The sequence below is a fragment of the Cololabis saira genome, chromosome 7, assembly GCF_033807715.1.
Source record: "Cololabis saira isolate AMF1-May2022 chromosome 7, fColSai1.1, whole genome shotgun sequence".
NCBI lineage: Eukaryota > Metazoa > Chordata > Actinopteri > Beloniformes > Belonidae > Cololabis > Cololabis saira.
In genome coordinates, this window is record NC_084593.1 from 38628821 (window position 1) to 38772999 (window position 144179).

At 40.4% G+C, this 144179-nt stretch overlaps 3 protein-coding genes across 3 annotated transcripts; 1 reads left to right on the top strand and 2 right to left on the bottom strand.

The window, feature by feature from the left end:
• Window positions 1-12548: 12548 nt before the first annotated feature.
• On the bottom strand, window positions 12549-96600 carry pigg (phosphatidylinositol glycan anchor biosynthesis class G (EMM blood group)). Its single transcript, XM_061725858.1, has 13 exons — window positions 96213-96600; window positions 94560-94762; window positions 83760-83969; window positions 83089-83277; window positions 77440-77578; window positions 73533-73745; window positions 63831-64048; window positions 60951-61235; window positions 53432-53835; window positions 47364-47555; window positions 29572-29881; window positions 26163-26326; window positions 12549-16537 (listed from the first exon to the last, which is right to left on the bottom strand). The coding sequence occupies exons 1-13, from the start codon at window positions 96364-96366 to the stop codon at window positions 16324-16326; spliced, it is 2895 nt and encodes a 964-aa protein (XP_061581842.1). The 5' UTR covers window positions 96367-96600; the 3' UTR covers window positions 12549-16323.
• A 2426-nt stretch (window positions 96601-99026) lies between these two features.
• guf1 (GTP binding elongation factor GUF1) lies at window positions 99027-111029 on the bottom strand. The gene is made up of 17 exons (XM_061726400.1): window positions 110596-111029; window positions 110332-110443; window positions 110043-110191; window positions 109833-109913; window positions 108428-108505; window positions 108260-108343; window positions 108113-108177; window positions 107811-108014; window positions 106887-107026; window positions 106517-106640; window positions 104941-105073; window positions 104254-104397; window positions 102507-102640; window positions 101418-101519; window positions 99544-99663; window positions 99325-99361; window positions 99027-99226 (listed from the first exon to the last, which is right to left on the bottom strand). Exons 1-17 carry the CDS (start codon window positions 110773-110775, stop codon window positions 99092-99094), a joined length of 2022 nt encoding a protein of 673 aa, XP_061582384.1. The 5' UTR covers window positions 110776-111029; the 3' UTR covers window positions 99027-99091.
• Window positions 111030-134376: 23347 nt separating this feature from the next.
• Window positions 134377-141692, top strand: LOC133447397 (zinc finger protein 239-like). The gene is made up of 3 exons (XM_061726069.1): window positions 134377-134451; window positions 139781-140329; window positions 141543-141692. Exons 1-3 carry the CDS (start codon window positions 134377-134379, stop codon window positions 141690-141692), a joined length of 774 nt encoding a protein of 257 aa, XP_061582053.1.
• Window positions 141693-144179: the final 2487 nt, after the last annotated feature.

Genomic DNA, 144179 nt, shown 5'->3' on the forward strand with positions numbered 1-144179 from the left:
ACGGTGAAACGGCTGCTTCTCCTCAGACACTGACAAGAGCGTTTGTGACAGGACGTTTGCTCTGGGCACATTGATGATCACCATCATCTTCTCTTTTCAAAACTGTGTTGGGATGCTGTTAGCTCTCTCGTTCTGCCCAGGCTGGACTCCAGTAGGGGAAAAGAAATCGTACACTATCTTGATTTCATACATTTCTCACCTTAAAAACCTTCAAGATTCACTCTGCAACAAAAACGGTCTTTGGACAGCTGGCGTCCTGAAAGTTTCACAGGGAGTTGTGTGGAGAAAAATCCATATGAAGCTACAAGTATGAGCTTTTAAAAAGAGCTTTTTAAAATGTTGTATCAATTTCACTCTGTTATGTTTAAGGCTTTTTTTTTATCTGCCTATCATAAGTGATAAATCATGCATAGTTTGTAGACAATTTCCACTTTCTGTAAAGCAATTAAACCTGAAATTACAATACAATATCATAAAAGAGGAGGCTGGCGCCATGAAAGAGGAGAGCTTCTGTGATTCATGTTTATTATGCATGAGGCCTCTCACTGAAGAGAAATGCTCTGACGTTCAGACACCATATTCAAAAGGCACGATTCGGTTTTACTCAAATCTATCTGAATGAGATCTTAGGCAGGCTAAACGTGGCCTAAATAAACCCAAGAAGCTCTGAATGAAACAGCACTCTGAGGCTACTATGGTCTGTCTTTAATTCATCGCCTTTTATTGCATCTACTGGACTGGAGATAGTTTTTCACTTCCAGCCTCCTCGTGAGCTTTTCATCAACCCAACCACAGATATCCTGCCTGCAAGTCCACTTTTGTATGAACATCTCTACAACCCTATGGACACAATACCCAATTATTTATCAATAGATGTTATTATTATTACATTGATAAAACATTATGTTGCTTTTTTTCCCACCCAGAAAAGTTAGAATTACATGCTAAGAATCAAGAGAAGCATTTAATCTACACTGAGGTGATAGATGGAGGTTTCAGCATTGCTGAAACTTCAATCAGGAACTCACAGCAAAGGAGAAAGTGACGTCAGCCCGAGTTACAGAGAGAACTGGCATTTAATCTGTCTGCTAAATGACGGTGGTAGTAGTAGTAGTAGTAGTAGTAACAGTAGTAGTAGTAGTAGTAGTAGCAGTAACAGTAGTAATCTGTGCAGAGCAGAAGTCATCTGCATCTTGTTTCCGATTGAAGATGCTGGTAGTGATTACGTTACCTGGTGTCAAATATTTACTATATCGATTGCCCCACTTGACCCACGTGTGTTTTACTAAAAACATTGTTTATTCAAAATGTTACTTTGTGCTCACAAGGTGTTAAATTAGGAATAGTGGAACATTTGTAAATGATTGTTGAACTGGCATCTTGCAGAGCAGCGTGAAGTAACCTCTCTGTATGTGTGGCTGCTGCCATTCTCCCTGTCAGAGACGAGGGCCCGGGGTGATGTTTCATGTGCTGCTGTGCACTAACAGCACAACACTAGCTGTAGCTTTCTGATGCAAAAGAAACACCTCGTTTACGCCAACATTCTTCTTCTATCTTTGATTTCCCAGCGAAGCATAACCACCACAAGCAGGACAGGCTACTACGTTGCAGAGCCCAGCCTGGTCTGAGTCATTTCGCCCAGAATGTTTCACACCATTGCCATGTTTAAATATCAGCTCCGTCAGACGCAATTACAAAATGACAAAGTGCAGTCACCTTTACTAGAAACAGAGTAACAACCAAGAGCTGGAGCGCCGTGGAATCAGCTGTCTGTCACGTCAAATGAGTCTCATGCCTCTCTGAGCTTGTTAAAGAAATGTCACCTGCCTGTTCACTGTAAAGCCAATCTGAAGATAACGGCATAAATCAGATTTTTCATTATCCGGAGGACTGTGCTGAGCCTGGCTGCTCTTTATACACACCGAGAGGCTGATGCAGCCGGTGTCCCATGCTGGCGCCCACTGAGCTGCTACGCAGGAGGACGCATGAGTTATGGGACTTTATCAGGGACAACTTTTTATGTGACCTGGAGACACTTTTGTTCACACACCGGATGGTTTCTATTATTATTTTAGCACAAATGACAAATTAGAGGGAAAAATGTGTACAAAGAAAATGGTGAGTCTATTCTTCATGTTTTCTGCTTCTTTTAATCGTTTCTGAGGTGCATTTGACAATGTGTACGTGTTAGCAGAGGTGGGTAGAGTAGCCAAAGATTGTACTCAAGTAAAAGTACTGTTACTTCAGAATAATTTGACTCAAGTAGAAGTAAAAAGTAGTCATCCAAATAATTACTTGAGTAAAAGTAAAAAAGTAACTGTACTGTGGTCCAAGTACTGAGTAACTGTTGAGTAACGCCTGATTAATCTTTTTTAACACAACCATTCAAACAGACAAAAGTACAAAATAATCATCTTCAGGCAAATTAAATCAATAAAATAAAATAAATTAAAATTAATAAAAAATAGCTTAAATTAAAATAATCTTAAAGTAAATTCAAGTACTTATATAAATAAATAAAATAACAGAATAAAAAATAAATTAAGCACAAGTAGCACAAATTTTCAAACCTTTGTACTTTTTCTTTTTTAACCAGGCAGAACTAGAACAAGCCCATGAACTCATAGAAACTCTGTGTGTGTTTGAGTCTGTGTAAATGTGACAAAACATGCAAAAACAAACATTTTTCCCAAACAATCCCCTAGTGATGTCATGAGATTGACGCGTACGCGGATAAAAGGGATAAAAGAAAAGTAACAGCTCAACGTAGCCTAATGTAGCGGAGTAAGAGGAACAGTTTCTTCTTCACAAATCTACTCAAGTAAAAGTAAAAAGTATAGTGATTCAAAACTACTCCTAAAAGTACAAAATTTCCCAAAACTTACTCAAGTAAATGTAACGGAGTAAATGTAACACCTCTGCGTGTAAGTGAGCGACTCTAATGTCGTTCATGTATCAACCGTCATTGATGATGGCCCGTGAGATTCCTTCCTGAAGATGAAAAATATGCAGCTTGAGATGTATAATGATGATTAATAGCAGGTTTTAATTGTACTGTGGGACAGTCCATTATCATTAGACCTGTGTAGTCTGAGGTGTGCAGGGGTGGCGTCTCCTTTGTTGGACAGCGTGGATGCATTAGTGTAATGACAGCCGCCGGCTCTGGTCACACACACAGAAATGCTGACTTGCATCTCCACTTTACTCACTTTGTGGAGCACGAGAGAGGCTTTCTGCACAAGTGATTACGCTGCAGATATCTGGGTGAATGATGTGCGTGGATGGCGGCGTGCAGGCGGGCTGAGTCTGTGCTCGGGCCCAGAGGCCAGGAGATGATATCAAATATGACTCTCGCACCACCTGTGACTGAGTTAGATGAGAGGATCGTTAGCGGGTGTCACGACTGCTGAAATGTCATAGGAATGAGTAGCTGGTCGGTTATGGAGAAAGAGAAAGTTGGAGCTGATATGCACCCCCCCCCCCACCCACATTTTCATACTTAGACATTTATGTCAAGGACAGAAATACAAGCTATACTTGTGGAAGAAAAAAGGAATCAATAAGCTCTCAAAAGTCTTTCATTAGCATTTGTTGTGTCCTGCTGCCAGGGAGCGTTATCTCTGGGAAAAGTCCAGTGTCTTTTAGAAATGACACTGAGCCTTTCCTGACGGGAGCTGTCTGTAATCACCTCACCCAGAGCACACCTCATCTTTACGAGCCTTAATTATTACAATTCTGTTAGTTCATCACAGAGACGGTGAGATCAGCAGCTCCCATGGATTTACGGCTCCCTCAGCCTGGTTACTGACTTGATACTGTAGGTTAACGACCGATAGTATCAATGTCAGACAGCTGGAAGCTGTCGATGTCCAATATCATTGTGGCATAAAAGCGTGACAACTTAACGTGCTATCTTAAAGGGGACCTATTATAGCATCTAATCCCTATTTAAACAGGCCTTGAATGTCTTAAAAACAAGCTTTTGATTGTTTTTGCTAAATAAATTAGAAATGCAGCCTCTGAGCCATGTCTTTATCTTCCCATTCTCTAACCTCATTATCTATGCAGGATTCTGATTGGGCGGGGCTATGATAATGAGGCTCTGTGCTGATTGGCTGCCTGAATGATGCGATACACCGCTACGAAAAAATGCCGGAAGCTCCGGCTGGCGGAGTTACCGTGTAATAACTGCATGTGATGCGAGCGAGCGTCAGCGACAAAATCAATTCCATTGCTTTATTTTCTATTGGACTGTCCTAACCGGCCGCAGCGATGCAGCGCCGTTTTGAGCTGAACATTTGTCGGACGCCCTGCTTCTATTTTCTTCCTGTCGCTTGCGTTGAAAGCCGGTTGAAAGCGCTGTAGGAAACGGTCATGGATGAGGAACGGCTGATCCAGTTAGTTGAAATGAGAAGTTATCTCTATGATTCCTCCTCATTTCACCACAAAAACCTCAATAAAGTGGCAGCTGTTGGAGGGAGACGGACAGAGAGCGTCCGATGTCTCGCAGTGTGACGCGATAGTCGGACGCTCGCATGCAGTTACACGGTTTTATAGTTGTGGGCGTGGTTTGTATTTTGGTTTTGCTATTTCAACATTTAGAGTCATCACCAGAAAAATAACACCAGAAAAATAACTTATTTGACAATTTTCACCTGTTTCAAGTAAATTTTCACTTGAAATAAGTAGGAAAATCTGCCAGTGGGACAAGATTTATTTTCTCATTACAAGCAAAAACATCATGTTCCACTGGCAGATTTTTCTACTTATTTCAAGTGAAAATCTACTTGAAACAGGTGAAAATTGTTGTTTTTTCCAGTGACGAGTCTTGTTTTAAGTGTAATGAGATTTCTTTTACTGAAATGAGACATTTTAACTAGAAATAAGACAAATATTCAAAGATTTTGAGTTTTTTCAGTGATCCATTTTACTTATCCTGTGAAGAACAGAGTCATATTGATAAGTTCAGAAAACTGTTTTTTATTGTTGTGTTTTGATGTATTTGATGTAAGCCCAGTGGATATTTAAAGCTTACAGAAGGCTGCATTGTCGTGTCTCTGCAGACGTGTCCCTGCAGACGTGTCCCTGCAGACGTGTCTCTGCAGACGTGTCTCTGCAGACGTGTCCCTGCGAGACAGCGGTCTCCGAGGACCTGGATCAGGGACTCTCTAAACTCCCTGAGTAGAAAACTTTCAAAACGACTCATATTTTACAGAGGAATGGCAGTCACACTTTTGATGCAGAGAATTTTACATTTTGTGGAGTTTTAACATAAAAATAGAAATGAGGAGGAATGACAAGCTTATAAATATTAAATAACACGTTTTGTTGCTGGATTTTATTTTACTAAGGTAAATATTTAGTCAGCAGACTATGCAAAGATAGAAAATCCTACCATTTGCTTGTGTATTTCTTATCTCTTATTAAAGTCACATTCAACCACTCAGTTGTAACATAAACAGAATTTTTCTACTCCAAAGCTCAACCAGCGTCATTTTAGTTTTCCTTTCTCTCTACCCATACAAACTTTCAACTATTAGATCTGTGATGTTTAATCTGGATTTATTTTAAACATCTTCAGTCTTTCTGTCAGTGATCCTTTGCTGATTAATCCTGGCTGTTTAGCGGTTTAAGCTCTGGAGTGGTTCCTCTCTCTGATGATGCTTGGGATGGGCTGTGAGCGGACTTTCCTTTGGTCGTCCCATTTGATACCCGTAACAGTTCTTGCTAGGTTTCCTCAGCTGTTATTTCTGATTTTACTCAGTTATTTTGGCCAATCTTTAAGCCTTTTCTACTAGCAAAGTTTCCTGCCTCATCAGAGTCTCTGCTGTGGTGAACCGGTCAAGGTCATTTGTGATGCACACAGAGGATGCTGGTCAAGACGATGGGATTTATTTATTTCAACAGGTCTACGGTATTGTGAAACCACAGTGCCTTCCATGTCTTGACTGCACCAGCAGATTTTGGCTCCTTGGCTGCTACTGAGGTGCAACACTGGAGAAGTTCAACACCTGCAGCACTTTTGGACCAGCACCACAGCAGGCTGGGGCTTTCAGGAGTTCGTCTTAGCCAGGTATTAAAGAGTTCTGCGTGGGCCGTGGAGGCTCTGTGGTTTCATGGCTGCAGTGGGTGAGCTGCATGCGTGCACATCAAATACATGTCATGTGACAAGCTGTAAATAAAGCAAAGACATCAGAGCTGCAGGGGGCAACGCTGGCCGGGCCCAGAACGGAAAGAAAACTTAAAGAATGACCGTTTCATCAAAACACACAAGTGGCTTTGGCACATGCACAACAAATGTTTCTCTTAGTCCTGTCCTCTGTAATTTGTTCATCTTTACATGTGGGTTGATTGAAAAGAAACACATGAATGAAAAACACATCTACATCTATGTGGAAAAAGTATTAAAAAAAGATGAACAGACTAATATCACAAACTCCTGATCCCACTAATGGCTTGAAAAGACAAAAAGAAAAGACAGCAAGCTATTAATAATACAACAAGTTATTATTTCATGTAAAACAAAGGAACTACTACATCATGCAGACAGTGTGTTTATTTACTCTGAAATTGCATTAAACTACCTCTACAGTTTATTCTGACTTTCAGCTCTCCAGCAAGCTTTGTTTTTCATTTATGGATGAAACCTGAATTTCAACTACAGCATCCTTTTGTAAAAACCTAAATATTGTTAAAAAGGGACATGAGAACTTTACCTGCCGTCATAACGGTGACGGAGGGTTCTGGTCTGCAGAGGAAAGTGATGGAGTGAAGGTGTGGATGTTTTAGAAACTCACTCACGCTTTGAACAACCTTGCAGCGCCTGAACCGGGAGAGTCGCAGACGCGGGTCCCGGCTGGGTCAAATGTTCTGTTTGCAAACAGTCTTTGCAAGTCGGGGTTTTGCACGGCTCCCAGTCTGGAAAAAATGTCTTTACAAGTATGAAGCTGAATATATGCAAAGCTGAGCTCCCCATGACGATAAAGCGCGTATGCTGCCTTGAGAAAGTTCTGACCCACTTTAACCTGTTCTGAAAGAAATGAGTGAAGTGGAATAAATGCAGACGATGCCAACGACATGGAAAGCTTCATGAGCAGACCCAACCTGGGGATGACATTGATGTGTGAGCTTTACCTGAAAATAAAGATGTTAAGTACAAATGTCCACTTATGTTTTTCTTCCAGGAGTCACATTGAAGGATGTTCTGATACGCTAGCTCTTAAGATTCAATAAATTATTTTCTTTATAAATAAATTTGATGCGTGTTTGTGAACAGTCTATGACTCAAAGGTGTTTATTTGGAGATTATATATCGACTTCTTGGCTCCAACTTAAATATGTTACTGTAGGGTCAGACGGACAAATCAAGGTCCAACTTTGGGCCAATCCCAATGTTCACCCTACTAGCCCTCACCCACTACCACTAGCCCTAAAAATGAAGCCACAGGGCTAGGGCCCTTGTAATCTTCCCTAGGGATTGGGACACCACTTGCTACATCACTGCGTGGTTTACGTTCGGGTACGTAAGCGACTGCGTAGTTACGTTTGCACATACGTCACACCATATCAGGAAGCCCAGAGCTAAAAGCTGTTTTAATTTCCGCTGTAGCGCTGTAAATATGCAACTTTATTACGTTTTAATATTTTTTCAGGCGTAAAAGTAACCGTTAAGATCCCCAACCTGGGCTCAGTTTATCCAAATAACGCCTGTTAAGAAATTTGCTCCGATGTTTTCGGGGATGAGAAGAGCTGCCGGTGATTTATGGTTCCGCGTTAAATCGACGCAGAGGCTACGGCGTAAAACGGTGTGCGTCGCCGCGTAACCTACACCGTAGGCTCTGCGTTGGTGTAACGCGGAACCATAAATCAGCCTTTTTCTGGCGAGATCTGAAGATACAACGCAACAACGAGCAAGCAAGTGATTATGTACATTCACTGAGTGAATATTATGAAAGTAAAATATATTTCTCGCTAGAAATGTAATCAAAACGCATTTTTATGCAGAAACTAACTCAAAATATTGATTTTATTCACTAAAAATGACAAATGTCCGCCATTTTTTTTGTTTGATTCAGTCTGGAAATGATGACGTAAAGCATTCTGGTAAATTTGTCTAGCCCTCGGTCGGCGAGTCAGCATCTGAAATCCCTAGCTCTGTAGGGCTAGATTCATACCCCCTACCCCTCAATATGCCAACTACCCCTGCAAAGAGGAATTGGGACACCACTACCCTCACAAAATTTAGGCTGAAATTTAGGGCTGAAAAGTAGGGCTAGACGGATGTATTGGGACTGGCCCTTTGTCTTCAAGAGCAGATTATACACTTGAGATACAAATACATGTAAAACTGAGATACTGAGACATTAAAAGCAACTCTATTGTAATGAAGATGAATCCGTTTTATATTTTACATACAAGTCAGATCAGTTGTTTACATACAACCTCCTCACCTACGGCATCATCCTCTGATGTAATAGTCAAACACCACAACTAGTTCCTCCATTTTTATGGAGGAAGAAGTTCCTGCTTCCTCCTGGCGGGAAGACGTCGTCCTCCACCTGCAGCTCACATGGCAGACGGTTTAATTAAGACCTCACAAATACCCCTGCTAATGGTTGGTGTTTAACCAATAAACAGCACTTACCGGTGGGGTCTTTAATAGTATGTTTTACTGCTGGCGTGTGTCCAACTGGCAATTAGTTGGTGCAAAGTTTCTATAAAATAAATCTATAAAACGGCATGTAAGTGCCAGAGAGAGTTGTCGTGATTCATTTTCTTATGTGTAGTGTGAGTCTGCGTTCATCTTTAAAGAGTCTCCATGCAGAGTTCAGTGTGGATGATGGAGAGTTTACAGGCAGCCTCTCCACTGCCGTGTGACTCAAGCCGGCAGTAAATGTATGCAGGGTTTCCCTTCAGCCTTCTTAATAACCCAGCAGAGCTTTGGATCCCCTGTCAGCGGTTTTGAAGAGAAACTGTGGCCGTGACGGGCAAAAGGGGGACGTTTTAGTTTCTCCATCCGTGGGGTAAGTTGAGCATCAATTCTGCTCCTGCAGCCGCTGCATTTCCACAAAGAGCCGACTCCAAACCTGCAATAACCTCTTGGATCGCTGCCACGCGACACTTAGCTGACAACTCCTGCAGCATCAAAAGAGGTGAGCGCTGCTGCTGAAGTGAGGTCGTCGTCACAGGAAAGAAGGAGCAACTTTGGTTTAGTTCTCCAGCTGCTCAGTTTCTGCAATCATTTCTGGATTTTCTGCCTGACAGCTGGGAAAGCGCGAGTCTTTGCCTCACATGAAAGATGTACGTGGAGCACCTACAAATAAACATATTTCAGATTGTGTATTCCAACGCGATGCGCCCTGAGAGGCTGTAAAGGGTTTACTGATATATGAGAGGTTGGTGTATTTCTCTTGGCGGGGCAGAGAGACAGGCGTTTGATCATTTCAACATGTATCACGCTGCAGCACACGGGAGTCTCATCTCTACACACTGAATCAACAACCCCGTTACACAGTATTTATAACAGGATAAAGTGTGCAGGTGTATTGATTTATATACGTAAACATGCAGGTCATTCACTAATCTTTGCCGGGCACCAACACAGGTTTCTGTGCAGCAGGTTCATCAGGTTCTCTTGTTTTTTCTGTCCATTTCATAAAAGCTGCATGTTGAGGTTTAGGGATGTTTATGAGAACTGTTAATGAAAGAAAACAATAGATTTAGGATTAAAAAAATAATTAAAGCTGCAAGCAGCGATGAACGGGCCCTCGCAGGTGCAATTTTCACCAATAAAAGTCAAAGACTCAAAACTAAGTCCGATGACACCACCCATGACTGTATGTCAAAGCATTCAAAAATTACGGCAGAAAATAGGAACTATCACATATCAACCAATCAGAAGGGGCGGGGCTAATTCATGCCAATGAAGGTCAAGTACTCAAAACCGAGTCCGATGACACCACCCACGGATCTTTATGTCAAACCATTCAAAACTTTTGGCAGAAAGTAGGAATTATCAAATATGGACCAATCAGATCAAGGGGGGACACGCTTTTTGGCGTATATTGTCGCCACGGTAACGCTTTTGACTGAGAAAAGTAATGCGCGTCGGCGCAGGATCGAGACGCACATTTTGATGTATAACACACCTGGGTGCACCTTACGGTTCGGGCGAAGAAACGGCCGAAGAAATGGCATAAATTGCACGATTAATTCAAAATGGCCAACTTCCTGTTCGGTTTCGGCCATGGCGCCAAGAGACTTTTCTTTAAGTTGCGACATGATACAGGTGTGTACCGATTTTCGTGCATATACGTCAAACCGTATTGTGGGGCTTGAGGCACAAAGTTTTCTAGGGGGCGCTGTTGAGCCATTAGGCCACGCCCATTAATGTGAACCATTAAATATCACATTTTTCGCCAGGCCTGGCTTGGGTGCAAAATTTGGTAACTTTTGAGGCACGTTTAGGGGGGCAAAAAGGCCCTCATCTCATCAGAAGAAAGAAAGAAAGAATAAAGAATAATTCCTACAGATACAATAGGGCCTTCGCACTGTCAGTGCTCGGGCCCTAATAATGAGATGAAAAATGTCATGCATTTTTCATCTCATTATGAAAAATAAGCTCAACACTCCTTCAGAGACGTATCTGACGTGAGACACAGCAGCATCTGTGCAGAGCTGTGGTGCTGGAGCTGGATCAAACACAGCGGCAGCATCACCCGCCCGCACGCACATGTACACGCCCCGCTACATGTACGGGCTGGTGTTCTCTGGGGCGTCTGAATCAGGACTCTTCTGTGGACTTGGGAGGAAGGACGGTCCTGAGGTGAACTTGAGCCCCAACAGGAAGTTTGATACGCTGTAACTGAGAGCTGCACCTGCTGTCACCATAATAAGAGACAGAGAGGGATTCTCCCATGAAGCATGCTGCTAATCAGGGCTGGGGATCCATTCACATGTCAAATTTCGATTCGATTCCGAGTCTTAAGATTCAGAATCGATTATCAAGATTTGAGTCGATTCGATTCTGACATCGATTTGGGTTAGTGTAATTAAAACTGTTTTTTGAGCTGTTGCATGAATTATATGACTGTAGTTATGCAAAATATTAATACTAGTATTATATTGAGATTAAACAGCAAGTATTGCAGCTAATGATGCTGTAAGGACCAATCAGCTCCCAGAATGCTGATAGAACTGCTTTCAGAAACATCGTGTGGGTCAGAATTATCAAACAGATCCAGGGCAGCAAACAGAGGACGTATGAAATCAGTTTTCATTTTTCCATTTTCTGTCTTTTTCGGTTTTACATTTTTGAGAATTTGGTTTTTAGCATTTATGCAAACAAAGACAGTATATAAAGTATTGAAATATAGACAATTTATGCAATTATAACTGAAAACTTTAATGTTTTCATACTTTCGAAACATATTTAAAGGCAAAAACATGGCAAAAGTTATTCTCGTGTCCAACAAAACATTCCTTTTTTGGGCATAAACAAAAAAATACCAAAAGTTGTAATTTAATGATGAAAAAAAAATCGATCTTTAGACACAAATCGATTTTTAGGAATTAATATGAGAATCCAATTAGAATCGGAAAATAGATTGTTTCAACACAGGCCTACTGCTTAAAGCTATTTTAGTTTGCTGGGAGAGAAAAAAAAAAATCCCGCTGTTAGTCCGGTGTGCCAAACATCTGCAGCAAGGACAACCAGAGCGGGAAGTTGAGAGGGAAGCGTGCAGGTGGACCCACAAAGACATCAAAGCAGAAAACTTAAAGCAATTAGTCTTGAGAAAAGAGAGTGCCCAATGAAAGCGGACCAAAGGTAGTGGAGGAAAACTGCTGTGCCGCCTGAAGAGAACCACTCGTCCAGCGAGGTTAATCAATAAAAAACACTTAAGCTATAAAGTGGAGCCACGGAAAAAGGTCACATGGTCCGATGAGGCCAGATTTACTCTGTTCCAGGGAGGTGGAGGCGTCCAGGTAGGAGGAGTGCTGGACCAAGGAACGTGATGATCTGGGGTTGGTCAGGAAATAAATGAATTCAGCTCCGAGCAGAGCTCAGAACATCCTCTGGTTCGGAACAAAGCCGGTCCATTACAGACTCACGGCTGGAGCTTCATGTGCTCCACTTTTCTGGACAATAGCGCAGCACAACTTGAGAGGTTTTAAGAGACTCCTACTCAAAAGCAAGCAAAGCGTGGAATGTGTGGCTCCTTTAATGGTGGCATTGACGTCCAGCTCCTGAAGGCAGGAAAATGATCATTTAGTAGGTGGATGGCAGAGAGGGATGATTACTAAATTGTCATCCTCCTACTAGTATGCTGCATGTAAAGACACATTAGGTGCACTTTCCCAGATGGTTTCTCGTCGAGTTTACGAAGCGTGTAAGAAAATGTGACAGCAAGAAACTGGAGGAAAGTGAATCGAATCTGTGTCGTTGGTTCGGAGCGAGCTGCGGCTGAAGACTGACGGCCTCCACTGTTACCCCGGGATTGATGAGCTTTTATACACCATTAATCCACACAAATATCCAAATATGCTGTACAGTGTTATTTATTTCAATTGGAAAAGAAAAGGATACATACAAGTGATTTTCTCTCTCATTTCACATTTGTTTCACAGGTTTAAAGCAAAATCACACCCTCAGTTTAATAAGCACAGAAATTAAAGCTGAAAAAACAAATTATTACCGTATTTTCTGGACTATAAGCCGCACCTGCATATAAGCCGCATCCACTCTATTTAAAAAAAAAAAAAGATATGCAAGCTGCAGATATTTATGTTGTTAGATTAGATATTTACTACATGTTTAGAAGGATGTTGAACTGTAAATGATGTACATGTTTGTACCTAAATAGATCCTTTCCTAACAGTGTCTTTTAACACGGCAGCAACTTTGTTGATTAAAACGGGATAGAACCAAGAGAAAATAACCGTTATTTATTTATCTATTCATCTGTTTGAAATCTGCTTCTGCTTCTATCTGCTAAAGAAGAAGTAGCGTATTCTTCTTTGCATTTATTTTGTCTTAGTTTTGATTCTAATTCCGGTTAGCACTCCCCCTAGCGGTGGAAGAAAAATCCACAGAAAAGCCGCGCCTTTGTATAAGCTGCATGGTTCAAAACCTATGAAAAAAGTAGCGGCTTATAGTCCAGAAAATACGGTAATAAAATTCATCATGCTAAGTTCATGAAAAGACTTAAGGAGCAGCAGAAATATCTGATCACACTCAGAATGAGCCCTGTCGTACACATGTGAAATGTTTACGTGCTGCTTTCCAAAAATGATGACATGAAGACAGAAGAAAAACCAGACACGTGTAAAACAACACAACCACAAGAAAACTGACACCGACAGAAATACAAGGTGGCTCAACAAAGGTGGACTCGGGAGAAAGTAAAACTGCGTATCAGAGGCTGGTGTGATGTACAAGACAGTAAACAGCCTTCTACTTCAGGAACAAAACAATTATTCAGATGGATTTTACGGGCTGCTGGCTGTTTGGATACAGAGGAGCGACTTCACACACAGTGTTTAGTCCCATCAGATCTGTCAGGACGCTTTGAGGCTGCTTGTTGCACCAATGCAGACGCGTCTTAGAGACGATCCACAAGGTTTTGGAAATGACAAGAACAAAAAAAATAAGAATCCCTGTCTCCGAACATGCCAGAGTTGAGATTAATCTTTTCTCTGCGAGCTGAAGACTCCAGGGACTGGACATTCATTGTTTTCCTCACCCCCATGCTCTGCTGTGATGATCAATGTCTTGATTACACCCTGAAGGTCTTACTGACCTGATAACACCCATCCTTCACTTTTAAGACATTTACTTCACTTTTTTTGTAAAGTTAATAGACAAAAAAAAAAAAAAAAAACCCCATCCCAAATCCCTCAAAAACCCCAGATGAAAGTCAAACCAAGTGTCCTAAAAACACTCCGGGAGTTTGCCAGACTCCACAGAGCTGGTCAGCACTATGAAACGGTGCCAAAATATTTCTACTTAGTGCGAAAAGCCGATAAGATGCAGGTGGATTTTATTCTATCAAGCATAATTTATCTTCTGAATTGCAGGAAGCCACTACAACGTCCCTAGCAACAATCGTTTCCATCTTCGTCTATGAAAAAGTATTGCTGGTCATTCCAGGTCGTTTTTAATCTCCAGGAATAACAACGAGAGGAGAAACTACCAGCTCAGCTTGTAGCGACAACGTAGGAACCGTCGGTCCAGCGTGGTGAAGTGAAGCATCGCGGGCACTGACAGGCTCATCGTCACAAGATTATCATCCGGCTCATCAACTATTTACATTAGACTTAGAAGTGTGAGCCACATCCCCTGCAGGGAGGTAAAGGCACTTGTTAACAGTATCCTGTCTGTTTAGAAAAGGGATCAGGCTCAACTTTCCTTCTAACGGGAAGCAGCCGACCTGCAGGGATCCATATGCAGCGCGCGTCTGCCGCCGCGGACCCTCTGCTGAAATGCAAATCCTTCTGTTTGTCTGACTTCCCGATGATGCCGAGGACATTTAAATTCCATCTGCTGCTTGATGCAGTCGGCGGCGAGCACGGTGTCAAGGTGAGCCGCAGCAGCAGGTACGACGGTCGCAAAACAAAAGAGAGAACTTGCGTCAGACGACATTCATTTAAAAATCACAGACTGAACATCTCCTCCCCGGCGTGGCACCTGTTTCCTCGCCGCCTGTGGCAGCTCGTGGATGGAAGAGATCTCGGCCTTAGGCGAGACGCCGTTTCAAGGCAGACAGCTCATCAAAGTGAGTGACAAACGCCGGGGTGGGAACTTGCAATTCACCTTCCTGCCTGGAGGTGAAATGTTGCACATGGTGGATTTAAAGCTAAGTCTTTCAGCTGGTTGTTATTTTCCTTTTTAGTCTATTCTCAAATGGTGATGATGTCAGAGCTGGCAGGTAATAATCAACAAAGTGCTTTGAAGTCGTTGCTGCTGTTCTCGACACCGCTCATGTCATGAAAATAACTGCTGAAATATAGTCTTACTTTTTACTTTGGGTCTTGTTCCTCAGCAATAAAGGACTCGCGGTGGCACATGCAGGCGGTGTGAGGAGTTGCCGTCACACAAATGACACAAACTTAACGTGACTAAGAGCATTTACACCTCACAGACTATGGCCTTCCCTGCTGCTGCTGCCGGGACGCTTCTCATTTTCAGATTTCACTTCAACAATCGGCCATCAGGTTCTGGCAGAGCTGCAGCCTCTTGTTTGCTGTTTTGGCTCTAAACTGTCACCGCGTTGGCTCAGCGCCCACTTTTACCTTGATGGTATCCTCTGTGATATTGAAGCAACATGCCGAGTGCAGGTCAAAGAAGTTTGTGTCAGACCGAGGAAATTATGATTATGACTAGTGCATGCATTTCTGAGATAAATCAAAGATAAATGACCTTCCTCTGCAACTTTAAATAGAAACCTCACATAGCAGTGCATTAACTGTGGCAGGGGGCTCCTCCAGCGTCTATCGTAGACTCATTTTGTGACCAGGACTAAATCTTTTGAGACGCACTGTGTCAACATTACTAAAGTGTAAACAGCATGTGGAGGGTGCAACACTTGTGAGGGGGAAATAAACTACCTCACGATACGTTGATTCATGTTGGAAACATTCTCAGGAGAGCTGTGGTGTCATGAAACCTCCCACTCCGTCCCCCCGCTTTACTCCCACGCAGGTATTTTCACTCATGCCGCCTGATCAGAGCCCTTATTCTATAAATCTCTGTGGACATGCAGATCGAGTATTGTCTGACATCGTCGCACTCGAGTTAGTTTTGTTGTACATTAATAAATGTACGACTGCATATCGCCTTTCAGTAGCAGACACTTTCATCTGCCAGGGCAGGACAAGGGGCTCTAAAGCTTCTATTCACCTCCCCGCTTTGTCAAAGAGACACACGGAGCCGCTCGGCCCGACTTCAGGCCGGCGAGAGTGAAAGCAGCGCTGAGGCTGAAACCAGACATCAAAGTTGTCCTGCTACTCGCACAGCTGCTTTGTTCATCTTGCAAATTATTGTACACTCATCCCTGAGATCAAAAATAAATAAAACATTCTCCAGAAGCATTTACATCCACCCACTTTTATTAATTCTCAAATATTTGTCTTCTTAGAAAGAACAAAATATTGTAAAAAATATATCGGAGCACTGCTTTTCTTTGTTCTGACTCCAGAGAGTTTTGGAAACATCTATCTACAGTGTGAAAGAGGGAGCAGATTACTAAGTATTAGTGGGAGGCCAGGGGAGACCGGTGTCTGACCTATATCCTTCAGATTATCAGTCTGTGGCTCCACCGCAACTTATTCTAGCTGCGTTTTCTCCATCGTGATGAAGAAGAGACAGATTCCTGCAGTCAGCAAAAGGTGCACGGATTCGTACAGCAGTTTGGGAGAAAAGACGCTCCATATGAAGAGGTGATAGCGCAGGACGGTGACCAGGACGATGTAGGCTGCAGCTGGCACGGACCTCAGCAGGGCCAAGCAGTAGCAGCCGTGGCTGACCGCTACCGGACTCCTGCGGAGGGGAAGAGGACTCGTGAGAGGAGGAAGAATAACAGAAAACCCTCCATTACATTGGAAACCAAAGAAATCCTAAGCTGCTTTGTGTTTTAACTAGGGCTGGGGATCGATTCAAATGTCAAGAATCGATTCGATTCCGATTCTTAAGATTCAGAATCGATTATCAATATTTGATTCGATCCGATTCCGATATTGATTTGGGTTAGTGTTATTAAAACTGTTTTTTGGGCTGTTGCATGAATGATTTCACTGTAGTTATGCAACATATTAATACTAGTATTATATTGAGATTCAACAGCAAGTATTGGCAGCTAATGATGCTGTAAGGACCAATCAGCTCCCAGAATGCTGATATAACTGCTTTCAGAAACATCATGTGGGTCAGAATTACCAAACAGATCCAGGGAGACGGATGAAATCGCTTTTATTTTTTCCCCACATTCCGTTTTTATTTGTTCCATTTTCGGTCTATTTTGGTTTTTAATTTTTGAGCATTTGGTTTTTAGCATTTTTTGCAAATGTAACCCCAAGACAGTATATAAAGTAATGAAATATAGACAATTTATGCAATTATAACCTAACACTTTAATGTTTTCATACCTTTAAAGATATTTAAAGGGAAAAACATGGCACCAGTTATTCTCGTGTCCAACAAAACATTCCTTTTTTGGGGATAAACAAAAAAATAACCAAAAGTTGTAATGTAATGATGAAAAAAAAAAAATACATAAAAAAAAAAAAAAAAAAAAATTAAAACAAGTCGATCTTTAGACATATGAATCGATTTTTAGGAATTAATATGAGAATCGATTTAGAATTGGGAAATCGATTTTTTCAACACAGGCCTAGTTTTAACACGCTGAAGCTGATTCACCGAAGCTGCAGCCTGACATTTCTACCTCTCACGCACAACCCGGGAGGACAGTCTGAGCCAATTGTCTTGTCAAAATAAAGCAGCCTGCTGACAAATTCTGATGAAGAAGTTAATAACTTTAAAACCAGCAAGACGTGAGGATGGACGGAGTCTGGAGATTAGAAAACGATGATGTAAAGCCCGTTGCACACACAGATACGGAAAGTTTTCTTATCTATTTGCACTGAGACTTCATCTGTGACGCATCGAAACCGAGTGTAAATTAGCACTGGGATCTTGTTCATTACAGCCGGCAATCTCCCAGATGAGGGGGAGGAACTCCAGGCTTTTTTTCTGAAGCAAGGAGGCAAGCTGAAGGAGTAGGAGTACTCCAGTTTGGAGGTGGACAGACACATTCAGATGCACACAGATTTGATCAAACAATGCACCCGTGCTTGACCAAAATCTATAATCAATTAAAGGCTTTTTACAGTGAACAACAATGAGAAAAGTGTGTTTAATCTATTGTCTTGGTGCTGTTGTTGGTGTGAGAGGTGGAACGAAGTCTGAAATGCCTAAACTGAGATGATTTGGTTGAATAAAGATCTGTTTAAGTACAGAAAGAAAATTAAAATGCCATTTTACACTCGCTGGCTGTAGTGTTGATGTCTCACAACTTCAGGGTAAGAAACATCCCCTTTTTCAGTCAATTTTTAGAAACGTCAGTCACAAGAGTGCACCTCCACTGAACTGGAGCAGTTTGCAGCAACCAAACTGATGCTGCGCTGACATTTTGGTTGCAAATGGTCAGAGAGTAAAACAAATCAACATTTTTTTAAGCACTTTTAAGGACTTTGGAAAAAGGCTGGCGTGAGAATCCCACAACACTCACACTGAGCTGTGGTGTGAGTCTGCAAATATCAAACTATAACGCGCCGAGTTCTCCCCTAATGCATTCTTGTGACCTTTCAAGGAGAATATTATATATATCGTATGAAGCAGCACTTCATTATCAGTAGTGGTAATTCAAAAAAAAAGCTAAGAAAAAGCTACAAAAGTGAAGCGCCTTCTTATCACGTTACTCCACGGAGGCTTTATCATGCAGTATATATGCTGCCTGACCAAAAAAGATGAGAAAAATATATAAAAATACACTTTTAGCTTTGAATACAAAAAGTTTCCCTTGCAGTGTCTTTTTGATTAGGTTATCCAGCATCACAACATTTCTATCCATCCATAAGTGCGTTCATTTTTCATCATGTTTTTGTGTTGATGGGAGAATGTGAAATCTACTCTGTAGTCCAAGGGATTCTCAGCGGGCTTCAGACCTGGATTCTGCTGTCTGAACCCTCTGAACATGTACCAAGTTCCATCGAATCCTGGCATCGTGATGCTGCACGCCCATCCCATCAGGGAAAAATGAAAATGTATGGGTGGAAAAAGCTGGTCCTTCAGTATGTTTAGCTCATTGCTGTGCACACTGCTCCCACATGGTAGGCACTTAGCATCAGTCCTCATTACTCTAAAAGAGGATAAATCTGGACCAATCAGACCCCGTGACCTGACTGCATTGTTCCTGCATCCAGTGTTTATACTCTTAAGTAATTTAAAGATTAGCTTCTGATTAGTTTCACACATTAGAGCTTTTCTTTACGCAGCTTTGTATCCCCAACACCTCAAGGTCTCTTTGCACTGTGTGTGAATGCAAATGTTCCTAATTTCACTTTCAAATGTCGTTCTGTTGTTGGTTTTTTTTATAAGTGAATTTAATTAAACGGTTAAACGCATCTCCGATCAGGATCAAGTCAAGATTTTATTCCAGCGACATTTCCTCCTCACAGACGACGTTGATTGATGCCAAATAATAATGTGACCATTTTGAAACAGGATTATATCTCACCTGTGCAGATCTGGGTGGTTCTACCTATTAATCTATCAGTCTATCCACCCATCCCTCCATCTGTGGATGGATGGACTTCTTCTTTTGACCAGGCAGTGTACGTCATATTAGTATAAGCTCAGAGTCAGTACCAGGGCCAAAAACAAGAGAGAAAAAAGACAAAAATCATATACAGGACTGTCTCAGAAAATTAGAATATTGTGATAAAGTTCTTTATTTTCTCTAATGCAATTAAAAAACAAAAATGTCATACATTCTGGATTCATTACAAATAAACTGAAATATTGCAAGCCTTTCATTATTTTAATATTGCTGATTATGGTTTACAGTTTAAGATTAAGATTCCCAGAATATTCAAATTTTTTGAGATAGGATATTTGAGTTTTCTTAAACTGTAAACCATGATCAGCAATATTAAAATAATAAAAGGCTTGCAATATTTCAGTTGATTTGTAATGAATCCAGAATGTATGACATTTTTAGGGCCCGAGCACTTGCAGTGCGAAGGCCCTATTGTAATTGCAGGAATTCTTCTTCTTCTTCTTCTTATTGTTCTGACAAAAGGAAGGCCTTTTTGCCCCCCTAAACGTGCCCAAAAAGTCACCAAATTTTGCATGCAAGCCAGGTCTGGCGAAAAATTTGATATTTAATGGTTTGCATTAATGGGCGTGGCAAAATGGCTCAACAGCGCCCCCTAGAAAACTTTGTGCCTCAAGCCCCACAATGCGGTTTGTCGTACATGCACGAAAATCGGTACACACCTGTATCAGTACACAACTTAAAGAAAAGTGTCTGGGCGTCATGTCGAGAAACCGAACAGGAAGTCGGCCATTTTGAATTAATCGCGTCATTTTGGCGAAATTGATGCCTTCCTTCGGCAGTTAATACGGCCCGAACCGTAACGTGCACCCAGATGTGTTATACATCAAAATGTGCGTCTCCATCCTGTGACTACGCGCATTACTTTTCTCTTTCAAATGCGTTACCGTGGCGACGCTAGACGCCAACAAGCGCACCCCCCCTTCATCTGATTGGTCCATATTTGATAGTTCCCCAAAAGGCACCAAATTTGGCACGCAAGCCAGGCCTGACGATAAATTTGATATTTCATGGTTTGCATTAATGGGCGTGGCAAAATGGCTCAACAGCGCCCCCCGGAAAACTTTGTGCCTCAAGCCCCACAATACGGTTTGACGTACATGCACGAAAATCGCTACACACCTGTATCATGTCACAACTTAAAGAAAAGTCTCTTGGAGCCATGGCCGAAACCGAACAGGAAGTCGGCCATTTTGAAATCTGATTGGTCCATATTTGATAGTTCCCCAAAAGGCACCAAATTTGGCACGCAAGCCAGGCCTGACGATAAATTTGATATTTCATGGTTTGCATTAATGGGCGTGGCAAAATGGCTCAACAGCGCCCCCCGGAAAACTTTGTGCCTCAAGCCCCACAATACGGTTTGACGTACATGCACGAAAATCGCTACACACCTGTATCATGTCACAACTTAAAGAAAAGTCTCTTGGAGCCATGGCCAAAACCGAACAGGAAGTCGGCCATTTTGAAATCTGATTGGTCCATATTTGATAGTTCTCCAAAAGTCACCAAATTTTGCATGCAAGACAGACTTGGCGATAAATTAGATATTTCATGGTTTGCATTAATGGGCGTGGCCTAACGGCTCAACAGCGCCCCCTAGAATACTGTTCTCTGCCATAACTTTTGAATGGTTTGACATAGGAAGTTGTGGGTCGTGTCATGGGACTCTGTAATGAGTCCTTGAGCTTCGTTGGCCTTAATTAGCCCGGCCCCTTCTTCTGATTGGTTGTCCCGATTTTCTGCTGTAACTTTTGAATGGTTTGACATAGAGAGTCGTGGGTGGTGTCATGGGACTCTGTAATGAGTCCTTGAGCTTCTTTGGCCTTAATTAGCCCCTCCCCTTCTTCTGATTGGTTGTCCCTTTTTTCTGCTGTAACTTTTGAATGGTTTAACATAGGAAGTCGTGGGTGGTGTCATTTCTGATATGCTTATGGGGGGCGGTGGCCGTGAGTGCGAGGGCCCGTTCATCGCTGCTTGCAGCTTTAATTGTTTTTGTAATTGCATTACAGAAAATCTCAATATTCTAATTTTCTGAGACAGTCCTGTATTTCCATTAAATTCCAACTACGACGACTGTATGAGAATAATCAAGCTTCACTTCAAATGCTGCAGTCACAAGGAATTATGGGACAGAATGATCTGTTTTCTGTATAAAAATGTTGCTTATTTCAACTGTGGATTAATAAAGTACCATTGAACTGACGTCATGTAGGAGCTGATAGACATTATATAATTAACATTGAATTGAAATTTAACCAAAATGACCCACTTAGTCAAAGTAGCATGATTTAACTGCTCAAAAACGTTTTAAAAAGGACCACAAGGTAAACTCACACCAACAAATAGCTCTGTATTTGCAGGTTTAATGATCACTTTAATAATCACTTTAGAAAATATCATCCACCTTTGTTTCCAGTGATTTAGCTCGGCACGGGTAAACCCGAGCAGATTAGGTTTACTCTGGTGTTCCCCCTTAAAGAGCCGCCAAATCCTTGATCCTTCAGCAGGTCGGCGAGTTTACGTCAGGGATGGAAAAGATGTGAAACAAACATCTCATCTTTTTTTTCTACTCTTCAAAGTGAGCAGGATGAAAATGAAGCTCATTTTGGAAGTCAACCTAGTGTCTTTTCCTGCTGATTTTTATGTCAGAACATCATAATTAGTAGACTAAAAAAAAAGAAATCAGAAAGTGAGTATAAATAATACTCACTTTGAAAGTGTGAGACCTGCAGAGCAGCTATTGATCAAAGCTCATTTCCAGGACTGTCTGCTGATGCTGCAAAGTAACCTGTAAATGAGCAAGGACCGTTCTAGCTTCATTAGTCACGGCATCTCCGAGTACATGCTACAGATGGAGTTTCTGTGGAGGGCTCCATGGTCTGAGTAAGAAGGATGACGAAGAAAGATTTTTATTTATTTGTCCTGCACTGTGAAGGAGCTCGCGATGATTATAGGCTGAAATTAATGTGACATCTGCAGGAGCGTGAGTGGCCTCCGGAGGCTGCAGTCTTGGTTACAGCCCATGTACAGTAGAAAACTGACCAAGCACCGCTGTCACATCCCATTATCTGTACGGTTCTGGGCAGATCAATAAAGCTTCAATCTAAATTTAATCTAGTGCCCATTTTCATTGTTGAACTTTAGGCTCTAACTTTCAGATTTAACTTTTTTCAGAGACAGTTTCATCACTGCACCGACTGGCCAGAGCGGTGATGAACTGTGTTCTCTGGTCCCGGGCCCATTAAAGTTCTCGAGCTCATAAAATCATTTCCAATTAAAAATTGTGCTTCCTCTTAATATTGTGCAGCCAGAAAATTTAAATAAATTTCTGTTTGAACTTTTAAATGTCTATTTTGTACTATATTCAATTAGCTACAGGGCTTCTATCAAATGATGGCTGCCTGTTTTTAGAGTTTTCAGGGCATCCTCTCTCTCGTTTCTTTTTTTTCTTCCAAAGATAAAGAATTTTTTTATTACAGATAGGGACCCACAAATGTTCTGCAAAGTTTATATTTGAATGTAAAGTGGAAATCTCTATATTCGACACCATCCGACGCTCTGTTGGCGACGCAGGTGGACCGTCCCCTGCTTTCCTGGATTCAGACCACAGTATGTCAGACTGCAGGACGGTGTGTCTGACACTGTGGTCAGCAGCACTGGGGCTCCACAGGGAACTGTTCTGTCCCCCTTTCTGTTCACCCTGTACACCTCTGACTTTCAGGTACGCTCTGCCACCAGCAGAAGTTTGCGGACGACTCTGCAATCGCTGGCTGTCAGGGAGGGGGGGGGGTGAGGAGTACGGTGTAACTGTGGATGTTGTCCAGGATTACAAATACCTTGGAGCAGGGCCGCCGCAAGGGGTGTGCGAACCGTGCGACCGCACAGGGCCTCGCGCCCCAAGGGGCCTCGCGCTATGGGGCGTTTTTTTTTTTTTCTTTTTTCCCTTATAAATATCAACAGTCACGTTCCATTACAGACCTAAATGTGTACTAGTCAGTGCATATCAATAAATATATGTGCAATGATGCGCGTGTCTGTTGTTCAATACAACTGATCAGACCAAGCGCAGACACAAGGTGCTCTGATCGAGACGGGTGGAATGTGGAACAAACTGTCACACAATGTCGAGAGAATGAGACAGATTCAGGAAATTTCCATCAGCGGATGAAAAAAGAAAAAAAAACTAAAGAAAATGGAAGAGTTTAATGCCTCTCTGAAAGGCTTGTTTGATAAATTTGTTACAAAAATCATCGATCCGACCGGGTCTCAAGCAGCCGTGGGGCAGTATTTTGCTAATTGGAGAGTTAAAATTGCACATACAGACACCCGATCCGACCCGAAAAACCCAAAAATTTTGCGCGCGTGAGCGTAGCAAGCGCGCGAGGGCCCCCCCCAGCCATTTCGCACAGGGCCTCGCAAATCTCCCAGACGGCTCTGCCTTGGAATATACCTGGATACCAAACTAGACCGGGCCACGGACACGGAGGCTCAAGGGCCAAGGTCGTCTCCGGTCATTCAACGTTTGTAACATCTTGCTGGAAATGTTCTACCAGTTGGTGTTAGCCAGCATTTTTACAGCTCTTTCAGCAACACTTTTGTTACATTTTGTCACACTCAGTCAAATGTTGGACCTGTGCTAAGTTAGCCTTTATTCTATTATTTACCTCCATTTTATCTTATTTCAACTAACTTACTACTATTATTTTATCTTTACCTCTTACTGCATTACTTTCCCACCTTGTACGGCAACTGTTGCACAGTGATTTCCCTCGGGATAAATAAAGCATCTTGAATCTTCATTTTCATCTAATATTCATGCCTGGTGGTCGGCGCGGGTGTCTCGCAGGGGAAGGTCCTCGGTTCAATTCCCGTGTGTGTGGGGTGTCAGGAAGGGCATTCAGCATAGTTTATAAAAAAAAAAAGTGTGTTCTGGTGTGGTGACAGCTTGATCGTAGGAGGGACAATGTCAAAACATGATTACTTACATAAAGAGTTCACGGGAAAATATTATTACTAAACGACGTAAAGAGAGCTGTTGTAATAGATGCTATATAAATCAAATTGAATATATTCATATTATATGTGAATGAATGTTTATTTCAATGTATATATATTTAAGCACATGTAGGTGTGTGTATCTATTTTACATGTATACATATAGATATCTATACTAGCGTGCTAACAGTGAACTGTGATATAGTACACAACAAACAATATAATATCTAAAGGACTAATACATGTAGGACGATTATGCAATCTCTAATATACGTTTACACATTGGTTTTTATTGAGAATTATTTTTTTCCTCCTAGTTAAGATGTATATGTACGTATACAACTTTATATTGGTATATTTAAACATGTATGAGCAGTTAAAGATACTTGTATGTATACAGTATATAATTATTATGTAATTGTATGTATAAATATTGCCCCTCCCCCCAGCTTTGAAACAGACACTTAAATATACTCACAGGCCAACATGCATCTCAAACACACTCCACACACACTCCACAGACAGCACACGCCAAGATTAAACAACTGCAAAGGGAATGGTCCCCCCTTTACTCCCTCTTCTTCTGTTTGCAAACACCTGGTTGTCCTGTGTCTCCTTTTAACTGCAACACAACCCACTATATACTCATTCACATTCACATACACCTCACACAGTCACCAAACTGCACCCATCACTGTCTTTTCTTTCCTGCTCTCTCACGTTTCACCGTCTGGGATCGTAGTCCTCTTTGGCAGAATTTTTTTTTTCTAGGGATCAATGAAATATGGCTAGGCTGTCAGGAGGGCTGGCACACACACACACACACACACACACACACACACACACACACACACACACACACACACACACACACACACACACACACACACACACACACACACACACACACACACACACACACACACACACACACACACACACACACACACACACACACACACACACACACACACACACACACACACACACACACACACACACAAACAGACAGACAGAAACCTCTGTTGCAAAAATAAAATGCATATATATATATATATATATATATATATATATATATATATATATATATATATATATACATATATATATATATATATAGCTCTTGGGCTTTGCCAAACTTGGTATTAACCATTGATATATAGCGTACGCAGACGAAGGGAGTAAAAAAAGAGAGCAAGGGTTTAATTGACTGCTCTATAAAGGGTGAAGCACTCATGAATGATTAAACAAATTGCCAATTAAATTAGATAAAATTGTAGCATCATAAAAAGGGGAAGGGTTCCGTGAGCAGCTGAAAACGCTGATCGATGGATCTCAGTGCACATCAAATGAAGCACGCTGGGAGGGCGAGCAGAGCTCAGCTTTTTTAAACCGAACCAACCTGCTCAGATATAAAAATCTCAAACGCACACTGCTGCTATAATATGTAAAATAAAAGTTTCAGCATGTGATGAGTCCTGAATTCTGACCTTCCCAAAGACATCACAACACAGAAATGATGAGAACCGACTCCACAGACCAACTCTGTCTTTTCATGTTTGCAGTTATTATTCTCCAACACTTTCAAAGCAGCTCTGAATTAACCTTTCCAGCGTGCTCCCCACATTTTTAATAGAATAATCTAAAGTTTTGCCAGCCACTGCCACACATTCAAACTTAAACAGTCAGATTAAGTTTTTGTGGTGTTTACATGTACAGCGCTGCCACTGGTGGGCACAGCAAAACAGTGACTTTCAAATCAACACTTACCTGTCTCTCTCTGAGCTTAGGTAGCAGACAAGGTGAAACGCCCAAAGCAGGGGGCCTGCGTACGTGCCCAGGGCCGTTAAGAAGATGGCAGGCGCCTCAACGTAGCTTTCCAGCCCCACAAATCCAACCGAAATGTCGATGCTGGCCAAGTTGTTGGAGTTGCCCTGCAGGAGTAGAAAGAAATGTTTTTTCCAGTTGCAAAGGTTGCAGATGTAACTTGCACCATATATAGATTAAATCAGTGGATGGAGCCTTTAAAAGAGTCCAGGTCCCTTGCTTTCTAATCACTACCTTGAGCTTCTGCCCACCTCCCGAAGGTGGATCGTGTTTTCATTCTCTGACCAGAACAGCACGCACAGATCTCGGTGTGGAGCTGAACTTTCAGCTGCTCAGCTGCATGTGTGCCAGGAACATGATGCATTTCACAAGTACGGAATATTTCTGTTAGTTAACTTTGTTGACCTGTTTCTAGTTTTTTTTTTTATTTGTTTAAATTGAAATTTATTTTTTTCATCACCCAGTGCTCTAAGTATCAGTCCTGGGCATTGTTCTCCCTCCAAAAGAAGACAAAAACAAAAAGTTTTACGATAGTTTTTTTCCAAATTAAGTCTAAATCAGCTCATAACCAACATTTCATTTTGGTTTAACAAATTCATTTTCATTGCTTATGACCAGGGAAATCATTTGTTTGCTAAATCTCACTTCACCCTACCTTATTCATGCACTTTCTTGTATGAAATAAAAAAAACCTGTGTGAATCATAAAGATCGTTGTCTCGTAGCAACGACGGTCTAATGCTTCCTCTTGTATGCACGCGCATCTACGACCGCTGAGCCAAAAACACTGACGGCTGCTTCCGTGTAGACAAAGTAAATATCAGCGAACTCATCTCAGGCTGCATATGGATACTTTCATCCAGCTGAAATCCTGCTGTGATGTTTCAAATGTCTTTTTATTTACCAAAGACCAATATGTTACTGTAGAAAACCAAATCAAAACCAAACAAAACCACAAGAAATGTTTTCTTTTCCAATAAATTTCAGACTAAACAGAATCTCACTGAGCTGTCAGACAGCAGGACTGGTTCATGCGGTTCTTTGATGAGTCCATATCATTTGAAGAAAAAGCATGATGAGTCTGAGTTTACTCATGAGCCAATCTTTTCCAAAAAACAGACCTATTTCTGAAGAAGATTCAGCGCTTGCTGCCTGACTGACCATCTGGGGGGGTTAACTCCTAACGAAACGCACAATAACGTCACTCCAAACATTTGAATGCATAAGTTTATATGTAATCCTCTTGCTTTTCTATGTGACCCGTTCCTTGAAATAAAGGACACTTCTATTGTTTCAAAGAGGTTCATGAGCGTCTGGAAACACAGAAGAAAAAAGGCAACCGTTTCCTGAATTTACATTCAAGTCTTTCATCTCAGATTAATTTAATACTCTGCAAGGCATTTGGTTTAGTGTGATCGTAGTGGATTTAAACCCATATGTTGCTTCCTTAATGGCTTCAGCTGCTTGAGAACATGATTACTCACAAGATCTACGATTACGTGCCTGGACACCGGGTTTTGGGCTATTCCAGAGCCCGTCGCAGCATTCATGGCCCGAGGGCGATGTGAACAACAACTAACACATCTGCTAATCAAATATTCAGTGCAAGAGGAGGATAAACAAAAGGCTGGTATCTTATCTTATCCACGACTACTCCAGCCGTGGAGGGGAGAGGGGGCTCACTTAGATATGTCATGATCAGACAAGTATCACCACCTTCTTTTTGCATCAGGGAGTATCTAATTCCCAGCTTTACACGAGCACTGGTTGATCCCATCAATTAGTATTTTTATAGATTCACTAAACAATGAATCTTTGACTGCAGTACAAATTAACTTGGTGAGGTCAGTAGAAGTGTAAATAAAGGCATTTCAGTTTAACTTGAAAAACTGTGATGGCATTATGAGTTTCATTGGGTGGAACATTCTTTGTTTCGTCTGTTGCGTTTTTTTTCCATCATCTTAGACCGAATCATTCATATTTAGACACATTAGAGGACATTTTCCACTTGACCAGAAGAGAGAGCCGAGGTGCAGGCCCTAATCTAGGTATCTGGTGTTTTAAAAAGTGTCCAGTTTCCCCTGGGCACCCGATGGAGAGACTGAGAGAAGGACTTTCCAGATACCCCTAGCCCGGCCACCCGTCCTAAGCGGGTGATGGCAGTAATCTGTAGCATAAACATTTGAAAGTTAAAACAACAACATGAAATATTATGGTCTATGGAGAGCTGGGAAGGTACCCACTGTGTATTGCGGTCAAAAAGAGAGTGATTGGTTTTTGGGGGAGGCTGTTAGAATGTAAGAAAGTAAATTAAGCAGAATAATGTATGATTGTTTAATTAGACTGTACAAAGCAGATGTATTTCAGTCACCATGGATTCTGCTAGTAAAGCGGATACTGAATGACTGTGGTTTATCTCACCTCTGGCTCTCTCAAATGTGATAACATTGAATGATTGAAACTAACTGTTGTGCAAAGGTTGAAAGAACAATTCCTGCAAAAAGGGCAAAGTGAACTCTATAGGATGACATCATGTAATATTTATGTAGAGATTAAGCAAGAGTTTAAGCTAGAACAGTACTTATTGTGTCAAAATCAAAAGTATAGACAGGACATTTGTAATTTTAGGATGAATAACAGCATAATACCAAAAGTCACTGGAATGTGTAAAGGTCTGGATAGAAGTCAGAGATTCTGTAACTCTGTAACGTCAACCGTATTGGAGATGAGTTTCATATTTTGTTTGAATGTAAAAATGTAAATATAATGAACCTCAGACAAAAATATTTACCAAAGTGTTATACAAACCGACCATCTATGTTTAAATTGATTTTGTTACTTCAACCTAATAAATTAAATGTTATTTATAAATGAGGCGCCTTTTTGAAGAATGTCCTCTGTTTAATTGATTTTTATTTTGCCAAATTGAGTATTTTAGTTGAACATGTAAAGCCACTTGCTATAAATGTACAAATGTTTGTGTACCTGTGCTCCATACCATGTGATCATGGTTATGAGTTAAAATAAATGATGATGAAACCCTGCCCCTGCCCTATTGTGATTGGTTCAATACATACTGTACCTGGAAAATGGCTGTAAATGGGATTGGTACCAGACCCATTTCACCAAAGAGAATTAGTGCAAAGTGAATTGGCATGGTGGCCCAGGCTGTCCCCACATCTCACACACACACACACACACACACACACACACACACACACACACACACACACACACACACACACACACACACACACACACACACACACACACACACACACACACACACACACACACACACACACACACACACACACACACACACACACACACACACACACACACACACTCACCTGGAAGTAGAAGAAGGCTTGACCGAACCAGTAGTGCATGATGGTGGTCTGGGCTGCGTCGTAGTGGAGCTTCTTCCAGATGAACTGAGCCATGAGCGTCTGCACCAAGAGGCAGCAGCAGAGCACTGGCAGGTTGTGGGCACGGAAAAGAAGTGAAACCACCAACACCAGGCCGCTGTAAATCTCCCATAATCCCCGGCCTTTCAGTTTGGCATCTGCTGTGATGATCTGGGATCGCAGGAGGTCCTTGGTGCCCGAGAAGAGGATTCCCAACACAAAGACGTAAACAAAGCGCGCCTCCACGGTTCCCCTGTAACACAGATTAAACTCCTTAATGTTTGCAGCTGCAAGAACATGAAGCCAGTATTGATTAGTCCCAGCAAAATGTCCGGTTCAATATTCAGGTAATTGTGGTAAGTGACTCTGGGACGTGGACTCTGCCCGTCGTGCTCCGTCTATGCATGCGATCTGCAATCAAAAATGGCGGATTGTGGGACACAAGGGAAGAAATTAATCTAAGCTTTATTTACTGGATGGTAGCAGAAAAACGCTTCATTTAAATACTAATTAGAGTCCAAGCAAATGTAGTAAATCAAATTCAGCAGAGCTCACAGCTACTGAAAAAACATCTCTGTGAAGACAACAGAAAACAGTTACCTGGAGAGAATTTTAATCAAACAGATAAAGACGGCACCTTTGGTCAAATCAGCTAATAAACACATTTCAACCAGATGTTTTGTTATTCTTTTCCAAAAGTTCACAGCTTTAGGTAACAATCCCTCTCTTGTTAAGCAGAATTCCTCATATTTCTGTCTCAACCCCTTCCGTCATTCAGTATGCAGTGTGTCAATGTAACATGAATAATTGAAGCGGAGACTGGAAGACAGAGTAAATCGCCGGAGGAAAACTGTCTCACTTACCTTCTCACACCTATTACTTTGTCTCGCAGTGTCTACATCACCATAACTTTGAGAAATGGGGTATTAGCATATTCAGAATACATTTAAAGGTCACCCACATTCTGTCAACATTGTTTTTTTTCCCTCCCTTGAATGAAGTGCCAGAGCTTATGAGGAGAAACAAAACAACAGCGTGAGTAAAGCCACCCAGACAGCCCGCTCCAGAATCGTGTTTTGTATTTAATAGCAGTGACGATCCTCAACGGACAGATTAATTGCATGTGCAGTCACGGTTAAGAGGCTCGTCTCTCCATCTGAGTATCGTAGACCTCTCATTTGTTCACATGCAAGTGTTATATGTAACACACAGAACAGCATCCCCCAGACGTAGCTCGGTGCATCATCTCAAAATAACATTGCCATCTTTAGCTTTCTCCTCATGCAGGTGAGGATCCACGGCTCTTCTTCCCCCCATGGTGCCAGATCAATCTCCTACTCTGGGATTTCTCTCCATCTCTAGCTATCAGTTGCAGATGTTTTGGTTCTGCAGGCCTCTATTTTCATCTTCCTCCCACTCGTGAGCATGTTGTCCGTGTCTCCTTTTGAGCGTTTTCTTTCCTAAATTGCGCCTCTAAAGCCTCTTGTCATTATTATTTATCTATTTTTTGGTAGGTTTTCCCCAATGAAGGCTCTGATTATCGAGGATGTCATATGACGGATAAACTATAAGCCCCATTAAGGAAGTCTCTTTCAAGACAACTTGGTACAAATTGACATTATAAAAATATAGCTGCAGTCGCAAGAAAAAGTTAAAGCTGCAAGCAACAATGAACGGGCCCTCGCGCGTGCAATTTTCACTAATAAAAGTCAATGACTGAAAACTAAGTCCGATGACACCACCCATGACTCTTTATGTCAAACCATTCAAAAGTTATGGCAGAAAGTAGGAACTATTAGATATCGACCAATCAGATGAAGGGGGGGCTCGCTTTTGGGCGTCTAGGTAACGGTAACGCTTTTGACTTAGAAAAGTAATGAGCATCGTCGCAGGATCGAGACGCACATTTTGATGTAAAACACACCTGGGTGCACGTTACGGTTCGGCCCGCATTAACGGCCGAAGAAATGGCATAAATTGCACCAAAATTACACAATTAATTCAAAATGGCCGACTTCCTGTTTCGGTTTCGGCCATGGCGCCAAGAACCTTTTCTTTAAGTTGTGACTCGATACAGGTGTGTACCGATTTTCGTGCATGTACGTCAAACTGTATTGTGGGGCTTGAGGCACAAAGTTTTCTAGGGGGCGCTGTTGAGCCATCTTGCCACGCCCATTAATGCAAACCATTAAATATCAAACTTTTCACCAGGCCTGGCTTGCGTGCAAAATTTGGTAACTTTTGGGGCACGTTTAGGGGGAGAAAAGGCCCTCCTTTCGTCAGAAGAAAAACGAGAGAAAAAATAAATAAATTCCTACAGATACAATAGGGCCTTCACACTGTAGTGCGAAGAAACCTAGAATTCATGGATTTTCAGGATTAATTAGCCATGCATGTGACCTCAGACACCATGCACTTAGGACAAGAACACAAACAACTATCATTTTTAATTCAATATTCACAGTGATGAAGGAGCCATCAGAGTTTATGGCTACGACCGGATCCAGTCTGAACGTTCAGGAGTTTTTGACCATTCCTCCTCCCAGACCTGCTTCATCCTTGGTTCACACATGCAGGATGTCTGGTGTGAGCCGCTCTCATAAGTCCTTCCACAGCATGTCCACTGGGTTAAGCTCTAACTGGGCCAGTCCTAGAGGCAGATTTCCTTTGTCTGAAGCTGCTCTGTGATGGATTCCTTTTGATGCTGAAAGGTCACCCTGCATCACCAAACGTCCAGGTCCGGGCCCTGAGGCGGCGTAGCAAGCCCACGTCCAGGCGGGAAAACTATGGGCTTCAGTTAGCCGCTGTTGAAGCTCTGAAGTTAGTAAATCAGTTCACTTCCTTTTTAATTCCATGAAAAGTGAATGTTTAATGAGCGTATTCAATAAAATCATGAAAATCATCATCGTGTTCGGTTCTAGTAAAAACAACTGCAGGAATTCAGGATGTTCCAACAGGTTCACATACTTTTTCCTGCCACTGTATACTGAACTTCACTGAAAGGGATTGTATTGATTATAATTTAACCTGATTTTGAAGTTGTTTGCATTCTCCGTAAAGTACCCTGATATTACATCACCTCCTTCAGCTACGGCTTAGGCAGATTATCAATAACACTGAATGGAATGGAGGAAAATGATGCAACACAGAGTCATTTTGGTAAAACCGACCCGGCAGGTCAGACAGGAATACAGAACTCTGGAAAAACAACACATCTCGCTGTATTTGATACGGTATAAACATTTCACTGCATGTTTTTTTTTTTTTTTTTTTTTTACACCTTTAACTTCATCTTTTTACCTGTCACTCTGACAAATCTCCACCTCCAAGTCGATGGACTTACGTTTTCTATTTTGATGCAAACCAAACGGACCCCAGAGGTGCTGTGGTGCTGTGCATCTAAAATAACTCTGACGTCGATGAAGGGACACTATTATGCGGTCACTTGGATATTTAGCAGCTTAAGATAAAAGGATGTTGGCAAATTCTCCACTGAGGTGCCATCAGACCAGGTGGAGGACACAATTAGTTGACCACATAAGAGAGGGGGGGTATAAGTGAGAAACACTTTCCTAGAGAACAATAAGAAACAGTGATGCATATTTGTTAAATACTGCAGTTTAATTCAAGGTCAGTGGAAACTCAACTTCTAGGCAAAGTGAGCGGGATTATTCAGGCATATCTGCAAAAAAACAGATTAAATAAAACTTGTAACAGGCCCAGCTCTATTTTGGGTGGAACTTTTTTTTTTTTGCTTCCCAAAGGAAGCAACAAACAGTTCAAGGCAAACTGAAGTTCACTTCTTTTAACTGAACTACTTTCAAGCACTACTTTCCATCTGGTTGCAGATACACCTATCGGTGTCGTGTCTGAAAGTTAATTCCTGCTGCTTTTGCATAACATTTTGCAACAATAATCTGATAAGATCGGAACTGGCAACATGCATATAACTTTCAAGGTGGGACGAGCCTGAAGAGCCGCAGTGAGGTGACCTGGCACACACACGGCAGCAGCGGATTAATGCGACATTTGATCAGCTGCTCGGAGGAATCTGATGGATCACAATATGAAACAAAGAAACCAACAGAATCCCCAAACCCTCTTGTGCTTGGTTTTATAGAACCAGGGATGGGAATTGGTAAGAATTTACCGATTCCGGTTCCATTATCGATATCGCTGACCGATTCTCATCCACTTATATACAGTACAAATACAGGACTGTCTCAGAAAATTAGAATATTGTGATAAAGTCCTTTATTTTCTGTAATGCAAAAATGTCATTCATTCTGGATTCATTACAAATCAACTGAAATATTGCAAGCCTTTTATTATTTTAATATTGCTCATCATTTCATTTTATTCTTTATTTTCATTCAAAAAACAAAACAATTCAATACAAACACAAATACAAATGTTCCTAACTTATGAATGAAAAGGGAGCAGAAAGAAGAAGAATCTTATCTGATCTGCCCCTTTCACAAATAACATCATTAAATAATAATTAAAAAAAAAACAAAAAACTAAGTCATGGTTGGTTTACAGTTTAAGAAAACTCAAATATCCTATCTCAAAAAATTAGAATATTCTGGGAATCTTAATCTTAAGCTGTAAACCATAATCAGCAATATTAAAATAATAAAAGGCTTGCAATATTTCAGTTGATTTGTAATTAATCCAGAATGTATGACATTTTTGTTTTTTTAATTGCATTACAGAAAATAAAGAACTTTATCACAATATTATAATTTTCTGAGACAGTCCTGTGTAGTACAAATGACTTTGGTTGCATTAAGACTTTAATTTCAAGTATGCACCAACATTTTAGACTCAACTTCATCTAAATCAAAGCTGGCTTAAGCTGAAAAACAGGAACCTTTTAAAATGAACATTGTGACGTAAATACAATCGCAAAGATCAGCTTTTCGACTTTTCTTTTTAAGCAAGAAATGTTCCAGTTTTGGAGGTATTTCCCCCTTTGACGTGATCAAAGCTCTGAACCTGTTGTAATCAAACACCAACCATTTGTACGAACCCAGCGTCGGGTAAACGGGACGGTCATTTTTGATTTCCCCATCGAGCCAATATATATCAAACGGTGTAAAACGCTGTAAAAGTCGGAGGACGGGTCTGCAGATATGTTGGCGGGGTTCGGCAGAAGGAGCTGGGAGCAAAGCTAACTATGATTGATAGCAGTGGGTGTGTTCCCGAGGGGCCAGTCCTCAGAAACCAATGGGTCACGTGACTGAATGCTTCGTCCATGGTTATATACGGTCTATAGTTGCACCTGGCCAGGTATTGTCCTTTTTCGTGAAATATAACCAGATGTTGGTACATTTCGGCCTCCACGCCAAGTTGGAAACATTCTGAGCCAAATACGAAGCGTGTAACTGTCGTCATCAGAACCGTTAATGGGACCGTTAACGGAACAGAATCGTTAGGCAGACAGGTTAACGATTCCCATCCCTGTCCAAAACCGCTGCCAAATGAGCAAGACAACGATGTGCTAAATGTTTGAGATGAACTTTCTACTCTCTAATCAATGTTTCAGCTCTTTCCACCCTCTCCTATTTTGTTCAACACACCTGGCTCCATTTTCTTTAACACCATATATCTGCACTTCCACCCAACGACCCCACGGTCTTGGCACGGATCCCAGCTTGTCTCTCGGATATGTATCCACATGGAGAAAAGAGCAAGAGCTTCAGCTAAACCTCTTCAAGACTGAGCTGCTGGTGGTCACAGCCAACCAAGCCAGAATAATATCAACGTCCAACTGTCCCGCTACAAGGAACCTGGGTTATGATCGAGGACCTGTCGTCCTTCTCCGACCACGTGGAAGCTTGCAGCTTCCCATTTAAAACATAAGAATAAAACGTGCGAGACAACTCTTGGCTCAGGCCACGGTGATGTCTCTCTTCCATTACCCATGGCCCCAAAAGCAAGATGCCAACAGTAGTTATTCAAATAAAACCTATTGTGAAATCAGCACGTCGACAAGTGACATGTTCATCCGCTTTCATCCGCAGCCACCATGTTTACACATCAGCTTTATGAGCTAATATGAGAAAGCCATGACTTTTAAGACTTCTGTGATTTAATTAGTTTTTATTAGTGTCCAATCTCCTACAAACTGCAATTACATTGTGGGACCCTCTGGTCTCTCCATCACGTTGACAAAACTGTCTGAACAAGGCACAGAAACATTAATGGGAACGTAACAAACGTCTGAATGACTGAATGCTGTTGTTTTAAAGCTGGATGAAGCCATAAATGTGACATATCTCATGTCCTTAAAGGGCCTAATGCAGACGCAGCGATACTACCTTTAAAAACGGCTGATATATATATTGCAGGATGAAACAATTTACAGCAATTTATACATTTTTCCTCCTCACTAAGTAGTTCAAGTCAGTAGTGTGAATAATATGTAATCTAATTAAAAACAAAAGCATGGGTCTAATGCCAAAAATGAAATTACAGGACCTTGCAATCAGCCTGAGTGTGCTTTCCTAAAACTAATGCAGTTCCCCATATAGGCTTGGTATATCGAGCTGTGCGGCATAGACTTTTTCTTTTTTTATTTATATTGATTTTCTTTTTCAATTAAGATATAAAAATAGCACAATACCATTAATATCGATACCATGTGACACTAGCCTTCTCAGCACAGTCGATGCGTCTCCCAACTCCCTGGCTTTCTCTGTGCATCTGCAGACTTGATTAAGTGTCTTTATTCCTGATAATGGAGTGATTTGTACACATGCACATACATATATATTTAAAAAAGCAACTGGGGTTAAATGCAGACGTCCCCTCATGGCTGTTTTGTGTTGACGCGGACCGCCGGAGCGTCTCTGCGAGCACCAACTTGCTCTGTCACCTGTGTGTCCTGCTGAGCAGCTGCTGCCTCAACACACACTTGGATTAACTTTGTCAGAGTCATTTTTCATACGACGGCAGCCAGAATTAAAGCACAGATGTTGTCCACGGCTTGTGAAACCCTGGTCAGTGTGTATTCTTAGCCGACCTCACTTGAAGATGCGTCTCTCAGGATTTCAGCCGGATGAAAACCAAACTCACAAGAGCACAGAGCCGAGAAACGTCACACTACTGTACCATTATTGGCACTTTAATGGAAAATATGTAGATACTATACTGAGATATGTTATATTTTCATTTTGTCTAAAAATACAAGATATGTATCGTACATTTTTTTTTATTTGGTGTTACAAAAGAACCCACACAACACCACAAACGAGTGGAGCAGTGAAGCTGTGAATACTGAACCACCATGAAGGCAGGATTTATCCACGGCCTGTTTTATAATACCGGCACGTTCAGAGCAGCAATTGAAATGTTAATTCCTTCATCCAAATGTGTTTACATGTGAAGATTTATGTGTAATAAGTCATCTTTGCCTGACTGACGCTCTCCGGGTCAGCCTTTTAAATCTTTGTTGTAATAAGATAACAAGCAAGCTCTGCGGTGTCTACAAAGGATTTCCCACCAATGATTGAAAATGTATTTTTTATTTAGCCTCTATTTGACTAAAAAGACCCTGAAAAAATAAGGCTTGTACTAACTAAAGAGCTGTAATTTTATTAAACTCTTAATAGCATCAAATTAAAGTTGAGAGTGTGCAGTTAAAGCCCAAACTTATTCTGCAATGACGCGATTAATTATATCTTATATCTCAAAGCCCAAACTTCTGCAGACCTGAATCTTGTGCCTCATTTTTATTAAAAAAAAAAAAAAGAGACTCTCAGATTCTTTGGTAAAAAATAAAGAAAAAGAAATAAAGAAAAGTTTAAGAATAGTTTCTTGGAGCATGAAATGTTATATACAAACACTTCATCGCACCCTGTCAGAGGCTTAATTACTGCAACAAAAGTGAGGTAGTGATAAAAGGGCACATCAATCGTGCACAGCGACTTTGGAGGACTTGTGTTACTATGGGGACGGCAGCTGAAGCCCTCTAGGTGAGGAACCCCCCGGAGATAGCAGAACATAGATGATTGTGAGAAAGCTCTATTACTTTCCGCCCGAGTAACACAAAACCACACTGTAGTTATTGTTTGAAAGAAAAGCTTGTGAGATTTATTTTCAAGAGGAAACGTAATGATGACATAATCCATCCACAAGCATGCTCCCTGGATTCTGGTTTTGAGTCGGACATTGTCCCTGGTTGACTCCTGACACTGTTAGTAGCATTTGCAAAGACAAATGTCCCTGTAAAAGCTTTGAAGCATGCTGGTCAGGTCAGCAGGATTCAGAAAAGGACAAAGCCCTGTGATGTATGGCAGTAAGTCTGATGCAATAACAAGGTTACCAAGTTTCCATAGGCTCCTCTATATCTAAAGCGCTTACTCCACAAAAGATATTTTCCAGCTATCAATTATTCATATAGTAGAAAAGAAATCCCAAACTGAAGCCCAAAAAGAAAAGTGCTTTGGATTATGAAGGCAATAATAACTTTATATTACAGGTCTCCTGCATGTGCACTCCTTATTTCCTCCTTCAGCTGCCCTTTTACTCAAATTTAAACATGAATAATAAATAAAAAATGAGGACTGGAGTGAATTAGCTAGAATAAAACTAAATACAGAAAGAAAAGAGCTAGAAAGGTTGTGACAATGAAGCATCACATGGAGGTGAGAGGAGGAGTATTATCAGGTTCTGACATTAAAAAAGAAACTCAATCTTTAGGAATTTGCTGCATAAACAAAATTACATTTAACTATATTCTACGTAAACGAGTATGGATGCAAGAAATGACAAGTGCTTGCTTCACATGTCGACCTTTATGCCAACAGACATTTAGACTGTTCCTAGCTAGAAAACTAAAGGTGGATGTAAAAACAATAATAGTATGATTCCCTCGAGCTTCGCCGTTCCCCTAAAACTGCGTGAGCAAAGCGTGATAAGGAGGTTCCTTCACTGGAAACCAGCTCCCACTGATGTCACTGATGACAAAGCAAACTCCCGTTATTCCTACATTTAGAAAATGACCTGCTCACGAGCGTCAACTCTCATCCCCTGAAGGCAGTTTAGCAGTAATGGGTTTATTTCTTCACTTTACTCTCTCTCTCTGTCACCTTTTTTTGCGTCAGGACACATTCAAAGTTGCTAAAAGTACTTCGTTATAGCGGTTGACCCTGAAGGAGTTGAGCAAGCATTGGACATGTATTATTTATTGGTGTTTTATGGAAACCTGCTCAAACACAGGACAGGAGCAGATTAATATGCTCCATCCAACACTCGTTTTTATTATTCAAAACTCCCCTAACAGTATGGCAGGGATTGTATTCATCTTTATTTTATGCAAAGGGACCAATCCTGGCCTGAATTGGATTTTCTGTGAGAACAGTGATGGATCCATGTTGCTGTGGTTGTCGTGATTACTGGCGTGGAGGACTTTTTTTCTGGCCGGCAGCGCATGTCTCAGCCTAACAGCATGTACAGCTTTATGGCTTTTTTGTGGTTGCTAACTCTCTAATATGCTTTACACGAAGACAGCATGATGAACACAGGCTGAGAAATGCACGAGACACGTTTTCTCCCGTGCAACCTGCATGCAATCAGAGAGAGTGCAGGATTAATCCACATTAGCCTGAAGGGATAAACATTCGCTAGCTAAGGCATTGTTTCCTTTGACTTTGATTTTTTTTAAACAAAACACACAAGTTGTCCTGAGGTCTTAGCAATGAAAGCCATTTTCTCTAACGATTGTTGCTTCTAGATGTTAAAAACACTGATTAAAGCATAAACACACAATGCTGTTTGGTTGAGTCTTATTTTAATTTATTTCTGAAAGTTGAATAACCATACTGCCAGAGGAGTAATAGGTCATCCCCTCGTGTCCCTCTTCTCATGTACTGTTTATGTATGATCTATAATGGCGCTTTTCCACTAGTACCTACTCAGCTCTACTCATCTCGGCCTGGTTTCTTTTCCATAACAATTCAGCACCTGGAGAACCCCAAAGATGTAGAACCTGGAGGAGATGATAGATGTGCTGCTGGGTCTGTGACTTGTGTTCCATATCAAGTTTAAAAAATGAGAGTGAGAGAAGCTTCAAGTAGCAACACTTTTAAATTATTATTTTTTTGTCTCTGCGCTGCTGAAAAGTCCGCTGGAGCCGCGAACAGCTATGAAGTGACAGAGCTCCTGGTGGATCTGGTTGTTCCTTATCTCCCGTCTAGATCCTTTTTTAATTCTCTCCTCAGCCACCAGGTTTATGAACATTTGCACCTCAGAGTCGGATCACCAAACCGACTTTTGCGCTGGTGGAATAAAATGAAGAAGAAGCCGCTGTCAGAGTCGCTCTTTCTCTGATTTCCACATCCTGACTCAGACGTCTGACTCCAACCCCCCGACCAATCGGTGGCCTGTAGTGTGATGATGTCAGATACAGCCGACTCAGCCGCTTAGAACCTCAGCAGAATAGATACAGAAAAAGTATCTACCCGGCACGTTAGACCCCTAGTGGGAAAACAGAAAACCGAGGAGAGTCGAGTCGGGCTGAGTAAGTACTAGTGGAAAAGCGCCATAAAAAGCCAGAGAGACATGCAGGCGAGGTAGCGGCTAGAAAAGCAGGACAGCGGAGGCCAATAGTCTAAAAGCCATTCTATGGAGCAAGACCACTTATGAACCCACAGGGGCACAAGACAGTTGGTGTCAGCTCCGGGAAACATCTACGTGCACCTCTAGTGGGACAAAAGCGCATTACAAGACATTAATACATTACCGTCAGTGGCTCTTTTGTTAACACAGCAACTACGTTATATACCCCCGGGTGGTCAGAAGTGCTACATGTTTGGTAGTTTTGATATACAAAGTCTACTCAAGCGTTTTTGTCCAAATTATAAACAAGGATGATTGAAAGTGATTTGTACTGAACTCAATTATGCATTAGCCTTATCTTCATGTAAGATGTTTTGTATATATGTATGGTTTGCAGAAGTTGCTGTGATTGTAATGCACAGCTGCATCTACCAGAGAAGCACAGTTATCACAAAGAACAATGCATCTCATAAAAAGTGCATTTAGTTAATTATGCCATCATTTTTTTTAGATTACACTCAGATTAAGGGACCGCACTCATAAACAAAACCGAGAGCTCGCGTTGATTCTCGGCAGAGGCACAATCAGATTAATAAGGGGAGACGGGGCATTAAGCATTCATTAAAGCAATAACTGCAGCCGGAATGTGTTCATTAATCAATGGATCAAAGTTTATCTCGAGGAAAGTCTTCATAGAAAATGAATCAAAATTGCATTACTTGCATACTGATTCCTCAGCATCTCCTTCCACACTAAAAGCATTGTCACAACTTTATTCAGCATCAGTATTTCATATAATGAAGATTACTTTTTCTCTCAGTGTCATGTCTTTTATAAAAATGCCATATCCGCCCCTAATTTTGAGTTTGTCCACATGTTTGTAACTGCTTTGAAGATGATTTACGCTGTAAAGGCGGAGGCAAAAAAGACACGATGCCACTCAGTATTACCTTTCAAAAGCGTTTCACTGACCTAAAAACAATCATGTCTTTAGCCCCGTGCTAATCAACAAAGCATGACATCTGTGCCTATGTTGTTGTATTTTTTTTGGATCAACCAAAACAGATAAATATTCGATTTAAAGGAACCTCAACCTCAACAAAGCTTAAAATCTGTTTTAAAACTCTTGAACTTTTATTTTCTAAGCTTTAGCTTTGGTTTTTCTACGTTTTGGGTTCAAATATTTGAGATCTGAAGCTGATCTTTTCAGGAAACTAAGGAAATAGGAAACTATTTCTAGTGATCTCATCGGTCCATCCTATTTTCGAGATTTTTCTAAATGTTGACATAACAGTGGACAGAAAACAGCAGCTTGTCAGGCTGCTTAGCTTCCTGGGTTTTACGTTACCTTGGAAACAAGCGCTGCTGGCTCCAGCATGCATATGAAAAAAAAAGGTAGGGCTATGCCCACTTCACTTAAGATGTTTGTTATATCCTCTTCATCAATCAACTGCATCAGACCAACAGTGTAAATCAGCCAACGTGAGTACTTCACTGCCAGAGGAAAGCTTTGAAGCAGAGATCTGAGGACGGGGTTGGCCTGCGCGCTTTTGTCTGAGCCGCGCTCTTCCTGCAGGACAGAGCCCAGCGCATCCAAGGGCCACCCGGGAGTAACGAGAAGACTTTAAAACAATGGCTGCAGAACAACATCTAATTACCCACAAGGCACTAGATCAAGCCCTGCATTACAGGCAGAATGTTTTGTTTTTTTTTCTTTTACCTTTATGTGAGTTTCCATGAAGACTCACCTTGATAGTGAAAGGCTAGCATGATACAGTGCCCTGGGTTAGCAGGGGATCACCATTTGTTCAATGTTACTTTGGAAATTTCCACCAACACAGAATTGACTTTGAAACATGGTTATAAAGTACTTTACCTCTTGGGTAATAAAACTGAATTCTGTGTGTGTGTGTGTGTGTGTATGTGTGTGTGTGTGTGTGCGTATGTGTGTGTGTCGAGTTCACAGGTGTTTTGAGACAAGTTTGAATACATTTCCATTTTTAAGCGGGATCGCTATGCATAAATATTTTTAAATTGGGGAGCTGCACAACAGTCCCTTTCTAGATGAAGCACTACGTGATAAAATGGGTCGTGTTTTGTGTCTGTGTGAGCTGCACACATGCACACAACGTCTTTGTGTGGATATTTCTGTTGTGGTTTTATATTTGGTAGGAAATGTGCCATAAAAGCAGAGGAGACACCGAAACAAACTTTGGTTATTATGTGCACCAGCTCCGTCTGGCTGCTCCGATGTCGAACTATATCCTCCTGGAACATTTAGCTGCAAAAAGTCATTTATGTGACATCTGCCACGCTACCTTTTATTGTGTCTCTCTTTTTTTTTTTATATATCCTGTTTATGTTTAAGTAATGTAAAGTACATGATTGAGTTATCAGCTCATTTCGTCAGTTGTCTATTTTTAGGTTAATTTCTGATGATGCAAAGAGGAAGAGACTGCAGGAGAGAGAGAGAGGGAAAAGACAAACAGCATCTGCAGTGACATCAGTCCAAAGGACTCTTTGAGCCCTTTAGAGCAAGCGTGAATGGCTGTTCTCAACCCCATTAGAAGATTTGAAAGATGCAACAAAGTAATTAGGCAGTTGGCACATGGGGAAGTCGCGTAGGGAGCCAAGGAGTCGTCAGGGGGCTTTATAGGAAGAGTAACCCAAGATGACCCAGTTTGAAAAAAAAAAAAAAAAAAAAAAGAGGGTCATAATACAAAGTCATTCCTTAAACATCCACATCACAGCATGAAGCAAATAGCAGAACTGCAACACATTTAATTCTGGCTTTCTTTCTAAATTCACTTCAGAAGAAAACTGATCTAAAATTGCATCTAAAACTAAGACTTAATTACACTTTATTGTGGGTTTAAAAACTCAAAATCATCATGGCGAGAGAAAGTTCTGCACCTCAACCACTGAAATCAAAGTACCGTTTCAGTACCATCAGCCATGGATCAGACAACATTAAGACATATTTTATTCAACAAATACACTTTATCGCAAAGCACGGAGGCATATGCATATATATATATATATATATATATATACATATATATATATATATACATATATATATATATATACATATATATATACACACGTACACATACATATAAGTACAGGACTGTCTCAGAAAATTTTAATATTGTGATTTTCTGCAATGCAATTAAAAAAACAAAAATGTCATACATTCTGGATTCATTACAAATCAACTGAAATATTGCAAGCCTTTTATTATTTTAATATTGCTGATCAGCCATAATCAGCAATATTAAAATAATAAAAGGCTTGCAATATTTCAGTTGATTTGTAATGAATCCAGAATGTATGACATTTTTGTTTTTTTAATTGCATTGCAGAAAATAAAGAACTTTATCACAATATTCTAATTTTCTGAGACAGTCCTGTATATATAAATATATACATCCGTGCCCAATACCCCTCTATAACACCCCCAGATCAACAGTGCTATTGTATTTTTGTCCAAACAATCCCTGCCACGGCCAAACATCAGCAGGATATTATGTGAGATGGGCTTGCTGGACTCAGCTGTGTTCACTGTCATACATAACTAAACAAGCTCTTTCCTCGCTACCAACTGTGACATAAAATCTTCCGTCTCTCTGAGAGTTTATTATGAATATGCTTAGATCAGACCAGTGTTGTGTCTGTGCAGTCGAGCCATATTATTTCAGTCTTACTCAGGTATTGCAATCTCTTAGTGCAGTGTCTCCCAACCTGGGGTCCAGGCCCCCCTGGGGGGGCGCAAAACTTTGTCTGCTTTGAAATTATGCAGTTGTAAAAAATTATATTTGCGAATGAGTCATTCATAAGACATTGTTAGGAATATTTTATGAATGTCTTGAATATTTTTTGTGTTTTTTATACACTGGTGACAAACACAGGAAATTATTTCATTCCTTATTATTATATCATTACTCAACATTTAAATCTACTCCGACAGGTTGTTAAAGGAAAAATGTCTCATATTAAGAGACATTTTTCAGAAATATTTTTATGTCCTTTTATGTTGTTTTTTTTGCGTATTTTATACATTGGTGGCATTGGAGAAAAACAAAGTCATATGTATACAGTGTAAACCAAAGAGAAATGTATCAAAAAAACATAATTAATGTTCATTTTGGGAACCACTGTCTTAGTGGTTAAAATGTGTTTACTCAGAGGTATTACATACCTTTGTCCACAAAACTAACCGTTGCATTTCCTGAGTGAACCAGCTGAACCAGCTGCACACAACAAATACAGGGGACTTTAATTGTTGTGGTCCAGATTTTGTGTTCCTCATCAACCTAACCTCATCGTTTTTCAGTTTATCCATATGATCGACTCTGATCAGCCTCAACCTCACTCTCATCCGTGCTCTTTTACTGCTATTTGTTGCTAATTGCTCAGACTCTCATGAAACGTGTTTTTTTTATAGTATGTTCTTTTTACAAGTTACAAATGACTGGCAATTTCTCCTGAAGAGTTTGTGTCTATGTTCGTATTTTGCTGTTTTTGTGGTAACTTTTACCAAGTCAAAGGAAACTAACGAGGAGAAAGATGAACAATGGAGCTTTTAGAGGAACTTCTGCAGCCGATGAAATCTGATGTTGTGTGAGGTAAATGCATCATCAAATGACATCGTTGTGTGCACCAAGCATTCTGCAGATTCTCATCTGAGCAATGAGAAACCTAGCTGGATCATTTGGGCTACCCAGGTGATCAAATTGAGTTGTTCAGTTTTCATCCTGATACTTCCGTAGACCCTCAATGCTTGGAGAAATCCCTCTCTATTTTGGTACAGTTGCAGTAAAAGAGTTGATGAACGGTTTCAGTGGCATTTCTGCGATTATCGTGGTGTATAAACTGTCTAATCTAAAATGAATTTAGGTGATGGCAAAAATTCAAAATCCTTTTTTGTTTATTTTAATTTACTCAGGCACGATAACAGTCACAATGGCCGTGAGGTATGGAGTGCCTTATTTGATTCACCTATTCAGGGTTTTAAGACTTTCCTTTTGTATACAATTAAAAATACTTAAAAACATAAAGATTGTTGGGGTCAGTGAATTGCCAAACAAGTGTTATTTATAAAGTATAATAAAAATAAGGATGGAATCAAGAACCGGTTCTTGTTAAGAACCGGTTCCCAAACGATTTCCTTTTTGATTCCAGTGGGCACGAATGACGTTATCACAGCAGTCAATAGTAAACATGGCGCCCAAGCGATAGAAACGCTCACAGTCTGGTTACATTTCAGCAAAAAAGGCGACAACAGGGCAACTAGCAATACTTGCCAAGTGGATATTTTGTCAAAGGGAGGAAATACTACCAACATACAAAAACATTTATGCACACAGTAGTAATAACAATCAATGAATGTCGCGTTTACCATCCGCTCCGGACAAACGTCAGTAGTTCTCAACCCGGCAGCAGCAGCAACGCTAGCATCTGCTTGGCTAATAATACTGCAGGTAACTAATTAACTAACTACAGGGCCCCTGTAGTTAGTTAATTAGTTTATTAACAGGATAACAATGAGGCAAATGGTGCTAAATGAGCAGTGTTAGTTAAACTAACACTGCTCATTTAGCACCATTTGCCTCATTCTTATCCTGTTTTTCCAAATGAGAGTCGATGATTGGTGCTGCTTCTCTGAACCCACCAACTACAGCACAGCAGCCGTGGTGGACTGTAGGTCATACTGTCTTAAGTCATAAATCCAAAGACTTAACTTTGCTTATATGAAAGCTTTGGCTAAGAATTAGACCGGTGTGAACTAAACCTTTGTAAAATAAAAAAAGAAAAGCCTCAAGGCAGATCACTGTAATGATCCCTGTGCCAAGGTCTAAAGGGAAAGCTGAAGCAGCAGGCCAGCCTTGTCAATCACCAAGGTTTCACAAGCAGCCACAGCCCCTGCATGGCTTTGTCAGGTGTCTGTGAACGGGCAAAGGGGAAAGGTCGAGCATTTAATTAGGTGAGCAGGTAGGAGAGACCGACAAGGAGGAAGGAAAAGGTTAAGGCAGGCCAGGTCCGGTTTCAGATGATGGAAGGTTGAGAAAACTAGACTGGAGAGCCGTCTGCAATCCTGAACACTCATTATTTCCTGGAGAGGGCCTGGCAGAAGATAACTCTGTGCAAAAGTTATAGTCTGCAGGAGATATTGTACTTTAGGGCTGCAAAAACCTGAAAAAGATTAAGTGGGGTGGATGAATACTTTAAATCAATCGTCTCTCAGGCTGAGATCAGGCTCTTAATAAATAACTTTTTTTCTTAAAGTCTGCATTATTTCGTCAGCCAGAGTAAAAAATTGATATGATATATACTTGGCATGTAATATGTTGTGAAAGTTTAGGATGGAAAATTCTTACTACGAGGGAGCAGACGGCGTTAGCAGGAAAATACAATCAAAGTTCTTTCAAACTTTTAAATGACAGGAGAACCGAGGACTTTTTCAAGAGCTGAAATAATTAAATTCCATTGGCAATCTGGTTACCATCTTCTTGATCTTATTCGAGCAAGTAAATTCGCTTGGCTGAGTTGTCAGAAAGCAAGGACCTGAGATCATGAACAACAAAAGCGTTTTTCACTGCTGATAAAAGCTTGGATGGCGTTAAGTGGCAGGCTTCATTTATGCATGTGTTACGCGTGTCATCTCATCTGAAGGCGGACAACCACCTTCCAATCACAATGTGGGCCTGATTATGTCCACATCTGATGTGGATGATTCAGGCAACACTCATGTTATTAGCTCTAAACACAGCAATTACTCGGTTAGTGGCCTAAATTTTACTTTTCACTGCCTTTTTTTTTTTTTTTTTTTTACTGCTCAGCAACTGGCAGAAAACTGGGGTTTTTAATTCATAAAAGCATGGAAAATGAAGAGCAATCAGTTAAATTTAGGACACAGACAGACTTTTTCATAACTTGAAGGAACACTGGAGCAGGAAGATTTACTGCAGGTGGATGTGAAAGAAAAATGTTCAGCTGTTCATCATCACAGTTAATGATGTGTGTGTCCCGGGTGACGCCCGCACGCTCGTCTGCATAACGGTGCAGCGAGGCACCGCCGCGCTTCAAAAATCGGGCCGCCGTCGGGGGACGGATATTTGCCAACTGTTACGGTGAATGAAATCATGTTCCAGTGGTTCACGAAAACTTACTTGGACACGGCTCGACCAGGATGCTGCCAGGGAAACAAGACGTTGCCGACAGCTGCCCGATAGCTGTAGACGCCCAGGAGTCCGAGGGCCAGGGCCGCCTTGGAGACCCACGAGCACCGTCTTTGAACCAGGAGGTAGATGAGAACCAAACAGAAGGCCGACAGCACGGAAAGGACCATCTTGTGTTCAGAGCTGGAAAATGACAACAGACACGAGTAAAAGGCCAGGCCTGAAAAAGTATTTACAGGACTGTCTCAGAAAATTAGAATATTGTGATAAAGTCCTTTTATTTCTGTAATGCAAAAATGTCATACATTCTGGCTTCATTACAAATCAACTGAAATATTGAAAGCTTTTTATTATTTTAATATTGCTGATCATGGTTTACAGCTTAAGAAAACTCAAATATCCTATCTCAAAAAATTTGAATATTCTGGGAATCTTAATCTTAAACTGTAAGCCATAATCAGCAATATTAAAATAATAAAAGGCTTGCAATATTTCAGTTGATTTGTAATGAATCTAGAATGTATGACATTTTTGTTTTTTTAAATTGCATTACAGAAAATAAAGAACTTTATATATTCTAATTTTCTGAGACTGTCCTGTATGTTGCAAATTCATTCATAGATAAGCTGCTTGTGTAAACTACAGCGTTCACTTTTTTCTATTCCTCATTATAGGACGAGCGGACATTTCAGTTTAACTGATCAAAGAATGATTGAACGCTGAAGGGGTTGGAGCTATTGAAGCAAAGAACCTTTTGATCAGATAAAACATTTTAATTCCCATCCTGCATCATCAGTTTGAACTTTAAATCCACAGGTTTGCAACTGTTCACTTGATATACAGTCTAAAACTAGGTGACATTGACAACAAAAAGAAACACCTCAAAGGGTAAATCAAAGTCAAGAAGAAGTGCGTTTGTGTGTTAGGCCAAAAGCTGAACCACATGAAAGTGCAGGCTGGGTAATTAGAGACAAGTTTAGCTGTCGTTATCCATCTAACCAGCAGTGCAGTGAGGCAACACTGAACAAAGACAAAGCCACAATCCACATCTAGTCCACAATACGATGCACCTTCAAGAGGAAGTTAGAAACTGCTGCCCTGCACCGTTATCAGCATTAATGGCTTTGGAAGAGAAATCAAAAGTCTGAGCAATGAAGGAAGGGGATCTTCCCTTCTTGCAAAGCTTAGTGGAAATCCAGAAAACACACACTCACTGATGCCTCTGTCCCAGAGAGAGGTTTCTATGGGGTATTTGGACAGTGACAGAGCTTTTATTTTACTATCATACATCACCATAACGGATGTCAACCAAAGCAATCAGGATGTGATCAAAGTGTAGGCCAGGGGTAGGGAACCACAGTCCTGCACTGCCTAAAAACAGCCGCCATGAAGCCACTTTAAAAAAAGCATAGTCTAGACAGGTCACTCATCAACAGCTATAGTAATTATGTATGGACAGCCCGTATCAAACCTCCCCTTTAGAAGTAAAATCATAGAAAAAGCTGTTTTTCAACAGCTGTATAACCAGTACTCGAGTTGTAAATAAAAATCAGGGGGGATGGTGGATTTTATCATATGGGGACAGATAATTTGTGCTGATTACAAATAATATAATATATTACAAATAATAGCAGTGACCAAAACACCTGCAGAAATACTGCAGGAATGACATAGCAGCAGTTAAATGCAGCCTTCTGTAAGCTTTAAATATCCACTGGGCTTACATCAAATACATCAAAACACTACAATAAAAAACTGTTTTCTGAATTTATCAATAGCAGTAATACCACATTTATTGATGAAATGACATAAGGGATGGAAAGGGGGGATGGCAGTTTTACAGGGGGGATGCCATCCCCCCTCATCCCCCCTCAACTCCAGTACTGTGTATAACCCCCTAATACTGAATGGCTAAAGGTCGTCAATGACATCTGCACCAATACGGGTAGTGGCAACATTTCAGTCTTGGTCCTACTGGATCTCAGTGCTGCATTGGACACAGTTGACCAGAACATCTAGAGAGACCGGTTGAAGAGTGGGAATTTCTGGCAGAGCACCTACCTGGTTGGAGTCCTATCTAAAAGATAGGGGCTATTCAGTGTCTTTAGGTAACTACAAATCAGAGCTAACAAGAACCTGTGGAGTTCCTCAAGGTTCAGTTCTGGGGCATCTGTTGTTTAACATCCATATGTTTCCACTTGTTCAAATTAAAGAGAACAAAATGTGTTACCATATCTATCAGATGACGCACAATTCTATATAACCATCTCACCAGGAGACTATAATCCAATGCAAACATTGATCAAAATGTGGATGTGCCAACTTTCTTCAGTTTAATGAAGATAAAACAGAAATAATAGTGTTTGGAGCCGAGGAAGAAAGATTAAAAGTCAGCACTCAGCTTCAAGCAGTAAAGCTAAAAACCAATTGCCAAGCCAGAAATCTGGGAGAGGTTCTGGCCTCAGACCTGAATTTTAACAACCACATTAAGGCAGTCGTGAATTCAGCCCATTATCACCTAAAGAACATATTGAGGACAAAAGGACTGATGTCTCAGCAGGACTTGGAAAACGCTGGACTACTGTAACGCCGGTCTCACGGGTCTCACCAGGACCTCCATCAAACACCTGCAGTTTGTCCAGAACCTGCTGCCCGAGTCCTCACTGAGACCAGGAGACCCGAGTCCTCACTAAGACCCGGGACAATATAACTCCCATGTTAAAATCCTGCTGCTGGTTTATAAATCTCTGAATGGTCTCAGAACACATCTCTGATCTGGTCCATGATGAACCAACCAGAACCCTCAGGTCTCAGGGTCACGACTACTTTCTGTACCCAGAGTTGGAACAAAACACGCTGAGGCGGCGTTCAGTTTTCATACTCCTCATTCGTGGAACTACTCCCAGAATGCATCAGGGCTGCTGAAACTTAACTGCTCTAAGTCAAAGTTGAAAACCTTTTTATTTACTGCTGCATTTCAGTAATCTCCCACAATGCACTACAGCCTTTATTTCTTGCATCTCATTTGTTGTATTCTTTTTAACTTATGTCTGTCTGTCTTCATTTTTTGCTTTTAAACCTTTTAAAACATTTTTATGTAAAGAACTTTGAATGGTCTTGTACATGACATGTGCTCGACAAATAACCGTGTATTTCCTCTACACACGTTCACAAAGGCATCTTTTGAGTTCTTGACCTCTGTTGATGTTATGAACAAGTTCTTTCCTTTCACCAAGAAAAGGCTTCTGAAATCGTACCACTTTAGTTGTTCGTCTTTATCTTAATGGTCTGTTGATGTCGTTGAGCTCAGCAGTTTTTTCGTTCTTTCTGGCCACATCTAAGGTATAAATAACATTATTTTAATTTTATTGAATGTGTTGGCGGAAACACTGCAAGAGCTGGGAAACTGCAGTAATATGCCGTTCCCTTTCCCCCATTCAGTCTAATTATTTCTGGAGGAAAATCCAATATCCTACATGTTCTGTCGTTTTCAACTCTTCCCAGGGAGCAGAAATTAATCAGTAACATCTTTCTGTTACACTTTTGGGTAGGTGGAGAGTTGCTTTGCGCCCTAATATATCTGGTATGCTGCCTTTGGACAAACTATGTATCTTGTTTTTTCCTCTCATAAGTATTTTATCTTTTAATTGACCCCTGTAACCCTTTCCTTAGACAATGGACCAAGTTTATCCACCTTCATTGTGTTCCAGCAAAAATGAGTTTACTCGCCTCCGACACCTCAACTGCAGCTGTTTTGAAACTTAGTTCTAGTTATGTCCAGATATCTTCATATTACCACACATCCACACCCAGGGAGAGACACATATTGTAGACTATAAGACAAGATAGATAGAGCCCCAGGTTGATTAAAAAAAACCCACAATACAATACTGGCTGTGAAGTACAGACTGTTAAGACTCTCATAAGTACAAAGAGAAAAGGGAATGGTGTCAGTATACCCAAATGAATTGTGTGATATATTTACCACATTTCAGGCACATTTCTGCTAGTCAGTACAGTGATTTCAGCATCCTGTACCTCTGCGTTGCATCATGCAAACCTAAACCAACGCTCGTCTCGCTTCATCTTTCTACAACTGCTAATGTTTTGTCATTTAATTACGTTATTTTGGTTTTAATGGCCGCATTATAGCTGCAGGAGGGAAGTCATCGTGGCCATAATGCATGTAAAAATCCACATTGTACATTGTTCTGCACGTCCTAAAATACTATCGTCAAACGGCACTGATGCAGCAACAGGTTTATAGTCACATGAAATGATTTTCTGAAACAATAACTGCTAACTTATATCCGAGCGGCAGACTCCAGTGACAGCTGGGTGCTCAGAGGCTGCTCCTTATTGCTGCTATTTGGCAACAAGTTGGGCTTTAATGGCTCTCTTCCTCACATGTGCTATACAATGGTGAGTCGTAAAAAAACAATGAGCAATTTGACCGTGTTAACCTGAAGAGAAAGGTCTTATGACACTACTAACAGAGGAATATTTATATTGAAACAGATCTGATGAATGGTCTTTTTTAATCCGTACAAGCTTAAATATTTAAAAAAATTAGTACACCAGGTTATGTTGCTACAAAAAAAACGAACTATGCCTGTGCTATTAATCAGTTCCTGGCTGCTGATTATCCACACCTCTGTTTGTTTGTGACTCCACGCTAATTTGGAGAGCTCCTCGACAGATCCGATCATTATTATAATGAGAACAGCTGCCTATTGTCTTAGTATTAGGACTTTAATTTGCTGTCTTCATGCGACCACACACTAACCCGTGTGGTTTCGTAAGTCGTAACCTGCCCTCTCACATCACTTTAAGTTCAGACGACACTGAGAAAAAGGGATTCATAGACTTACTTTGACCTTTTTTCTTTGCAGAAAGTTTAAACCAAATATACTTAATTAATTTATTTTCCACCATCAACTTCATTCCCCTCGTTTATATCCATCCTTTTTGCCGGCCAGCAACAAAGTCCAAAAAAGTTAGGACAGGAAGCTTTTACAACTTTGTAAAATTCTGCCTCATAAAGTGTAAGAGGCCTCAGGAGTACAGTCATGGCAGCTCCAGCTGTTATTGTGTTCAATTATTCCTGCGAAAACATCTTCAGATGTGCAATGGTACGGGGTCAGTCTTGCTGCAGTTTACTTTTCTGCATTCAACAGTATCCGTTCCAAACTGACAACATGTGGAGGAACGCCAGGAAGACGAGCTGATCACCTGTCCATGCCTTTGTCACGTGCTCAGCGTGGTTTGTATTGTTGTGGTGAAAAATGAATGTACATCTGTACATCTCTAAAAAGGACGTCGTCTTCCATGCTGCTCTAAATGTTGTTCTGAAACAATCCCTTGCCAACGTGGCTACACCAGCTGCTGAATGATGATCTTTGATGCAGAGATGGCTGAAATATCAGGGATTTTTTTAGTCCACTTGGACTTTATACCCCAAAGCTCTTACAGATTATGCACTGTAGATGTACAAATATGCTATTTACTTGCAATATTGTTTTTTCAGTGATTTTTTCCACATATCTGTTACAGGGGAAGATCCTCTCTCCATTTAGCCTTTTGTGGATAATGCTTTTGTATCAACTCATCATTATCATCACCTGTTTATTAGCATTAAACTGCTACTGTACAGGTTTTTAAAGAACATATTTCAGGCCTGAAATGCAGAAGTCTGCAAACCAACCATGCAGTACTTTGTGGCCCATACCGTCTTAAGAGAAGAACTACTTTAAGCAAACATAAACATTTACATATGAGGATGTAACTACAAATGCACGATGTGGAAAGTGGTAGAAAAGCTGAGAAAATGTGAGTGAGGAACTACAAACTTGACTTTCAAGTGATGACGATCAAATTCAAATATAAAAAGTAAAATGTAAAAATGTAAAAAGTAAAAATACAATTTAAAAGTAGCACTCTAATTCCTGTTACTCTAGGTGTGTTACAGTACATTTAGTGTTTTGTCAGCACATTTGATACTGTTCTTATCATGGAAAAGCATTTAAAACTCATGACTTTTAGATACATTTTTAACCAACCTGTTAAGCCAATGCCCGACATCGGGAAGATGAGCCCACTGGATTCCTGTCTGGTTGAGGGAGCGCAGCAGCCGGCAGCACACCAGAGTGAAGGGTGGCGTGGCCAAAGCGAGCCACTTCTCTGAGTAAATCTCTGATTTGGGGTGAGTAAAGGGATGATTATTTTTAGAAGGGAGGGCATGCTCCTCTTCATCCCCAGAACCACTCTGCTCCCTGAAGTACTTTCGGCACACATCCTGGAAGACGGTGAGGCAGAGGGTGTTGAGCAGGAAGTACCAGGTCTGATGCTCTTCCTCTACGAAGCTGCTGGCCGCCAGGCTGAGAGTGTGACCGACCGTTCCTGCCAACAGCAGAACGTCCAGCTCTGAGAGCAGCCACTCCCCGCCAAAGATCCTCAGTGGAGACTGTGAGGAGGAAGGAAATAAAAAGGGACATTAAAAGCAAAGCGATAAACAAGAAAGTTAAAAAAAGGAGGCAGAATTAAAACCAAGCGATTGAACTTCTACAAAAAGTTTAGTTCAATCGTCCCTCAGCCAGTTGCCGTATGAATCAAAGAAAGGATTTCTGTGACAACTTTCAAACAAACAGGTTATTAATGACACTGTTTTCATAAAGTTCAAAATCTCCACCTGAGATAATTTTGGAGCCAGCAGAGGCGATATTAGAGATGCTAACTGGATTCAAACCTCTAATCTGTTAAATTTATGACCGGCTTAATTTGATACGTTAATGATTTGCTGCGAGAGGGAACCACAACTGCACACGCTTAACTACACACACAGACTACTTTCCTCTCGCCCACCTCTGTGCTGCGCCGCCATAATTGTCAGGGGAAAATGATCTGGATCTACTGCTTGGGTGATTCATCCTAATTTACTCAAAGACTAAAAACCTAATCTTGCAACAGCCATTAAATAACCCATATACTTCATAATAGAACCATCCAATTCCCAACCACTTATATCGGATCTAAGAGAAAATAGTCAACCGATGCACAAGCCATCCATGTTTCCCAATTTTATGTTAGGCAGTTTATTTTTAAGAGAAAAGTTTAGTAATAATCATAGCGCCTTGGCACTGCAGGCGGTGACCATGAGTTGTCATTCATAAATTGTGACCGGAGCCTTATGGAAGCCTCCATTGGTGTTTTTCCAGCTGCCTACTTGTATGCAAATAATTTTATTCAGAGCAAAGTGAGTTCAAGCAGAGTTCAGCCAACCTCTATACCTCAGCAGCAATATTTCAGTCTTACGAACAACAGACGTGCCTCTTGGCCTCTGTGTGCTCTGATGACAAAGTGAGGCTGCACTGTACATACACTACCTGCAGGCCAAAACAGAGGGCTCGCTCTTGTTCGACTGTTTGAGAAATGATTTCCCCATCAAACAACACAAAAGGAAAGGCCGGCTTTCCGACATGTTCCCATTTACCTAGACGACAAAGTGGCTTAATAAATATTCAATTTCGGTAGTTATGATGCAAACGAGAGGAAAATAAACATCACTCATCACTCAGCTATGACACATCTGGGATCCAGGAAGTGTTGTTGCATGCATTTATGATCACATAAAAAAATAATAGTGGTAATAATTATAATAGTAAAGCTTCTTTAGATTCAATCTGATTAATAATTAAGGTTTTTCTTCAGATTCTACAGGGTGATTTATTGCTAAATTAGGTCTCTATGTACAAAACTGTATAACCCTCTGATAAGAAGATTGATGTCCTCATGTTACAACTTAAATAAAATATAGGACATATTTTTCTAGTTTCACTGCTTCCTGCTCTGTTTTACATCTCCTGGGCTTAGAAAGGTGTGAAATCTGAATAAATGAATATTACTGATGTTTTCTGTCACCAAGCTACTAAAGAGAAATATTACTTTATCAAGGAGAGAAACACATTAATAAGTAATTAATATTATCTACTGTTGCTATAAGATAACCCACAATTTGTTTGCCTAAAACCACACAGTGTGAAACACATTTCTGACTCTAGAGACATGTAAGTCTCAAGTTAAGGTAAAAATAGAGGCATCGGTGGTGCGTACAACTCCCCTGCCACTCGCTGTGGATGAAAGATGTCGTCAACAGTTACATAATCCAGTGATTCAGCAGTTTTATGGAAAGAATTCACTTTATCCTTCGGTTAAGAACTAAATCAGGCTCATGTGTACTGCGTTTAATAGGTGCAGATCCAACTTTCATGATACTAAACCTTTTTTAAAATCAATCAGCAATTTCTCCTGCGATCGAATTGGCCTGACTTTTACCCCAAAGATCCACTGCTCTTTCTGTCCATTATATTTAATTTGGTCTGATAAGCACCCTGCACAGATGAATGTCCTCTCAGGGGCTGTGCTGTCAATTGATTTAAATCTAAAGGTTATTAAAAATGCTCAAATAAGACTGGGCTGTGAAGACATCCTTTGAATCCTTTGTGAACCTAAGGTGACATTCAGAATATCATTTTCAGCTCTAACAGGAATGTTAAAATCTCCCACCATAATGTCTTAATCTTCACTTTTTCACTGAGATTTTCAAAAAATTAGACAATCCAGAGCGAGATCAGTCGTTAAGTCCTCCACTAACAGAAACCTCCATGGGAAAGATGTAATATTGAATTAGTTTTAGTCAGATGTTATTTTATGTAGATTTGATTTATTTAAGTTTGGGGAGCACATGGGAGTCACTGTGGGTGAAGCTCCAAGGAGATTTGGGGACCATCTGTTCATCGGAAACCCGTCCTACATCACATCCTCTTCAGTTGAAAGACTGTGAGGGGTGACACACATACCAGTCCTGCAAAAACTAGCAAAAGTCATTGAAGCTCCAAAGAAATGCAAGGGAATGCTCTCTGCTGCGGAAAGGGAACCACCGACTGATGTCCCTGCGGCAAACTGCCGTAAACTCTGTTTGGTCAAAAAACTGTCCTCCGCCCTCGCATCACCAGGACAGTCATCAAGGATGTACAATCCACGGGAAGAAGGTGTGGGAGCTAGTGCCGAGGTGAAGAAGGTATTAGCTGCATTCACACACAGGCTTTCAGCTTCTCTGTGGAAGTTAGCTGTCGAGTCTTCGCTGGGAAATCCACCCGGCGTTTCCTCACATCTCTCAGTCGGAGGCCCCCAAGCTAAAACAACAAAAGTCTGGTGGAGGAGGCAGAGCAAGAAAATGTTTGGCATGCGGGGAACATTAATCTGCCGTCATGAACTGAAGCCTGTTGTGCGGAAAAAAGATTATTGTTCTCTGGGCCTGCCAGAGGCCGCTGCATCATGACAAAGCGCAGTGAAATGAGGAAAGAAAAGACCTATATATATTTTGAATATGATATTTTAGCTAGGATCATTGTTGGATATCTGCTGTATCGTTGATTCTATCAGTTCGTACATTTAGAGATGATTTTAGTACTATGAACCCAATAAATCATGTGCAAAGCGATTAATCACAGCCCACTGAATCGGCCTTTTCCCCCGCAGCGCTGTGATGTAGTGGTTCCGGCCCAGGCAGCTGTGATACCAAGATCTTTGACTGAATACACTATATAACTAAACTTTAAGGGGCTTATTCATTCATAAGGAAGTCCTTTATTATACGTTTAAACAAGTAATTCTGTTTCTTCTTTTGTTTTAAGTTCCACTTTTTAAACACTGTCTACTCATATCCTGGAATAAAGGAAACTTATGTTCATGCCATCATGCAGGGAGAAAAGGTGAAAAAAATAAGATACATTTTTTAGTATTGAATATCTGTTAATACGAACCTGCACAGTTCAGAATTGAGATCCACATGGATTTTGTACCTGAATACGGGTTTCTACCCTTTCAGCATGTGGCAATTTTTCTCATTTGCTATCCTCAGTGCAACTAAGGATGTTTCCAGCACTGTGTGGCTTGGAGTGGTTGATATAAGATGGATAAAATCACACACTCAACATTGGTGTATGCAGAATGTATGATAGGTACATCTGCTGGCCCGTAATAAGCTCTACGTTGGGTTCTTCTCGATGTGATGGTACGACATTAACAAAGTTAACAAAAGTAAGAGCTTTTATAATTGAAAGAATAGCACAGAAATATTTTTTTTCCTAATCAATAAACAGGACATTTTATGTGGTTTTAAAGCCTTTTTAAGGCTCTTTGCAAATTGCAAGTTAACTCCAAACGTGTCTGTACAATCTCAACTTTGCAGCTGTGAAAAAACTGAATTTTGAGTCTCCTGTGGACCTGCTCTCATCCACAGGAGATGAGAACTATTCTCTGCATGTTTGCAGTTCGGAGCTGAAGGAGCTGCATGCTGACCTGCAGACCCCCTCCGATCATCCCACTGCTGCTTCCACCTGCCTGTCGGGATGTCTGGTAGCTCGGTGTCTGCCATCTGTTTGTGTAGTCATCCCAGTACTGCACCAGTTAGACATTATGTCCGTGTCTCTTCTTTCTCTGTTCTTCATTCTCTCTGTCTGTTTTCTCTTTTCCTGCTCTGCCCAGCTGGTCTCCAGCAGGAGGATCCCCCCTTATGATCCAGGTCCTGGTCCAGGTTTTTCCCTCCTAAAGGGGAGTTTTTTCTTGCCACTTGTTTGGCTTAAAGTTTTTCTCCCACTAGGCGAGTTTTTACCTGCCATTGATGATGTTATGTTTATGTAATAATACTCGGGGGTCATGTTCTGGTCTCTAGAAAGCACATAGAGACAACTTCTGTTGTAATAGACGCTATATAAAAAAAATTGAATTTAATTTTATAAAGTTTTTAGTTTACAGGATTAATCTATGATCTAATCATGTAACATAACAAAGAGAAATTTGAGGATAGTTGTTGTTTGGAGATTATGGACTTCAAGATTCAGATTAATAATTTCAATTTTATAACACACAACTGTATAAAACACTTACAAATACAGTAATAAATAGTTAATATATAGTTAGCCATAAAAATAAAGCAATGTTTTCAGAAGACATCCAGAAGCTATACAGCCCAAGCCCACTCCAGATGTGGCTTTTAAATCATTGTTACGTATGTAACTCTTTCCCCAACTGATAATATAATCGGCTAACCAACTGAAAAAGCTAAAATTGAAAGAAATTAAGTTGTTGGACTCAGTCTTTTAAAGAGCTCAGCAGGGGGCTGGTCCAATCACAGCCAAGACATCTCTTTATGACCCAGGCTCATTTGCTTTTCTTTGCCTGTCTAGACCATTTTTGACCTTTGTACCTCTCTGTTTCCATCTGTGGCTGGATGATTACATACACTTCTCTCAGCAGGTGTGATGACTACCAACAAACTGACATTTCTGTGCGATATTTAAACTCAGAACTATTTTTTGCCTACAAGTCTTCAACCAATAAATCAAAACTAATCCACTTCAGTGAATTACTTGTGACTTTTTTTGCCACCAAAGTATTTTCCTACTCTGAACTGAGCTGCAACCTTTATAAATAATGTCCTTCATCTAACATTACATAAACTATAAATTAGCATGTCATTAAACTAATGAAATGGCCATTCAATGGCACTGTTAATATTAGCAGAAGTTGGTTGAAGATGTTTTATGGAGAAGTAAATTAAACTGCAAAATGAAGGTGGCTGATTACATCCCCACCAACGTCAAAGCAACCCTCCGACCTTGCCAGTAAATATCTGTCGTCTACATGTTCTGGATAACTAAAAGTAGGTGATCAAAAGTGTTTCAAAACATCACCACCAATGTGGTTAATAGAAAGTTTTTCAAGACTCCAGATTCCAGTGAGTCCATTTCAGCATCAACCAGTGAGTCTCTGGCTGAGGAGGCTGGTGACTTCACCGCTATGGAGCTAGAACAGTCTCATAATTCGCAAATGCACACACCGATTCGCAAATGCAGCAGGTGTATCCGCCCCTTTAATCTGATTGGTTTACGAGTAAATCGTCCCCCACGTGGGGTGCGCTCTTATGATTGGCTGAAACAAAGGAAGACAGATTGGTTGCAGATCCTTACTTGTTAAAATAAACTTATTTGTGGATCGAGGGACGTCAGGGGAGTCTCAAAAGTCACACGCAAATCCAGCGCAGCTCACAGACAAAAAACCTTTGTAAATCAGGTTATATTTGTGTGCGCATCAAAAATACATTTGTGTATCTTGTCCTACGCACGTGTGAATTGTTCTGTGCATGTGTGAAACTGTGTGTGCATTTGCAAATTATGAGACTGTTCTAGCTCCATACACCGCTGCTGTTCAAACCTCCCTAACAACAAAGAACTAAAGCAAATATATAGTCTGCTAATCGTGTCAACTACAGGACTCCTTTGTAGTTTAGTCCATACCACAGAAGTAAGGGAGGGATAAGACTAGAGCGGTGTTAGGTTAACAGAACATCACCTCAGTATTGTACGTTACCTTTGAAATACTATGGTTGCATAGAGGTTTTTTCTTATAAGGGTTAGTGTCTTTTTAGAAGCTGTCATCTCTCGCTATAGAGTAGGATATCATGGTATAATATAACTCATTCCTCTGATCCAACATGGAGAAGAGTGTTTACAACTCCTGTGCCGTGCCCCCGGACACAGCACAGTATTTTACTCATCCTCACTTCTTAAATCTCCACTGGTTTCAGTGAGAAAGCTGCTCTGTATATACTTTGCACAGCAACACTCAAAACAAAACAATGTTCCAAATTGGGGAATAAAAATTAACAACTAGCAACTACAGACTCCTCCATTCAGCCCAGGATTTGGCAGAGTTGCAATGTGAATATTTAATTCTCAGTAAATGTACAGAAGGACAACTGAACCTTTGTTATTTTCTATTGGTTGGGTATGTTTGTGTTTACGGCTTTCTTTCTACTGCATCCATGGGATCAAAATTAAATAAAACAGGGAAGCAATGCATCAAGTTCTGGCAGACAACATGAGCTGACCAAAACTACGAGCAGATGACCTCGATCGACCTCTCCTGAGCCGTGAAGCTTACCGTTACGGTGCTGGTCCATCTTTAAATGTTGTCAGGTGAAGGCTACTGTTTGTATAACTTACTGTCCTTTTCTTTGACACGCCATAAACAGCTCCACGTAGTCCAAATCATACTTTTCTTCTCTCATGTGCATTTTTCATGAAAAACTGCTTCCTCTGTTTTAACAGACTAGTCGCCCCTGGTGTTAATTATTTCCTGCTTCTTATTTTATTGTATTCCTGTGAAACACAGTTGAATATTTAAGTTGTAATTAAGCTGACTTGTGTATATCAATGTTAAAAACAAAAACATGTGAATAAACAGATGGGCTCTTTTTGATTAATTTAAATGTAACTCATAGACTTAAAGCATTTACTGATTTTTGGAATAGTCATTATATGATCCTTGAAATCGACTAAAATATATATTTTTTGTTTTTCCACATCAATGCAGTTTAAGCAATTAAGCAAAAAATATGTGTTGTAGCAAAGGGGATAAACAACCACCGGTGGAAACGCGTCTATGCATATATCCACATCTCTGCAGGCAAACATCTGTCATATTTTATAACTGCGTGTGGAATCAGCTCTCACTTACTTTCCCGTGAATCTTTGGTCCGAGGGGAAGTCTCCGTGTTGCTATGGAGATCAGAATACAAAACATTGCTGAGGAGAAGGCCACAGCAGCAAACACGAGTCCCCAGGAGAGGCTGCAGAAGTAACAGGAGCTCTCTGCAGACGTGCACACCAGGACGTGCACCGATGCGAGAAGCAGGCACAGGAGGTAGAACGGCAGGGAGAGCAGGGATGAGAAGACGGGGAAGTCCACCGTTGCCGAGCCGCTCAGGGCTTCGGGCATCGCCAGCAGTAACACCAACAGCAGCTTCAGGACAGAGAGAAAGACACATAAATGACAGGTGTCAAAACAGATTTCAATACTCATGTCTGCAACTGATTCAACCCAAAGACCTGCAGCTTTATGAACTGAAAGATTTATGTGAACAGACCAATAAGTATTTCCTTAGGCGATTAAAAAGACTTTTAATTTCAAAAACATGTCTGTGCACAGATACATTTCTTGGTATCTATCGATGAAAAAAAAGAATCCCAAATTATGTTTGTAAAATCTTGGAACTGACAAAAGTGAATGATGTCTACTATTTATTATTCCATGTTTAAAACAAATTAGACTTATTTTTGATTGAGCTGAATATTTCACATACTAAATCAAATCAAAATGGCAAGGACCAAAGTGATGGCTCTTCAAGCTTAATGTTCAGCAGTAAATATAGTTCTCTATAGCTCTCCTTTACGCCTTTTCCTCCAAAGCAGTTCCAGTTCTGGTTCAGAGCCTAACTTTCAGCCATTAGATAAAACAATCGATTATGTCAAGAGCCAGTGACGGGTTTATCATGACCGACCAAATTGTCACGTCTCTGTGGAGATGATAGGTGATGAAACCAAGAAAAGAGAGCAGAGAAGGAACGAACACCAAACTCAAACCATCGTGGTTCGTCAAGAAACTCTCTCCTTACATGTCATTGACTGACCTGTAAAATAATTATGACTCAGCGTTGTACCAACCAGTCTGATGGAAACATTTTAACTGCTAGAAATGAGAAAACACAGCTACTTCAGCTTCATTCAAAGGAGAAAAATGGTTCTTCATCAAGAAAATGAACTGGAAGAAGAACTTATATTTTAAGCGTTTGTGAATGTTCACAGCTGCTGGGTGCTTCGGCACCTAGACAGTGGATAGCAATCCTGTCTGTAGTGCCGTTGATGACAACAAACAGCATCTGGAAACGCCTTTAAGCACATCAGAAAAACATTCAAAAATGGCAACCCTTCATTTCAACAACCTTTATGATCTGTCAAGATATTTTTCTCATCTTGTTCCCAAACAAAATGCTTGAACCATCTCAGTTAATTTCTACAGATGTTCAATAGGATTAAGATCAGGGCCCATAAAGGGGCATTTCAGAACAATCCAATGGTTTTATTTACTTTTAAATCATCCATTTTGGGTGCCTTCAGCTGTGTGTTTTGGGTGACTTTCATGCTTTCATGCCTATGACCTGCAACTGAGGCCCCGTTTACACGGAGCAAAAACGGAGGCGTTTTCATGCGTTTTGGCCGTTCGTTTACACGAAAACGCAGCTCAAAGCCCCCAAAAACGATCATTTCTGAAAACTCCGGCCAAAGTGGAGATTTTCAAAAACTCAGTTTTCACGTTTGCGTCTAAACGGAGGAAAACGGAGATTTAAGCTTCAGAACGTCACATTATGCACCAGAAACGTCACCAGCGTCATGTGTGCGACCTGTGTTTACAATTAGTTTGGCCACCGTCAATATTTTCTTGTATTTTACATGTTTAATATTCTAAAGTCACACTTAAAAGTAACTCCCCCCCCCGTCCAGCCTCCTGCTCATTCAAGCCTGTGAGCGCGTCAGCCAGCAGCATGAAGCCTGAATTATGGTTCCGCGTTAAATCGACGGCGTAGGGTACGCGGCGACGCGCATCGTACGTGCGCGTCGCCGCGTACCCTACACCGTAGGCTCTGCGTTGGTGTAACGCGGAACCATAAATCAGCCTTAACTGGAAGTAACACACGTGTCATTTGTTGATGTTTTTCCAGGATTCTGATTGGCTTGCATGACGTTAACAGCGTTTTCATGCGGGTCCGTGTAAACGAGGATTTTTTTGAAAACGTAGAGGGGAAAATATCTGTTTTTGTAAATACCCGGCTACGTGTAAACGTGGCCTGAGGCTGAGCTTCCTGACACTGGTTAGCATGTTTCCCTCCAGGATGTCTCGATAGTCTTGAGCGATTCCCAGCCGGATACAGCAAAGCCGCTACAAGACATAAATGAACCTCTACCATGTGTCACACTCGGAGGCGTTCATTCAACTAAAAACTTAATTTCTCCCATTTGTAATTGTACTGCCGGTGTGACTTGCCAAACGCCTCCATTCTGTTCTTCCATGGAGCCCATCGTTGCATAAAAGGCAACGGTTGGTGTGGTAAGACAACGACATTTGGTTATTTCTTTTTATTTTCTTGGCTCTTTGTCCACAACCTGTCCTATTCTTCTGGTCAGCCTGGGGCTGGATCTCATCTTGCAGCCACATCCTGTGAGGTTGGATACCCTCCTACTGACCTCATACTTCTACATAATTTATATAACTTCAGTAACAAGAACTGGAAGCTGCTTGGGAATGACCTTACAGCCTTTTTCTGTAACATCCCTGCTCTCGGCACCGTTCACCTCTGCTTTCTCTGTCTGGTTCATGTTCAGTATGATGCACAAATTGATATTGCCACTTTATCTTAAAGTCTTTAAATGCCACTAGGTTCTCTGTGAGCTTCATTTTTATTTACGTTTCATAACCTTGTATGCCTGTCGCATCTATAAACCACATGACCTCTGTCACACTACAAGTAGAAATAAATCGATGAAACACTTGGGTGCTCACCTGAAATATGAAGACCATGCCCACAATCATGGAGTACATGTCATATTTGCCCAGCTGTTTGCTGAGGGAACCACTCATGGCCTCCAGAGCCTCCAGGTACAGCTTTAGGACCTTTTTGCCCATGTTGGTAAGCACTTCGGAGGTATTCCCTTCCATGTAGAGCTTCATCCAGTTCCCATGAGCCTTTTCCGCCACACGAAACTGTTCAAATCCTTCCTCTAAATTGGAGGGAAATCAAAGGGAGCAGTAAGTTTTACGTACAGTCGTTTAGCAGAGAAAATAAATCAGAGCTTTCCAGGTCCGCTGCAGCAAAACGGGCACAAACAATGACAATCATACCAGCATGTTTTATGCATTTGATGAAGCTCTCAGGCAAGAATAGCACATTTTCATTCCTTAAAACAAAACATTTCAAAGTGTGTGCACCCTTAGCAATCAGAGGATTCAATCAGAAAGAAACTGAACATTTTACATTTCAAACTGCTGAAGTTAACTAAAAAACAAGCCCCAAAAACCCTGCCTTGAAAGATAGATTAAAAGAGTCCAGGATTCAGGCCTAGTACATGTTTGGAGAGAATCTCAAAATCACAGTACACAGCCATGGCTACTCAAGGCATCAGTGAGAGCACCATCTTTAGTGCATTCAGTCATTTTAATGTACTCTGAAGGACTGCTTACCCGTTTATGCCTAATGCAAAGAAACATGAGATAAAGGAGCGTTAAATAGTTCAGAGAAATGTGTCAGATTACTCAGATGTCTAAAGTAGTTTTATAATGAGGACCAAAACTGACATAATTAAAAATAAAAGCAGAAATACATATTCTTTGATTTTCCTTTTCCTTATACATGCATATTCATTTGTGCAAAAGTCTTGATTTTGGCCCGATCCTGCTCCTTCCTGTTTATTGACCAATAGTAGAGGAACTGGACCAAGAAGGACAGCCATCATCATTTGCATAATGAGGCACAAATGCATCAGGTAAAATAAAGACAGGAGACGAGGGAACGTAAAAACAAGGAATGCATGTGTAAGGAAAGGAAAAACTAAATATATACATTTCTGCTTTTATTTTTAATTATGTCAGTTTTAGTCCTCCATAGTTTAAGACAGCGAGCTGATTAAGTACAAGTTTGCTAAATAACCTAGGGCTTTTGGAAAGATTAAACAATGAGCTGAAAATGTAATTGGAGGATAATGGCAATGACAATGTGAACTAACTGATACTGTGGGACACGATCACAAGAGTTCAAAGAGGCTAAATGATATCAAAAACATTTCTGGTGGAGCTGCAAAATCATCTTCCAGCTCTGGCACATCAGCACAGTAGAAACAAGTATCAACAATTATCCAAGTACCAATTACACAAGGAATAGGATTCATTGTGATGATGTGGAGAAAAATCTTTGATTTGTAAAACAAACATTATGAGGCAGGCTCCCAAAGTTCCCAAGGATGTCAGCCAAAAATAGCCATCAAAAAGATGAAAGTCGTGAATCTTACTCCCAACAGGATCACAAGAATCACAGGGAATAAAAGAAAAACATCTGAGAAGTTTCAATAGGCTTTGTACACGTCCCTTACGCAATTTGTTGCACATAAGACATACACTATTCAGGGAATCTGCAACATGACAAACAAGTAAACTCAAAAAATAGCATTTGAAGGAATCAATATCATAAGTTCCTCCTTCAAATCTTGCAAGTCTCCAGGGTCTGACAGAATATTAGAAAACAAAAAGTATTAATCCCTGAAGGAGGAACTAATACCAATAACATACAAGAGTTTGAGCTGTAATCTGGAGGAGGGAGTCCTTGGCAAGACATTTAAAACTATGTGAGAATGAGAGAAACATTGGTGTTTTGATTCAAGACTAAAATATTCGCAGCCAATTTTTTTTTTTCCACCAGAAGGATTAAGGACTCTTGTAATAGATTAGGATAAGCCTGGATTTATTCAAGAAAGGCAGGGCTAGGATCAAATAAGAAAAACAGGAAACATGAGGAGAAAGAGATTAATCTGGAGCTAATTCTTTGTATCGATGCACAAAAAAGTAAGTTAGTGATATGATGGTTTGGTTCCGATAGCACAGTGCTTCATTTATCTATTTTTCTTCTTTGTTGAGATGTTAGTTCAGGTCATGGGACAAGCTTCAGCTCTGGAAGACATTGTAATAAGAGTTAGAGTATCAAACATGTCTAAATGTCCTGTTCAGGCTGAAGAGCCAGGGGTTTGGAGTTCTCTAGGGGGTTGGTGAGCGGGTGGAGCTGCACCAGGAAATACAGGGTAGATGCAGGTTTTGGAGCTGTACTTTACCCCTTTTGGACTCTACAACTACGTATTAAATATGTAGGTGTGGAACTGACAAAGCACATATCTCAACTACAATCTGAAACTAATAAACTAATTATAGAGGATTTTCATAAAATTATGGGGCTAAATAAAGCAAATAAAGGAAATATTTTGACTGCTTTATTTGTTGAACAGGAATGAGTAACGCTTTCAACAAATAAAGCAGTCAAATATTTCCTTTTATTATAAGGTGATATCCAGATTCATCTGGAACAGTAACTCTCCTACGGTAGGATGCAAAACCTTACAGCAGCAAAAAAAAAAACAGTAGCAAGACGGTCTCGTCAAGCCTTAAATATTATTATTTAGCAGCACAGATAAGTAATGCACAGGTATAATCAAGTTTTTAGCAAAACTGACTGTCATAGCTGACAGGGTTGACCTGTCGTTGGGCGTTTTCCTGGCTCACATTGGATCATAAACACACCCCAGTAAGTAGACCTTTAGTTGTTTTGAAGTTTCATAGCTGACCACAAACACATCAACAACTCCTCAGGAGGGTAACAATGCTCTGGCATTTCCTTCCTCTGACTGAACTGCTTACCAAACCTTTCTGTAACCTTTTCCAGCCTGATGAGCATCAACGACTCTTTCCCCAAAACTAATATCTGTTCTGTCACGGTATGTTCCTACAGATGTGCCGTCCCTCTGATAAATCACTCATTTTAATTAAGACAGGACACCTATTCCACCCTGACAGCCATCAGTTTTCATTTTATTATTAATCCAACTAGTCATACAGGTTCACTTTTGCCCATTAATGATGTTGCAATGGATATTTTTTTGACTAGAGTAAAACACAATCATAATTTGTGTAATAATATGAAACGATGTTGATAAAATGATGTTTTAAATTGCAGTATAAAGTTGCTTGTACTGTATATATCATTTACATAATTGTGATATATATCCGTATATATATTATTCTAGCCACGATCAGCGCTAAGCTACAGCTACCTGATCTTTTTTGGGAATTTTCAAAAGTGAAACCAAACTTGAAGAACACGGTTGTTAAGGGGCATTTCACCCTTTAGCAAAGGCCTTTACAGTATTTCATTGTGACCAAAAGGCTGGCAGTTTGCAAGTGCTTGTTTCTGTTGGAATGATAGTTCAGTAAATCCTTTGCTTTGACTTCATCCATCAAAATATCTGTATTTATACACTGTGATTTGTATCAGTAATATTTCTTCAGCTGAAAATCTTGCACCCGGTAAAACCTTTTAGTCCCATGTCTGGATGTTAGCAGGGAAACGCTATGACTCATTCACATGAATAACTAAAGCAGATGAAAAGATGTTCCATCTTTTTTTACTCCAGACGTTGGTTGAAGGACAAACCTTGCATGGTACACCTCTGCGGAACACAGAGGCGCACACAAGTTCCTAAAAACAGTTGTTTGCAGTTCAACACCTATCTCAGAAACATAGGCACAGAGGTGATAAATACTGAGACTTTTTCAGACAGCGGCACTGGCAGAGATATGTGAACCTTAAGGCATAAGCATGAATCACACGATAACAATGGCCCTGGCCATGTTTCACCCGTCTGAAAGTTCAGGGATCAGCTAATGGCTCCTCCAGATCCCTGAAGTTAAAGACAAAAGAAAAACACTCAATGAAGATTGACATAATGAAGAGGCACCAAGAATGTGGCAAAGATAGATGAAGCCACAACAAGGCTGCTTAAAGCTCGTATCTAAAGAGCTGCAGCTGAGAATCAATACTTCTGCAGGTTTCAGGTACATCTCTCTGCAGATGACAAAATGATGAGGAAAATATACAACCAGTGGGACACAAATGATTGTATGTCCAGTAAGGAAGAAAGCGAAATCTGCTCCCGACCACAAGGTTGTGTCTTTCCAACACAAGTATATTATACAGGACTGTCTCAGAAAATTAGAATATGGTGATAAAGTTCTTTATTTTCTGTAATGCAATTAAAAAAACAAAAATGTCATACATTCTGGATTCATTACAAATCAACTGAAATATTGCAAGCCTTTTATTATTTTAATATTGCTGATTATGGCTTACAGTTTAAGATTAAGATTCCCAGAATATTCTAATTTTTTGAGATAGGATATTTGAGTTTTCTTAAGCTGTAAGCCATGATCAGCAATATTAAAATAATAAAAGGCTTGCAATATTTCAGTTGATTTGTAATGAATCCAGAATGTATGACATTTTTGTTTTTGTAATTGCATTACAGAAAATCACAATATTCTAATTTTCTGAGACAGTCCTGTACACCGATCTGCACACCCTCCACAGAAGATGCTTATTCAGTTCTGCTGCATTATGGGCCGGCACAGGACGCCATTCCTGACCACCTCGACAACCTGACACATTGACCTTTTATAATTATGTTTTATTTCTTCTCTTTTCTGTAAACAGTTCAATATACTGGAACAATATCACTGAGGGGATTAATAAAATCAACATAAATGTACGGCGTTAGCAGGCCGGATGCTCAAACAGGATGTGCAGGTAAATCTGAAGGACGTCCTTCAAAAGTGTTTTTAGTGCACGATTTTAATGCTGCAACTCAACAGTGTGCAGTATTGTTAGACTTCATCATGAAAATGTTTCAATCCGTCCTTTACTACTCAAAGTGATCATTTATAAATCAAAGGCTTCATCTGGAACATTTAAGATGAAAAGCAGCAGTCAGGTGTTGGTAAAAACACATTTATTCATTAACTCATAATCAGAGTATGGCCACCTCTACACAAGCAGAGGCTTTACCAGTTCCCTGATGCAGAGTAGTCACATGTGTGTTAACACAACGCTGTGGAGGAAAGACATTAGCAGTGATCTTAGAAAAGCTACAAAATAGGTGCTGCTTATCAATCTTCTATTGTCATGAGATGTCATTATTTTTAAATGATATCTCTGTTTATATCACTCTCTTAGTGTTTGAGTAAGTGAATGACAGCAACAATGACAGAAGGAAGGTGAAAAGGAGGGTGGGAGGCTCATAAAGGCTCATACGTGAGTAATTTGGGCGGAGATCTGGAAACGGAGAAACTTCAGTAGACAAAGAGTCATGGTCTCACAACGTAACTGATTCAGAAGTGGATGAAAAAACAGAAACACACAAATGATGTGATCAGAGATGTTTAAGGGATTATTTAACTGAATGACTTATATTTTTAATCTGTCAACTACTAATAGATGAAACAATCAACTTTTGATGATTTCTGCTCATATAAAAGTGTTCAAAGGTTTGACGGACTAATTCAGCGAGTAGATGTGTCCAAGCTGGTACCACATGCTGAAAGATAAACATTTACTGCTGTTTTTTGTGTGCCAAAGCAACACAATCTCATTCTTATGTGCTGTAATATTTAAATCTGAATGATAATTAATTCTGTCTAAGTCCAACTGTAACGTCTACTCTTAAAAAGAATCAAAGTGGCAGTAAGCTTGAATAAGTTGAACATTTTAACTTGTGAGCTGATTGAATAGATCAGACTGATTTTGGTTACATTTGTGGAAGAGAGGTTGGATGTTTGTTTCTTTTACTAAAAGCAAACTTTTTTTTCGAGGTCAGCATCAACCAGCAGTATCAGGGGTGCAAACACTGAACCATTTTCTTGGCATAACAGTCAGTCAGTGGAACATGAAAATCAATATAAAAAAAATACTGAATATTTTTCCCTGAGTATCCATAGTCGCTCTTCTCGGTGTGATGGATTGACAGCATGTCCAGGGCAAACCCTGAGGAAAACTGGAGCCGACTCTCGCCTCCACTGCTTTTTAGCCATAAAAAAGGAGATGTTCATACATACTGCATTACCTGTGAACAGGTGACTTATGATTGAATACAAAAGTAGAATGTGATAGTCATTATAATAGTGACTTATTCACCTTAATATATCTTAGTAGTGCTCCTGGAAACAGTTGCTCAGCTAGAACTGTGTACATTCATGCCGTCACAACAACTTTATCAGTCCAGGGAACCGTCTGCATTTGCAACTGCTGCTAAAATGTTGCGATTACACTTCATTATTTTAATTTGAATGTTTTCGGAGGCATGTAATGAAGAGTCCTGTTGTTCAGTAACTGCATCAGAGGCTACAGCTGCTCTTTGCTGGCGGCCGATGTTCGTGTTTGACAATCCGTGTTTAGCATTAGCTATGGCCTATGGCGAGCTTGACTCCACAACTTTCTGCTGCAAGACTCATAATCACTGCTGACACGGCAGGCAGAGCCAGACAGGTGGCTTTTTATGAGCAGAGGCTCGTTTTACAAGCCGTGAGACCCAGATACAAACACATCTGTAATTCCACCCAAAGATAAAATGTTTCCCATGGTGCCACAAACGGGTACTTTTTCAAATCTTTCCACAGTTACACTTCAAATCTCTCATCTTCTGCTACTAACGGTTTGGATATTTTTAATCAAATAAATTCTGCAATAAATCATTGATAAACAAGTAAGCGTTAATCCCAACAGTGCAAACCAATACCTCAGCAATAAATGTTAGATGCACCACACTGTGAGGCAAATGCAGTGTTTAATATTTTAATAAAACTCTGAAGAAAACTGACATTTGTCCAGCAGCACACGTTGGTTCAACATAGTTTCTCCACCAGTAACACTGATGCTGGAAAGAGAAGCTTTGCCCCAAGACAACAATCAAAGAGCACCACTTAGTTTGGCTTCACTGCAACACTACGGTTTGGTACCGGACAGTCGGCATGAGTGACTACACTTCAGTTTTACTCTAAAGGAAAAATAACCTGTTAATGCTTTTCTCTTACAGCACTATTTCTTAATTCAAACTCCTTGAACCCAAAAGAAAAACAGCAGTGTGTATTTCAGTAGGCTACAGTGCTAATTCATTACCTAAATAAATCTGTAATGTAGTTAAGGTGGAATAAATACGTCCTGGGTTGCATGATTACTTAAGCAAGTTTGGAGTCGACATCTCCAAGGCTTGAATCCTTTCACCTTTCTCCAGTAGGCATCATGATTAACTGATGAGGAGGTGGAAGCTGCTGAGGTCATATGGAAATCACTGGCCCTCCCTTTATTCTGAGGGTCATTAGGGTCTTTTGTCCAGTGCTAGTTGTTCAAATCTGTCGACTGTGTATGTGATTTTGTGCCACATTAGGTAAAATTTAATAAAGCAACAAAAGTATGCATATTTAGGGGCGTGGACTTTTGATTCCATGTCATTAAAAGGTAAAAATGTTTCCCATAGTGGCAGAAAGGGGTACTATATTCAATCTCCAAGACGCCAACTCTGTTACACTGCCGTCGGCTGCTGGTCTGCATATTTTTAATCAATTGATTTGCATGAAAGAAAAAAAATAAATAAATAAATCAATGTCTTCAAAATGCACCTTGATTGGCAGCTGGCACAGCCAATGGCGAGCTGTCATCGCTTTTGCTACTTCGAGCTTAGCACTGCGTTGACTTCTGAGCTGTGACTGACAGGTTGGCCGCTGCAGAGCTCAGATAGTCCTTGCTTGCTCTGCCAACGCTCATTTCAGATGCAAACCTTGACATAATGATGTTTGAACAGATTTGATAAGAATGAACATACATGCATCATCCATGGTTAGCATAAGATGAAATGACATAAGATGTGCGTGTTCCGGCAGGCATCCCAGGCCTGCTCGCTTCACCCATTTGCAAGATGCTGCTGTGCAGTAATGCAAGTAAAAGCAGCCTCAAAAAGCACTCTTCAGAAACCCTGAGTGATGTCACAGGGGGATTGTCCAGTTCTCCTTATACAGTCCATGGGGGTGAATTGTTATGAAAGCGGCTGCTCTGGAGATTCAAGGCTGGACTGTAGCTGTTTGACAAACCGACACTTCCCATGTGTGGGATGACATTTGTACACCTCTTTTTCTTCTCCCCTCCATTTAGTGCTATTGTATTTTTTCTAGATTTCCTGGTCCGGTTTTGTATATCCGCAGGTTTAGAGTGCCTCTTCTTTTCTTTTCGTACGTCTTGGTGGGGATATTCTCAACAGTGTTACGTTCTGATGACGGACAGTTTGTGCTCCAGATCAGATGCTAGGTTGTGTGTTGTGAGTTCAGACGTGTTCCTCCTTGATGTGCACAACCCAGTCCAAAGATCTTCTCCAGTGAACTTCAGAGCTTTACATTTAGCCCATATGGTCTGGATCCGGGTGGTGTCCACATATCTGAACTAAGGGCTTGGTGGTGTTCCTTCGTTGGAGTCCAAAGCTGTATTTTTCACTTTAAATAGGTGCCACGATTCAAGCCTGATCCCCCAATTTATAAACTAGTTTTCTGACAAATGGCTCTGTGAGTAGTACATGAAATAATGACATTCCTAACTTTGAAATACATTTAGCATAAAGATTAAGTACATATTTTAAGTTCAAAATAGATCTTTGCATTTTTTAAACTAAGAACACCTTTTAATTTCAACGATATTTGAGGCAACATGCTGATTTAAAAAAAAAATGAACCAATAATTCAAAGAAGTGAGTGAAATTGGCTATATGCTGCGCACTGAGACGACACTTGCTCTGTATTTTTTCCTCTCAGCGTTGTTATAGTGACAACAGCCATCCATCTATGTGTGTTCTCACTCGCACATGAACCACGCACACGCATTAGTCCTTCCTCCTAGTATTTCATGAGGTGTAAGACAATCATTAAAAGAGAGGGCATATTTAATAGTTGCACTGCCTGCAAAGAAAATATCTGCAAAATGCAACTAAATGGTCACAATGTGGAGCTCTGGTGAAACCCTGTATGGATTATTCTAAATACCTATTCATCAATCCAAAAGACACAGATGGAAATTAGCATTCATTTAGCGCGTCACTTTCGTCCATCTAATGAGTCTATTATGAACATACACTCTCCTTTTGGCCATGTTTGGTCTGCACCAGCTCTGCTTCTTGAGCGAAGAGGAACTGCGCTACGTCAAACAGCTAACTGGGCTGAGAATGAATTGAGCATCTGACAGCAGGACAAAATTATTAGGTTTAAGAAGCAAATGTACAGAGAGCCTCTAAAAACAGGAATCAGCCAGTGACTAAGATGCTGTTTCACAACTAAACACTCATTTGTATTCTGAACACTAATGCTTCTTAAAGTTGATTTAGACATTTATTTTCATAAGTACTTTTAACTTGTGTTATGGTGCTTAAAACATTATACTTTAACATTAACATTCACGTCCTTTTAGGGTTAACAACACCTTAAATTGCTCGCTATAACTTCATTGCTGTGTGAGACACAAAAGCAGCCAGCGAGTCTATAACAAGCACAAAAGCAATTCCAGATAATGATGAGACCACCTGTCAGACAAGGTGTCATCTTCTCCTGGAGGAGGCAGAGCGCGGTGAATTTCTCACTCACCTTTCTGGTAGTCAGACGTGCTGTCTTTGAGCAGGCAGCTGAGCTGGTGGCCATTGAGATGCAGGAAGCGCAGCTGCTCTCTGAGAGAGGTTTCCTCCAAGACGCCCGGGATGACACGGCCCACGCTATTCTGAGAGATGGGGAGGCCGAGCCCCAGCGCCAGCGTGGGGGTCAGATCCACCTGCTCCACCACTTTGGGCTGCTCCATCCCCACTTACAACACAGAGCACAGAGATGCTGATGAAATGATGAGGATGAGAACTACTTGGACTGTACATTTTATCATTTATTTTCCAATGATACTGTTCAATGTGAATGAAGAAAAATATTGGTTGTAGCATGTAGCACCCTATAATGTAATCATTTCCTGAAAATGTAATGACGCCTAAAAATGTAATTATATTTGCACTTAACTCAATCGAAAGTTTAATAAAATCCAATAATGTAATAACTTCACCAATAATGTAATAAAATATCCTGACTGATGTTGTAATAACATGTTTACCGAAAATGTAATACCTTATTACATTATTGGGAATTTATTACATTTTCAGGTGGGTTTTTTTTTTTTTCCCCAAAACTGATAATGTCAGATATTACAGATAATGTAATATATATGTTCATTTTCAGTCCAAAGTTCTACATTTTGTGTTTTAAGTATCTAAGAATGTTATATACACTGGATTTGAAACACCAGAAGGACTATTGGGTTAAGTTGCAGACTTTGAGTACCATGTAATAAGGTATTACATTATTGGTAAAAATGTTATTATAATATCCGTAATAATATACATTATTGGTGAAATCATTACATTATAGGGTTTTATTACATTTTCAATTGAGTTAAGTCCAAATTTTATTACATTTTCAGGCGTTATTACATTTTCAGGAAATTATTACATAATAGGGTGCTACATAGCATAAAAATGAAGGTGAACTAAACTAACGTCTGTATGACCGGTTTATTTTTCTCTTAAAAAACAAACTGTGGCGTATTGGTACAGAAAAGCTTTCCAAATCCAGCTAAGTATTAAATCACAGTTCTGTGGCATCAATCTTGTTTCACTGTGTCCATTCAAAAAGAAAAGTTATAATTTAGTACTTTAATCTCGTTTCACAGATAAAAGCTGCAGTCACCATCAATACTCGGAAACGGCATCATGAGAGACTTGAAAGACGCGTGCTTTCATAAAGTGAGAGATGCATTCGGAAAAGGAAGTCCTTCAGCTGAATCGAAAAACATAAAACATTACCAGCGTCCAGTTACTTGGAAGCCTGTGATGATGGAAACTAAATTAAATGGTAGGTGATTGCAGTAATCACGATGGCTGCAGCATCAGTCGAGCTGGAGTCTCAGGAACCAGCAGGGGTTAAGACGAGTGTCAAAAACATCTCTTGCTCAATGCATCAAGGCAGAGTTCATTTTATAAATCCAGTTGGTGGTTTTGGATTATGGCAATATTCATGAGAAAATCTAATCTGAATCAGAACAGAGACATTCATTAAATCATCCCTGGCAGTGTTCTCGCACTAAAACCCATGAGGGAGGTTGTTGTGAGAACATGGCGAGCAACCTGAACAACATGATAAAAAATGAATGCAATCATTATCAAGTGATTTGTGGGTTTCATTTTTTAAGCTCGTCTCATGTCGAGCATTTTGAGATACAAGCTCGCTGTCTGCAGAGAGATTCCAGGAGTACGAGCAGCCGGTCTGAGTCTCCTCCGACTGTCAGCGTCTGAGCGAAGTTTTCAGGTTACAATAATGAATTATACCGGCAGTAAGCATCCGAACATCAGGGATGAAAAACTCACGCGTGTCAGGAAGACAGATGAAGACTAAAGACTGACACAAGCCCCAAAGCTGGATGCTAACTTAGTAATTGGACGTAATAAAATAAGCTGAAGATTTATAAATATCAGTACATTACGTTATATTGGACCTCCTAGTTCTTAACTTACAAGAAACAGAGGATCACTTCTCTCTCTGCCAGATCAAGACTTTGTTCATGTGCAAACCAAACAAACCTCGTTAGAGAAATACTCCTCTGTACAAACAAGAGAGCCACTTGTTTATGGCTCAGCAAATGGCTCCAAAACACTGACTGCATAGATGATAAAACTGTATGCCAAGTCCATTTTTAGTATCGGAGTCACTCTTTTGTATGAAAGCTGGCAAATGCAGGCTTTCCAAAACAGATTATAGTAGAGATACACCAACATTTATCAAAGGGGATGGTAATAAAATGCCTTTAATATATAAAAAATACACAAACTTTGGGTTTCTTTTTGTTTTCTTTCTTTTTTTAAGTGCAAGAAACTGGAAAGATATTTCTAAAATGACTCTCTTCTTCCTTTCTCATAAAAACGTCCAGTATTTATAAATAATTAAAAAGCTTTCAACTCCAAAGTTTCTTTGCTGGGTTCAGGGTGCAGAGTGTATTCTGAATGTGTGCAACGAAGGCTTCAGTTGTGTTGTTAGCTGCTGATCAGCGGCTAGGCTCCAGTCACACACCTCAAATCCAAACGTTTAAATGAGCACAAAGCAACAATTAGGAAAGTGAAAATCCATCTCTCTGCACAGTCAGGATCAAATATAAAAGCGGAGGAAAAATTACAACAATAACACATTTAGCCAGATAATCAACAACCAAACTTAATTATTCATGTTTTCTGACAAAAGCTGCCTTGCCGGGTCCTGCAAACAATGCCTATCACATGGTGCGCTCATGTTTATTTTTCTGCCCACTTTATGATGCAATGACATCAAAAGTAAAGCTCAGGTTCTCAGCCAGAAGTCAGTTATGATGAAGTGAAGCATGTGCTAATGAAAACAGCTGAATACCAACATTAGCATTGTGTTGTAGGGCTCATCACATCAGAACCAGAATTTAATTACCGGTAACTGTTTAGCAATAAGTAGCTCAAAACAACAACAAACAACTGCTCCATGGTTTGATTAATGTTAATGCTCATAAATCAAGATAATAGAAAATGGAGTTTTACTGTAAACGCACAGATTCCAGTTCACGAGTTCAGCGGTGGACGGCTTTGCTTCAAGAACAACATTGGGCATTTAGACACCACTTGCTCATATTGTGATTGAAAAAAAACTAACAAAAAACTGTAAGTTTAATTTCTAAAATGCTTCTTTTTTTAAATTTCATGTATCCATTTTCTTTAGAAACTAAGTTTTAAGTTCTCCTGAATCCTTAAGATTTTAGATTTTTTTCAAATGAAGTTAAACAGGATTTATGCGTCATGTGTACCGTTGTGCATGTACATAGGTATGTATATGTATATATCGGTAGGGGTGTGTGTACACTGGGTATAGATTTATTTTATAGATTTATTTACTTTGTGTACAGTCATATAAAATACATACATTTATTTATATAGATTTATGTACAAGGGGTTCTATATGTTCCAAAGGTGTGTATGCATTTTGAATACATTTATAGACAGACAGACAGACAGACAAATAGACAGATAGATGACAAGGGCTTTGACACTCCTGGAATGAATGAGTCAATAAAATGAAATGAATGAAAAGTGAGAGATCTGAACGTATCACGGTAAGTAATTAATTAACATGAATGGTGCATTGAAGAAAAAAAAAAAAAAAACATTTAGCGGGATCTCAAAAATAGACTGGAGTGATAAAGAAGCAATTATCACAATCCCACTTTCACACACCAAAGACACACTTCTGCCGGGAGCATCTATGTGATCTTCACACTGAAATTGATGTAACCTTGTGCAAAGTCTTTTTTTAAGTTTAACTTAACAATTATTCGACCAGTGCAGGAGCTGACAGAAACAACGAGGTCAAACATTTCCACAAGTCTGCTGCCTATTAAAAAAACACAAAAAAAAAATAAAAACAAAGAAAAAGCTAGATAGTTTACCTTTCCTTTTGAAGGCAGGACTGAGGAGCACCAGCGGGGTGTTGACTTCTGGCTCCGAGGAGCCTCCGTGGCTGCCGGTCTCCGACATGCCGTGGTCTCCACACAGCACCAGCAGGTAAGGCAGGGACCCCTCTGCTTCCTGCAGAAACACACACCAGGGTCAGTGATCCCCGTCTGCACGTGCACATGTAGGAGGGCTGCCTCAGACGTGAACTGTTCAAGTCTGGAAGTAAGTGTCGGATAATGAACAACATATCCAGACAGAAAGATTGCTTAGAAATCAAAGCTGCTGGAGTGGAGGACTGGGTGCGTCAGAGGTTTTGGGTGTTATGCTGGTTACATTCAACAGCAGGACAAAAAGGACGACATTAAGATTATCATTTCCAAAAAGGAAGCCAAGAAAAACTCTCCAGGGCACAGTTTCATCCCGTCTCCACACAGAAAAAGAAGCTGTAAAGCCCGTTAACAAACACGAGGGCTGAATTCTGTTTTGGGGATGACAGACTTTGATCAGCCTCGGTTTCTTCTTTAAGTGATTCCCTTTCAACTGGAGTCACAGAACTCTCCCTCGACTGTGAATTTGACAGAAATGAGTCATGGCAGAGGGGGCTGGTTTAAGAACACAGCTACAGACGTTAAAACAAAAACAAAATCCTTCTACAGATTGCAATACTCTCAAAAGACCTTTCCCGTTTCAGTGCAGTATCATACAAACACACAGAGCAAGGTTTCATTTATTATTCAGGATGGCTAAAGTATTGTATTATGCATACACTAATGGCCTGAAGGGCGAAGAAACTCAATGATTTCTGAACAGTGGACATCATTTCTGCCTTTGCGTTTGGAAGCCGAGTCAAATAAGACTGTTTGGTTTAAAGCAAGATGACTTCATCTAAACGCAGAAGCAGAAAATGGTCATATCAGCACACATTTTCATTTTTGAAGACTGCAGAACGGCGTCTGAGCTAATCGGCGCTCACACGAGCGATCGCAATTCTGTCTCAGCACAAAAGGAACAAAAGACAACCTTCTGCCCCACATTTTACCTTTCGTTGCTTGTTATAAATGGCGCTGGACTCCAGAGACCCAAAATAAATAAAGAAAAAAACAACTTCAAGATCAGAACTAAACCCTGCTGAGCTCCACACAGAGAGAACCTAATTACTGTGGACAGTCACTCAGATTTCCCTCATTTTCCTGGCGATGAAAGCATGAAGCTGTGAGTATTTGGGAGACTTCTTTCTTTTTCACGCATTGCATCAAAGCTCTAAACCAGAGGACAATGCTGCTGAGTCAGATGGTAGTTTTGTGTTCTTCAAAAGCAAACCAGCAAAAAAAAAAGAGCGAGCAGAGTGACTTCCATTTCACAGTCAGTGAACCCGAGCAAAGGCTACTCAAGCAGAAAGAGGTTTGATGAAAGGTTTTAAAAAGTAACTACATATTTTACGTTAGGTGAATTAATATTGCCTAAAAAAAATAAAAACTGCCCACATAAACATGGGTTAGAAGAAGAAATAGTTCCAAGTATTAAAACTAATGGCAGCTCAAATATATTAAAGCCCGCTGTCGAACAATAAACACATTTCTTTAATTAATATGAAGATGCAAATATAGTTGCATCTCAATGTGTTTTGTTGAATATATTATATTTATATATGAAGGGAGATTAAAAAGAAAAAAAAAGCAGCTAAATGAAGTATATTAACACGGTAAATAATGTGTTTCATTAGTATCCCTTACAGGACTCTGAATCTACCGTACATGATTTTACGCTAAATTAAAAATCAACCTTCCAATCTATAATATGAAGAGGAGCAAATCGAAGCTGCGTGCTCTCCATTAACACAAAGGTCAGACTGAGGTCTTCTCGATCGGGAGGTCCTGCTTTGCAATCTTGTTTTGATGGGACGTGCTGCATCTCTGCATCTCTGGAGCTAATGCATCTCTCTGCCCTGATACGAGCCCAGCCAAATCAGCAGCTCGCATCACATTACAACTGGGGTTTGGAGTGCTGCACCCCCTTTCTTCAGTGCGGCTGGAGCCAGCATTCCTTCGAGGACTTTCAAGATGCAGCAGCGCACAACACGCCGCTTGTCAGAGCTTGTGAACAGATTTAAATATACTGACGGGATGGGATCACACCTTGCAGCATGTTAGCAGTATGATCTGATCAGAGGAAACATTGTTTTCAAAGACGTCCTGCAAGACACCACTGGGCTGAGGCTATATTTAGGCCACACTTGTCGTGTAGACATTTTTAAAAGAGGTGGCACATCCTTCTCCAGTGTTGATAACGTGACACTTTCAATGAAAGAGCTTCCTGTGGATTCATATGGGGCTGTAACTGCCCTCCATCATGCAGATATCGCCGTGCACAAAGAAAATTAACACATGTTGGATGGAGTGAAATGTAACAAAAGATGTTGTATAATCTATGTAAAGGCAAAGATTAAGTGCTCTTGACTTCTGTTCTCGCTGCTATTTCAGATGCATTAAAGGAATTGAAGAAACGAGGGAGCCTGGAGTCGACCTAAGTGAGACAACAGCCATGAGCAGCACACACCTGATCTAGGGCTGGGCGATATATCGAGATTTTAATATATATCGATATATTTTCAAACGCGATATGGTACGAGACAATATCGTTTTATCGAGAGAAAAAAAATAAATAAATAAATAAATGTTTTATGAATTTGTGACAAATTGACTTGAATGTTTTATTTGAGATTTGCACAAATGTTTTGTTATTTGCACAACTGTCAACCTCAGTGGAAAAGTCTGCCTGTTACTGTCTACATTGTATTAATTGCACAGTGTATTTGAATTTAATTGTTATGCAGGAAAGGGATATTTGTTTTATTTTATTCAAGAAGCATTTTTATTCTATATATGCAGGCATTTTATTGTTATTTAATTTGTTTTATACATTTTGATATTGTGCAGACCTCTGTTAATAAAGGAACCTGTGTGACATTTGGCACGACGCTTTGTATTAAAACTGACTGTTTTTTTAAGGGTTTGCCTCAGAAAAAATTAAGCTAACAGAGATGCTATGCTATAATGCTTTGGGGGAAACCCCAATTATGGCACAGAAAAAATATCGATATATATAGAGTATCGCCATTTAGCTAGAAAATATCGAGATATGACTTTTGGTCCATATCACCCAGCCCTAACCTGATCCCATGATCCTCAGTGGTCAGCCCTACAGAGATTCAAAAAATTATAAAAATCTTAATCCCTGGGGTCGAAAAAGCATAAATGACCTGTGCAATTACAAAACTGTCCAAAATTACATAAACTTTCACAGCTAGCATCCCAGTGTTCTATACACTATTGGTTATTAGTTCATATTTGTTTATTTCTTTACTGTGATTGCATAAAAGAGTAATGCTGCATTTAATGTCTCTTAAACTGACAGACTAAATTAAAGCTTCTTGTACTCATCAAGTGTTTCATCCAAAACAACATTTTTGAATGTGACTTTTTGCAGCTTTTCTGTCTCAGCAGCAAAGTAAAGTTCAACACTGTCAAGTCTCCGTCTGGGTAAGACGCCAAACATGAGAGGCTGCATCATGTATAGTTGCATAGTTTTCACCCCAACTGCACCCCCAGCCTGGTAAAGCAGCAAAGAGGGATCACAGTGCTGACACCATGGTGCTCCGACCCTGACGGAGAACAAGAATCACCAAATCTGGGAGGAGAGTTCACAGGTGAGGATCCACAGACCTGCTCAGCTGCAGCCAGCTCCAGTTTGAGCCGTAGCATACACACCCATCACAAACTCTGCTTCATAGAAACAGCTACACCCTCATTCTGCACCCAAAGTGAGGCTGAGATAAATGATTCAGTGTAAAGATGATAAATTAATATCTCCATGGATGTGGACTTGAAAACTGAGTCAACCCTGCACTAAAACAAAATTAAAGTTTCAATTGTGCGTTTTTCATGAAACTAAAGTCTCTTTTAAACATTTGACATTTGTTTTTTTTATTATTATGCAGCTCTGTAGTTTGAATTTAATTGCAACTCTTTTCTTTTTATTTGATTACACCGAACACGACTCTGGAAAAGCTCTCCTGAAATCTTACTGAGAATATTCCACGTTCATTTATTTGAGTTGAGAATGTTTATACTAGGCTATAATATTTGTAAACTATGCATTCTGTTATAATAGTGAAAAGAAATGTGATCATTACATTTATGATATTTGTTCAACTATCTAAACAACTGCTTGATATTTTCCAAGTGGCCAACTCCTTGTTTCACATTTATTGCTACATGTACCTTGGTATAAAACAGCTGCTATAGAGAAAGTAGCAGCTCAAGAGACTTGATTTATTATTGTCATTATTCCCACTGAAAACATCTGGCTCTCCAGCAGCTTCGTGCTTCATTTCATTTTCTAAGCTAGTGACTTTATGCGTTTGCCCGGTGACTGTAACAACAGCAAGAATGAAGCTGATGATCAATAATGGTGCAAAAAAATGAAACCCTAAGACTAAAACCAATATCCTCATATGCAAGGCTGAGGGACGTGCAGAACTGGCTCTTTAGTCTGTCTGGATTTTCCAGACAGAATAATTGAGATCCGCTGCTGTCACGTCGGTAAAGGGAGATAACGCTTCATGATCAGGTAGAGATGAAAGCTTTCATATGAGAGTCCGAAACTCTGTCCGTTATAACCACTCAGATCTTTGCACCAACTTTCACAGTACACTGAAGTACCAAGGAAAAGCACTGACATTAACGGGAGTCATCTTTAGGCCCAATCCCAATACACCCCCTACTTTTCTTCACTAGCCCTACTTTCTACCACTAGCCCTCCCTCACTACCACTACCCCTAAAAAAGAAGCCACAGATTTTAGGGCACTTGAAATCCTCCCAGGGGCCTGTCCCAATACTCCCCCTACTCCTACTTTCAGCACCACCCCTAAAATCAGGAAGCCGAGAGCCAAAAGCTGTTTTAATTTCAGCTGTAGCGATGTTAATATGCCACTTTATTAAGTTTTAATATTTTTGCAGACGTAAAAGTAACCGTTAAGATCCTCAACCTGGGACCAGTTTATCCAAATAACACCTGTTAAGAAATTTGACCCGATGTTTTCGGAGATGAGAAGAGCCGCCGGCCCGGGGCAGCAGCAGCCGGAGTACAGACGTGATCGCGGAACCATAAATCAGCCTTTATTCTGGCGAGGTTTGACAAAGACTTCGCAACAACGGGCAAATGAGTGATTCTGTACATTCACTGAGTGAATATTATGAAAGTAAAATATATATTTCTCGCTAGAAATGTAATCAAAACGCATTTTTATGCAGAAACTAACTCAAAATATTGATTTTATTCACTAAAAAAAATAAGAAATGTCCACCATGTTTTTTTTTTTGATTCAGTCCGCAAATGACGACGAAAAGTATTCTGGGAAATTTTTCTAGCCCTAGATCAACTAGTGAGCATCGGAAATCCCTTGCTCCGTAGGGAGAGATTCATACACTACACTAGTTTTCTTCACTACCCCTAGTTGGAAAGAGGAATTGGGACACCACTACCCTCACGGGAACGCGCAAAATTTAGGGGTAGGGCTGAAAAGTAGGGGTATTGGTAGTATTGGGACAGGGCCTAAAAGTAGCATCAGAAAAGGGACTACCTTTGAAATGAGAGCGCTATGGATCTTCTTCAGGACGTCGTCCATCTCCAGCAGCTTGGGTTGGATGAGTGAACTGTGGGGCCCGCTGATGTGACCGATGTGGTCCAGGCCCAGGTAGTGGAGAATCAACATATCCCAGTCGTCTCTCTTCAGCGTGCTGTCCAGGTGACGGGTTACGTTGTTGTCCACCTGTATGCAAACAAACCACCCTTCTGCTCAATTTCAAGATTTTAAATTTGGTTCCCGTTACTCAAAATTCACAAAATATTTAAAGTGTTAAGGACATTTGCCAAAACCTGTGATAAAGAAACAGGCATTGTTTCCCTGTCAGGGCTCAGAAATGCCACACTTGTAATATAAATAGACAAGAACAGACTGAGCAGAGAGCTCTCCTGTGGTATCAGATAATCTTTCCGTTTGATTAATTGGATGCCATCGCATCTTTAATGCAAATAAGTCAACCTTGTGGATGACACAGCCAATGACTAACTCCCAGGCAGATATTCAAAATATGTCTAACATAGAAACAGTTGCATATAATTGACGATTAAATAATCATCTGTTGCAGCACAGAAGTCGTTTTAATCCGTCATTGACATTAGCAGGAAAATACATCACTGACAAGCAGCTTGTGGGTTATAGAGTCGGGCAATGGTTTTACTCGTACATACCTCAGTGTAGTCGGACACAAAGAAAGAGGTCGTGCCATCGTACTCCATGAAGTGCTTGGGGAACAGACGCACCCAGGTATCATCTCCATAGAAGATTATCTTCTTCCCTGCTGTTTTGGCCTGCCAGATAAGGTTGTCTTCCAACAGTGCAGGAGAATTCAGGTTCATTACCACATCAATGAAGCCTGGGATGCTGCCAGTGGTAAGAGCCTGGGGAGGGACATGTTTTTGTCATTGTCCTTTGAACAATAATCGCCTTTTAATGGTGTTATGCAACTTTTCAGTTTCATCATATTAGCCCAGTTAATTAAGATTTGCACTACAGTGTTGTGGTTTGTAAAAAAAAAAATATATATATATATATATATATATATATATATATATATATAAAGCAATCTCCTAATGGACAATCAAAAAGTATCAACTCCTTTTTGATCTGATTGGTTACTCTCTTGATGCAACATCACAAACAAAACTAATTTCCAGTAGTCTCAGCGAATTTTCCTGAAGCAAATTGAGAATGAAAAGCCAATTTAGTAAGATAGATGATATTTATGAAATTCCATTTCTACTCATTTCATCATAAGATCTCATATAAAAACGCTACTGGCCTCTATTTGAATGACAAGTGCAATTCAGCCTCTTTTGTAAGGCTGGAAAAAGTCTGGCGCATCGTTGAAAGGGAGGTAAAGAGGTCTTGCTTTTATGTTCTGATGAAGACTTGACTTTTCCCGATGCTGGCAGGAAGCACCGTCTATTAAACCCCCTGTGAGGTGCCTGGAGCGGAGCCTGAGATCCTCCAGCGCGCTCAAAGATCCCGGCTGCAGGCGGCGCTGACCACGCTTTACTGTGCAAGAGCCCAGATGTGACTGGAACTGCTGAAGGGGCTGAGCTGGCACACTCTTCTCAATCACATTATTGTACCCTTCAATTGCTGCTGTTTATCCTCACATAACCTAGTTTCCTGCTCCTGATCAGGGTATTCTGTTCATCTTCTAGAAATGGGCTGTCTTGGATAAGAACTGTATTTCAGGTATATTAACCTTTCTGCTAATCTATCAGAGACAAATATCAGTGAAAGAACAAAAGAAAATGAGACTCAAAAAAAGGGTAGAAATGGAGATGACAGAAACTTCCAACTCCTTCTTCATATTCTGTTGTCTCATCAAAATACATCCAGGATCATTATTTTTGATTGATCTAAATGGTGATGTACGAGAACAGAGCTCTCCTCTGGCACACAACAAAGTTTATGTTGCCCATTTATCAATGACAGTTCAGTAGACACATAAAACTAAAGAGTTTTTGTTTTCGCCTGACTCACATAGATCTTCTGGGAATTGATGCATAACATTTGAAACTAATCTTGAGAGTTTTGGTGCTGAGATAAATACATCCTTCCAGAGCGATAGTTCTGCCTGTGCACGTGTTTGTTTCATGTAAGGACGGATGGTCTTGATGCTTGACGCAGACTTCTCTTTCGGACTGTTCATCTGCAAAGATGTCTTTAATCTCTTAACAGAAACTGACTGCTGTGTCATCAGAAATGCCAGGCCACATTGTACATAGATAGTTCTTGCGTATTGTTTCAAAGCTCGGTGGAAAAATTAGCAAATAGGCTAAATCTTAACGTTCCTCAAGAAGCCAAAATTGCACTGGAAGATGCCCAAACGAATCAGTGACTCAACAACATACTAATTACAGGCCCACAGTATGTGTCTAAGCTCGCCATGTGCCACTGAATAAATGTCAGATAAAATATCAGTGGGGTATACAGACACTTCTGGCATGGTCCTGAAAAACTTGTAAAAGTGCCAGAACGCGGAGGGAGAGGGCTGTGGTTCAACTGGAGCCTGGCAACAGATAGTTCACTTTCCTTCTCAGTAATTACTTTCTGTTTGCTACTCAAAGAAAGACGTTCTTCCATTAACTGGAAAATATTCTCAATCTTCACAGGCCTTATCCCAGATAATGCTCACGGAGATTATATTCCAAACTTATTATGCACCGCGATTGGTATGTTCACCAGGCAAACACCGGCATCTCAAACACCTACTGTTACTGTTACTGTTCTGATTAACTGAATTTGGTTTCCACATCCAGCACCTGAGTACCGTACAGCGGCTGCTGCCAGACGGAGGCTGCAACCCGGCCGGATTCACCTGCATGCCGGAGCCAAGGAGGAGAAGACACTTTCCTTTTCTATTTACAGTTAGAACAACCATCTAAATTGGAAAAATCTAACTGAGTAGGAGGTCCCAGCAGCTGTTTGCCACCCAGTCAAAAACTGAATATAACCCCATAGAGAAGGAGCTACATACTATAATTGAGTTTTATATCCATAAGATGGTTCATATCACTTGTGCTATCACTGCAAACAATTTACATTAGTAAAACGTGAAAGTACCTGCTAATTATTGACTGTGCCACTGACATTTTATTATTTAGGTCAGTTGGCTGTGTCACTGCAGTTAATTGGATATCAGGCAGTAGTTGACAGTTGGTTGTCTCATGCCACCTACTGGTATCTCACCAGCAATTGACAACCCAGACTAATTATGTTTTCAAAGCCTGCAGACTAAAAGAGTTTTTGACTCAGTTCATCACTCTGTAATCTGCTCACTTTAAAGCCAGTGACCAAAAACACGTCACACTAGCCCAATACCAGCCCTCAGGCCCGCGGCAGTGGTTTCTCAGTCCTGCTTTGAAAATAATTACCAAACATCCTTTATTTCATTTTGAAAAATAATGTCAATATATGGAGGAACATAAAGGTAAAATTATGACATCAAACCAAAGCCCCAATGGAAAGAGATTAACTGGCCCTCCCCAAGGACTCCAGTTGGACGTAATCCTAAAAATCTGATTTAAAGGTTTCTGGAAGGCAAAGGAACGACTCTAGTGGTGTCAGAGATCGAGTCATAAAAGTTAAAGAGCGCAATAACAGAATTTATATGCAAAGATAAATATCTTTACAGCATTCATAATGATGATGATGATGGCAAAATAATACAAATAAATAAAATGTAATAAATACATTTAAAAAAGATTTGCTGAATAACACTCAATTCAGTACAAGTTTCAGTTGAAAAAAAAAGCAGCTGCCTTGAAACATTAAAAATAAATCAAAAAGGCTCCAAAAGCAAATCTAGAAAAGTTTAATCGTAGGAATTCGCAAGATAAATCTTCTTCATTGAAGTCTTCATACAGTATTTTTTTTTCTTTTAAAAAAAAAAACCCATGACAAGACATGGTGGGTGTGACGAGTGACAGCATGTCCTTTTCCAACATCGTCACAGCATCTTTTTTAAGCCTTTGGATTATGAAGAAGCATCTGTCTCCCTGCAAGTCCACATAAATCTCTCTCTGCTTCATCTCATCCCCCCTCCTCCACATCAAGGAGGACTTGCTTCATTTCACGACAGGCGAGATCAACTCCTTCATAGAAATACAGCAAAACCTGCCTGATAGCAATTCACTTTGTGGACAGTTGACTTATTTCTGTACTTTTTTTTTTTTTTTAATACTCTGGCAGCTGGAGGTTTTGCACAAAACGACATAAAATACGACATCAGCACTTGATCAAGCAGTTTTTCCGCAGAAATTGAACTTCCTAGACAATATTTCTTAGAAAAGCAACGGGCTGTTGATTTAAACTATAGTAGTTTTATTGCAGTCAAATAAACGTGGAACCACATCAGTGGTTACACTTATAAATAGCAGACATTTTATTTTAGTTCTTGTGACATTTCATGGATTAGAGCGACAAGACATGAGCAGAAACAGAAAGATGTGTTTCCACCCCATGTGGGGAAAAAAGGGCCGTATCAAGTGCTTTTCTGCAGAAAGCTTTCGCTGCTCACAGATCGAATTCTGACAATTATTAACGACGACTCATTAAGTCCAGGGATTCACATACATTTCCTTGCTAAGATAGCTGGCCACGACTACAACTGAATAAATCCAGACAGTTTAGAAAACTGATTTGTAATCTGGTCATATTCCCAAAGTATTTGACATAATCATTGACACTGATAGGTTTGTGAATCTCTTGGTATCATATGATGAGGTCCACTTGCAACATTAGGGAATAAACTATTTTTGATTTAAAATTCTCTGGAGCAAAAGAGTACTTCTTTTGAAACCTATTTATGCCAACTGTGTTATAAAAAGCACAAGTTATTCTGAATATAAAAGACTAGAATAGTAGAAGTGTGTCTAGGTTTATGGAAGTTTTATATTTACATAGTTTTATCAAGAGATGCTAAAGAAAATTTTACTCCCTTTTACTTTCCAGAATATTGCCAGTAAATTTCTTATTATAGCCAGTCTAGTATCTTACCTTGTGAATAATGTATGCATCATTAAACTGAAGACACATTTTATAACACCAATATTTTATAAATGCATAAAAGCACACATTTTACAAATGTGTTAACCAAGTGCGGAAGAGTCTGCAGCAACTTTTGTGTCAAAGTCCATCTTTTCTTCCTTCACATGAAAAGAAACTTCCTCAAACTCTACCTTTGTATTTTTGCACAGCTGAGGTCTAACTGTCACCGTAAAATGTTTTTAATAAAATAAAGCAATGAAAAGAAACCCTGACATATTGTATAATAAATGAAAGCCTTTGTTGTCCATTCTGCTGGACGAGAGGTCTTCTGAGATAAAACAGGTGATGGATGGGGTTTTTCACTTCCCGTTCAAAATTCACTGAGCATTTTGTGGAAGTGGTGCAGTGAGCACTGGTCAACTACTGCATTTTAACCCGGTGTTTATCTCCAGTTTCTGTAGACTCTGGTTTCTGTAGTCAGGTTCTGGAACCAATCTTATAAAAGGAAACCGGACCTTGTTCCACCAGGTGTGACGCTGGAGTGACGCTGGAGTGACGCTGGAGTGACGCTGGAGTGGGTATCTTGGAGTCTGTATGTTGGGGACTTCCTCAGTGAGGTTCCCTGGGCCTTCAGGTTGAAGAGCACCATCTGCACCCATGCAGCAGCAGTTCAGAGTACCCAGACTTCCTGGAGTCAGCAGGAAGTGCAAGAGTATGGGGTTCTGCGTCCGTCTCTATGGGCCATCCAGTCCCTATACAAATGGAGCTCAAGTTTGGCCTGCATTGGCGGAAGTGGGTGGGTTTTGTTCCAGGTAGGAGTTGAATGCCACCGGGGCTGCCATTTATCCCTGAATTTCTAGGCATAGTTATTGTAGGAACAAAAAAAGGCCGCTGAGGCCGCTTGCTGACGAGTCACTCAAAAAATGGGAAAAATAAAAGTCTGTTGAATTGGTGCTTAAACTGATCCAGGTTTATTGTAACAAAAATCACTTGGCAGCAATCGATTATTATAGTGCAAAAATAAAATAAACAATGAATATTTGCGTGGCTGAAGCAAAGCAAAAACGGTGACGGTCAACAAAAAATATATCAGCCTACAATATGAACGCTTTCGTTTGTCTTCCACCCGCCACCACACAATCAAACCAACCAACCAACCAATTAAAGCCACACCTATAAGCCCCAACGTGATGACGTAACACAAGTATAATTTCAATTTATCCATAACTTAAACTTAAAGTACCATATAATTAAGCAAATCAAGAATGTTCGGTTTTCAGCAGATGACGTGGTCCTGCAGGAATGGCAGGAATGAGAATCAGACCCTCCAAATCTGACACCATGGTTCTCATTAGGAAAAGGGTGATAGAGGAGTGGACTGAAGTACAGGAGTTAGGGTATCTTAGTGTTGTATTCATGAATGAGAGAAAAATCAAACAGGAGACTGGATCAGTATGGTATCCTCCCCTCACCTTTGATCACAAGTTATGGGCAGAGACAGACAGAATGAGTTTGGAAATATGAGAAGCTGAAATGAGTTTCCTTTGTAGGGCAGCTGAACTCTCCCTTCGAGTGAAAAGTTGAGTGACCCAGGAAGGACTCAGGACAGAGATCCTCTTGCTCTTTCACATCGAGAGGATCCCACAGGTGGTTCAGGTGTCGGGTTATAAGGCCTCCTGGGGGGTTTGGGGGCATGTCCAACCACAAGAAGCCCTTGAGGCAAACCCAGGACACATTGGCAGGATTATATTTCTTGGCGGGAACACCTTGATGTCCTCCCAGAGGAGCTGGAGGAGGTGGCCGGGGAGAGGGATGTCTGGGCCCATCTGCTTAGCCTGCTGCCAGCGCAACCCAAATGTGGTTGGATAGATGGATGGGAGAGTAAACGGAGGCTGTTCTGGTGCTCCTGTGTCACATCACTTCATTCATCTCTGTCCACTGTCTTCAATACTGCAAGAAATGATCTCTGCCCCCCTTCCTAACCCACTGCTGAGTGTGCACCCTCGTGGCTTCTACTCCACCTTTCTGAGCACATTTATAAGAACAACACTGTATATATTTACCAGCAAGGCTCCAATCTTCTCACGTTACAACAGCTTGATGCTGTCAGCACATCCATTCATTCTACCACTGCTCAAGCATGAATATTGGCTTTTATTCTGACCTCTGACACTCTGCCTCAGTATTAGCTGACAGCTTGCACCTACAGCAAATTGACAAGATGGAGCTGCTGCTTTTGCTTGGTAACCCCCCCTCAAAAACAAACAACCTTTTATTCAATCTACCACCATCAACAACATGCTGACACTCTTTCCCAGTCTGTTTACAGCTGCGTGTCAGCCCAACCAACCGCCACACACCGTGACTGTAATTCCCTCCTCGATCTGCATCCCACTGATACATCGACAAAAGCATGAAAACACACCACGTTTTCATGCTTTCAAATAATTTCATTAGTTAAAGGATGGAAACTCAGCTCTGTTAAAACGTTCCTCTCTTATTCTTTTAAAATGTTTAATGGGACTCACAAATAATGTCATTTCTGACACATGAAACGGCACTTCCAACGATGGACTGAAATGACATACCTGTTTTGTTTTATTATTTTAATTGACAAAAACAGAAAAAGAGGATGCAAGCAAATAATATTACTGTATTGGGTTCAGATTTCATCCCATCTTAGCGACGGCATGCCATTAAGTGATTCCCTACCGGAAAAGCATTGAGTCCAAATGTGCTTGGTGTGGAGTTTTATGAAGCTTTCCAAGACATCCCTGCACCTCTGCTGCCAAGAAGGATTTATAGCAATAAAAAAAAACGTCTCTCATCTGTCAATGAAGTTAATATTTATATCCTATTAAGACAAAGTTAAAGATGAAAGCAACAGGAAGTCATGGGCCCACTGCTCTGATCATTTACAACTTTAAGATAATTACAAAAGCATAATCCATCCTTCTCCGGGACACATGTTCCTTCGGGAATATAAGCATAATTCTTAATATCCTGTACACTGGCAATAGAGAAGATTTGATGTCCATATGGCACATTTGACATGACTGAATTGCTATACCTCAGTGGGATTGACAACACAAAAAAAAAGGTTAATACAATTTCGACAGCCCTGCCGAAAATAAGTAAAAGGATTTGTGTGTTTCATTGTTGTTTTTTTCCTTTTAGGGTGGATGCCGGGTCAGTTTTCTAGTGTAGTGTCAGTTGTACCGACTCTGCAGAGTTAATGTTGGCCCGTTTAACTTCCCATCAGCAGAATCTGTGCTGTTGTACCACCGCAGTCACGTTCAACTCTGAAAGCAGTTGCAGCTTAAACTTGAAATGATTTGGTTTAAGTGGTGCAGCTTAATTATTCATACGCTAACTAACAGTACCATTGGCCCGCTGATTTTAAGGTCAGAAATCATAGCTTCAGAAACTCAGACGTGCAAGTTCATAAACTCAGAAACTCTGGATTTTTTTCCCCAAAATTAACCTTCCAATCTCATCCTATATTATTTCACTTCAAGTGACCCTAATAAACTGGCATAATAATAATAAGCAGAAACAAAAGGGACAATATATCCACAACTATTCTCCCTCAGATGTGGACTTGACCAAGGAAGAACCTGTCCTCCCTGATATTTAACACAGCCCTGCAGGGCCTAGCAGTCGCCCTTGGGGGGGACTCAGACGGTAAGGGCATTAAATTTGGAGGTACTAAGACATGCGTGGCTTAGTTTGCTGATAACTCTTTGGTTTGGCTGGCTGAGCGGAGCCAGAAGTGTCTAACCCAATATTGTTAGATTATGTAAATAATATTAGCACTTTGTCTGGTTCTAGAATAAATTATGGATATGAGATAGTTTAAACAATGACTTCCTTGGGTCTTTGCCTTCTAATATCATAAACAATCATTTTATATGTAGAAAAAAAAAAACATTTGCAGAAGCAGCAGAAAATCCCATCTCAGCCAGTAATGAGTCTTGACGTGGATCTTCTCTATAGGATTGAATATTTGAAGGCTGTGTAAAGACGGTAAGCTTACCAAGGGTCTTACATCATATTCAAAACATACACATGTTGATATGTTGATCACATCTTTCTTCAACATGACTTTATAACAACGTCCTCTTTAGGAAGTAAGAAATCGCAAACCACATCTACAGGTAAGGCTAACCTTCACAAACCCATGAAGAAAAGGTGAACCGTTCTCTCTTTTGCATTTAATGTTTACGCAAAAATGTCTTACTGAACTGAAACAAAAATATTATTCTCGACACAAAAGTTGCTTTGCACAAAAGGGATTGCTAAATGACTAAATTTAGTTGAACGATGTGGTTTGAACAGGCTAAAGGGAGGTTTGAACAGTGTCGGCTATCTCGTGTAGTTAATGCAGCATCAATCCCTGTCCTAGTTATAGTAAATAACTGTAATTGCCCTGGTTCAAATAATCAGTTTAATCACCTTGTGGCCCAGATGTAATTTGGAAGAGAGTATGTTTGGACATTCATGTGATTTACGCGTGATGGTTCAATCAGACACAAACTAGAAAAGTGGGATAGAAAGATGTCACGTTCATAACCAAAGCAAGATCTCACTAATGACTGTCTGCTGCCTTCTGCAGGATCCCCAAACCAGATGATGAAGTAGCAGATATACAATTTTGAGGTGGGGACAGCATACAGGCACTCTTGTTATCTAGAAGGGTTTAGATTAATTTGTCAAACTACTCTGCTTGAACATCTACACTCTACACTCAGCAGCCACTTTATTTGGTCCAGTATGTCCCCACTCTCCACTCTGAAATCTCAGATTAACCCTGCTGTCTGGTAATGAAACGATGCTGCTGCTGATGGCACATGGCTGCACTGATTTTATTTAGAATGACATGCTGACAGTCTTTGAAAACATCAGTCTTATGGTATTCCTGTATTACATGATTGTCATTACTAATATAATAAACTGAAATGACCCTTAAAAGGTTAACAACAGAGGGGATTTTTCCTTTAATACTTCTAACAAAATCCAGTGTTAATAAACTTTTGTGAACAAATTGAGTCCGAGGAGATGTTTACACAACTTTTGGTTTTTCTCCCACTAGTGGAGTTTTTTTTACCTGCCACTGTTTATGCTATGTTTATGTAATAATTGCTCGGGGGTCATGTTCTGGGTTTCTGGAAAGATCCTAGAAACAACTTCTATTGTAATAGACGCTATATAAATAAAACTGAATTGAAAATAAAAAAATAAAAAACTAGTGACGCTAGATTCATTTATATTAAGCCGTGTATTCTGATAATTTCATTACTCCAACCGTGCTGTGGTCCTAGAAGAGTAGAAACATTGTGATGTGACCCTTTTCTCAGTTCATTTCTTGGATCACTATTATTACACTATTATAAATACGCTATATAAATAAAATGTATTATTATTATTATTATTACTATTATCTAAATCAGAGGTTCTCAACTGGTCTGGCTTTGGGACCCATGAAAAGCCATGACCCAAATCATGAAAACTTAAACAATGAAAAGTTTAAACTTCAAATTGTACAGAAGTAACGCAAAATAAATAAGTGCATTAACTGAAAAGTAGTTCCAAAAAAGCTTAGAAATATTTGGTTTTAGCAGACTACCCACTAATTGAATATACCTTATAACAAGCAGTGCACTAGTAAAGCTATTCAATCACCAAATCAAGATTATAAAGCTGACGTAGCAATCAAAACATCATTATTAACAAATTCAGTTGGTGTTGTCCTGCAAAATACATGAAATAAAAAGTACAACAACTGAGTGGTAGTTCTAGAAAGACTCAAAAAAACGTAGCTTTACCTGAGTGTTCCCTTTACCTGGGGAAAAGGCCCGCGACCCACCAGTTGAGAATCACTGATTTAAATGATGTATAATAAAAGCTCATTTGTGTTCCTGTACAAACACAGCACAGGTACACAGATCCTGAGGGACCAGCATACAGTTGTGTGAAAAAGTGTTTGCCCCTTTCTCATCTGTTCCTGAATGTCTTTGGATGGCAGCATGATGTCTAGTTTTTGAGGATCTTTTGGTTTACTTCACTTTGTCAGGCAGCTCCTATTTAAGTGATTTCTTGATTGAGAACAGGTGTGGCAGTAATCAGGCCTGGGTGTGGCTGGAGAAATCAAACTCAGCTTTCCAAAGATGTGATAAACCACAGTTAATTTATATTTTAAAAGGGGAGGGCAATCACTTTTTCACACAGGGCTATGTAGGTTTGGACTTTTCTTTAACCTTAATAATAAAAACCTTCATTTAAAAACTGCATTTTGTGTTTACTTGTGTTATCTTTGAATAATATTTAAATTTGTTTGATGATCTGAAACATTTAAGTGTGACAAACATGCAAAAAAAAAAAAATCAGGAAAGGGGCAAACACTTTTTCACACAAGTGTAGATCAGTCAGTGCAGATCACATCCCCAACGTGCCCCCTGTGACCTCACCTTGATCCTGGGCATGGTGACCGTGGGGGCTCGTGCCTTGGCCACGAAGCTGTGGGATGAGCCTCTCTCCACCTGGTGTCTGGTGTAGGGCATGAACACGCGGCCCTGGGGCCCCAACACAAAGTCCTCTCGGAGGGCGTCCACCAGCATGATGACCACCCTGCTGAACAGGGGCCGGGGGGCGGAGGCGTTCGTGGAGCCACCTGTGATGAGAGGACAGGTCTGGTGAGTTCTGGGCAGGGGACGGTGGACTGGACCGGAGTGGGGTGGGTAGGGATGCCAACTCCCTGATAAATAAATAAGGGACACCTCATTTGCAGGGCCGGCCAACCCGATTGCCTTCATCCTTCCTGGCGTGATGAATTTTTTTAGCCCCTTTGTTTGAGTGAAACGATTTTTTATTATTTGACTCGAACCTGAATTGAATTAGATGCATATTTTTCAATGCCATGAACACATGGAAAACAAATTATTATCCAGTAATTCACTTTAATACAAAATAACAAAATGAAGTATCTTTCTTAAACAGAAACCTGTCCTGCTTAACTTAAAATTGTATAAATTAAAGCTAGGGTCTACGATTTTACATATTGTACATTTTTATCAAAATCATTTATAAGGTTGTTATGGCCCAATAGTGTTACCTATGAAATACAATTAGCAAAAAGAACCAAAAGAAAATACTTCTTCTATCTGCTGTAATCCTGCAAAGAAGTCAACCAATAGGCGCCATTCTGCCCGAACGGCGCCTATTGGTCAATCTGCTTGAATGTCAGTGATTGGACAGTCCTCACCTACTCCCCGCCTCCATAAGTACGGCAACACGTCCTGCTGGCTCCTGTACCAGAGGGGGGGTGTCGGAGGCAGGAGCTTCATGTGAGGCAGAGCACAGGGGGGAGGGAGTTTGTGTGGGGAGTAGGTGTCTTTTTAAAAAAAAAACTCAAGGTCGTAGACCCTAGCTTTAATATAAAACAATAGAAAGCAAGCGGAACATCCATTCCGTAATAGTGCACATTTTAACAAAAGTGCAAACAGAAAGTCTGTAGAAAACTTGTAAACATACTTGTGCCTCAAAGGCCATGATAATAATATATGATGATAACTTGTACTTATAGCGCCTTTCAAGGTACCCAAGGTCGCTTTAGAAAAGGGGGGCAAACAAACAATACAAAACCAGGGAGGGGACCTTAGCCTATTCAGGGAAGGAAAAGGAGAAGAGGTGTGTTTTGAGGTGTGTTTTGAAACTGTGGGGAGTGGGGGAGTGGTGGATTTCAAGGGGGAGAGAGTTCCAGAGGGGGGTGGGGGCAGCCACGCTGAAACCCTGTCTCCAAAGGTTTTTAAACGGGTACGGGGGATGGAGAGGAGTCTGACATCAGAAGACCTCAGGTTCCTGGATGGAGTGTATTGGTGGAGGAGGTCGCACAAGTATTTGGGGTCAGTGAATGGAGGAATATGTAGGTGAGAAGGAGAATTTGGGGAGACTAGGACCTGGACCTTGGGGGGACTAGGACCTGGACCTGGACCTGGGGGGGACTAGGATCTGAGGGGACTAGGACCTGGGGGGGACTAGGATCTGGGGGGGACCTGGACCTGGACCTGGGGGAGACTGGGGCCTGGGGGGACTGGACCTGGACTGGACCGGGGACGGCTCACCTGCCAGCGGCTCCCTCGGGACGTCCTCCGGCCGGCTCCTGGAGGGCAGGGAGGACCTGACGGGGACGGGGAAGAAGCCCCGCAGGAACAGCACGGTGCCCACCACCTCACACAGCAGGATGAAGGAGGCGAACAGCGACGAGCGGACCCTCATGTTCGGGTCCGGAGGAGGAGGAGTGAGGATGAACCTGTCGGACCTGCTAGATGACGGAACACATGCCTATCCACACGGAACCGAGCTGACACACACCACACCAGCTACAACAGCCCGCCTTGGTCCACTAGACTACCTACATGATCAATAATACCCTGTTAAATTCAGATTAGAACATTAATACCGGTTATCGTTGTTCAGTCAGGATCTTCCGCGGTGACAACACGGAACTACGGGTCGGACGCAGGTCCAAACTACACACACGCGCGTTTCCTCGGCGTCATCACGTCCGTCGTCAGATACAAGAAACCCAACCTGCTGCTAAAAGCAATACAGGACTGTCTCAGAAAATTAGAATATTGTGATAAAGTCCTTTATTTTCTGTAATGCAAAAATGGCATACATTCTGGATTCATTACAAATTAACTGAAATATTGCAAGCCTTTTATTATTGTAATATTGCTGATCATGGTTTACAGCTTAAGAAAACTCAAATATCCTATCTCAAAATATTTAAATATTCTGTGAATCTTAATCTTAAACTGTAAGCCATAATCAGCAATATTAAAATAATAAAAGGCTTGCAATATTTCAGTTGATTTGTAATGAATCCGGAATGTATGACATTTTTGTTTTTTTTAATTGCATTACAGAAAATAAAGAACTTTATCACAATATTCGAATTTTCTGAGACAGTCCTGTATATTTTTAATCAACTATGAAAAGTTTTTCCCTGTATCCTCTGACTAACCTTTTATTTATAACTGTCTTGACCTTTCCTTATTGTTTTCTATGCATCTGATTCTATTCCTCATACCTGTTTTATTTATTTATGTATTTATTTTATTCTCCATTTATTTACTTACTCATCTTTATTATTATTATTATTATTATTACCTTCATTGTCTATATAATGCTTCTTATTCATACTAGATCGTTTTTTAATTTACTCCATCACTGTATGTGCTGTTCCACACTATTGTATACCTTGTTGGTGTTTGTATAGCAAGATTTGCTAATAAAGTTTAAAAAAAATAATAATAATAACAATAATAATCCAACCTGCTGGCCGGCAGGCTGCTGAGAAGGATCCTTCTAACAGATTTATTCAGTTTGGAGCAAGAAATTCTGCCAATATTTATGAGTGTTATTCTGCATATTGAGAATGTTGCTCCAAATCACCTGTCACAAAACATACAGCATCTGCAGAAGTGTTGAGCATATAAATGTGTCTAAATAAATCAAACTCACCCAGCAGATATGCATCTCCATCTGTACCAAGAAATAGATGTAATATTGTAAAAGAGTGTATGACACTGACAGGTTGATAGAACTGATTGTATCCAGAGGATGGCTGTTACCAGTTATTTGTGCAACCAAATCATCACTAATCCAAAATTTTAATGAAAATTTTAATTTACAACTTTAAATTCTCAATATATTGTGTGTCAAAACAGCATATTGGAATGTGAAACCATCTAAGGGCTTGTCAATAATTTAGGGAAAGAGCAAGTTTTGAAGTGTTGTGCAGCTGATTCAGTACCAACACATCAAGTTTCTTTTGATGTCTGCATGAGAATACAGGTTATTGCCAAAAAACTATATGTATAGAAAATGTGTTGATTCCTCGACAGTTCAAATTGCAGTGAAACTTTACTTATTTGACAAAATCAAAATAATAATCTGTCTTAAATATTGGACAATATCAATATATCAGAGTCAATAACACCTGGCATCACTGAAGCAAAGAAAGATCAACTTGATATACTGTAGATACAGTTCAAGTGTTCTTTCCTGGGAACATCTCACTCACTGAAGTTGAGCTCATCAAAACACATCCTCAGTGTCCCTGTGGAAGATGCCCAGCAGCGCTGAGATACAGTGTGTTACCTCCATCAGGTCATTCCAGCTGTTGGAGACCTACCCAACTTTAGCCCTTATGTGACACCACTATGATCTGGACCCAAGTGGCAATTTACACACAGAAATTAACTCCTTTCCCTGTGTGGATGCTTGTGTGTCTGCTGCCATCTACTGGGAGGATAGTGTGATACAACTTTCTTAAACTGACAATTATGTGAGCTGAAGTTATGCTTTGGCAGATCAGGTGGGAAATCCTCCAAAAACATAATACATGTGAGAAAAGAGTGGACAAAATTCCTCCCACGAGTGCACATCGGGTGACGTTTATGTACAACTTACCAATAATACCAATGTAGTGCTTAAAATGTGGTGAGCAAACACATCCACAGATTTGCACACCCTTTTTCATAAAATGAGTTAAGTAAAACCTGACAGGTACACAATACAAAAGGGAAAAATTCACAATACTACACCCCTTAAACTGAACAGAGGAGGATTTTCAAAACATGTAAATGCGATGCATAATATGCATATTCATGGTCATGTTTCGAGGATTTTGGACTTTCTGCCAATGAGAACACATCTTCCTGATTGATGCCATGTTTGGATTAAACTCATATTAAACAGTGAGTCAGAGAACTGTTGTAGAAAAAGGAGAAAAACAATGTAATGACACATGTGGACTGCAAATTAGTTCACAGCATTTTATTTAAAGAAAATCTTGAAGAAGTCTTGGTAACAATGTCATGTTCCATATTTATATATACCTGTACATGTACACACACACACACACACACACACACATATTATTTTTATATATATATATGTGTGTGTGTGTGTATTAGTGTATTGATAGTATCTCCTATTTTTCTTTCGTCTTCAGAACATTAATAAATACATCTTTGGGAACGTCCACATTTCCGATGCGCCTCATCTTCTTTTTGCCCTCTGCCTGTTTCTTTAGGAGCTTCATCTTCCGTGTTATATCTCCTCCATACTGCCAGAAAAAAAAACAGAAATAAAAAAACGAAGGTGCCTGGCACATATTTTACTGCTTTTTTTCATAAATAATAAAGAAATTATTTTTGCACGTACACATTTTGCGAGAACATTTTTCCTGTATGCCTTTATCCTGAAGAAGAGATACAGAGAGTTAGGTTAAAAGGATGTATTGACTGTCAGCTATTGAGTCATATTTATTTATCTAGCGCATTTATTCTTAAGTATTTTGCATAAACATAAACAGGAGTAAACAAGTTTTGCGTCACACATCTTTCTACCACTCCAGTAGTTCAGTGCAGAGCTTGCACCTACGTTTCTCTGGCGATGACTTTATTTCCAATGGCTGCTTGTACGGCAATCTCAAACATCTGCCTGGGAATAGTGTCCTTCAGTCTCTCACACATGGACTTCCCTGAGCTGTAGCCACGGCTCCTGTGATAAACACACACTCATCAAAGCAGAGGCAACTGCAAAACAGATTTCAAAAATGACTACATACACAATCTACAATCAATACTAGTATTTGGAGACAGACAGTCACTGGTTGCATAAAAGCACACTCCTGGATTTTGTTAAACTACGGCTACATTGGGAGTGTAATAGTTAAATATCTAAATGTTTGTCCGTGTATCTTTAGTATTCATTAGTATGATTTGGTGTTGGAGATTCTCAGAATGAAACATGGAAGAAGATGAAGAAACATCTCGCTTGTTTATCCAAAGGGAATAAATATTAAACACTGCTTGCCTGCATTACTAGTGAATTTAAGTTAACCAGTGAACTTTAAAAGTGTGAGCGGGCATATTTTATACTTTGGAGGCAAGAGGTTTTCTCCTGCTTAACATTTCCTGTTAAAGAAACATTGTTTTGTTTGTTGCTTCTTATGTGAAACTCTGCAATCTTCACATTGATCATCGTGTTTAACTCCTTGCCAGAGAAATATTCATCCAAAACTGAAAGAAGCGATTATAGGCACTAGGGGTGGGCAAAAATATCGATATGGCAATATATCGCGATACTTTTCCAGCTGATTCAATATCGATATTCAAAATTTGAATATCGATTTTTTTTTTTTTTTAATATTTTTTATCCCCGATTTTTTCCCATTATATCACCCAGTGCTCCTACCTAAGTGACAGTCCTGGGCATTGCCACTCTCTACCAACCTCGGGAGGGACCTGCACTGAGCTCAGGTTTTATTTCACGTTTTATTTCATTTTATGATTTATTTTTTATATAACACAATTGCCTGTCCTTAAAAAATGAAACATAATGGACAAAGGGTTTATTTATTTATGGATTTATATCTATACTGACTGATCACTGTGCCTGTCCTTGGTTTTAGATAGGACATTTTATTTACTTTTTGTATGAACAGTGGCAAAGTTGAATAAAATAGTTTTCAGCAAACTTTATATATCGCAATATATAATTAATATGTGCATTTACACTGTTAATGTTTGTTGTGCCAAAAATTTAATAAAAAAAGATTTAAAAAAAATATATTGCAATGTCTCGCAAAATTTGGATATCGCAATATCGTATCGTATCGTGACTCAGGTATCGTGATGTGTATTGTATCGTGAGGTCCTTGGCAATACCCACCCCTAATAGGCACCAGAACATTGTTAGGCATGCGAGTTTGAAAGTTTTAAAACTTCAATGTGCAAAGAATGTAAAAGTGTGCAAAGAGGACGTGGAGCGAATGCAGTTCCTGTAAAAGATGTGCTACGCTGCGACTGGGTCTTCTCTCCTCTGGATACAGACTCCAGTCTGCTCAGCATGAACCGTCTGAGACGGAGTCACCTGCATCGGTGAAGCATGGCAGCTGTCGATGACTGAAATCTGTTTTGGCTCCTTCGCTTTATTGGAGGGTACATTAAACACTGATCTGCTGCATCATCACTTTCTTCTGTAAAGTTTCTCTACTGTCCTTGTCACAATTACAATTAAGTCCTCATCTTCCGTTTAAAGTTATTTTAACACCGACTGTGCCATCCACAGCCCTGAATACATTTCATGCTCCACGGGCTCGGGATAATTGCCTTAGTAATTAAGGACCATAAACTATAATCTTGAATGCAACATTAACAATTCGGCCACAGGAGACAACAGACACAGAAAAAAAACAAATAAGATCGGAGTTACGCAGCATTTAATTAAAGTGTTTTTCTTTTTCAATGTACCTGTGTACGATCGTGGTGAGTTCTTCCACCGGCCGCCCGTTCAGAAGAATATCCATTCTTATCAGGTCAGCCGCCTGGTAGCCTGCGTTCTCATAATCAAAGCTGTGCAAGGAAAACATCAATACGGTGACCAGATGAATGCATGAAGTGCTGTCAGAGTAACTCAAGAATATTTACTGCTGTTGTGACGATTTGCTTATTTATTCATTAAGGCCATTTGAGAGGTGAAACCTTTTAGGCTGAAAAGCATTTCAAACAATCATGCTTAAAACACAATTTATGACATTTTATAATAATAAAAAGAAGTGCTTCTTTGAAAACCCTTTATGATTATCTTTCTGCATCAATATGGCCTAAAACAACCTCCATCTAGTCCAAAAATACAGAATCTAATTACTGCACGAGAACAAAATGACACTCAAACCAACATCACATGTCTGCGACTGATATCGTGAAGGAAACCTCAAACATTATGTTAATGTTAAGTTGATATCCGAGCCAGGTGTTTCAGGTCATTTGAATGTCAATGAGCTGTTTCATGCAGAGCATGTCATTATTAACAGAAGAAGAACTGCAGAGTTAGAGCTATGAAACGTCAGGACATCCGAGTTTCACGCAACAAGACGAAGCACACTCAACAGCCTTCTAAAGAATGACTGAAAATGAGAAAAATAACTGTTTTGTAAAGGCCAAGACAAATGAATAAATGTAATAATAGATGTAATCCATATGAATGCTGATTTAACAAACAGGCCTAGAGAGTGAGCTGATGTTCAGGACCACTCGAGACATTTCAGTAGCTATTACTGCTGCTCGAGCAGTCAAAGCAGATATTCAAGGCAATAATTCACCAACTTTTGTTGCAGTAACTGTTTCCTTAATGAATAGATGATCAAAGATAATATTTTGTCTTATTTGTTTCACTGGATGCTCTTGATCTCCTTTTAGGAGTTGTGAGTAAATCCGACGGTATACAACCGTGTCTGCAGTTTACTGAAACAACTGCGAAACAGATCATGCACAAACGCTACAATGAGAAGATTATATAACCAAAGGTGACTGTTGTATTCAGGAAGTAATTGGTTTTACCTGGCGTATCCAGATGAGAGTGATTTGAGGAGGTCATAGAAATCAACAACTACTTCATTCAGAGGGAAGAGAAACTTCATCATGACACGCTGATCGTCTATATACACGATATTCTTCTGGACCGCCCTCCGATTCTACAAGAAGACAAAAAAGTCGTCTGCATTTAGTCTGTCAATAAGATTGATTTTGGTGAACCGCTTCATGGGTAAATTGCAAATCTGAGTGATGCTGCTTGGAGGGACAGCTTTTATGAGACATATATGACAAAGCTTCGACATGTCATAATATATCAAATATAAGTGGACAACTTTCCTTGCTCTGTTTTTTTTTAATTCCTTTTTATGTGTGTTTTCTCAAAAACAAAGCTAAAAAGTTCAGGTTCACTTCAAATGATCCTGTCAAACTTTGACAAAGTCCATCTCTCCTGAAAGATCAAATTTACACTTTGGACTGGTTGTTTACGCTTCAGCAGCTTCTTTGTGGTTTCCACTGGATTTGGATCCATTTCAACCTTTGTCCAATTTCTGTCATCTATGGGGTGATGATCCTAAAATGTTTAAATGAGATTCACAATCTAAAACGGAGACAGCCACCCTTTTCATCACGCCATGCATTTATGGAAAAAGGAAACTGTACACAGTTACCTCACAATGCCGACCATAAGCAACAGCAGAGACTCGGCCGATTATAACTACGCAGAACGCCTCACCATCACCACTTCAGCATCTCTGCATATAAACTCCTCTTGTTACATGTAATACTGCCCTGAATCATGCCTGTTTTAAATGCATTGAGGGCCTGAAGGTGCTGCATTACAGTACATATACAATATACCAGTGGTTCTCAAATGGGGGTACGTGTACCCCTGGGGGTACGTGAAGGCACTACAGGGGGTATGTGAGATTTTAAAATATACATATATTTAAAAAGTAGCATCCATGCAAAAATCCTTTAAAAATAAATATTTAATAAATAGATGAGGAAAATATAAGTCTAAATTCATAAAATGAATTTTATCTTCAGGAGTAGGCTATTCAACTTATTATCCTAAAACCGCAGAGTATCCCCCACATCAGGATGGTTCCACCTAACCTGTCAATCACCTGGCTTCACCTGTCAATCACTTGGACCAACGATGGGGTCGTGGTTGAAGCATAGCAGCAATATTTTTATGTTTAATAAATCAGTTACTGATGGCACAGTGCTCTGTTTTAGGTCTTTTTTTACAACCAAAAGTGCTTTGAGCTGGTTAGGGGGTACTTGGCTGAAAAAATCTTTCACAGGGGGAACATCACTGAAGAAAGGTTGAGGACCACGGCAATATACAGTACAAACCAAAAGTTTGGACTCACCTTCTCATTCAAACAAATGGGGAAGTGTGTCCAAACTTTTGGTCTGTACTGTATAGTTGCAGCGTAAATTATGAAATATTCAGTCTTAGCAATTTTACACTGAAGAACATTATTTTTTGATTGTTTCACAAGCTGCAGATGTCATTTTTACACAGATAGGTAAATCTTCTCTGCCCAGCTTTACTTCTGAGGAACAACTTCACCATCAATCAGCAGCCTCACACATAAATATATCTACACTGTGTTTTTATGTTCTATTGTGAATAAAATTGTAAAAAAGTTCTTGATCTACACAACCTGTTTTATTTACATTTCATACAGCTTCCAACCTTTCTTGGATTGGTGTCGCATGTTTATTTGATTGGCATTCTTTTGTTGGTGTATGTAGTTCTTACCATGCACAGACCCATGATCTTGCCGGTGTAAATGTCCGGAGCTAGAATGGTCCCCAGCACCATCGGCTCCAAATATTCTGACACAACCGATTTTTCCGGAAACTGAGCCGGGTTCACGATGGTTATCTCCTCGCTGCCGTGTTCCTGCAATGAGAAGTTTGGAACACTGGGTGACTCCAGCGATGCTCATCTCAACAACAGGGATTTGATGGCATTTGACTCCCTGTATTTGCTCAGATCATCTCTCTGTGACTGTTGTTTTTATTCAGTCCATGCTTCAGAGGTGCATGATGCTCTCAAACACTGATTTTACAGAACCAGCAGGTCCAAATTATCTGGACTTTCTGGACTTTACAGCTGATTTTATTGCACCACCTTGGAAACATCACACTGTCAGAGACCAGATTAAACCCTTTATATGCAGAATATCAATATCAGTCTTAGAATATTTCTAAGATAACTTGAACCATTTCTGTATTCAAACTAGCTCTGGTCTTTGCACAGAAACATATTGAATGCTTTCATCAGGATAAAGCATCTCCAATATATCATTCTACAGTGAAGCATGTCAGGGGTACAGGCGGTCATGAGTTATCCGTTTTCTGGTAAGCACAAACCTGTTGTGTTCAGCGTTTGCCAAGCGTAGCCGTTAAACGGGGAGATATACGAGCAGGAAAGGGCTCTTACTTTGATGAGTTTGGCGGACGAGAGGACAGCCTTGTAGGGCACAGTGGGTGCGGTCACGATGACCGAGGCGTTGTACTCTTGCTCCAGCCTCTGGTTGAACACTTCCATGTGGAGAAGACCCAGGAACCCAAGTCTGGGGGAGGTCCACAGCTACAGTTAGGATTACTAGTTTTGTTTTTTTTTTTTGCAAGATTGGGGAAATAGCAGGGATGTAATTACATGAAGCTAATTTACAAAACTTTACTGGTGACATAACTTTTTAATTTTAACTAAACTCTTAATTCAATGTCTGTTCTGGCAACTCAGATATTGTCCTAAAAACACCTGGGGCCGTATTCACAAAACATTCTTAAGAAAAAAAATATTCTTAAGTGTCATTTTTTTTCTTAAGTTCAGTCTTAATAAGAAAAAAGAGAAGAAGTCATATTCTCCAAAAAAGTTCTAAGTCTTTTCTCAACTTTCTTCTTAAGTTTATTCTTAAGAAAAAACTTAAGAATAAATGGTATTCTTGAAATAAAAGTTCTCAAATTTGTTCTTGACTTTTTTCTTAACTTTTTGAATGAAAAACTTTATTTCGAACATGCTAAAAAATATATATTTAAACCAAAGAACAATAGTTAAATAATAATCATGATAAATACAGTATAATACAAATCATAACAATCATAAACAAAAACATGCCTCACTGGCTTTTTTTTTTTTTTCTTTTTCTTTTTTTTTTTTTTCCTTTTTTTGCATGCTCGAAATGGAGCAGGGAGAAGTTAAAAAACTTATTTATTTATTAACTTTAAGACAACCTTGACCTGTCTTAAAATTTCTTCTGTGAAAAGGTAAGACTCTAATATCACTTTTTTCAACACATTTTAGACAAGTTTAGACTAGTAGGTCATAGTTTGAGGATATACTTTGTAATTAATTACACAAACAGCCTGTTAACTGTTTGTTAGCATGTTAGTTAGCATGGTAGTTAATTATTATTAATTTTCCCCAATAGTATTTTTTTCGCACATTAATCTCATCCACCATAACCTCAAGCTCCTGCCTTGAAAAGTTCCTGCATCTCTTTTTCTCCTTCTCCATGTTTAGTGAGTGACTGACGGTTAAGACTCAAACTACCTGTATAAATGTTGTTTGTTGGCGCGTGCAATGCAATGACATATTTTAAGAAGTTCTTAAGTAGGAAAAATAAGAAATTCGTAAGAAATGACAGTTCTTAAGAAAATATTGAGGAATTTCACTTAAGTTCTTATGAACTTCTTAATTTTATACCTTAAGACATTTCTTAAGATTGTTCTTAAGAACATATTGGTGAATCTGGCCCCTGTTCTTGAGGCACAAAGTTAGGTATTCATGTCCAAACCAATCCCTCCTTAATTTTGCTATTCTTACGACAGCATGGAAAAAACCTCTTCTCCAGAAAACCCCCAAACACTGACCCCAGGAGTGAAGTTTAAACGTTTAGGCCTACTCCTCAATGCATTAAAAAACATCAAGACTCCTTATCATTTCTTTTGGTGCCTCTGTTTTATCCACGAGCAGCTCCTCGGTTGGGGATTATAAAGACATATTTACGAACCTCCAGCCTGCTCCCAAGGCCAGACTGCTGTCTCTCTGCACGGCAACGCTGGAGTCGTTCAGGGTCAGCCTCTCGATGGCACTGCGAAGGCCGGGGTACTCTGACTGGTCCATCGGATACATGCCTGAGAGACAAAGAAACATTGTAACGCACAAGAGCTCACTGATTGGGCCACGCTGGCTAGAGAGACACAAAATGCACTGAAGGGATCCAGAGTTGTTCCCCCATTAAGACCTCAGGCACTGTACGGATATAACAGTTCAAACTTTTACAGTACATAGTGCTTCGGGTCTTAATGGCTTATTTTAACGTAGCGATGGTGTGCCTTCTCTGAAAGAAAAAGGAAGCTTCAAATGAAAACTACTCTCACCAGCGAAGACCATGGCTTTGGCCGGCTTAAACCCTGGAAGAGCTTCGACTGGATGATCTTGGAGGTAGAGTGTGTCACCAATCTGGGCTTCTTTCACATCCTTCATCCCTGCAATGACATATCCCACCTGGCCTGAAAAGCTACAACAACAGCCTTTGTCAAAAAAGGAACAGTAATACAATATAAACAATAAAACTGCACAAATGAATAACTAAATACAGAAAAGAACTGCTATTTTATCTGTACTGTAGGTTGTACCAGCCTCTTTATAAGCAACAACTTGGTATAATAATTTCAGTATAATCCCTCACATCATTGTGGAGGAATTTGGATCCACTTTTTTTTTTCCTTTTTTTTTTTTTACAGTGTAGCTTCAGTTCATTTAAGATTCTGGCATTTATTTATGCACAACTTTCCTGAATCTTCACCACAACATTTTATTCAGACTGAGTTTTAAATGATGATGGCTGATGTCTTTGCTCTTTGGTATTGCGTTAAAGTACACCTGAATGATCAAGACCTGCAAAAATGTTTTATAGGAGGTGCTCGCACATGCTGATGATCAATTAATCAACTGCATTTGATTGACAGCACCAAGGTGCTTCCTAATCTATGAATAACTTTGGAAGCAGTAAGAGGGTTTTTCATTCTTCACTCACTATTTGTGCATTTTTACTTAGTTTTTGTTAAAAACTAATTCTAATATTAAAAATATAATAATAATAATAATAATAATAATAATAATAATAATAATAATAATAATAATAATAATAATAAATCCTGTGTTTGGTTCATCTGATATTGTATTGTGAGGATTTTCTTCCATTCTGTTCCTACATCTATAACCTTATAACTAAAAGCAACTGCGCTTTTGATTTCAAATTAATATCTACACAAAAGAGAGAGTTGACGAATGCAGCGTACAGCTTCTGTGTTGGGTGCTCATCTGGCCGCAGAAGGCCCAGCTCGTTGACCTCGTAGGTTTTGCCCAGATATGCTGACGTGATCTTGTCGCCTTTCTTGACTCGACCTCCAAACACGGCAATATTGGCCACCACTCCCCTGTAGTGGTCAAAATTGGAGTCGAACACTAAGGCTTTGAATGGCTCGTCAACGCTCCCCACAGGCCTGGAGGGAAACACAGACAAATGTTATACATACATATATTCACGAGCAACAATCAAGCATGGTCTACATAAGAAACGTGATGACGAAAGGATGCTTACGGTGGAATCCTCTCCACAACTGCTTGGAGGACCTTTTCCACATTTGTTCCCAGTTTAGCTGAAATCTGTTAAACATGAGAAGTTATTTAAAAAAAAAAGTAAGCAACACTTAACTATGACGCAGATTATATATTTTATCAGTCTTACCCTGATGCACTCTTCACCTGGAATATCAAACACCTTTACAATCTGAGACTCCACTCGCTCAGGATCGGCATTTTTTAAGTCGATCTGAAGAAGATGTGAAATTATCTGCTTCATACATTTAAGTCAAACAACAAAGAAACAAACAAACAGCGGTAGGTCTGAATGTACCTTATTAATCACAGGTATGATAGCCAGCTGAGCTTCAAAAGCCAGGTAGAAGTTTGCCACAGTTTGTGCCTGAATGCCCTTCAAAAACAAATAAATATCAGTACATTATTGTCCACAATAATTCCCGAATGTTCATACTGCCATTCACGCGGTCCAATTTATATGTGGTGAAGGTCCCATGTGACGGTTCAGATTCATAACTGACCCTAACGTTCATGGGAAAACTTTCCCGAGACAGCCCTCATCTGGATCAACAGCAGAAAGCCTCAGATTTATGAGACCATACTGATGTAGGAGGTTTGATTTGGGAAGGACACAAACAGTTGCGAGTAGAAGCAACGCAGCGAGGACACAGATCATATCTCACAACTGACTACCGTCACTTTCCTCTGAGCTGCAGGTATTACGCTGAGTTCTGCATGCCTTTCAAGAAAGGCATCACCTGTTGCACAATTGTCAACACATATACGTACGTAAACATAGTCAATAACATCCAGTCGTGGACAGTAACGGAGTAAATTTACTTGAGTACTGTACTTAAGTACATATCCAGAGGATTTGTACTTTACTTGAGTATTAGATTTCTTTGGTACTTATTACTCTTACTTGAATACATTTCCAAGACAAATAATTTTACTTTTACTCGAGTACATTTCTAGGAAGGCTGAAAAGTACTCGTTACTTTCAGGTCTGCTCTTTTTTCTTCTTCCCTAAAATCCTATTGGACACAAGCTGTTTTTGTCAAAGGAGGAGACCTATCACAGTGCACGCTCTCCACTGGGATGTACGTAAAGCGGAAATACGTCAAGCCTCCTCAAAACGATACCGCCAAAGTAGCCTGCGTTTGTCTTGAAAGCAGAGATGTAGTTTTTTGTAAAGCAGTGGTCTTTGAGGGGGATCCAGACTTAGTTGGATGGTGCAGGTTCATTTGGTTTCAGTTCATGATTGTTAATAAACTCTGCATCATCTGCTGTCCTCTTATGATCCCAGTCATTTGATTTGTTTTTGGTGTTTCTGCAGGTTTTATATAACATTGTGGTTCTAAAAGCAGCACATCAGTGCAGCTGGTTTCAAAGAGTTAATTCTCAGAAACAAGAGTTAAAAGATCCCTAAATTAATTTAGAAAAAATATAGTAATTTACTGATGTGGAAAATAAGAAATTTACTCTTACTCTTACTTTTACTTAAAGTAAATTTAAAAGCATTTACTTTTGGATACTTAAGTACCTTTAAAAGCAAGTACTTTTCTACTCTTACTCGAGTAATATTTTGACTGAGCTTTACTTGTAACGGAGTAAATTTTGACCAGTAGTATTTGTACTCTTACTCAAGTACTGGGGTCGAGTACTCTGTCCACCTCTGATAACATCACAGAACTCAAAGAGGAAAAAAAACAAAACTGTACCTGATTGGCATCAACAATCAAGAGGACACCCTGGCATGCAGAAAGGGACCGAGACACTTCATAACTGAAGTCAACATGACCCTGGAGGAAGGATTGACACGTTTTTAAGTTGGTGTAAATTGTAAACACATGAAAGAAAAAAAAACCTGTTAAAAAAGTGCACATTTTACAAAAGCAAATCCTATGAAGCTCAACCAGCTCAGGAATTACCGGTGTGTCGATGAGGTTCAGGAGGTATTCCTGTCCCTCGTGGCTGTAAAACAAGGAGGCTGTCTGGGCCTTCACAGTGATCCCTCTCTCCCGCTCCACTTGAAGCTTGTCCAGAACCTGCTTGTTCTTCTCATTCTTTGCTATCGCACCTGTGTGGAAGAAAACATCATCATTGAGGATAACAACAGCAATATAATTCACTTTAAATGTATTTACCCCAGGTTATATCTGTAAACATAAAGTAATTCTGCATGTAATTCAGGTCCAGTCTCCTACAAAGCAAGCATACCTGTCATTTCCAACAGCCTGTCAGCCAAAGTGCTTTTTCCATGGTCAATATGAGCAATGATACAGAAATTCCTGATTCTGTCCACAGGGAATTTGGACAAGTCAACAGCATCCTTCAAAATAAAAGGAAAGCAGCCGGGTAACCTCAGACAGCATCTCAACATCTGCATAACAATGCTAGAGTTTGTGTTTCAACTGTGTGTTACTGAATTATAATGAGGAAGCAGTGGTCTGCTAAGATCTGCCACGTTTATATGTTTGTTACCTTGCTGGCTTGTGTGCTTGATCTCCTGAAGCTGGTGCTGGAAAACACAGGCAAACTCTTCATCCAGCAGTGTCTCAGTACTGTGTAGCTCAGGTTTGTGTTCAGATCTCTCCGTCTACACATCTTAAACTGTAAAACACGTGGAGGTATTTCGCAGACCCGTTTCACGAGGCAAAACATTGTGTCCTCCAGTCCTGAGAGATGAGCACAGACTGACAGCTAGCTCTTCAGTGGCTACCAGAATAACATTTCTGCTGAGGTTTCATGATAAAAATCCAGACAAATCAGAATACGGATGGCCACTGGCGGACTTTCCCAACAAAATAAATAAATATTTATATAACCATATATGATATACAAACATATGTGGTAAATAGTCCCGTGTTAACAGTCCCGGTGCATGATCTCTCAGCGTGCTGACATTTTGGGTGATAGGTCAGTGGCAAAGACTTCTGGGAAATGTAGTTGGATTTTCAGACCAGCCGTGGTTAACCATAGACAGGGGCCGACGTCGGGCGTGGCCGCCATCTTGGATCGGTCTCGCTTTGATTCCAGTGCGTTCACTTCTATTGAGGAAGGAGGTGTATGCATAAGTAAAATAACTATAACTCACTTAATTTTCAACCGATTTTCACGCAGTTTGCTTTGTTACAAACTGCAGACATGTAGTTATGATACAGCATGCTTGATGTACGTTAAAAATGCAGGCTTTCATGCTAAAATACGTTCTGCAGGTAGTCGCACTACTGGTTATGCTATTCAGGTATACACACATATATATATACATATACACATATATATATATACACACACATATATATATATATACACACATATATATATATATATATATATATATATATATATATATATATATATATATATATATATATATATATATATATATATATATATATATATATATATATATATATATATACACACACACAATATACACAATACAAAATACAGTATAGCATATTAATGAATGTATTAATATATTTTAATAACAGACATAACAAACTTAAAAACAAAAAAACATAACGGATGACAGCATACAATTGTCATAATGGAGAAAAAAAAGAAACATTTGGGAGGAGTGTGTGTGTGAGGAATTGTATATTAGTGTTATAAATGAAATTATATAATAATGCAATCACTATGATATATAATTGTATAATTTAATACAGTCAAAAATATATTAAATGAAGCAACATACAATAAGATAATACAATATGCTATATTACTGGGTACGCTAATATGATATAATAACATGTAATATGTATAATAGATTAATATAATATCATAAATTCTGTTATACTATAACATGTAATAAGGGATAACAAAAAATAAGGTACACTATGATAATAATGATAATTAAAGCTGCAAGCAGCGATGAACGGGCCCTCGCACTCACGGCCACCGCCCCCCCATAAGCATATCAGAAATGACACCACCCACGACTTCCTATGTCAAACCATTCAAAAGTTATAGCAGAGAAAAGGGACAACCAATCAGAAGAAGGGGCGGGGCTAATTAAGGCCAAAGAAGCTCAAGGACTCATTACAGAGTCCCATGACACCACCCACGACTCTCTATGTCAAAACATTCAAATGTTATAGCAGGAAATAGGGACAACCAATCAGAAGAAGGGGCGAGGCTAATTTTCACCAATTATGGTCAAGGACTCTATACCGAGTCCCATGACACCACTCACAACTCTTTATGTCAAACCATTCAAAAGTTATGGCAGAGAAAAGTATTCTAGGGGGCGCTGTTGAGCCGTTAGGCCACGCCCATTAATGCAAACCATGAAATATCAAATGTATCGCCAGGCCTGGCTTGCATGTAAAATTTGGTGACTTTTGGAGAACTATCAAATATGGACCAATCAGATGAAGGGGACGCGTGCTTTTTCGCGTCTAGCGTCGCCACGTAACACTTTTGAAAGAGAAAAGTAATGCGCGTAGTCGCAAGATGAAGACGCACATTTTGATGTGTAACACACCAGGGTGCACGTTACGGTTCGGGCCGTATTAATTGCTGAAGGAATGGCATAAATTGCGCCAAAATTACACAATAAATTAAAAATGGCCGACTTCCTGTTCGTTTTCGGCCATGGCGCCAAGAGACTTTTCTTTAAGTTGCAACATGATGCAGGTGTGTACCGATTTTCATGCATGTACGTCAAACCGTATTGTGGGGCTTGAGGCACAAAGTTTTCCGGGGGGCGCTGTTGAGCCATTTTGCCACGCCCATTAATGTAAACCATAAAATATCAAATTTATCGCCAGGCCTGGCTTGCATACAAAATTTGGTGACTTTTGGGGAACTATCAAATATGGACCAATCAGATGAAGGGGGGCGCGCTTTTTGCCGTCTAGCGTCGCCACGTTAACACTTTTGAAAGAGAAAAGTAATGCGCGTAGTCGCAGGATGGAGACGCACATTTTGATGTATAACACACCTGGGTGCACGTTACGGTTCGGGCCGTATTAATTCTCGAAGGAATGGCTCATATTGCTCCAAAATTACGCGATTAATTCAGAATGTTTAAAATGGCCGACTTCCTGTTCGGTTTCGGCCATGGCGCCAAGAGACTTTTCTTTTAGTTGCGACATGATACAGGTGTGTACCGATTTTCGTTCATGTACGTCAAACCGTATTATGGGGCTTGAGGCACAAAGTTCTTTCAGTCTGAACCAACCAGATGAAGGGTGGGCGCGCTTTTTGGCGTCTAGCGTCGCCACGGTAACACTTTTGAAAGAGAAAAGTAATGCGTGTTGTCGCAGGATGTAGACGCACATTTTGATGTATAACACACTTGGGGGCACGTTACGGTTCGGGCTGAATTAACTGCCGAAGGAATGGCATAAATTGCGCCAAAGTGACACGATTAATTCAAAATGGCTGACTTCCTGTTCGGTTTCGGCCATGTCGCCAAGAGACTTTTCTTTAAGTTGTGTACTGATACAGGTGTGTAGCGATTTTCGTGCATGTACGTCAAACCGTATTGTGGGGCTTGAGTCACAAAATTTTCCGGGGGGCGCTGTTGAGCCATTTTGCCACGCCCATTAACAGTGTTGGGCAAGTTACATCCAAAATATAATACATTATATATTACTAGTTACTGTCATTTGAAAGTAATTAGTTACATTACAATATTACTATATCTGAATTGTAATGCGTTACACTACTTGTGTATTACTTTTGAGTTACTTTCAACAAAATAGCAAAAAAAGATAAATCTTGTCCCACTGGCAGATTTTTCTACTTATTTCAAGTGAAAATTTACGTGAAACAGGTGAAAATTGTCAAATAAGTTATTTTTCTGGTGTTATTTTTCTGGTGATGACTCTAAATGTTGAAATAGCAGTAAAACCACATTCATTGATGAAATGACATAAGGGATGGAAAGGAGGGATGGCAGTTTTACAGGGGGGATGATTTGGACCATTTTTATTTCAGGGGGGATGATTTGGACCGTTTTTATTTCAGGGGGGATGATTTGGACCGTTTTTATTTCAGGGGGGATGATTTGGACCGTTTTTATTTCAGGGGGGGATGATTTGGACTGTTTTTATTTCAGGGGGGATGATTTGGACCGTTTTTATTTCAGGGGGGATGATTTGGACCGTTTTTATTTCAGGGGAGATGATTTGGACCGTTTTTATTTCAGGGGAGATGATTTGGACTGTTTTTATTTCAGGGGGGATGATTTGGACCGTTTTTATTTCAGGGGAGATGATTTGGACTGTTTTTATTTCAGGGGGGGGGGTGATTTGGACCGTTTTAATTTCAGGGGGGGTGCCATCACATCACCCCTCATCCCCCCTCAACTCGAATACTGCTCACACGGAACTCAGAACTTCTTCATAAATAACTCCCAGAGAGAAAAAAACACCAGCAAGCTAACAAACAAACCAATAAAGCTCTCAGAGTTAACAAAACGAACAAGAAATCAACAACTCGCAGCTGTTTTAACCTCTCCTCCTGATGGGCTGCAGGTGTGGTTTAAAGCTGATTTATGGTTCCGCGTTACACCAACGCAGGCCATACGCCGTGGGTTACGCGAACTACTGCGTACCCTACGGCGAAAGCTCTGCGTCGATTTAACGCGGAACCATAAATCCGCTCTCACCGCGCGACTGACTGTGAGCCCGGCTCGTGCAGCTCCTCGCCGACTCCGCGCTCATATATATTTAATAAATGTATAAAGCCCATATATTCATAAAGCCTCACTTGGCCAAGCCCTAACGCTGAGACCATGGTAGATTTAAGTTACACGCGGACACGCCGCACTGTTGACTTTTCCCTGCCGGCTCTGCTCACTGAACAGTCCCCACACAAACAGTGTCCAGCGGCGCTACGTTCCGCCGCGCCGCGTTCCCAACGCTTTTTTCTGTTGTCGGGATGTCTCGCGGACGCGGTGTTGGTGAATTCTTTAAAAAACAACAGCTAAACGGGTTAAAATGCGTTGTAACGCGCGTTACTTAGATTGTAACGAGTAAAATATTACCGAAAATTTATTAGTAATGCGTTATATTACTGCGTTACAGCAAATAGTAATACATTACTGTAATTGCGTTACTTTTGTAACGCGTTACCCCCAACACTGCCCATTAATGCAAACCATTAAATATCAAATTTTTCGCCAGGCCTGACTTGCATGCAAAATTTGGTGACTTTTTGGGCACGTTTAGGGGGGCAAAAAGGCCCTCCTTTCGTCAGAAGAAAAAGAAAAAGAAAAAGAAAAAGAAAAAGAAAAAAAAAAAATTCCTACAGATACAATAGGGCCTTCGCACTGAAGGTGCTCGGGCCCTAATAATAATAAAAATAATTAAAGCTGCAAGCAGCGATGAACGGGCCCTCGCACTCACGGCCACCGCCCCCATAAGCATATCAGAAATGACACCACCCACGACTTCCTATGTCAAACCATTCAAAAGATATAGCAGAAAAAAGGGACAACCAATCAGAAGAAGGGGCGTGGCTAATTCAGGCCAATGAAGGTCAAGGACTCCATACAGAATCTGATGACACCACCCACGACTCTCTATGTCAAACCATTCAAAAGTTATAGCAGAAAATCGGGTGATTGGTCCTATCAAATATGGACCAATCAGATGAAGGGGACGATCGCTTTTTCGCATCTAGCCTCGCCACGGTAACACTTTTGAAAGAGAAAAGTAATGAGCTTCGTCGCAGGACAGAGACGCACATTTTGATAAAAAAAAAACACAAAAATTGATTACAAAAATTTCGGCATACAGCCAGGCTCGAACTCCCGACCTCTGGTATCAAAGACCGATATGCTCTGGCTGAGCTACGTCTCAGCCATTCCTTTGGCTTTGACTTACTGGCTTAGGAGAGACCAACATAACAAAAAAATGTCTGGAACTTTTTTTCCTAATTTTTTAAATATTTGTAAGGTATAAATATTAGTAAAACACTACTATTTTATTTATTACTCTTTCTGTAACCATTCTACCGAGGTTCTAACCGGGCTGAGCACGGGACTATTTCTGACGTCACCACATTACAACAGCTGATCGGTCGGGGGGCGGGGCCGTCATCACCCTACTCGCCACTGATTGGTCAGGGGGCGGGGCCGTCATCACCCTATTCGCCACTGATTGGTCGGGGGGCGGGGCCGGCAGATGTTTGAATCAGGAAGCGGGAGTCAAACCATTAAAAAGTTATAGCAGGAAAAAGGGACAACCAATCAGAAGAAGGGGCGGGGCTAATTAAGGCCAACGAAGCTTAAGAACTCATTACAGAGACACCACCCACGACTTCCTATGTCAAACCATTCCAAAGTTATAGCAGAAAATCGGGACAACCAATCAGAAGAAGGGGCGGGGCTAATTAAGGCCAACGAAGCTTAAGAACTCATTACAGAGTCCCATGACACCACCCACGACTTCCTATGTCAAACCATTCCAATGTTATAGCAGAAAATCGGGACAACCAATCAGAAGAAGGGGCGGGGCTAATTAAGGCCAACGAAGCTTAAGGACTCATTACAGAGTCCCATGACATCACCCACAACTTCCTATGTCAAACCATTCAAAAGTTATGGCAGATAAAAGTATTCTAGGGGGCGCTGTTGAGCCGTTAGGCCACGCCCATTAATGCAAACCATGAAATATCAAATTTATCGCCAAGTCTGTCTTGCATGCAAAATTTGGTGACTTTTGGAGAACTATCAAATATGGACCAATCAGATTTCAAAATGGCCGACTTCCTGTTCGGTTTCGGCCATGGCTCCAAGAGACTTTTCTTTAAGTTGTGCCATGATACAGGTGTGTAGCGATTTTCGTGCATGTACGTCAAACCATATTGTGGGGCTTGAGGCACAAAGTTTTCCGGGGGGCGCTGTTGAGCCATTTTGCCACGCCCATTAATGCAAACCATGAAATATCAAATTTATCGCCAGGCCTGGCTTGCATGCCAAATTTGGTGCCTTTTGGGGAACTATCAAATATGGACCAATCAGATGAAGGGGGGGTGCGCTTGTTGGCGTCTAGCGTCGCCACGGTAACACTTTTGAAAGAGAAAAGTAATGCGTGTAGTCGCAGGATGGAGACGCACATTTTGATGTATAACACATCTGGGTTCACGATACGGTTCGGGCCGTATTAATTCTCGAAGGAATGGCATATATTGCTCCAAAATTACGCGATTAATTCAGAATGTTCAAAATGGCCGACTTCCTGTTCTGTTTCGGCCATGGCGCCAAGAGACTTTTCTTTAAGTAGTGACATGATACAGATGTGTAGCGATTTTCGTTCATGTACGTCAAACCGTATTGTGGGGCTTGAGGCGCAAAGTTTTTTCTGTCTGAACCAATCAGATGAAGGGTGGGCGCACTTTTCGGCGTCTAGCGTCGCCACGGTAACACTTTTGAAAGAGAAAAGTAATGCGTGGTGTCGGAGGATGGAGACGCACATTTTGATGTATAACACACCTGGGTGCACGTTACGGTTCGGGCCGTATTAATTGCCGAAGGAAGGCATAAATTTCGCCAAAATTACACGATTAATTCAAAATGGCCGACTTCCTGTTCGGTTTCTCGACTTGACGCCCAGAGACTTTTCTTTAAGTTGGGCCATGATACAGGTGTGTACCGATTTTCGTGCATGTACGTCAAAACGTATCGTGGGGCTTGAGGCACAAAGTTTTCAAGGGGGCGCTGTTGAGCCATTTTGCCACGCCCACTAATGCAAAACATTAAATATAAAATTTTTCGCCAGGCCGGACTTGCATGCAAAATTTGGTGACTTTTTGGGCACGTTTAGGGGGGCAAAAAGGCCTTCCTTTTGTCAGAAAAATAATACAAAGAATTCCTACAGATACAATAGGGCCTTCGCACTGAAGGTGCTCGGGCCCTAATAATAAAAAGATTGTTGAGGTGAGTTTATTTCATTTACACTATTTACATTTTTACCAACTGTTGGTATGGCACCATCTCTAAGCCGGACAATCTGACCCGTCCTGTCAAAATCATCCGGCTTGAAGTGCTCACTGCACAGCTTTGTGTGCTCTGTTGCTGTGAAACCCTGCCTTCTTATCACAACTTCCCACTGCCTCCTCAGACTCTCATTTGTGGGAAACCTGCAAAATGTGAGAAATCCAACTAGAGATGTAAAAGTGTGTACAATATAACGTGGAAGCAGCAGTGAATGCGGAAGCAGCAGTGAACGCGGAAGCAGCAGTGAACGCGGAAACAGCAGTGAACGCGGAAACAGCAGTGAACGCGGAAGCAGCAGTGAACGCAGCCGAGACCAGCAGCGTTTGACAGCGTGGGAAAAATTCTCACCTCTACCGCCGAGCTTACCGGATACCTTCTCATCTCACCGGGCCCTTTACTGCCGGTAAGTGCCTGTACCTCAGGCTGTCCTTAAAGGATACATTCCTACCTCTCCTGAACCTCAACGCTGTGGAACCCACACCTTGCTGCCGGAGCTCTTTTTTCTGTTCTCCCCAGCTACACAATGCCAGCTCTGCCGTGTGAGGAAAACAAACTCCTCACACGAGCAAACAAAAGAATCACCGACCTGGAGGAGGATGTCAGACGACTCCACGAGGATCTGAAGAAGAAGGACTCCCTGCTCTCCAGCGTCATGGAGGTGGCGGCCGGGCAGTCCAGGAAGATCTCAGAACTGAGCGCGGCCCTCCTGGATACAGCCGTTTGGGATCCCTCCACCTGTCCACGGCCCTCCTCCTGCTCCACACCGAACCGCGAACCACCCTGGTCTGAAGTGGTGATTCGCGGCCGCAAGAAGCACTCAGGCGGGGCCGCCTCTCCTCCTCCTCCGCTGAGCCTCTCCAACCGCTACACGGCTTTGTCACCGGATGAAAATCCGGTCCATCCGGCTGATGTCCCGTCAACTGCGGTTCCAGCTCTGCACCCGACAACAGCGCCGGCCGACACCACAGCCCCTCCACCGTCAGCTGACGACACCCAGGAGCCTCAGCGACGCTCAACCTCATCCCGGCCCATGACCTCCTCTGCCCGGCGGGAAATCCTGAGGGAGGCGGTGCTCCGGCGCTCCGGGGGCCCTCCTCGTCCTAGTCCGGAGCCGGCAGGGAGTCTCCCTTCCTCGTCTGATGCTGCGGCCACAGCCTCACCACCTCACCCGTCTACCCGGGCACTCAGCGGGGACCTTGCATCCCCCAACCGTGAGTCCCCACAACCTTCTTCCCCTCGCCCCCTCTTCTCCCCAACCACACTGATCGTGGGAGACTCAATATCCCGGAACATTAGATTCTGCAACGCAGCCACACATTGCTTCCCTGGAGCCACAGTCCCGGTCATTCTGGGGAAACTCCCCGCTCTGCTGCAGTCTGTTCCATCAGCCATCACTCGCATCATTGTTCATGTGGGATCCAATGATTGCTCCAAACCGCGCTCTGAGCTTTTAAAAAAGAATTTTAATGAGCTGTTCACCTTCCTGAAAAACTGTGGGAAGTCAATTTTTATTAGCGGCCCCCTTCCTACGCTATCTCGGGGAGCATGGCGCTTCAGCAGGCTGCTGTATCTGAGCTCTTGGCTACAGAACACCTGCCGAGCTCTTAACATTGGTTTTATCGACAATTTTAATCTTTTCTGTAATCGTCCCTCCTTTTATAGGCCCGACGGAGTTCACCCAAACAGGCTGGGGGGCTGCGTGTTGGCTGCAAACATCCAGCACGCGGATCTGTCTGCTCCACGGGAGTGACTATTTTCTGGCCACACCCACACTCCCAGCTCGGGCCCGGAGTCTTCTTCTCCACCTGTGGAGCCAGCCGCTCACAGCACTGCCCCCCTCTCCAGCTTCCCCCACAGGTCACAGTCACCACTGCCACCCCCACCAGATAATTTCCCCATAAAGCCAGCTACATCTGGCGTCACCCACACACCAGATCCTCAACCAATTCATCCCCTGATCACCACCCGTTTTCCCCGTCAGATCCACAGACCCACTGGTTTTAACAGAGACAATCTTGTTTTTATCAACCCAGTTCGTTGTGGTCGTGAGCGCACGTTCAACACAGACATTAACTTGGCTGTGTTGAACGTGCGCTCTCTTTTAAACAAAACCTTTATTTTATATGATCTTATTGTAAAGCATAAACTTGATTGTATTCTTTTAACAGAGACATGGCTTGGCACGGACGCTGCATTTTCCCTCATCCAGGCTTCTCCACCAAATTTTAATTTTTTATTTACTACACAGGGTGTTAGAAAGGGAGGCGGCACAGCTTCAATTTTTAAAAACACATTAGCTGCAAAGGAGGTCTCTTTTAACAACTACTCCTCATTTGAACACCTTGCCTTTGTTTTTAGCAGTCCTCCTATTCTTTGTTTAACTGTTTATAGACCACCCCATCACTCCACTGTTTTTATCAGTGAATTTTCTGAGCTTTTATCAATCATACATACCACTTACAACAGAATTTTAATAACTGGTGATTTTAATCTACACATTGACAATACCTCCGACCCACTGTCGAGAGAATTTTTAAACCTTTTAAACTGCATGGATTTTCCCCAACATGTCACACAGCCGACTCACAACAGAGGACACACCCTGGACCTGGTCATAACCTATGGCCTGTCCACCGGTGTGTCCTCTGTTGTCGACCTGGCTGTGTCTGACCATTACTGCGTGTTTTTTAACATCACCAGTCTTAATCATCAGGAAGCCTCGATGAGAACGGTGAGGAAACGCTACCTAACTTCTGAAGTGGCTGCAAATTTTATTGAGATTTTACTCCTGCTGATGTTTTACCTGCATCATGTGATTTTATTGTTGATAATTTTAACAGGAAACTGGAATCCACTCTGAACTCAGTTGCTCCGCTTTTAACAAAAACCATAAAAACTAAGCCTACACCCCCATGGAGAACTGAGGAAGTCAAAAAATCAAAAAGAAAATGCAGGAGTGCTGAGAGAAGGTGGAGAAAAAGTAAACTTACAATACATTATCAATTATTTCGTGAACAACTCAAATCCTATAATAAAACTGCCAAACAGGCAAGAATGGCTCATTTCTCAAAACTCATTACAGACAATAAAAACAATCCTAAATTTCTTTTCTCCACCTTCGATCTTTTAACAAATGTAGATTTTAAGAAGTCCTCACAACCACCAACAGACAATCTTTGTGAGGATTTTGCAGACCACTTTGGAAGTAAAATTGACAACATTAGGTCCAGTCTTTTACCACATCAAAATGTAATTTTTAACACATCTGGACAGTTGCTTTTATCCGAGGAAACACTGGAGAGTTTTGCCCTGGTTGATGCGAGGACCCTTGGTCGAGTTTTCTCCCAGGCAAACCCAACAACCTGCCTTTTGGATCCTATTCCCACATCACTTTTAAAGACATTTTATGAATTCTTTGAGGAACAGATTTTAAATATAGTAAATTGCTCTCTTCAGACGGGTGTCTTCCCTGCTGCCTATAAAATGGCAGTGGTGAAGCCCCTTCTGAAGAAGAGCAATTTAGATCACAGCATTTTTAATAACTACAGACCTGTATCCAACTTACCCTTTTTAAGTAAGATTTTAGAAAAGCTGGTTTTCAACTAAGTAAATTATTTTTTAATAAGAAACAATATCTTAGAGAAATTTCAGTCTGGCTTTAGGATGAACCACAGTACCGAGGCAGCCCTTTTAAAGATTTTAAATGACATCAGGTGCAATTTAGATAACCGCAAACTGACAGTCTTGGTTCTACTGGATCTTAGTGCCGCCTTCGATACAGTAGACCATCACATTTTATTAAACAGACTGAAGCACCTGGTGGGCCTCTCTGGTACTGTTTTTAACTGGTTCTGCTCCTATCTCACAGATCGATCTTTCTTTGTAAGTTTGGATACATGTTCCTCCAGAATGCATGAAATTAAGTGTGGGGTCCCCCAAGGGTCAATTTTAGGTCCGCTTCTTTTTAACCTCTACATGCTTCCCTTGGGGGACGTCATCAGGAGACACGGCATCAGCTTCCACAGCTACGCTGATGACACACAGCTGTACATCGCCGTGTGTCCTGATGACACAGGGCCACTTGACACCCTTTTTAACTGTATTTTAGATATTAAGTCATGGATGGCAGATAATTTCCTACAGCTCAACCAGGACAAAACAGAGGTTTTAGTTATTGGTCCTGAAGGCCAGAGAGAGAAACTTTTACCAAAACTACAAGATTTTAAACCTTCGCAATGTGTAAAGAACCTGGGTGTTATTTTTGACTCTGAGCTCACTTTTATTCCACACATAAAGAATATTACGAAGATAGGTTTTTACCATCTTAAGAATATAGCCAGAGTCCGCCCGTTTCTCTCTCAGGCCAGCACGGAGGTGCTGATGCATGCTTTTATCTCATGTCGTTTAGATTTTTGTAATGCCCTGCTCTCTGGTCTTCCTAAAAAGAGTATTAAGAACCTACAACTACTACAGAATTCAGCCACTCGCGTGCTGGCGAGGACCAGAGGGCGGGTACACATTACATCTGTTTTAAAATCGCTGCATTGGCTCCCCGTCCACTTCAGGATTGATTTTAAGGTTCTTTTACTGGTTTTTAAGTGTCTTAACGGTCTTGGGCCATCTTATTTATCTGACCTGCTTTTACCATATCAACCCTCACGGATCCTGAGGTCCTCTGGCACCGGCCTTTTAACCATTCCCCGAACCGGGACCAAAACTCACGGTGAGGCTGCATTCAGCCACTATGGCCCTTATTTATGGAACAGCCTGGACCTGGAACCTCAGGACCGCAGAGAACGTTGATATTTTTAAAAGGAGGCTCAAGACACACCTTTTTAGCTTGGCTTTTATCTGATCTCCTTTACCTAGTCAGCTATTTATTGTGTTTACTTCTTTAGCTTTTTTATTATCTTTAAACCTTTAATCCATTTTAGTGACTTTGTATTTTATGTTATTTATTATTCATCTTAAGTTTTGTATAGATTTCTCAAAAATTTTACACTTTTTAGGCATTTTTTACTTTCTTTTAATCTTTTAGTTTTTAGCTCCAGTGCTTCCTCAGGGGGGTCGTCCACACTGGGAGGTGTGCCTGCTCTGCCCATGGGGGTGTCGTCATGGGGGTCCCTCAGGCCTGGGTAGCTGGGGGTGGGACTCCACCTTCTGTGTGGGGTCTGTCCTGGTCTCTCCGGGTTGGGGGGGTCTCTGTGGCGATGCTCCTTGTGGTCATGGCCGGTGGAGCCTCTCGGTGTGGACGGCCACCCATAGGTAGTGTTTTCCTCACCTGGATCGTTAGTGCTAAGCCATGTCACCAGTCCACTTACTGTGTGTGTGTGTGTGTGTGTGTGTGGGCGTGTGAGTGTATGCACATGTGTATGAGTGTGAGTGTAGGTGTGTGTACGCGTGGGGGGTGGGGGGTGGGGTCGTATGGGATGTTTTAAATTGTATTTTTGATTGTTATTTTATTTTGTATGTAAAGCACCATGAGTTGCATTTACATTGCATGAGTTGGTGCTATATAAATAAATAAAGTTTGAAGTTTGAAGTTTGTATATAAAAGAGAGGGAGTAGCATTGCATTAGCAACCACATGACTGTTGACAGCAGCTGTGTTACTACATGAGCAAAATATTTAAGACTTGCAAAATATTAAAAAGATAACTGTGAATAGAAAGAACACAGTAACACAGTAACACAGTGTCAACAACAGTCTCAAAACTACGACCTGACAGTCTTTGTTATTAGCCAGCTAATAACTACAACCACATTCATAATGACAGTTGCTGTCGTGAAGATAAGTTTGTCATAAAATGAGGAAAAACGAGAATATAACGCTAGACGAAAATCTCTATTAAGGTTTACATGATTTATAAATTCTCAGCTTTGACAGCTGTCACTATCACTAGCTTGATCTGGCTATGTTAGCATTCTTCTAGTGGACAAATAAGGGTAGTTACAGTAATATAATGTTATAAATGACCAAACACAACTAAATTATTGTTCAATCTTACTTGTGAGAGGTAATCCCACGCGATCTGGTCTGAAGTGATCGCCGGTTATTGCAACCGTAGGCGGCACAAAACTCAGGCATCTCTCTTTCCAACCGGTTACAACTCTCCTCTCTGACGCTCCAGTAGACCGATTCAAGATGGCGGCCACGCCGAACGTTCTCAGGCAGTCAATGCGGCGTCTGTGTATATATGTCTATGTGGTTAACCACGTCTGGTCTGAAAATCCAACTACATTTCCCAAACGAAACACGATACATTCATCCAATAACTCCGGTATTCCTCTTTGAATGTGTGTGTGTGTGTGTGTGTGTGTGTGTGTGTGTGTGTGTGTGTGTGTGTGTGTGTGTGTGTGTGTGTGTGTGTGTGTGTGTGTGTGTGTGGCAGGTGGTGTTAAGGGTACGCACGCAGATACGACTTTTGCACTGTAATTCAGATACATAATTATGTCAAACGATTTAAGCAACAATATGTGCTAACTACCACATTATAAATTAATCTCCGCAAACAATTAAGAGTCGCAAGTCCCACCCACTCAGAATGTCAGATGAAGGATAAAAATGGACCAGTTGCTATGACAACATGAATAGATAACTGCTTCTCTTGAATGAATGAATTTATTTCGAACATGTATATAAAAAATAAAAATAAAAACAGTAACATCTTCATATGCACATAAGTTCGAAAAAGGAGTAGGAAGAAGTATACACTTTTTCCTAGTTCCTACCCATTTATAACTGTCTACCTCTCTCCCCTGGAGACTCCTGGCTAGTTTCAGGACATGCTGAAATCCCAGCTGGCCATCAGGACCCTGGACCTCCTCCTGAGGAGGAAATGAACTGACTTTCTGAAATGAAATGAAATGAAATGACTTTCTATCTCATAATTTCGACTTTTTATTTCATAATTATGACTTTCTATCTCATTATTTCGACTTTCTATCTCATAATTTATATTTTTTATCTCATAATTATGACTTTCTATCTCATAATTTCGACTTTTTATCTCATAATTATTACATATAACATGTAATACTGGCTTGAATCATGCCTGTTTTAAATGCATTGAGGGCCTGAAGGTGCTGCATTACAGTACATAATATACAGTACAAACCAAAAGTTTGGACTCACCTCCTCATTCAAACAAATGGGGAAGTGTGTCCAAACTTTTGGTCTGTACTGTATCCACCTTATTCCTGGAGGCTCTACTGTAGAAACGATTGTGGGTACAACTTCCGGTGAGACGCCGGAAGTAGCGGAAAGCCATTGACTAACCATGGCAGCTGAGCGCGAACAGCGGTTTATTTTAAAGCAATTTGCTTTCAATCTAGCAGAGAAGTTATGGTTTTGTTTTCTGACATTTAATGTTTAACATGTTTATCAACCGTAGCATTTACTAAAATGTCCTTGCGGAGCTCGGGTACGTCGTGTTGTGGAGGAAAACCTGCATCCTACTTTGTGGCTGGAATCCGACAACCCACGGAGGAGAGACGCTGAATCCTCAGAAGGATTGACAGGAATGTCATGAGAATATCAGGTATGATTTCAGGTTAATGTCATGAGAATATCAGGTATGATTTCAGGTTAATGTCATGAGAATATCAGGTATGATTTCAGGTTAATGTCACGAGAATATCAGGTATGATTTCAGGTTAATGTCACGAGAATATCAGGTATGATTTCAGGTTAATGTCATGAGAATATCAGGTATGATTTCAGGTTAATGTCATGAGAATATCAGGTATGATTTCAGGTTAATGTCATGAGAATATCAGGTATGATTTCAGGTTAATGTCATGAGAATATCAGGTATGATTTCAGGTTAATGTCATGAGAATATCAGGTATGATTTCAGGTGTATGGAGGACACAGCATTGTAGTATTTGTCCGGTAATTACAACCTTTAGTATTATTTATTATTATTTTCTGTGCAGTTAAAATACAAAGTGTGTTTATGGCACGGACTGCAGGGCAGCATTAGAATAAAAATACAATAGTTTCACTACAGACGTGTTGATAAGAAAAATGTTTTTTGTTAATTAAATTTTAAATCGTAGCTGTGATAATGTACCGGGTTTTTCCTAAACTTCTGGAGGGCTTAGGTGATGTGGTTGCAGGTGGGGGGGTTGTGGGTCTTCCCCCAGGTACATTTGATGAGGGGGCTGGGGGTGTTATAATGGTGGGGGAAAACCCTAATGTATCATATCTTATCTTAATAATTGTGTACTGTATTGCTCCCTCAGATGAGCCTGACCAGATGGATCAGAAGGAGGAGCTGTGATCAACACCAAAGCTTCCTGTGATGCCCAAACACAGTGGTCAGATCTAGGGATGGAGGACCACACCTATTCTATTATTTACGTGCTGGAGATGAGGTGATGGGTGACCGTGGTTTCAAAGTTAGAGACTTGCTGGAGGAGCGTAGGGGGAAGCTAATCATTCCAGCATTCACACGCAAAGGATACCAGCTGACCAGTGAGGAGGTCACTCACACACGCTGCATTGCTCATGCCCGCATTCATGTTGAATACCTGGAGGTGTACAAGATTCTTTCTCAAACAGGACCAAATTAACTTTGTGCCCAAAATTGACAAAATGCTCAAGATTTGTGCTGGTTTAGTGAATTTAAGAGCTGAGTTTATTTCAAGTGAAAAGTGAGAATACATTTAATATTGCACTTAAACATACCAGTACTTACATATTTCATTCATTTAACATTTTCTGAAAACAATTGAGGTACAGTTAAACTTACAGTATATTTAACACATAACTCTCAGCAGGTTAAGTGCTGTATGTAGTTTTTCAGAGCTGCACTTACATATTTCATTCATTTAACATTTTCTGAAAACAATTGAGGTCCAGCTGCAATTGTTATATTTTTGAGGAAATAAAAGTCCAAATATTGTTATTTCAGCTTGTAAATATTTTCTGGTTTCTTAAGTCCTCCGACAGTAAACTGAATCTCTCTCACTTAAGACACAAATGTAATGTGCTTTTGTTAAACAATATTTTTGTGTTAAAATGTTTTGATTCATGTCCCTATAGTGTATGTCCTAATATGTCAGGAGGGGATCTTTCAGGTTCTGTTTTTAATAAAACTGAAAACAAAAATGAAGTCTGAAAAAATGAAGTTTTCCCCCTAGCTTTATACAGAGGGGCAGAGCGGAATCTTCTTTGCAACAAATTCATCTACAAATGTTGGAAGTGTATCTGAAGTCTTTGTCAAATGAAATGTGGAACTCCAGGTGCTCAGTTGGTGTCCAGATAACCAGCTTGCAGCTCTGCAGCCCCAGGCACATCACTGCCAGCTGGACCTGAAAGAATAAATATAAAAGATGGCTTACAGTTTGTCTTAATGAAGGTTCACAAGTAGCCTACCTGTCACATTAGTTCATAGATTATAAGCAGTACTCGAGTTGTAAAAAAAAATCAGGGGGGATGGTGGATTTTATCATATTGGGACAGATAATTTGTGCTGATTACAAATAATATAATATATTACAAAACACCTGCAGAAATACTGCAGGAATGACATAGCAGCAGTTAAATGCAGCCTTCTGTAAGCTTTAAATATCCACTGGGCTTACATCAAATACATCAAGACACAACAATAAAAAACAGTTTTCTGAACTTATCAATATGACTCTGTCCTTCACAGGATAAGTAAAATGATCACTGCAAAAACTCAAAATCTTAACAAGAATATTTGTCTTATTTCTAGTTAAAATGTCTCATTTTAGTAAAAAAAAATCTCATTACACTTAAAACAAGACTCATTACTGGAAAAAACAACAATTTTCACCTGTTTCAAGTAGATTTTCACTTGAAATAAGTAGAAAAATCTGCCAGTGGAAGAAGATTTTTTTGCTTGTAATGAGAAGATAAATCTTGTCCCACTGGCAGATTTTTCTACTTATTTCAGGTGAAAATTTACTTGAAACAGGTGAAAATTGTCAAATGTTATTTTTCTGGTGATGACTCTAAATGTTGAAATAGCAGTAAAACCACATTCATTGATGAAATGACATAAGGGATGGAAAGGGGGATGATTTTGACCGTTTTTATTTCAGGGGGGATGCCATCCCCCCTCATCTCGAGTACTGATAAGTAACAATATTTACCCACCTGGAGGGAGTATCCACTTTGCCCATTGGGAAGAATGAGATACTTCTCATCTTCTAAGCATTTCTTCACTTCTTCAGGTCGTCCTCCCATCCCTCAATAGCAGTAGGCAGAGGTAAGATGATATTGTCCCGTTTGAGCTGTGACAGGTGGTGTTTCCACATGTTTTATATCCCCAACGCTCGGAGAAAGAGGGTTAACGCGTTCACTCAGCATGTAAACAAACGCCGGTTCCGGCAGCACCGGAAGTAGCACCCACAATTCGCGCAAAGCCTCATGGGGCGTAGGAATAAGGTGGATAGTTGCAGCGTAGATTATGAAATATTCAGTCTTAGCACATTAAGAAGAACATTATTTTTAAATTGTTTCACAAGCTGCAGATGTCATTTTTACACATATAGGTAAATCTTCTCTGCCCAGCTTTACTTCTGAGGAACAACTTCACCATCAATCAGCAGCCTCACACACACAAGAAAACATATCTACACTGTGTGTAGATACTCACTGTTTCTATCTCATAATTTCGACTTTTTATCTCATAATTATGACTTTCTATCTCATAATTTCGACTTTCTATCTCATAATTTCGACTTTCCATCTCATAATTATGACTTTCTATCTTATAATTTTGACTTTCTATCTAATAATTATGACTTTTTATCTCATAATTATGACTTTCTATCTCATAATTTCAAGACAGCCCCGCACCTGGCTCTGGCCCCGCCCCTGGCTCTGGCCCCGCCCCTGGCTCTGGCCCCGCCCCCTGGCTGACAGCTCGTCACCGGTTTCCAGTGACAGACAAAGACGGAGCAGACACTCTGACAAGTAAGTCGTACTTTGGAAGTCATACTTTAGTCAGAGAAGAGGGGGAGTAGCGTGGTGACATTTGTGACTTTTTAAATGCCAAATGGTGCCGTTTACAGCACCTGTTACAGAAGCCTTATGACTTATTTATTGACATTTGGAACTGAGTTACGGAGCTAACGTTGGCTGCTGCTTGTATATGTTGTCAACTTCCAGACAATCGGTGCGTCCGAAATGCCACTAAATACTATACTCAAAAAATATACTGTAGTTCGGCAAACCTTTGAGTAAATATCAGTAGTCTGCATTAATTCGGACGTACTACTCAAAGACACATGGCACTTCCCGCCGTTGGGAGCTGTTACCATGGTAACAACGCCCCCCCCCCCCCCCCCCAACGGCTTTTCCCGCCGTTGGGGGGGGGGGGGGGGGGGGTTACCATGGTAACAGCAGCAGTAGCAGCACCGTTCCGTCCCGTTTATCCTGGCAGAAACAAGATGACATTAATATATGAATATTATTATTATATAATAATATTATTATACATACTATTGTGTACCTACTAATGTTTCGGACGGATTAAAAAATCTCATCTCGGGTCGATGACGTGACGCCTATATTTTCTGAAAAACAGATTTCCCGTTTATCCTGGCAGAAACAAGATGACATTAAACAGGACTGTCTCAGAAAATTTGAATATTGTGATGAAGTTCTTTATTTTCTGTAATGCGACTAAAAAAACAAAAATGTCATACATTCTGGATTCATTACAAAGCAACTGAAATATTGCAAGCCTTTTATTATTTTAATATTGCTGATTATGGTTTACAGTTTAAGATTAAGATTCCCAGAATATTGTAATTTTTTGAGATAGGATATTTGAGTTTTTCTTAAGATGTAAGCCATGATCAGCAATATTAAAATAATAAAAGGCTTGCAATATTTCAGTTGATTTGTAATGAATCCAGAATGTATGACATTTTTGTTTTTGTAATTGCAGTACAGAAAATCACAATATTCAAATTTTCTGAGACAGTCCTGTATAATATTATTATATACGAATATTATAATATTAATATTATATAATAATATAATTATACTTAATTTTTTACTGTACTTATGACATATACGTGTCTGCGCGGGAGTCCCTTTACTACAGGTGTTTTAGTCATATGGCGTGGTTTGACTGTACGCAGCAGTGCTTCAGCAAGCGCTGCCGTAATGTGCGTAATGTTAATTCTTTATGCATTACTTCCAGAGGTGGACCGAGTACTCGACCCCAGTACTTGAGTAAGAGTACAAATACTACTGGTCAAAATTTACTCCGTTACAAGTAAAGGCTCAGTTATTCTTCTGCGTCAAAATGACGCCGTGCCTACGGCGTGTGGTTTGGATCGACGCAGAGGACACGCCGTCACCTGCGCCGTCTCTGACGTGCACCTCCTGAAAATTGTAACTACGCGTCGAGGAGACGCCGAACACACGCAGACCGAGAGGGCTGTGATTGGTTCGTTTGAAAGCGAAGCATTTCCGGTTTCCGGTTTGAATCAGTAGTGAACTTCCAGGGCTCTTTTCTTCGTTTATGTGTGATTTTTTTTGTAGCTCAGTCAAAATATTACTCGAGTAAGAGTAGAAAAGTACTTGCTTTTAAAGGTACTTAAGTATCCAAAAGTAAATGCTTTTAAATTTACTTTAAGTAAAAGTAAGAGTAAGAGTAAATTTCTTATTTTCCATATCAGTAAATTACTATATTTTTTATAAATTAATTTAAGGATCTTTTAACTCTTGTTTCTGAGAATTCGATGTTGAGTTGTTGAAAGCAGAGAGGTAGTTCTGCTTCGGCAGACACAATAAACATTTGAAAATAAATGTCTGTGGTTTGTCTGTGCCCTCGTTTTTTACTCGGTCGAACTCAAACATTGAGTTAAGATACGGCCAAGGATTTTGTGAAAGTCCCTGCTCCGAGTCCGGCTCATTATCAGACTCAGACGACTCAGTGGATTGTCTTTCTTCTCCTGACGCAGGCGTAGACGTTGTTGCGGCTCTGTCTTGACTTGTTGCGGCTCTGTCTTGACAAACGCAGGCTACTTTGGCGGTATCGTATTGAGGAGGCTTGACGTATTTCCGCTTTACGTACATCCCAGTGGAGAGCGTGCACTGTGATAGGTCTCCTCCTTTGACAAAAACAGCTTGTGTCCAATAGGATTTTAGGGAAGAAGAAAAAAGAGCAGACCTGAAAGTAACGAGTACTTTTCAGCCTTCCTAGAAATTTACTCGAATAAAAGTAAAAATATTTGTCTTGGAAATGTATTCAAGTAAGAGTAATAAGTACCAAAGAAATCTAATACTCAAGTAAAGTACAAATCCTCTGGATATGTACTTAAGTACAGTACTCAAGTAAATTTACTCCGTTACTGTCCACCACTGATTACTTCTATGTTGCTTTTCATATGTGGGTATATGCCTATATAAATATACACAAAAGGATTTTAAACTGTCTTTCCTCTGCTGAATTATTAATATATCCTGATGGGAGTAATTTGTGTAATTATTGCACAAACTTCTTTCTATTAAAATGCATACAATATGATAGGTGGGGGGGGGCACACATTTGAGAAAGAGAACACAGCTGATCATCATAGTCTAATTTAAGTCTGCATGTACTATTATTATTATGCATCCGTTTGCCCAATTAATACATGCAGTAACCTACAGTTGTCATTGCTGTACATTATTATTATTATTAAGTCTTACTCTAATACATTTTACACTAATATTGGGCGAAATATATACTATAATGTAACCAGACTACAATTATAGTACTTGCATTGATGCATTTGATGAGTTGTTTTTTTTTTTGGTTGTTACACCAATATGGCCATTTAAAGTTTAAATACCAGCTGTAGAGATTAAATTAACATAAATTATGAATTACAATGACTATCAAACAATTAGTTTGGGTGACACTACAACGTAGTATGGTGCCTACCGCAGGTTTAACTTTTGTGTTAAGAAAACCTTTTATAAATAAAACAACTGTTCATGTTAGGGACTCGCTAGCATGTTGCTGATGCTCCACGGTTAACAACGAGAACGCGCATCAGACAGTGTGTGACGTAGGACGTAACTCCGCCCTATGACTGAAACACCTGTAGTAAAGGGACTCCCGTGTCTGCCATGGATCTATAATAATAACTGGATCGGACGTCAAAAATGGCCGCCCATTCATTTCAATGCATTCTGCTCAGCCAGCGCATCCGCCGAAAAAATCTCTGACTTCCGGGTTTACTTCCGCATACAGCGGCCCATAGAGCATGCGCAGTTGAGTCACCTCCCATGATGCTCTGGGGCCTCCCATCATGCCCCGGGGCAATGCCGCGAATATTAATATAATATGTATTAATATAATATATTAATTAATGTATATTATTACATGTATAGCATTACATATATTATTAATGTATTAATATAATATAATTATATAATATATATTAATATAAAACATCCGTGGAATGCACGGACACGGCTGTGACGTCAGCCGTGACGTCACGCCCAGAAAGAGACTTTTCTTTTACTTTTCTGGCCGTTATAAAACATTTTTGACGGATATAAAGTCCATGACTTAAAAATATAGAATACAAAGATTAGTAATTGCCGGGGATTACAGCTGGAGGTTCCTGTGAACAGTTTTAGAGGCTTCTCTTTTACTATTGCGGTCTATGGGAAAAAAGCTTTCTGGGCCGCATGGGATTTTTGGTTGCAATACCGCGGTTGGCCACTGGAAAAAATCGGCGCGCCTTCTGACTGCCAGACCCGGGGGCTGGTGTCTGCGCAGCACTTAGCAACCAAACACCGCTGCATTGCATTGTGGGCAGTTTCTGCTTAGCTAGTGTCCATCAATCCAGACTAATAAATGAGTATGGATAGCGCTTACTATTGTGTATGTACTAATGTTTAAGACGCACTAAAAAATCTCACATATTGTTTTTGCAAATTCATTAGGGTAGACGCAGCTAATGAAGAGAAAATTTCTACTTATTTTAAGAAAAAAATGAGTACAGAGTGAGAGAAAGAGCCGGCTTAGTGAGGAGGAAAAAGAGGAGGATGGTATATCAGTAGGCGTTTCTTTAAGTATTTCTCAGCCTGTATACTACAACACAGTGGCGTAGGTAGAAATTCTTTTTGGGTGGGCCAGGACAAAAATGGGTGGGCCATATTGTCCCAGAAAAAGCGGACTTATGAAAACTTTTAAGCAGAAAACATTACAAACATGCCTGACGCAGGTGCTTCCAGTCCACAAAACCCTCCCTCGCAAGGTGGGCCGTCAGCTCCGCTGGGGAAATGTCTGCACATTTTACAGAAAATCGCGTCCTTGTTTAATCTGTATTCCAACGAAGAAAACGGTACATACCACTTTGATGAGAAGCATCTTGATTTTCCATTCTTGACTGTGGAAATACACCCAAACTTGGCTGTTAGGTGGTTTATCAATTGCGGATAAAGCGAGGGGTACCACAGGTTGACCGGTGTTCGGTCGATTTCTGCTGCTTTGTCGAAAAATGCTACCGCCACATAAACCGATAGCATCTGTCTATCGATTTTTGCTACCCTATCAAAATATGCTACCTAATGGTTTTCTACCTTTGTAGAGCAACAATTTTACTGTGTTTTATTCCCTAGCCCACTTCCTTTCCCCCCAAGTGGTCCTTGTCGCTTTCCAGCCCGTCATTGTAAATAAGAATGTGTTCTTAATGACCTGCCTGGTTAAATAAAGGTGAATGACTGAATGAATATCAAATAAAGTGATAGAATTGTTTTTTTTTCCCCTCTTTATCGTATAACGTTCACAAAGTGTAATGCAATTCATGTCATGGGTAGTGTATTTTGAAGGATCAAATACTCAACATCCCATATTATCCATTTTAAATCAATATTTCAGGGGTAGCATAATTTGATAGTTTTGATATTTTATATTATTTTATATATATTTTGATATTCTTTTATATATATTTTGATATTCTTTTATATATATTTTGATATTCTTTTATATATATTTTGATATTCTTACAGCCGAGGTTTGCAGACAGACCGGGATCCGAGCCAGGGTGATGGACCGGGATGAGAACCAGGATCAGATCCAGGACCGGGATGAGAACCAGGACTCGGAGATGGACGGGGATGAGAACCAGGACTCGGAGATGGACCGGGATGAGAACCAGGACCAGATCCAGGACCGGGATGATAACCAGGACTCGGAGATGGACGGGGATGAGAACCAGGACTCGGAGATGGACCGGGATGAGAACCAGGACTCGGAGATGGACAGGGATGAGAACCAGGACTCGGAGATGGACCGGGATGAGAACCAGGACTCGGAGATGGACGGGGATGAGAACCAGGACTCGGAGTCCAGCAGCAGGACCAAAGCGGGATCTTCCTCCGCTGGTCTGCAGGTCAGTGTTCAGGTCCACCGGTGCGTCCGAAATGCCATACTAAACAGTACTGTATATACTCAAAAAGTATACTTAAGTTCGGCACACTTTTGAATAAATATCAGTAGTATGCATTAATTCAGACGTACTACTCAGAGCCACACAGCACTTCCTGCCGTTGGGAGGTGGGGTTGTTACCATGGCAGCAGCAGCAGCAGCAGCAGCAGCAGCGCTCCACTCTTTCCTGTTTATCCTGGCCCAAACAAGATTACATTATATAATATTATTATATACGAATTTTATCATTTTATTATATTAATATTATATAATAATATTATTATGCTTAATAATATACTTATGACATATACGTATAGTTTCTGCTTAGCTAGTGTCCATCAATCCATACTAATAAATGAGTATGGATAGCGCATACTATTGTGTACGTACTAATGTTCATATTATGCTCATTAGGGTGGAAGTATGGAATTTAGGATTTCTGTGTGTGTGTGTGTGTGTGTGTGTGTGTGTGTGTGTGTGTGTGTGTGTGTGTGTGTGTGTGTGTGTGTGTGTGTGTGTGTGTGTGTGTGTGTGTGTGTGTGTATGTATGTATTTTTTCAAAAACTTAATCTACAGTTTTGTTTTTCTTTTGCCATCTTTTTCCTTCAAGATTATTTTGTGACCCAAACCATATTTATCACCAAGAGCTAGAGAACTGCAATGCTCACTGGCGTCCGTGCGTTCAGTATGCTCTGCCGACTGTTTACCTTTGGAGAATACCCACTTGGAGAATACGCACGTGGGTGACTCCTGATTGCATTGGCTGACAGGAATTATCAACCCTTCTTTCAAAAGTTTACAGCCAATAGAAGAGAGAGGCGGTCTCCAAAATAAAATCAGCCAATGGGTTTTTCTAATAATTTGACCCACAGGAAATTACACACAGAGGCACCACTCATATAGGGGGGGTCCAATAATAAAAAACAGGAGTGAGTCCAGGGGAAATGGTTTCAGTATAACTCAAAACAATGGATTAACCAGTAACAGACGTTTCATTCGGATTAAATCAAGTTATCAACACAAAACAGCAAGGGTAAGACAACATGCATAGCCGTGATCTAATAATTTAATATAATAATTAATAATTATTGTGTATTACTATAATTAATGATCTAATAACAATTGTAACCAATGTTATGTGGTTTTCCATCACAAGCGTTAATCACTGCACAATTCACGTGGAATATGTATTTACTTTTTTAATCTTAAAGGAATTTTTACCAGGTGATAGCACAAAAAGAGATGTATATTTGTATATGTTATTCATACAATTAGGGTTAAGGGCCTTGCTCAGGGGTCCAAGCTGGTTCATCTTGGTTGCCATTCCGGGGATTGAACCTGGTCCTCCAGACCCAAGCCCACCTCTGTAGCCACTAGACTACCACGCCTCATAAGCCACGTATATTATTTAATGTTGTTGATCATGTTCTCAATACCGTATTGGCCCAAATTGGTCCGAATATAAGAGTGTTTTTTGCATTGAAATAAGACTGAAAAAGTGGGGGTCGTCTTACATTTGGGGTCTAGACATTATACCCATTCACAACGCTAGATGGCGCCAGATATCTTTAAAGCCAATGCTGAACTTAACTCCCCAGGCCAAAGCGAACCCCTGTCATGAAGAAGAAAAATAAAATAACGGTAGCACGAAGAAGAAAAATAAAAAATAGCAGTAAGAAAGAAAAGAGACGAAAATAAGAGAAGAGATAACAGAAAATGGTGAAATGTAGCGACAATCTGGAGAAAAGTGGGTGGAAGATCGGCAGGTTACCCGTCAGCTGAGGAGAAGTTATGATGCAAACTTCAAGATGATGATTTGAATGAGGCAAAATAACATGCTTTTTCTCTCGAATATGTTGTTATAATCATTTGTTTCAGATGTACTGTAATTATTTTCTGTATAAAAAATTGAATTTGGTGTTCAAAAGGTCTTTTTTCAAACTTGAGTCTTGAAAAAAAGGGGGTTGTTTTATAATCAGGGTCGTCTTATATTCGGGCCAATACGGTACTTCTCAGTCTGCCTGTATTGATGTTTCTCCTGAGGCATGTGAAAGGTTTCTTAAGTTTTTTGTGGACAAGGTGACTCATACTCATTCTGCCACCTGTCTTTTACCCTTCGGTGTCTGTTCCTTGTTCTGCTGTTTTCTGACCAGTTTGAACCTGTGACGTTCATGTTTATATGGGATAATGGGTCATCTGAAGCCCCCTGCTCCCCCACTGATCCTGTCCCACCTCGATTGTTTAAAGAAATAATTTCTATTCTGGGACCATCAGTGCTCTTATTCATGGCAGACTGTTCTCAGGATTTAAACATGCAATAGTTCAACCACTGATTTAAAAAACCTGGACTTGGTCACACTGTCCTTTCAGATTATAGGTCTATTTCCAAGTTTCCTTTTCTCTCAAAGATTTTGGAGAAGGTTGTTTATGGTCAAATGTTTATGGTCAACTGAACGAAGTCATCTTTTCCTTAATGAAAAAAAGATAGTTATCACCAGTCGGCTGGATTATTGTAACACCTTGTACGTTGGTGTTAGTCAGTCCAGCCTGTCTCGTCTTCAGCTGGTGCAAAATGATGCTGCACGGATTTTAACAAGAACACGAAAGAGAGAGCACATTACTCCTGTTTTATGCTCACTGCATTAAAATCCTTTTATCTGTTTTTATATCTCTAAATGGTCTTGCCCTGCCCTACCTCTCTGAGCTGCTGCATTTACACTCTCCTTCTAGGTCACTCAGATCAGCTGACCAAGGTATAATATGACCCAGCCCTAATTTGCTAGTTTGCTGTTGTAGCCCCCAAATTGTGGAATGTGTTACCAGTAAATAACAGACAGTCCTCTTTCTTGGCCATTTTAAAATCATTTCTCAAGACCCACCTTTTGTGCCAGGTTTTTAACCCAGTATGAGATGTTTAACTTATTTTAATTTCTTTTAATTATTTTTTATCTTAATCTTATTTATTTCATTCTTAACCTGTTAACCCCTAGGGATTTTGGAGGCGAATTTCACCTAAACAAGCCTATCCAAATTAAATCAACAATATCCTCAATTATAATTATAAGGACAATATGCATAATATTGGTCTCAATGGATAGGTAAGAACTCACAGCATACATTTCCAGTGTCAGAAAAAATGTGAATGTTCACATGCATGAGCAAATTGTGACAAGCCAAAGAAAAAGAAAATTTAATGTTTTTGAATTTGTCTTTTAGTGGTGCAAAGTTTATTTTATGTTCAGCACTTTGGTCCGTGCATGCTGTTTTTAAAGTGCTTCATAAATTAAGTTGGCTTGGCATTTCTTATACAACGACATCTGCAATCTGACTCACACCAACCAGCTGAATCATCCTAACCTCTAACAATCCTATTTCTTCTCTTCCTCCTTTCTTTCTATGGACTGATTTCTTATTTTTTTACACGTTTGTCGCACTTAAATGTTTCAGATCATCAAACAAATTTAAATATTAGGCAAAGATAACACAAGTAAACACAAAATGCAGTTTTTAAATGAAGATTTTTATTATTAAGGGGAAAGGAAAATCCAAACCTACATGGCCCTGTGTGAAAAAGTGATTGCACCCTAAACCTAATAACTGGTTGGGCCCTTAGCAGCAACAACTGCAATCAAGCGTTAGCGATAACTAGCAATGAGTCTTTTCCAGCTGTGGAGGAATTTTGGCCCACTCATCTTTGCAGAATTGCTGTAATTCAGCCACATTGGAGGGTTTTCGAGCATGAACCACCTTTTTAAGGTCATGCCACAGCATCTCAATGGGATTCAGGTGGGGACTTTGACTAGGCCACTCCAGAGTCTTCATTTAGTTTTTCTTAAGCCATTCAGAGGTGGACTTGCTGGTGTGTTTTGGATCATCGTCCTGCTGCAGAACCCAAGTGGCTTCAGCTTGAGGTCACGAACAGATAGCCGGACATTCTCCTTCAGGAATTTTTGGTAGACGGCAGAATTCATGGTTCCATTTACCACAGCAAGTCTTCCAGGTCCTGAAGCAGCAGAACAGCCCCAGACCATCACACTACCACCACTGTGTTTTACTGTTGCTATGATGTTCCTTTTTCTGAAATGCCGTGTTACTTTTACACCAGGTGTAATGGGACATACACCTTCCAAAAAGTTCAACTTTTGTCTTTTCAGTCCACAAAGTATTTTTCCAAAAGTCTTGGGGATCATCAAGATGTTTTCTGGCAAAAACTGAGACGAGCGTTTATGTTCTTTTGGCTCAGCAGTGGTTTTGGTCTTGGAACTCTGTCGTGCAGCCATTTTTGCCAGTCTCTTATTTATGGTGGAGTCATGAACAGAGACCTTAATTGAGGCAAGTGAGGCCTGCAGGTCTTTGGATGTTGTTCTGGGGTCTTTTCTGACTCTTGGATGAGTCGTCGATTGGTCGGCCGGCCTCCTGGGAAGGTTCACCACTGTTCCATGTTTTCTCCATTTGTGGATAAAGGCTCTCACTGTGGTTCGCTGGAGTCCCAAAGCTTTAGAAATGGCTTTGTAACCTTTTCCAGACTGATAGATCTCAATTACTTTGTTTCTCATTTGTTCCTGACTGTCTTTGGATGGCAGCATGATGTCTAGCTTTTGAGGATCTTTTGGTCTACTTCACTTTGTCAGGCAGCTCCTATTTAAGTGATTTATTGATTGAGAACAGGCAGTAATCAGGCCTGGGTGTGGCTGGAGAAATTGAAATCAGCTTTCCAAAGATGTGATAAACCACAGTTAATTTATGTTTTAAAAGGGGAGGGCAATCACTTTTTTACACAGGGCTATGTAGCTTTGGATTTTTTTATCCTAATAATAAAAACCTTCATTTAAAAACTGAATTTTGTGTTTACTTGTGTTATCTTTGTCTTATATTTAAATTTGTTTGAAAACCTGAAACATTTAAGTGTGACAAACATGCAAAAAAAAAAAAAAAAGAAATCAGGAAGGGGGCAAACACTTTTTCACACAACTGTATGTAAGTGTCATTAATTATGTAATAAACACAGTAGTTCATGTTCAATATTATGTTTAATATAAATAGTTCATGAATGGGTTTTGAATGTGTGTTTCAGCAGCTTTCAAATTTTACACTTATTACATAGATGTATAAGAAGTCTCATCTGAAGGTGTGGTACTGTTTAGAACTTGTAACAAAATATGTTTAACATTAGTCCTCAGAAGATAAACTTAATTGTCTCACAGGAAAGAACCTGACAGGCAGCACTTGATTGAAAGTGAAAAGGCTTTTGATAATGCATCCAAGATAATGTAAGTCATCTTCTCTGTTACAGAATCATAAAGGAAGACCCAAAAGACACTGCTGTGATGATTGCAAGCAAGTCTTCACCACTTCAGCAAACCTGAAGATCCATAGGAGAACTCACACTGGTGATAAACCGTACAGCTGTGATCAGTGTGGAGCGGCTTTTGGCCGACAAGGTCACCTAACGAGACACCAACGTATTCACACTGGAGACAAGCCTTACAAATGTGATCAGTGTGGAGCGGCTTTTACCACATCAAGTAGTCTAAGAGTCCACCAACGTATTCACACTGGAGACAAGCCTTACAAATGTGATCAGTGTGGAGCGGCTTTTGCCCGACAAAATACCCTAACCACACACCAACGTATTCACACTGGAGACAAGCCATACAGATGTGATCAGTGTGGAGCGGCTTTTGCCCGACAAGATACCCTAACCACACACCAACGTATTCACACTGGAGACAAGCCTTACAAATGTGATCAGTGTGGAACGGCTTTTACCACATCAAGTAGTCTAAGAGTCCACCAACGTATTCACACTGGAGACAAGTCATACCAATGCGATCAGTGTGGAGTACGTTTTTCCACATCAAGTAAGCTTACGAGACACCAACGTATTCACACTACATAAAAAGTGTAAATTTCTTATCAGTGCTGATATCATTTAGTTTGAAAGTTCAGTTCAAATGCACCAATTTAGTTTAGTTAATTTAGTTTGAAAGAAGTTTGTGTTTGTGTTTAGTTGTTGTTCATGTGTAGTTTAGGCATAGGAATTTAGTTTTTTTAGTTTTGTTTCACGATCTTTGTAAATAAATTTGGATTAATTTGAATGAGAGAAGTTGCTTGTGTTTATTTTATCCATATTTGTCACAGCTGCTGGTTGCAAAGGTCTGTGCTCAGACTCCTTCCTTCACTGTTATTCTGTAACACCCCCCCGGGCAACAGGCTGGCACGTAGGGAATAACAGCTACTTTCAGACCCATTTTGCTGTTTAGTTATTATTTCCTGATAAGTCAGGTGGTGCCCTGTATTCATCGTCTTTATTAGTTATTAATAACTATCGTAAGACAATTATTAATAACCTTCTAATAACTGAACCAGCACTGACACCAGCCCCGCTCCTCAGTGTCCACATGCAGGACAGTAGCTCTCAAGGACCAGGTTTGGACACTCCTGGTTTAGGACTTTATACGCAAATAACAGTTTTGACTTTGATTGTAGATGTTCTGGAGAACCCATGAAGGGAGGCCAACACAAGAGAGATGGTTTCTTACTGGTTCCTGTCAGCACTCGCGCTGCTGCTTTGATCAAATCTAAATCCAGACCTTCACCCAGTGAGGATCTTCAGGACGGGCTGAAGAAGACTTTGCACATCAGTCCCACTCCCCCATCATCAACACAACATTTGGTGGAAATGTAAATGCAGCTCTGGATGGAAATGAATGTTTAGATACATGATGATCTGACTGAAACAAGGACATGGTCACATGACAACTAAAGGAAGTCCAAATAAATATTAGAGTGAGACACCAGTTTGGTCCAGTTTATTGATACTGAATAAATGAAGCTTGTAAAACAGACATAACTGTTGATGAGACAGTGAGACAAAATTAAGACTTATTAAAAAACTCAATGCAATCAACAGTTCCAGATATAAAAGACCAGATTCTACCATCAGAGTACAAATGAAGGGTAGAGCAGAGAAAGAAGAAAAGTGATCAACAAGTGTTCCTGCTGAACAACTACGTCTAATGTGACTGAACATCCAACTGTCCACTTCCTGTCAGCAGCTGGACAACCGGACGTCCTCCAGGTATTTTATCCTCTATTTGGGTTTGGGGATGCGGCTGCAGAGACTGCTGGGGTCACTGTTGGTTGGTTTTGATCCTCACAGCAGAATAAGTCACCACATCTTCTTCCTCCTTGACCTGAAATGAACAAACCAGAAACGTCACGATTCATCAGAAATCCTGCTTATCAGCCAGTGTAATCACCTGTTCTTCTATATTTACTTACATTTCTCTTAGCAATCGGCCACAACAGCACTGAAAACCCTGTTGCCATTTCCGACATCCTATCTGTGTGAAGCGGAGTTTTCTGCAGTGACGGCAACCAAAACTAAACCACAGAGTAGAATGGACACAAGCAACACACTTCGGTGTCATTGTCTCCCATTACCCCTAGATAAGACCATCTCATCATTATTATATTTACAATATACCAGTGATCATCAACTGGCTAAAATGCCTTCAGTTTTGTAATGAAATGGAAAAAATACATACAGTATTAACAATAAATTTGATTTTCATTTAATTTTTATTTGAGGATTCGGCCCCCTAGGTGACTGTCCGGTAAAATTCTGTCCCTCTGACAAATATAGTCGGTGACCCCTGCTGTAGATCATGGCATCTTACTGAACAGGTTAGAGTAGAAGGTTGAGGGAATCTTCTCACAACTGCTACCGGGACTCCTACAACAACCCAAGAATGTTGCATTAAAATAAAATAATGAGGTTGTCATAATGAAAAAACAGATTCCAGCCATTAAAAGTCCTAAAATGAATGAATGAATGAATGAATGAATTCATATCAAACATGTATATAAAAAATAAAAATAAACAGTAACATCTTCATATGCACATAGGTTCGAAAAAGGAGTAGGAAGAAGTATACACTGTTGGAGAAATGCATGTATATATATATTAATCACTTAACAAACTAGCTGACCTTAAAGTCTGCAGCCAAGTGGAAAAATTACTCAATCACGCTTGTGAAATCAGTTTTATGACCTTTATGTACTCGTTTCTGTCTTGTCTGGAATAACAAGCTCAGCACTTTTGCCTAACTCCTGTGTGAAAAGAATACGCCCATGTAACTGAATAAATTCGAGCTGTGAGAGAAGCTCATTCGGAGTTGAGTGGAGACACTTCAGTACTCTGATCTCTCCGAAGGGGCTCACTCCCCTTTTGCAAAAGCTGAAAACTTTGAAATCGTGTCTGGTTCTCAATTCTTTGTAGGTTAACACGAAATAAACCCAACATACACTTTTTCCTAGTTCCTACCCCTTTATAACTCTGAATTTACATTATTGCTATTAGTATATCTACACAATATCCATATAAATATAGTCTATATAAATACTACGTAAACATGCCTATTACTACATAATTATCCATATAAGTATATAGAAAATATAAATATTACATAAGTATTATATAAATATATAGAAAATACAAATATTATATAAATCTATATAAATATATACTATATAAACCACATCAATATCCATATAAATATATATGTGCTATGATGTCGTAGGGCTGTCTTGGTTGACACGCCTCTGAGACATTGCATGGAGGAAGGGGACAGTACCGCTGGAGTGGGAAACCGGGGTGGTGGTCCCTCTGTTTAAAAAGGGGGACCGGAGAGTGTGTTCCAACTATAGGGGGGATCACACTTCTCAGCCTCCCCGGGAAAGTCTACGCCAGGGTACTGGAGAGGAGAATACGGCCGATAGTTGAACCTCGGATTCAGGAGGAACAATGCGGTTTTCGTCCCGGTCGTGGAACACTGGACCACCTCTACACCCTCCGCAGGGTGCTCGAGGGTTCATGGGAATTTGCCCAACCAGTCTACATGTGTTTTGTGGATCTGGAGAAGGCATTTGACTGTGTCCCTCGTGCCATTCTGTGGGGGGTGCTCAGTGATTGTAGGTTTCGGGACCCTCTATTAAGGGCTGTCCGGTCTCTGTATGATCGGAGCAGGAGTTTGGTTTGCATTGCCGGCAGTAAGTCAGACTTGTTCCTGGTGCATGTTGAACTCTGGCAGTTCATGACCATAGGTGAGGGTAGGGGCGTAGATTGACCGGTAAATCGAGAGCTTCGCCTTTCGACTCAGCTCCCTCTTTACCACGACGGTCCAGTACATTGACCGCATTACTGCGGACGCTGCACCGATCCGCCTGTCAATCTCACGCTCCATTGTTCCCTCACTCGTGAACAAGATCCCGAGATACTTGAACTCCTCCACCTGAGGCAGGACTTCTCCACCCACCCGGAGAAGGCATGCCACCCTTTTCCGGTCGAGAACCACGGCCTCGGTCTTGGAGGTGCTGATTCTCATCCCTGCCGCGTCGCACTCGGGCCGCAAACCGCCCCAGCACATGCTGGAGGTCCCGGTCTGATGAAGCCAACAGGACAACATCATCTGCAAAAAGCAGAGATGAAATCCTGAGGTTCCCAAACCGGATCCCCTCCGGCCCCTGGCTGCGCCTAGAAATCCTGTCCATAAAAATTATGAACAGGACCGGTGACAAAGGGCAGCCCTGCCGGAGTCCAACATGCACCGGGAACAAGTCTGACTTACTGCCGGCAATGCGAACCAGACTCCTGCTTCGATCATACAGAGACCGGACAGCCCTTAGTA

Coding starts and splice junctions, on each gene's coding strand:
- pigg (XM_061725858.1), bottom strand. CDS start 96,366: ATGAGGGTCCGCTCGTCGCTGTTCGCCTCCTTCATCCTGCTGTGTGAG. Junction 83,278..83,759: donor TTGTGTCCGACTACACTGAG/GTATGTACGAGT, acceptor GTTTGCATACAG/GTGGACAACAACGTAACCCG. Junction 77,579..83,088: donor ATAGCGCTCTCATTTCAAAG/GTAGTCCCTTTT, acceptor GTGTTTCTGCAG/GAAGCAGAGGGGTCCCTGCC.
- guf1 (XM_061726400.1), bottom strand. CDS start 110,775: ATGTTTTGCCTCGTGAAACGGGTCTGCGAAATACCTCCACGTGTTTTA. Junction 106,641..106,886: donor CAAAGCCATGGTCTTCGCTG/GTGAGAGTAGTT, acceptor TTTGTCTCTCAG/GCATGTATCCGATGGACCAG. Junction 101,520..102,506: donor CTCTCATCTGGATACGCCAG/GTAAAACCAATT, acceptor TTCCTTGCACAG/CTTTGATTATGAGAACGCAG.
- LOC133447397 (XM_061726069.1), top strand. CDS start 134,377: ATGGACGGGGATGAGAACCAGGACTCGGAGTCCAGCAGCAGGACCAAA. Junction 134,452..139,780: donor CTTCCTCCGCTGGTCTGCAG/GTCAGTGTTCAG, acceptor TCTCTGTTACAG/AATCATAAAGGAAGACCCAA. Junction 140,330..141,542: donor ACCAATGCGATCAGTGTGGA/GTACGTTTTTCC, acceptor ACTTCCTGTCAG/CAGCTGGACAACCGGACGTC.